The 144179-nt window shown below is 42.5% G+C and overlaps 1 protein-coding gene across 3 annotated transcripts; it reads left to right on the forward strand.

The window, feature by feature from the left end:
- The first annotated feature begins 61850 nt into the window (after positions 1 to 61850).
- Positions 61851 to 99215, forward strand: LOC126176033 (aminopeptidase N-like). 3 transcript variants are annotated; one of them, XM_049923165.1, is made up of 17 exons: positions 61854 to 61932; positions 63794 to 63928; positions 66651 to 66846; positions 69900 to 70006; positions 72711 to 72863; positions 75338 to 75649; positions 85284 to 85467; positions 85559 to 85712; positions 86716 to 86797; positions 87859 to 88039; positions 88134 to 88308; positions 92067 to 92341; positions 92534 to 92730; positions 96407 to 96571; positions 96926 to 97069; positions 98218 to 98296; positions 98980 to 99215. In XM_049923165.1, the coding sequence occupies exons 2-17, from the start codon at positions 63795 to 63797 to the stop codon at positions 99115 to 99117; spliced, it is 2676 nt and encodes an 891-aa protein (XP_049779122.1). In that variant the 5' UTR covers positions 61854 to 61932; position 63794; the 3' UTR covers positions 99118 to 99215. The 3 variants fall into 3 exon arrangements, with proteins under 3 accessions (XP_049779121.1, XP_049779122.1, XP_049779120.1); XM_049923164.1 differs by lacking the exon at positions 98218 to 98296 and having other exon boundaries at positions 61851 to 61932; positions 63785 to 63928; XM_049923163.1 differs by lacking the exon at positions 98218 to 98296.
- Positions 99216 to 144179: the final 44964 nt, after the last annotated feature.

Consider the following 144179-nt stretch of genomic DNA (forward strand, 5'->3'; position numbering starts at 1 on the left):
CTGATGAACACGGACGTTAATAATAACACCATTTGACAGCAGTTTAACAGCGCCACAGTGGGTCACGCCCATGTAGAACACATTTCAAAAAAAAAATTAAAAATTGTTGTAGTCTTCGGAATTGAATAAATTGTATATCTATTAAAAGGTAATTGTCTGCAGATTCAGAAAACGCAAAAAAGTAAAAATTGAACTTTTCATGATTTTGAGCCTTTCCGGAGCCCCTTAAACTAACATATGCTAAGAACAATACACACACCCACGCCCGAGGGAGGACTCGAACCTCCGGTGGGAGGGGCCGCGCAATTCGTGACATGGTGCCTCAAACCGCGCGGCCATTCCGCGAGGCATATGAGAAGTACAACGATGGCGATCTGCACTTAACAAGTGAAAGTGATACTGAAAGGTGTCAAGCCACGTAGTTCATCATCCTTGTCGGACACGGAGCCACAAATCCTATTCCCAGTGAAAAGTAGTACACGCAAATCGTTGTCCTAGGAGAGAGTGATAAACATAATTACGTACATGGGAGATCATCAACAGTTATGAACAGATTTCGAATAAGTACGCAGCAATATGACCGTGTCGTGCATAAGGCTCAACTTCGATATTGTGGGGATCAGTGAAGTGAAATGGAAAGAAAGATTTCCAGTCAGGTGAGTATTGGATAAAATAACAGCAGCAGGAGATTGTATGATGGGAGTAGGATTCGTTATGAACAGGAAGGTGGGGCAGAGGGTGAGTTAATGTGAACAGTTGAGTGATGGTGTGTTCTCATCAGAATCGACAGCAAAGCCAGCACCGACGACAATAGTTCAGGTATACATGCCGATGTCGCAAGTGGAAAATAAAGAGAGAGAGAAAGCATACACTGAGCAGCCATAACATACTACCACCGACCTACTATCGATATAAATACGTCCAGGCGGCGGCAGTGTCACCTGGCGATGAATGACTGCTAGTCAGACACATGCACGACGCATGTAGCACCAGTGAGTGTACTGTCCGTGTGTAGAATGGGGAAGACGCGCCATGTGAGTTTGGCCAATGGCAGACTGTAAGGGCGTGGAGTCTCGGTACGACAATTTCGGAAATTGAACGACTTGTTGGGTGTTCGCAGAGTGCTGTTGTGAGTGTCTTCAACACATGGCGAAACCAAACTGAAATCATGTCCAGCAGACGTGAGGGGTTGGGCGATCACATATCATTAAGATATCAGACGTCGTAGCCTGGGCAGACTGGTAAAAGACTTAAATGCTGGGCGGAGTAAGGTGTGTCTGTACATGCAGTGCACCGATCACATCAAACGATGGTTCTCCTCAGCTGATGACCCATCCACATGCCAATGCTGACACCACGATATCGACAGTTACGACTGAAATGGCCACGTGACCATCGGCACTGGGCGTTGGCCCATTGGCAGAGCGTTGCATGGTCTGATGATCCAGAGACTTTCTTCATCATGCCCATGGGAGGACGCGAACCCTTTGTCTTCCAGGGGAACAGCTCCATGACACCTGTATTGCAGGATTGAGACTAACTGGTGGCGGCTCCATTATGCTCTGGAGGCATCCATGGTCCCAAGGATGCTCGTGCAAGGCACCGTGACGGCCAAGAAGTGTTTTACATGACGATCATGTTTCCCAATTACTGTGACATGTTTCAGCTAGATAATCCGTCATGTCACAGATGCAGAAGTGTCATGGTGTTGTCAGAGGATCACAGTGGCGGGTTCCAGTTAATTTGCTAGTCCCCCAACTCGCCAGATCTGAAACCGATCGAACACATCTCGGATGTGTTGAACGTGGCGTTAGCGCTCATCGCGACCCTCTCCAGAATTTTCGGGGATTAGTGTGACTCGTGTGTGCAGATGTGGTGACAATTCCCTCCAGAAGTCTACCAAGGCTTAATTATTTCCGTGCGACGACGCGTCGCCGCTGTTATCCGTGCCAAAGGTGGACATCCAGCTATTAGGTAGATGATCATAATGTTCTGGGTGATCAATGTATGAGGATATTGAACGGGTAATTCAGTACGTAAATGGAGATGAAAATCTAATAGTCGTGGGGGACTGCAATGCAGTTGTAGGGAAGGAGTAGAAGAAAGGATTGTGGGACAATATGGATTTGGTAGTTGGAGAATCGAAGCATTAGAAATGAGGTGCTACATACGAATGTTGAAAATTAGGTAGACTGATAAGGTAAGGAAAGAGGAGATTCAATGCAGAATAGGAGAGAAAATGAATATGTGAAAAGAGTGGCGAGGAGATGGGACACGACGATAGGACATCTGTTAAGACATCAGGGAATGACTTCCATATTTATTTATTTATTTAGCGTATGGCTCATAACATCACAGTAAAAATTACAGAAACAACACGATTAAAAAAAATCACATATGTATAAACAGAGCAATAAATAACAGTTTGTATATAAGGACACCGCCAATTGTAAAGTTACACTCACAGAAGACCAGTCACAAGCAGACGTCCAGCTTAGATAGTAAATAGTCGATTGCCTCTTGGGTCGCCATTAGGAAATCTTGTAGGTCACCCTCGTATGCCCTTAGTGGGCATTCCTGCACGATGTGTTTGACCGTCTGTCTCTCAGCGCCACAGTCGCAAGCGGCCGAAGGAAGTTTACCCCATCTGTGTAAGGAGTCGGCACATCTCCCACAGTTGGTTCTGATGCGATTAAGAGTTGACCAAACTTTGCGAGGGCAATCAAATCCTTTTGGTTTACTAAAGATGCATGGCATACTGTGGCAGTTTACTACTGTTCTGCTCTCCCATTCCTCTTTCCATCGGTCATTTATTTTGAAGTTGGTTTGGTGCAGAGCCTGTGCGGTCTTTAGTGGAGGATGCCTAGACCGGAGTCGGTTTCCTTGGATGTCGTGAGTATCTTCATGGATTTGTAATTGAGGGTTGGTCATGATTTTTTGAAATTCTCTAACCAGAGCGTGTTCACGGCGCAGGTTAGGAGGGGCTATGTTACTGAGAACGGGCAGCCACACTGTAGGAGTTGGCCTGATTGTGCCTGATATAATACGCATTGTTGCATTAAGTTGGCTATCTACCATGTGTGTGTGTTTGCTGTTGAGCCACACTGGGGCACAGTATTCTGCCACTGGATACACCAAGCCAAGTGCGGATGTTCTTAAGGTAGATGCTGTGGAGCCCCAAGTGGTGCCACAGAGCTTCTGCAATATGTTGTTGCGTGTTTTAAGTTTCGCTGCAGTTTTCGTCAGGTGTTCTTTGAATGTTAGTGTCCTATCAAGGGTAACCCCAAGGTACTTTGGGTGTTTGTTGTGATTTAGTAACATAAAACTGGAGGGAGCTGTAGAGGGCAAAAAGTGTAGAGGAAGACAGAGACTGGAATACATCCAACGATATTTGGGGACGTAGGTTGCGAGTGGTACTCTGATATGAAGAGGATGGCACAGGAGAGGAATTCGTGGCGAGCTGTATCAAGCCAGTCAGAAGACTTATGACTCAAAGGAAAAGTAGGAATGAGAGAGGAGAAAGACTAATTGAGTTATACAGTAAATATCAGTTAGTAATAAGTACTACTCTGTTCAAGAAGCACAAGAGGAAGAGGTATACTGGGAAATGTCAGGGAGACACTATAAGATTTCTGTTAGATTACATCATGGTCAGACAGAGATTCCGAAGTCAGATACTGGAATGCAAGGCGTACCCACGAGCAGATACTGACACAGATCATAATTTAAGTGTAGTTCAGAGTAGGCTGAAGTTTAAGAGACTAGTCAGGAAGAATCAGAGCTCAAAGAAGTGGAATGTGGAAGTACTAAGGAATGGAGAGATACGCTTGAAGCTCTCTGAGGCTATAGACACTGCAATAAGAAATAGCTCAGTAAGCTTTTTAGTTGAGGAAGAATGGACATCTCTGAAAAGGAGAATCACAAATTTTGGATAGAAAAATATAGGTACCAAGAAGGTTAATGCGAAGAAACCATGGATAAGAGAAGAAATACTTCAGCTGATCGATGAAACAAGGAAGTACAAAAATGTTCAAGGTAATCCAGGGAAACAGAAATACAACTCACTTAGGCATCAAATGAACAGAAAGTACGTGAAAGATAAGGGGAAACGGCTCCATGAAAAATGTGAAGAAACTGAAAAAGAAATGACTTTCGGGAGGACACACTCAGCATACAGAAAAGTTAAAACAGCAAGGGTTGTAACATTAAGAGCACAATGTGAATTCCACTGTTAAATGCAGAGGAGAGAGCTGGTAGTCGGAAAGGGTACATTGAAAGCCTCTATGAGCGAGAAGACTTGTCTGACAACGCTTTAGAAGTAGAAACAGTAGTCGATATAGAAGCGATAGGGGATCTACTATTACAATCAGAATTTAAAAGAGCTTTGGAACACTTAAAGATCAATGGAGGCAAAAGATTTCGATAACAGTCCATAAGAATTTCTAAAATCATTGGGACAAGTGGCAACAAAACGACTGTTCACGTTGTGTAGAATATATGAATCTGGAAACGTACCATTTGACTTTCGGAAAAGCATCATCCACACAATTCTGAAGACTTCAAGAGCAAACAAGTGCGAGAATTAATGCACTATCAGCTTAACAGTTCATGTAACTGAGTTGCTGACAAGAATAATATGCAGAAGAATGGAAAAGAAAAATGAGGATGTGTTAGATGACGATCACTTTGGCTTCAGGAAAGTTAAAGGCACCAAAGGTGCGGTTAATAAATAATGGGAGCAAGACTGAAAAAAATCAAGACACGTTCATAGAATTTTTTGACCTGGAAAAATCAATACCAAATGGCAAATGGTGCAAGTTATTAGAAATTCTGAAAAATGTATGAGTAAGCTATAAGGAAAGACGGGTAGTAGAGTATATGCACAAGAACCAGGAGATGAAGATAAGAGTGAAAGACCAACAATGAAGTGTCCAGATTAAAAAGGGTGTAAGACAGGGACGTAGTCTTTCACCCCTACTGTTCACTCTATACATAAAAAAAGCAACGACACAAATAAAAGAAAGATTCGCCAGCGAAATTAAAATTAAAGATGAAAGGATATCAATGATAAGATTTGCTGATAACGTTGCTATTCTCAGTGAAGAAGAAGAATTACAGGATCTGCTGAATGGAATGAATGGCCTAATGAGTACAGACTATGGACAGAGAGCAAATCAAAGTAAGACGAAAGTATTGAGAAGTAGCAGAAATGAGAATATTGAGACACTTAACATCAGGATCGGTTATCACGAAGTAGATGAAGTTAAGGATCCCTGCTACCTAGGCAACAAAATAACTCGTGACAGACGGAACGAGGAGGACATAAATATAGATTATCACTGGCAAATAGGACGTTTTTGTCGACGAGAAGTCTAACAGATCCACTTCATTTAAGAAAGAAATTTCTGACAATATACACTCCTGGAAATTGAAATAAGAACACCGTGAATTCATTGTCCCAGGAAGGGGAAACTTTATTGACACATTCCTGGGGTCAGATACATCACATGATCACACTGACAGAACCACAGGCACATAGACACAGGCAACAGAGCATGCACAATGTCGGCACTAGTACAGTGTATATCCACCTTTCGCAGCAATGCAGGCTGCTATTCTCCCATGGAGACGATCGTAGAGATGCTGGATGTAGTCCTGTGGAACGGCTTGCCATGCCATTTCCACCTGGCGCCTCAGTTGGACCAGCGTTCGTGCTGGACGTGCAGACCGCGTGAGACGACGCTTCATCCAGTCCCAAACATGCTCAATGGGGGACAGATCCGGAGATCTTGCTGGCCAGGGTAGTTGACGTACACCTTCTAGAGCACGTTGGGTGGCACGGGATACACGCGGACGTGCATTGTCCTGTTGGAACAGCAAGTTCCCTTGCCGGTCTAGGAATGGTAGAACGATGGGTTCGATGACGGTTTGGATGTACCGTGCACTATTCAGTGTCCCCTCGACGATCACCAGTGGTGTACGGCCAGTGTAGGAGATCGCTCCCCACACCATGATGCCGGGTGTTGGCCCTGTGTGCCTCGGTCGTATGCAGTCCTGATTGTGGCGCTCACCTGCACGGCGCCAAACACGCATACGACCATCATTGGCACCAAGGCAGAAGCGACTCTCATCGCTGAAGACGACACGTCTCCATTCGTCCCTCCATTCACGCCTGTCGCGACACCACTGGAGGCGGGCTGCACGATGTTGGGGCGTGAGCGGAAGACGGCCTAACGGTGTGCGGGACCGTAGCCCAGCTTCATGGAGACGGTTGCGAATGGTCCTCGCCGATACCCCAGGAGCAACAGTGTCCCTAATTTGCTGGGAAGTGGCGGTGCGGTCCCCTACGGCACTGCGTAGGATCCTACGGTCTTGGCGTGCATCCGTGCGTCGCTGCGGTCCGGTCCCAGGTCGACGGGCACGTGCACCTTCCGCCGACCACTGGCGACAACATCGATGTACTGTGGAGACCTCACGCCCCACGTGTTGAGCAATTCGGCGGTACGTCCACCCGGCCTCCCGCATGCCCACTATACGCCCTCGCTCAAAGTCCGTCAACTGCACATACGGTTCACGTCCACGCTGTCGCGGCATGCTACCAGTGTTAAAGACTGCGATGGAGCTCCGTATGCCACGGCAAACTGGCTGACACTGACGGCGGCGGTGCACAAATGCTGCGCAGCTAGCGACATTCGACGGCCAACACCGCGGTTCCTGGTGTGTCCGCTGTGCCGTGCATTGCTGTGCTGTGCATTGCTTGTACAGCCCTCTCGCAGTGTCCGGAGCAAGTATGGTGGGTCTGACACACCGGTGTCAATGTGTTCTTTTTTCCATTTCCAGGAGTGTACGTTTGGAGCACAACATTGTATTGTAATGAAACATGGCAATGGGAAAACCGTTATTACTTCATAATTGGAAGACGTCAGATAACAAAATGACAAACAAAGCTTCAACTTGACGATGCACAGCAAGCTGCGAAATCGGCCCGAAAATTTGCAGATTAGATAAAAAGAACTATTCCCATCGCTCAGTAAAGAATTCGTTTTCAATTCTGATCGTTCGGAATCTGAAGAGGAAATGCATATGAAAGGAACCCTGTTAAAGTGCCAGAGAGTTGTATCACGATCAGTTACCATTAATGCCTTAATGCATTCCTATACAATTATGCCGATTGTTAATATGGATAATAAATTGGCCAGGAAGTTATGTATTATGTTGCGAGAAGTTGGAATTGCTCTGCCCCATATGGTTCGTTCCTGCGTGTTTGATCTTGCAAGGGCAACAGGAAATATTAAATGGTTCAAATGGCTCTGAGCACTATGGGACTTAACAGCTGTGGTCATCAGTCCCCTAGAACTTAGAACTACTTAAACCTAACTAACCTAAGGACATCACACACATCCATGCCCGAGGCAGGATTAGAACCTGCGACAGTAGCGGTCGCGCGGTTCCGGACTGCGCGCCTAGAACCGCGAGACCACCGCGGTCGGCCAGGAAATATTACGTCACAGCGAGCATGAGTGGGAAAATGAGCGTAAAATAACAACAACTACAGTATGAGCACTGCTTTTGGTCTTTAGCTTGTCAAAGTAACTCGCTTTTGCTTGAGTCCAAGTCTGCGTATAAAAAGCATACGCCTTTAGAGCAAACTTACGCTTCTGAAAAGTGTGAGACACTGCAGTACACACCGCACGCATTCTTTATGAGTGGATGCCTAGCTGAATGTTCTGCACGGTTTGTAATTCCCAAGGGGTTCGCATTTGATCTTGATGGTGCGAAACCTTGTGATCACTGAGGCGCACCAATTTGCATTAGGTGTGGCCGAGCCCTCAGCGGTCAAAGGCTGACCATGTGGTCACGTGGCGACAGTGTCTTAGGCGGGCCGCGTCCACAGCTAGGAGACACACCTGGCTGTCCCACGTCCCAGTTTCTGTGTCGCTTTTTCAGAACGCGTTAATGGTCACCGTAATGTGGCCTGATATTGGTGAAGCATTCCTATACAATGCAATTGCGAACCAAAAGAAATTCAGTGAACACACAGCTTACAAAACTAATATTCTGCGACGAAAGTTTGGTGCAATAACGATGTTTTTCTGACGATTATTTAATGATCTACAAACACAGCAGACTGACAGTTACTATAATAAAGGTAGTTGTCTACCTCCAGCGACGAAATCAACATTATTAAAAACACTGTGTTATAGGCAGTCACGAGTGTTATCATGTAGTCTAATCAACAGTATCACTTATAAAATTACGCGCTGTAGAGGTAGGGCATAATATATCTGTTTCATTAAATACTGTTGCAGCAAACAAAAGTAAGCACACAAAAAGATTTAATGTATATCGCATATTTAAAACTTACGTAAAACATGAAACTAGGATTTCATATATTTATAAGTGTCTACACTGTAGCTTAATTATTACTAACTACAGATATTAATCACAAACAAGGAATGGTGTTAATTATCAGTGGCACCATATGAAATGAAATGATAATTTTATAAGTTATATGTCACTTTCGGTGATATAAAATTATTTCATTTTTTAAAATTGCAATGCATTGTCAGTATACAATCCATTCTTCGTAATAGCAGTGTCAAAGGTAAAAGGATAACAGATCACAACATATTTCGGCAGTAGGTATTACAGGAGGCTTGTAATATTGTCTTCTATTTTTTTCCACTGCTTAATTTAAACACGGATGGCATCGTTTGCTCCTGGCACGAGTAATGTGCTTGAAAAAGGTTCGAGTAGTAAACAAAAAAGGAACATTGCTTCAGGTGAATAAACGACAAGACTTAATTTCCGGAATCAACACGAATGACCCAGAAAAATGGAAAGAAAAATAGTAAGCTTTAAATATCAGAGTTCAACAGACTAATCAGTCTTCCCCCCTTCGATGATCTGCCAGATGAATGGCTGATATTAGGTAAAACGTATCTGATTATAATGTAATTGAACCCATCTTGGCTTTTGCCGAATTAGAGATGCTGAGATTGCTATGCTTCAGGAATTTCTGCTAATAGTGTAGTTAAGCACTAGGACTACTTTGTTTCGCCATATCATACAAAATTTGTTGAAACTGACTAAGTCTTATACTAGCGCAAAATGCTACATGCTTCTCACCTTGAGCAGCAGACATCCAGTCATGGAACGATATATCATAGCTCATATTTTAGTAGCGTTTACTTGGAGCTAAAGTACTACCAGAATAAACAGCTTTGGATCCCGCAGTAAGCCGGGGAATTCAATATAAATTGTGTGTGTGTTTGAAGTTTACGGGCGCTAAACAGCGTGGTCATCAGCGCCCAAACGCATAAAAACAGGAACACATGCAGTGAAGGGACTAAGACAAACAGCGAACAAAGAGAACGGCTAAAAGACACAGACCTGACGCAGTTCCAAATCCTCACATACAGAGGCAAAACAAGAGGAGAAGGAACACACTAAAAAGGAAAGGAAACACAAGGAATAGATAACAGAAACCGAAGGGAAACAAGGAGGTAATCGTGACTGGCTGACCTCTTACCTAAAACCTGGGTGAGCCAGTGACCCAGCAGCACATTATAACCCTCTCCCTAAAATCCGAGGCAACAAATTGGACAGGACACAAAACCGTAGGACCTTAACTACAGTCGTTGCGTCATCTTGTAAAATACAGGGCAAATCCGGTGGCAAAGAAACCACCGCCCTCTGGTCAGAGAATAAAAGACAGTCAAGTAAAATGTGGCGGACAGTAATCTGGACGCCACTAGAACTGCAGATTGGGGGGTCCTCCCGCCGGAGTAAAAAACCATGCGTTAAGGGACTGTGCCCGATGCGGAGGCGAGTGAGGAGAACCTCATCCCGCCTGCATGACTGGTAGGACGTACGCCATGGCCGCGTTGTAGCCTTGACCAGACGCAGCTTATTTTCACCGACTGCCAGCCACTCCTCTTCCCACTGACGCATAACGCGAAAACGCAGGAGGGAGGTAACAGCATGGAGGGGGACGGCACATTCAACAACGTGAGGGAGGGAACATGCATCTTTGGCAGCCACATCCGCCAGTTCGTTTCCCCTAATACCCACGTGCCCCGGCACCCAGCAGAAGGAAACCTCCTTCCCGTGCCGTTGCAGGTGGAGGAGGGCATCATGGATGTTCTGGACGACCGTATCCGCTGGGTACAAGTGTTGCATGGTCTGAAGGGCACTCAGGGAGTCAGAACAGATGAGGAACTTAAGACTGGGAACACACCTCATCTGCTCCAATGCCCGCAAGATCGCAAACAATTCGGCATCAAAGATGGTAAACGCTGCAGGAAGCCGTAACTTGACGACTCGATCAGGGAAAACAACAGCACAACCAACAGAGTCCCCCTGTTTAGAGCCATCCGTAAATACTGGTACATGGTCGGGATGCTGGTTTAAAATATCATAAAATAAGTAGGTAAAAACAAATGCAGGAGTGCAGCTCCTCCGGTACTCCGACAAGTCTAAAAGGACGCTGGGCCTCTGGAGCAACCAGGGAGGCAGGCGAGTAAAACCTTGTCGTTGGGGGGCCACACGCTCACAATATAAATATTCTGGCGTTTTCCCTTCATATATAACTCCATTGAGTACCATATTATATTGTCCAACTTAAGTTGATTTTCATCACGATTCTTCTGGTGAATCGTATTTGTTACCGAAATTATTAAATAGACAATTATCATTTCGTTATGACTTTCAACTGAATCTAGGACTGTTTTGTGTTGATTAAACCATCCTGTAGCACTGGTACGTTGCATGATGATGTGGTGATGTTGGCAGGGAGAGCAGAGTGCTGGTGGACGACGACTGCACATCGGAGGCGACCAAGGGGAGAGTGCTGGGCGTCATCCAACGCGAGGCGGCCCACCAGTGGTTCGGGGGCCTGGTCAGCCCTAGGTGGTGGAACGACCTCTGGCTGATCGAGGGCTTCGCCTCCTACTTCCAGTGGATCGCCGCGGCTCTGGTGAGTTCCGAGCTGTCCTCGCAGCACACGGCCTCCCACTGGCCACTGAGAGGGGGCCAGCGACAGTGTAACGTGCGGCCCGTGTTAACAGGTGCAGCCCTCGTGGCAGGAGGATGCTAAGTTCACCCAACCTGGATATGATGTGACGTCATTATGACGTATATACACTTTAGTCGATTAACACACCTATCGAATTTTACGAACGTTCGAGATTCTAACTGTCGTCAGCTAGTGTTTGTTTTGACACGTGCGATTCTGATAACAGCTCAGTGTGGCAGCCTATATGTATTTCGCCAAAATAAAAGTAAAAGAGCTGGGTAGTAATAGAAATATTCCTGACTGTGGCCTTGAAAACACCACGGAGAACACGTTTCGTAAAAAAAGTGAAGTCTTCTTTTGTCCCGACCAGATTAGATTGTGTCATTGTTGTATTGAACGCTTACGCCGAAAATAATATTTATTTATTATCAATATTTTAGTATGGTTTCATACAATTGGTCTTGTCAGTACATATTAGATTGTAGCAGCATACTCTTGCTGACTTTCTTTTCTTAATTTATATAGCTGAAAGAGAACTCGTGCAAGTTTGTTAGCTAAGTAATTTATATGTCCATACCAAGATAGTCTTTTATCAACCATAATTCCAAGTAATTTTACACTCGGACCGCAGAGACACGTACCTTAGTGCCCAGTAATGACTGGTGTGTAGAATGATTGAATTTCGAACTTAAAAAGAAAAATATGAGGCAATGTTGAAGAAAAATCGTCGACCGGAGATGAAATACGAGGGGAAATGGATTTCTGAATGTAATCTTAACCAAAGGTTAGTGTCTTGACGCATCTAAAGATTTTGGCTGCTGAGTGCTTCTTCTCACCGAGTACGAATAACCGACGCACTTCAGCTGGGTCAGAAGTACATCAATTTCTGCTTGAGATTCACAATAACCACGCAATTGCCCGTCGTCATCGATGCTGAACTCTTTTCAGCTTTTCTCTCATTAGTGTCTCGAATGCTGAACATATAATTAGAGACGAGCAAACGAAAAACAACGCACAGGACACAAACACAGTACAATACACGATTTAAACGCAAGGAAAGCAAAACACATCTAAACGAATGGCGCAGAGCACAGCGCTACCCTGTCACAACCTCTCGAAAGTTCACAAAAGTCGAATAGTCGATATACGGTTTCTATCGTTTTCGATGTAGCGTGTATACGTCATAATGACGTCACATTGTATCCAAGTCCGGTGAACTTAGCATCCTCCCTCGTGGCAGCTGCGAGAGGTGTTCGTGGTGAACACTGTGCTGCAGGCCGCCATGCCAGCAGACGTCGCCCCCGGTAGCTACCCGCTCTCCAAGAGCCCCAACATCTCTGCTCAGCAGGCCTTTGATGAGTACTTCGAGGAGAAAGGTGAGATGCAGTCTAAGCAAGCGATCAACGAAAAACGAATACTGCTACGGCATTAGCAGCAACTACTGGCAACACCAATCGGTCAACATCACATACGCCTTCATAGTGGTCAGATTGATCAGCTGGGTAGTGCACAGTTTTGCATATTGCGTGATACAAATCATATGTCTTACTTGTACGGTATTACAATCAAGGAGACAGCCTTCTGGTTGTGAACAGTGGACCGGATATTTTGACTCATGAATACTTGAATGTGGAATGTAAAGAATAAATGCAATAAAATCGGGATTTAACAGGATCAGTGAAATGACATGGAAGCACTAAGTCCCTCTAACTAACTTCATTAATCCTTGGACAAAAACATTTATTTATATATACTTTTTATAACAACAAGTCCCTTTGAAAAACAGGTAGAGGAATAGACAGCCGTTAAATTCAGTAATAATAACCTCGAACCAATTCAAGAAATAAGACGTTAACAATAGTGACCTTTTTAAAACTTTTAGTTAAAAAGTTTTAAATAAATCTGCCAGGTAAAGTAAATAACACACTTCTAGATAAATTTCTTCACGCGAATTCAAGTCTGAGACATTAAGCGGAACCCCAAAAAATATTAAGAAAGATAATGTACGGTTTACCCAAAGGTTTACACCAAAGAAATCACCATAAAACAGATCAGGAATATAGTATGTATTAAACTTTAAAGAGAAAATTTCTTGTGTGGGGCCAGTTAACCAAAGGAACCTTGGCCGACAGTAAAATTTTGTTTAGAATGTGGTACCTCACAACCAGGATTGGGATAGATTTAAGGGTAGCATATGAAAGGTGGACCAAAATATTTCGTCTTTTGTTGTCTCATGTATCAATCATACTTTATTACTTAACGACAATAGTATCATCACAATTTTAATAAATACCTATTAAAAGAATCAGAATCCTCGCAGTCAAAGCTTGAACAGACTCAATTCATTAAAAACAAAATTTAACCATTATACCATTAAGAGCAGGACTTGAAACCGAAAGTATTTAGATCCCAAACACAAGAAAACGTCACAGCAACTGGGCGTGGCTACAAGCGAGTTCAACAATCCGTTTTATCAACCAAATGAATTACAATGCAGCCATTAAATGTACTAACCATTTCCACACTTAGGTAACCGTTACACAGTTGGATAACATTCATCCAAATACAGGAAGGATCACAAGTCCCGCCACTGATTGTAGCTGTTGAAATGCCGCTTAGAAATACGTAAGTCTCAACAAAAAAAATTCCTTAAGCAATAAAATACACGTTCCCTCAAAACAGACAAACTGTGTTCAAAATATGTGTGAATTCCTAACGGACCAAACTGCTGAGGTCATCGGTCTCTAGACTTACGCACTACTTAAACTAACATAAAGTAACTTAAGCTAGCAACAGCACACACATCAATGCCCGAGGGAGGACACGAATCTCTGGCGGACAAACTGGAAAGGTAAAAAATTTAAATATAGATTCCAACTGGCACACTGCAATCGAACATTGAAAAGTGACCTTTAATAAATATACAATTGCACTAAATTCAACATAAGCTGAGAGTAAATGCAACTGAAATGTACTTCTAACTGCTACAAACCAGCAGAAACGGAGACAACCCTTAATAAATAGACAATTGCCCCAAATTCAAGATTTACTTCCAACGGGTAAAAACCAGCAGAAACGTTGACAATAACCTTTAACAAATGTACAATTACCAAAAATTCAAAGAAGGTGAGAACTATGGTAGATGGATGTCACAGCCAAAGCCAGTAAGGAACGAGCAGCCAAGTTTCACAATACGTGAGATTAACTAATGACTGTGGACCAATGTAAGGTCAGACAGTTGATACTGATAAGTAACAGGTCTTAAACGTAACGCACTGAGAAGAAGTAATAAGAGTGCAAGGTATAAACGAGTAATTATAGAGGTATAATGTCTTTACCCATATGGGTATATGGACAATGCTACTTTTTTCTGAAGTTATCTGCCTTTGAAGTTGCAGGTAAATAATATCAAAACAGGTAACATTTCATTGATTGAAATAATTGAGATGCATGTTCCCTTTTCCCGTTGCAGCTCGTAAATATTCTGCTTTATGGCTGATCTAAGAAAATGCTCAAATGGTTCAAATGGCTCTAAGCACTATGGGACTTAACATCTGGGGTCATCAGTCCCCTAGTCTTAGAACTACTTAAACCTAACTAATCTAAGGACATCACAAACATCCATGCCCGAGGCAGGATTAGAACCTGGGACTGTAGCAGCAGCGCGGTTCCAAACTGAAGCGCCTAGAACCGCTCGGCCACAGATGCCGGCCTAAGAAAATGAACCTAGAGTTCACGATAAGCGTTTTTCATTGACAACTGTCACTACTTCGACTGCAAAACGATGGTTGTTAAGTGTTTCATTTCAGGAGATCAAATATTAGTCAGATACTTCTGTGCGTAACAGAAGAAATATTGAATTTAATTGATGAAAGGAGAAAATATAAAAACGCAGTAAATGAAGCAGGCAAAAAGGAATACAAACGTCTCAAAAATGAGATCGACAGGAAGTGCAAAATGGCTAAGCAGGGATGGCTAGAGGACAAATGTAAGGATGTAGAGGCTTACCTCACTAGGAGTAAGATAGATACTGCCTACAGGAAAATTAAAGAGACCTTTGGAGAAAAGAGAGGCACTTGTATGAATATCAAGAGCTCAGATGGAAACCCAGTTCTACGCAAAGAAGGGAAAGCAGAAAGGTGGAAGGAGTATATAGAGGGTCTATACAAGGGCGATGTGCTTGAGGACAATATTATGGAAATGTAAGAGGATGTAGATGAAGATGAAATGGGAGGTACGATACTGCGTGAAGACTTTGACAGACCACTGAAATACCTGAGTCGAAACAAGGCCCCGGGAGTAGACAACATTCCATTGGAACTACTGACGGCCTTGGGAGAGCCAGTCCTGGCAAAACTCTACCATCTGGTGAGCAAGATGTATGAGACAGGCGGAATACCCGCAGACTTCAAGAAGAATATAATAATTCCAATCCCAAAGAAAGCAGGTGTTGACAGATGTGAAAATTACCGAACTATCAGTTTCATAAGTCACAGCTGCAAAATACTAACGCGAAATCTTTACAGACGAATGGAAAAACTGGTAGAAGCCGACCTCGGCGAAGATCAGTTTGGATTCCGCAGAAATGTTGGAACACGTGAGGCAATACTGACCTTACGACTTATCTTAGAAGAAATATTAAGGAAAGGCAAACCTACATTTCTAGCATTTGTAGACTTAGAGAAAGCTTTTGACAATGTTGATTGGAATACTCTCTTTCAAATTCTAAAGGTGGCAGGGGTAAAATACAGGGAGCAAAAGGCTATTTACAATTTGTACAGTAACCAGACGGCAGTTATAAGAGTCGAGGGGCATGAAAGGGAAGCAGCGGTTGGGAAGGGAGTGAGACAGGGTTGTAGCCTCTCCCCGATGTTATTCAATCTGTATATTGAGCAAGCAGCAAAGGAAACAAATGAAAAATCCGGAGGAGGTATTAAAGTCCATGGAGAAGAAATAAAAACGCCGAGGTTCGCCGATGACATTGTAATTCTGTCAGAGACAGCAAAGGACTTGGAAGAGCAGTTGAACGGAATGGACAGTGTCTTGAAAGGAGGATATAAGATGAACATCAACAAAAGCAAAACGAGGATAATAGAATGTAGTCGAATTAAGTCGGGTGATGCTGAGGGAATTAGATTAGGAAATGAGACACTTAAAGTAGTAAAGAAGTTTTGCTATTTGGGGAGCAAAATAACTGATGATGGTGGAAGTAGAGAGGATATAAAATGTAGACTGGTAATGGCAAGGAAAGCGTTTCTGAAGAAGAGAAATTTGTTAACATCGAGTATAGATTTAAGTGTCAGTAAGTCGTTTCTGAAAGTATTTGTATGGAGTGTGGCCATGTATGGAAGTGGAACATGGACGATAAATAGTTTAGACAAGAAGAGAATAGAAGCTTTCGAAATGTGGTGCTACAGAGGAATCCTGAAGATTAGATGGGTAGATCACATAACTAATGAGGTGGTATTGAATAGAATTGGGGAGAAGAGGAGTTTGTGGCGCAACTTGACAAGACGAAGAGACCGGTTGGTAGGACATGTTCTGAGGCATCAAGGGATCACCAATTTAGCATTGGAGGGCAGCGTGGAGGGTAAAAATCGTAGAGGGAGACCAAGAGATGAATACACTAAACAGATTCAGAAGGATGTAGGGTGAAGTAGGTACTGGGAGATGAAGAAGCTTGCACAGGATAGAGTAACATGGAGAGCTGCATCAATCCAGTCTGAGGACTGAAGACCACAACAACAACAACTCCTGTGAGAGAGTACTACACCTCCTGGATCTAGATAACGTGACCTCCCACTCCAGTCATCCTTTATTATCTCTCCAGTGACATAAGGTCGAAATGTAAGGTAGACACAGCTTTGATAATTCTGATCCGTTGAATTTCTCCTAATTTGTATTTCTGTTTCAGGTGCATCGATTGTCTGGATGATAGAGAATATAATGGGATCAGAACCATTCTACAGGGTCCTGAACAAGTACCTCACACAGAAGTAAGTATTATTTGTCAGAATTCAAAAGATAACCTTTTACTTGCAGTCTCTATTAAATAAAGCTTTTAACTGTTAATGTTTACTTTCTGCCAATCATTCACTTAAATTTTCTGTTCAGTAGATATGTCTGGAATAACAATACGCAAACATATCCAATTTGGATAGCTTCTTTGCTTGTTTCTAGAGTTCTTTATGCTTGCATATGTAGGCACGTTTGTTAGAATGTAAAATATGTTTCATAGGTATGTGGAAGCCACTGCTCAGAATTAATGGATTGGTGGTTGATTCGTCCTAATACCTCACTTCTGCACAGTAGACCTGTAATTTTATTGTCAATGAATAGACATGACACTGTTCTGTATTGTCAAAAATACATTAAGTAATATTGATAGAGGTCGTCTATCTCACAATACTGGTACATTGCTCAATTTACTTGTTGGTAAGACAAGGAGAATTAACTCAGATGGAGTGAACATTTCAGTTTATTGTTAAAAATATTAAAATAAACATATTTTAGCTTTATTTTCTCGTCTGTAGATGACAGAACTAATCGCTTTCCCATAGCATATACATGGACGTACGGGAGGATCTGCTCTTGGCAGCCCTGGACTCAGAGTCACCTGCATCTTCCCTGCCAGAGGGCGGCTCCCTGTCCTCTGTGGTGCAGCCGTGGCTACAGCAGAGCGGCGGCTTCCCGCTCATCTCCGTCTCCAGGAACTACTCTGACGGATCAGCTGTCATATCACAGGTGCTTTGACTTTCCCACCTCCTACGGAAGTCTAGTCAGCTGGTCTATCGCAGCCCTCATATCACCTCCCATGCGCTTTTGCAGGCGCCGTACCTCTCACAAGTGGACGCCGTGTGGCCAGTGCCCATCAGCTACACGTCCTGCTCTGAGGCCAACTACTCAGCGACTGCCCCACGGCTCTGGCTGCTGGACTCTGAGCTGGTGGTAGTGGTACCAGCTGTGGCCCAGCCAGATGACTGGCTACTCCTCAGCATGAGTGTGACTGGTGAGTGTGTTGTACTCTCACCTCTTTAGTACATTATTACTGTTTATGCAGCGTCCTAACTTTTGTCTGCATTATCGGAAGATTTCAGTCTGCATATTACATTGACAACTACATTGGTTGGTTGTAAAGAGTACACATCGCTGCCATTAATTTCAGCCATTAGTCTCATGAACTTTGATGAATCTGCTGTAGTCATAGCTCTGCTGCTACGTATCTCACGCCTGAGAAATGCTGTTGCCAAGGTTTTTCCAGATAGGTCCTCCGACACAATTGTACATGGAAGCTACAGAATCTTTTCACTGGAATATTGTCCACCCTGCTGTTTGATTTCACCTGTGTCCTTATACTGCATATCCAGTATAATCTGTACCATATTATATTATTTATAAAACCATACTTAATTTCTGGTAGTTTTAATTTGAAACAACTGTGTTGAGAAATATTTTTCTTATAAAAATTATTTTTAATGTAGGTAGAAATTCATTCTATTGGTGTTCTGTCACACTGAAAGAGTTTTAGGAAATCAGTGCCTTCTGCTTTTATACACTCTTTTTGGAAATTTCATAAGTGTGATCAGAAATCTGTACTGGGAAGCAAACTGCTGTGAATATTGTCCCAAAACCATATTACTGAAGGTGAGATGGACATAGGTCATCTCTATGAAGAAACGTTTTCATCTCCATCATTTGAAACATTACATCAAGCACATTGCAGATAATGTACTGAAAGTCTTGCTGTAAGGTTATCATGTCATGATCGTTGATTCTACTACAGGCTGAATGACAGAAAAAATCTAAGTATGATCAAGACGCATTAGATACGATGATAGGATCTCAGGAAGGATCACAAGTGAGCGATAAGGTTATGGCTTAAGTATAAGTAGGAACAGGGGTGTGGATGATGATTATCAAATACAAACACCATATGAAAAAGTAGTCAGGCCTAGGGGACTTCAGGCTTATTCCGTGCAACACTGCATCTAGCCTTGGTAATGGCCACTGTTCAGTCAGGAAGGAAGCCCACAAACTTCTGGAAGTATAGCGCATCCAAATGAAGCCACTTATTGATAGATACATTCCATAGCATTATCAAACTGGAGGGTTAATGATCATTGCATTTCACCTACTGTTTCAGAGATGTCAGGTATTTTGTATGGAATTAAAATCGGATGATTTGGAAGGCCAGGTGGTAAGCCTTAATTTTTGTCAAACCAGCGATGTCTGTTGTAGCCTTGTTGCAGTTGTAATATTATAAGATAGCAGTTTCCAAAACGTGCTAATATTTGTGAGTGTGGTTTGATAAGTCAGGTAAATTTCAATGAAAAATGGAACATTTTTGTTGCGCCTTCGTGGTTGGTAAGCTTGATTACTCCAATGACCATATGAAGAATTTCAACAATGTACAGCATATAGTGCATAGTTGACTGCCTTCTAACTGGCCAGTGTTCGACTGTGATTCAAATTAGGTAAAAGAGTGTTTTGCTAAACATTTTCACTTGAAGTGTTGGATTCTGCACAAATCAAAAAACAGAATTGGATAAATTTCTCGAGGATTCTGCACCATCACTGAAGAAAATTTACTTTTGAATTAATGAATTTAAACGTGGTTGGACGAACACCAAAGACGAACGCTCTCCTGCCGTCCAAAGGAAACAATTGTCGAAATCCATAATATATTAATGTAAAACAGCCGAATAAAATTTCATGAGAGTGCTGGGACTGCAGGCTTCTCAAATGAGCGAGAGCATAACATCTTGCTCAGAGAATTGGCTGTGAAGAAGCTGTGTTCAAGGTGGGCGCTCCGATTGGTCACAGTCGACCAAAAGAGCAACTGGCACAACATTTCAACACAATGTATGGTGCTGTTTAATCACATCCACAAGACATTTTGCACCTATCTGTGACTGTTAATGAAACCTGAATCCATATTTACACACCAGAGTAAAAACGGCTGTGAAAATAATGGATAAAGGCTCGTGAAAGTGCAGCAAAGGAAGCACACACCATTTTATCAACTCATAAGATCATGGTAATAATTTCTGGGGATACTCAAGGAATAACCCTCGTTGATTACTCAGAAAAAGACAGAGCCATAACTGGATACTATTATGATTCATTGTTGGATTGTTTGAAAATTGTGTTGGCTGAAGAAAGACCAATATTGGCACACAAACGAGTGCTCTTTCACCAGGCTAATGCATTTTCCCACAAATGAGCAGTAGCAATGGTGAAATTGTTTGTCATTGGCTTTGTATTAGGTACTCCAGCCTGAACAGAAAAAAACAACACACCACAAAGGTTAAGTTAATTAATTTGCAGACGAGCCCGTCACTGGAAGCTCAGTTCCACAAGATTAGGACTAAACTCACTCAGCAGCAATACATTTGTTTGCGTGATAACTAGGTTGCCCAAACAGGACTCCAAAACCCAAAAAACAGGTCACACGTTAGCTGTCTTGTTCTCGGATACTAGGCACCAACGGGCTAAGACAATCGCGACAAAAAAAATCTCTGAAATTACAGCTGCCTGCAGCAAAACAAATGAGTCAGGGTGCATGAACGTAAAGCACAAGCCACTGTTCCAGCCGGAGCGTAACCTTTTCAATGCACATACGGACAGAACAACACACGTGGGCATAAAGGGAGCAGCAGATGCGTACCAATCAAACTATACTGCGCCAAAATACGACCCACGTCACGTCCACAAACCGGAGCACTGCTCCCGGAGCTGGTGTCTGCTCGCTGGACTGCCGCAACTCTCTGTCCCCCGGAAAGCGATGCTGACTGCCGCCTTGGTCAACGCTCCCTTCTCGGCCGTGCACAACAACTCTTCTCTTGTCGCCTCAGGGTGCGGCCGCAATCTGTTCTCCCCTGCTGTCCGCCCCAGACTCCCGTACTCGCACTCACTGCCTCGTTAGGACCCGCTCCGACAGGAGGCGCTCGCGATCGCAAATAGTGCCAACCTCAACCAGAGGAGTAATCGATAGTGTCTTGCGCCCGAGAGCCGCGCCACGGCTCACTCCAAACATCACTCTTCATTGGGCCATCATTGACCTTGACATCTTGCATCATTTGAAAAGGAAGAAATTTCTCGACATGATGGATCATATAACACACCTACAAAACAAAAAAAGAATGAAAGCAATAAAAAAACAACAACACAAGACTAGAACAACAACAGCAGCAACAACTACAGTTATTAATGATAGTAAATTAAAAGTATCCATACTTAATACTACCGTTTTTCGACATCAGGTGACTGCCCTTGCGTGTCGGAGTTTAGCAGAGTCCACAGTGTGCAGGCTACTACCGGGTGAACTACGACGAGCAGAACTGGGCGCTGCTGACAGCGCAGCCGCTGCAGAACCCCTTCCTGGTGCGGAGGATGCTAAGTTCACCGGACTTGGATACGATGTGACGTCATTATGACGTATACACGCTACATCGAAAACGATAGAAACCGTATATCGACTATTCTGCTTTTGTGAACTTTCGAGAGGTTGTAACAGGGTAGCGCTGTGCTCTGCGCCATTCGTTTAAATGTGTTTTGCGTTCCTTGCGTTTAAATCGTGTATTGTACTGTGTTTGTGTCCTGTGCGTTGTTTTTCGATTGCTCGTCTCTAATTATGTGTTCAGCATTAAAGAGACTAATGAGAGAAAAGCTGAAAGAGTTCAGCATCGATGACGACGGGCAATTGCGTGGCTATTGTGAATCTCAAGTAGAAATTGATGTACTTCTGACCCAGCTGAAGTGCGTAGGTTATTCGTACTCGGTGAGAAGAAGCACTCAGCAGTCAAAATCTTTAGATGCGTCAAGACACTAACCTTTGGTTAATATTACATTCAGAAATCCACTTCCCCTCGTATTTCATCTCCGGTCGACGATTTTTCTTCAACACTGCCTCATATTTTTCTTTTTAAGTTTGAAATTCAATCATTCTACACACCAGTCATTACTGGGCACTAAGGTACCTGTCTCTGCGGTCCGAGTGTAAAATTATTTTTAATTATGGTTGATAAAAGACTATCTTGGGATGGACATATAAATTACTTAGCTAACAAACTTGTACGAGTTCTCTTTCAGCTATATAAATTAAGAAAAAGAAGTCAGCAAGAGTATGCTGCTACAATCTAATATGTACTGACAAGACCAATTGTATGAAACCATACTAAAATATTGATAATAAATAAATATTTTTTCGGCGTAAGCGTTCCGTACAACAATCACACAATCTAATCTGGTCGGGACATAAGAAGACTTCACTCTTTTATGAAACGTGTTGTCCGTGGTGGTTTCAAGGCCACGGTCAGGAATATTTCTATTAATATCCAGCTCTTTTACTTTTATTTTGGCGAAATACATATAGGCTGCCACACTGAGCTGTTATCAGAATCGCACGTGTCAAAACAAACCACTAGCTGACGACAGTTTAGAATCTCGAACGTTCGTAAAAGTCGATAGGTGTGTTAATCGACTAAAGTGTATATACGTCATAATGACGTCACATCATATCCAGGTTGGGTGAACTTAGCATCCTCCTCCTGGTGCTGGCAGCGGTGCGCGCGCAGCTGCTGGATGACGCGGCCAGCCCGGCAGGTGCGGGCCAGCTGCTGCCCGCTGGCAGGGCCCTGCAGCTCGCCTCCTACCTGCGTCTCGAGTACGGCTGCACCCCGTGGAGGGCCGCCCCCGGCGTCTTGCGGAATCTCGAGCTTCTTGTCGATGAAGACGTGGCGGAGGACTTCAGGGTGAGGCCTCGCAACATGACATCACTAGTAGTCGATGTTTTCTCTCTGCGCTCACTGGTCTGTCATTAAGTCTGGTTCCAGCAAATAATTTCTGTTCACACTCAAGTTAGTGTTCGCTGTATGTGGTTTTCCAAGCACTACGACACTCTCCACTGTTTTAGTCTGTACATAACAAATGCCGGCAGGAGTTTGTGCTGTCCGTGATCCAGCACATGGCGATCCTGCTGCGCTACCGAGAGCAACCTGGAGAGGACCACACGACTCGCATTCTACGGGCCATCATTGTCAACATCGCCTGCAACTATGGTGAACCGTCGTGTCTCAGCTCCACGTATGAGCAGTTGCAACACTTCATGGCTGCCCCTGGAAACTCCAGTAACCAGTGAGTGACCTGCTCAAAGTGCTTCGTCCTTTGTGTCACACATGGAGTGCAGAGAATCTTGGCTAGTGCCTGAACTAATCCCATGATAGAGAACTCTCTCAACAAAGTACAGTTTCTACCTGAAAAATTCAATGTAGCTTTTGAACTACACATAATTTAAAAACTTATTGTTGAAGAAGAATGAAAGAAATTGATAGTCTGTGAAACTGTCACCTACATTTGGCTAAAGTAAAGGAAGCATAATTTTGTATGCTCTGTTTCATATCGAAATCCATTCTTCCAATACATCCATCATCAGTTACGTAATAAGGCAACCTTTTTTCAGTAAGACAATTTGCACTGCAAGAAGATCTCCATTACTTTGTAGCCTTAAACACTAATACGAATTTTTAGCTTTCTTTAAATCAGAAATAAGTTCCTACAGCTGTTGTCCTAAACATTTCTTTTAGTAACTGTAATACCAGTAAATAACCAATATTATAACCCACAAGTACAGCCATCAGATGTCACTTATTAATGAAAAGTGGTATTTACCTTTCAATACATACCTGCATTTCATAAGGTTCCTTACGTTTACTTCATTGCATAACAGAAGGAACCAGCTGTGAATGACTTCATATGCATCAAGCTACCTCTACTCAGACGTCACTGGAGTAACATTTATAAGCCACTGGATAGAGCTTCAAACGTGGTACAGGCACAGGACCAGCTTACATGTAATTATATCAATGTATGGTGTCTATTCTTTCCGACATCTCCGAAAGAACAGACACCACACATTCATATAACTCGATAGGCCTAGCTGGGCAAAGAATTCACCTTCTCAGTGCAGATGCACAAACACGTCGAACCTCCTGTGAGAATCTCGGGAAAGCGAATATGAAGGAAATGGACAGGGGCAGCGGATAGGTGGCGCTCAATGGGAGCGTGGATCGGCCGTGAGACGAGGCAAGGTGGTCCGTGCAGTGGCGACAGCAGTGTGTCCCGGATGGCTCAGTCGTTACCCCACCAGCCTAGTAAGCAGGAGATCCCGGTTTCGAATCCTGGTCCAGTACGCATTTTCAGATGACAGCAATAATCCCTCCTCTTTCCTTTCCTTTTTCCTCTCCCCACTTTCAATTTGTATCAAGGCCTTCAGCAACAATTATACACGGAATGTTCAATAGGTAATGCAACACATTTTTTCGGTTTTATGCAGTATTCAAATACATCATATCATTGTCCATGTTTTTGTTACAAAACCCTATTTTTCTCTATTCCATGCGACAGCCTTACGCCACCATACTGGGGGGGGGGGGGGGAGGGAGGGGAAAGGGGGGGCAGTATGCCCATATGGTACCACTCTACAGGTTCACGTCAGAGCAACATCTTAATGCATCAGTAACCTCCCCGTCATCCACGTATGTCTTTCTGTGGAGTGCATCTTTCATTAGGCCAAACAAATGGAAGTCAGAAAATGTGTAATCCAGGCTGTATGGTGGATGGAAGAGCAGTCCAATGACGTTTTGTGAGCTCCTCTCGGGTGCAAAGCTTTGTGGGAGGCCTTACATTGTCATGGTGTCTCATTGTGATCCATCAATCTCCTCCAATAAGAGTGTCTGCCTGTTCTAACGATACTGGAGCCACAGCTATGTACATCCAGCTGACATGCGGCTGATTGGACAGGTTCACGCGACTTTGTTGCAATGACGATAGGCTTCTCATCGTTTGCTTATTTCCAAGTCGTAGACATTCTGCAAGTGCATATGAATATCTACAATGCTCTGGTTTTTCACCAGCACAAACGTAATGACAGCTCTCTGCTTGGAATGCACGTCTGTTACAAAGGTCATTTTGAAGGCTACGTATATCGCCACGACCTGTCAAAATTTCGTGAAACTATAGGGTCTGAAGTGGGAATATCCCACGATGTCCCACTACAAATCCCGCATTTCTTCTGTGGTGTCTAGAAAGCCTGCTTACTGGGTTCGCTAGGTAAACATTCAAACAAATCGTATCGATGAATTTCATTACAAAGTGAAAAGATACAATACATTTGCGATTATATAGATGTGTCGCAAGCAAAGAGCGACATACAATGTAATAAATCTTCTTCAGTATAAGCAGTTCCGAGTCAGTGCTACATAGAGAGTACCAGCGAATTGAATAGAGTTCACACTGCTACTATTGAACTGGCCGTCACCAGTCGGTCGCGGCGCTTATGTCCTCTTCACACAGGGGCTGCTGGTGTTGCGTTGTCGTCCTGGAGGGAGGTCGGTCAGCGTGCGATTGGCTGACTTCTTCTCGCTGCCATCTCTTCTCTATCGTTCCCGATTGGGCGCCGGCGCTTGACTTTACGCTGTAACATCTTTAACTGAAATTGCTAGAGAAAAAAATTGTGCTGAATTACTTATCGAACGTCGGTAGTACATTCCAATATTATGTGCTACACCACGCCTCCAACATGAGTATAGAAATTCGTTTTTCCATTGTAAGACTTTCCAGTTACACCATTGTAACACATACCACAGATCACAGATTTACTGAACATTCTATGTTATTATCGAAAAAAGATGATCCTTATTAGAATCTGAGCCATACTGCACTAAGAAAATCAAGTTGTATCTTCAACTACCTTACTTTTTTGCAGGGTGGGACCAGACTTGAAACGTGTCGTCTACTGCTACGGTGCCCAGCAAGGTGGGGAAAACGCGTACAATTTCCTCATGGATCTGTACCAAACAACCGATATCGACTCTGAGCTAAACGACATCGAGTTGGGGGTCACCTGCTCACAGTTAGTGGATGGGCTGCGGTAGGTAAAATGTCATAACGTTGTCTGTATGATGATGGGATGCTACTGATTTATCTTTCAACCCAGTTCCAGCGATATGCACTATAAGTTTAAAAGGCACACACGCAATGGACTCAGAAAGCTTCTTGTGCTTCAGTTGGTCTTAAAACATTCACTGCATGAATCGTTTCTCAGTTTCGTTTTGATCTTAGATTATTTGCTTTAATGTCGTTTCTCAGTTCAGGACTTTACTTGAAGTGTCACAAAGTGTAGGCGTGTAAGGAATAGTGTGTCCTCGAATGTGAAACTGTGAGTGTAAAGCGCCTCCTTTGTGCAGCCTGCTGGAGCTGACCGCCACTGGAGCCAAGGGCGGCTTCCGGAGAGAGCACCTCCAGTGGCTGCTGGAGGGACTGCTGCAGCGCCGACACACCCTTCCATCCGCTCTCCAGTTCCTCAGTCGCGGCGCAAATCTCCTCTCCAGGTGGGTACAGCCGCCCTCTCCCTCAGCAGGCTCTCTGCGGCTCTCTCCAGAGAGACAGCATCAGCGCTGCAACACAATAACAAAAAATACTGATGAGTAATGGTAATGTGAGATGAACTTTGATGGTCAAACAAGGAATGTGCCCTTGTCTTGATAGAGCAGATAATCTAATTAAAGCTTGATATTAGATCATCTGCTTGTAGGTTTTCAGTCTGTATGGTTCAACGTAGAATGCTTTCCAAGTTGTCCAACATCCAGGAACATCGAGACACATCCAGAGACATCCTTAGTGGTTATGTAAACATAAATAATAAATAATATAACCAACACTGCCAGAGGACGAATAGACATGAACATCTGTCTCTCAGTACCAATGAACACCCCAGTTTGCCTAGGTTGTACATTAGCGTTCAAGTTTTGATCCATCCATCGCACTATAGACAAATATTGTTTCACCTCAACAACAGAGTGCATCTGTTCCTGTGGTTCCTCCAAGAAAATCCCAATATTATCCAACAGAGACATTAATTCAGATATCGAAAGGTTTATACTGATGTGACACTAAACTCCAAAATTTTGGCCTGCTCGACCCCCATCTGAAATCACTACTGTGTGTCTGCAGGCCAGATGAGAAGCAGGCAGGCAGGAAGTTGCTGAGGCACGCTGGAGATGCGCGACGAACAGATGCTGGACAAGGTGAGTGGCGGGAGGGGGCTGTGCTGCCCATGCACCCACTTCTGTTTGGGAGAGAGAGAATGTGGGAGCAATAGTTGCCTATAGCATCACTAACGCCACAACCCCCTCCCCCCCCCCCCCCACACACACACAGGGTGGGGAGCAGAGAGTGAAAGACAAACAAATTGCTCCTATAAGGGTCAGAAACATTAAACTAGGGACTTTTATGGAAAGATCAGGGCTGTTTATGCTGCAAATAACACATTAAAGGGCATCATTGCATTTCGACCCGGTATAATAATATAAAAACATTGTTGCAGTAGTCTAAATGCTAGTTAGTCTCAAGACATAATCATGGATTTCTATAAACATGCATCATACTCATATATATTTTGATAGTGTTGTAATTACATGTTCATGAGTGTGAATAAAGTTAACTCTAGCGGCTACATAAGTCCTAGCACTGGGTGAGGGGGGATTACACTGGTTTGAGATATTATTACTTTTATTTAATGAGATTTAGATTCAATTTTTATATGTCATCTACCATACCATCAGTAATATGCAGAAATAAATGCAGTCATTTCGACATGGACATCACGTAATCGTTTATTGAGATAAAGTATTTCATCCCCCCTTTTCCGTTGTACTCTTGCCGCACTGAGCTTTCACCTTATCCTCATGACCTTCATCAGGTGCAGCAGGCAGCCGTCGCCCTGGAGGACGAGTCGCTGGTCGCAGCCGCACAGTGACGCCGTGACGTCATCGCCAATGGAGCAGCCGCGCGGCGCGATGCAGCTCGCTGGCTCAAGGGAAAACCGTGGCGCCTCTGAAATGGGAGACGGTCTGAGTCCCTGTATGCTGCCAGTGCTACCACAGTGACCAGGCTGGCAAACTAGCAGAAAACAAAATGTAGTGAAATTTACACAATAAAATGGTATCAAAACCAGGTTGAAATTTCTTTTGTGTATTTCCCTTCCTAATTTACATAACTAAGTATGTGGTGATTACTCGATATATTAAGAAAACCGACTACAAACACATATTGTGGTAATAATCTCTACATATAAAAGGCAATAACCTGACTCGATGACTTATCATCGCTCAGCCAACCCCTAAGGATAGAAACTTGAAATTTGCAGATGTTGTTGATCTTAAACTGTAGGCGTCGTTTGAGAGAGATTTTTCGAAATTTCGCAATTAAGGGTATGAAATAGAGGATTAAAATTTGTAAGAAAATATTTAGTTGTATTAAAAATCCTTCAAACCTAAATATATGATTATTGGATTTACCTTCTCGGTTAGATACAAATGGTTGAGAGTGTCTATGGAGCTATCACCTTAGGATCGCCTAATTTATGACTAATTATAACCTTGGATTCCAGGTAACAGAATCGCGTTTTTGACGAGAAGTTCATTCGGAAAAGATGATGCTTCTATGGCCCTCATTAGAGTGAAAAGTTTGGGTGTAGTAACAAAAAAATTTGAGCAGGTCATACAGTCTATGCGTGTGAAGCACCAGGCGATAAGCTAGTAGATAATGTAGTGTAAAAGAGCAGTTAAAAAATTCAGAAGTTCAGGATAATGTCCTCTACCATAACCAGTTAAGTGCAGAGAATAGGGTGCTTCCAATAGTACTGTGTAGTAGAGTTTATTCTTATTTCGAGGAGAGCGAGAAGAGTGATTGGTTAAATGCCTCTTTTCATGTTGTAATTAATTTTGTGTTCAGAGTTTCTGCAGGAGCTATATGTAGAAGGCTGTAGAAAATTTCTACATTACGCACATAATACTGACTCCTGTAACTTTATAAGTTGATTGCTAATGGAGAGTTAACGTCTATTTCCAAACGTCTAGCAGTTACGGTTTTCCAATATCTCTGTGAGGCTCTTTCAAGAGTCAAATAAAACTGTGAAGATTTCTGCGCCTTCTTTATATACATTCAGTATCCCCTGCTTGGACGTTTTGTAATTAGTACTTTAAACTTTTGTATTGATTTAAGGTTGTTTGAATGACTGTTTTGTCAATTGATTGCATTCGGCCAGTATCATTTCAATGAACTGGAGTCTTCAAGCCGCGTTCACTACGGCAGAGCCCATGTGCCCATTCTGTTTCTTATCTTCATGAATTGTTACAGTCAGGCTATTGCAGATTTCTCCATATTTTATTCTAAATTTCTAATTCCCTTATACTTTTGTTGCAAACACCACTCAAGCTAATTTCAGTCTCAGCTGCGCTATCAATCACAAAATCACATAAAATAAACAAGGCATTTTATTTTATTTTATTGGCGTTGTTTGACGCACCACTACACACATTACATTGCAAATAGAGCAGATGTTACAAAAATTGTTTGGTAGGGCGTGCAGAGGACACAGACTTGCTATTTGTACCAATATGCATACGTAACAATCTCTTAGAAAATCCGTCAAGACTGTTGTTGAATAGCATGAACTATTTATGAAATCTTTAACGCATTTCCTTCCGATGCCAACAAAGAATTAAAAATAGAGAATACAAACATTAGTTTTAAAAGTTAAAAAAAAAACACCGGTCAATTTCCCATGACGTTAGATGTCGTCTGCTCCATGCCTAATCCGTGAACCACGGCTTTTGGGTGATCGGGTTGGATATTGCAGTCCTCTCAGCCTCGTTGACGTCGTGTTTCTTCCCACAATTCATTCCATGAGTTATGATTCCAGCGACGTCGTCGAATGGATTGAAATGAGAGATAATGAAGCGCGCATTGTGTGTTGCGGTATTTGTGAAGAAGTCCAAGTACTTGATTCGTACGAGGCCACCGTGAGTTGGAATCCAGAGAAAGTTCCATGCCACAGCAGCTGTAACACATAATGAGCAATTGTTATCCTTCTATACTGCTGAAACGTTTCGAGCTGATAGTAGAAAAACGAATCTGCTGGGAACGGGATATCGTGTAGTCCAAATAGACCGGCGAACTGGATAGCGTACAGGAGAGCCACTGCCCCACAGGAAACTCACACGTTCTGGGGGAAGGAGTACGACCGTATTTCCTGAAGTTAAACTACAGGTGGTACAAGTCACAATGTCGCATCTAGCTGCTACATTTCTTCGAATATTTTATTAATATATCATCTTCTACTTGTGGGGTACCTGATGGATTTTGTACGAGCTGAGAAAAATATATTTCCAAGTCCTCATAAGTCTTGTGATCTGTGTAGTAAGAAAATGTTCTGTTAAGTATAAATTTCTTTTGCTTTACGTTTATGGTCACAAATTTTTGTCATTGTTTCGGTCTATAATGACCGTCTTCAGATCTATAGCAAAATATAGGAAAAAACGTAAATACACTAGCAGTTTGTCTACAGCTTAAAACAAAATAGACCATACTAAAAAGTACAGCTGAAGGGGGCGGGCTGGCAGCAGCCTACAGAAGTTTTAAAAATATAATAAAAAGATAATAAATAATAAAAGCAGGCAATAAAAAGGTGACTTTTAAATTATAAAATGACGGAAAATTGTGGAAATTAAAATATAAAACAAGAGTTGGCTATGATAATTAAAAAACACAGTAAGCAAACAGGTACAATATTTGACAGACAATTAAAAAACATGGCGACAGTCTTGTTTCTGTTCACAAGAGATAAAAATTCACCCCTAGCAAGATGCCCAACACTTTACACTCACTTAAAATACTGCACTTAAAAGTTAGCACAGAAATGACACACCATACCTTAGGGCAGACAGGGGAAGGGGTTGACCCAGACAGATGAGGGGAAGGAAAGAGCGAGAAGAGGAAAAAGGTGGGGGGAGGAGCCGATGGAGGGAGAGGACTCATAGGGGAGGGGGACAAGGTGGACACGAGAGGGAGTGGGGAAAGGCAGAGGAGGGGAATTCAAAAGGACTCGGTGAAGAGAAGGGAGTCAAAGAGAGGGTAGGTGGGGAAGAGGGAAAAATAGAAAGGGATGTTGGAGGGAAAGAGGGAGCCCGGGAAAAGGATGGATGTAGGGAGGGGGAGGTGAGGTCAGAGTTGATAGGAAGGACAAATGGAGGAAGAGGAGGCATCATTCAGGAGGGGGTGTTGACAGAAGTCACTTTGGGAAAGGAGATAAAGGGTGTAGAGGTGGAGTGTAGGTGGCACATAGCGGTGAAGGCATGGCAGTAGGTGGGGGTTTAAGAGGAGAGGGGCAACCAGGGGATGAGGGGGAACAAGCTTGCAGGAGGTGTAGTCGTCTCAGATGTGTTCAAGGTAAAGGAGCAGGTGGGGCAAAGTAATCAGGTCATAGAGGATCTGTGTGGGGGATGGGAGGCATATGCAGAAGGGGCGGCAGAGTGCATGGTGTTCGAGGATCTGGAGGGAGTAATAGAATTTGGGGGGTGGGGTGGATATTCAGTTGGGACTGGCATAACAGAGGGTGGGATGGATCAAGGAACTGTAGGTGTGGAGGATGGTAGATAGGTTCAACCCCCAAGTCCGGTTGGAGAGGAGTTTAAGGAGATGGAGGCAGTTGTGGCCTTTGGATTGGGTAGAGTGGAGCTGAGAGGTCCAGAGTAAATGGTTAGTCCTATGTAGGTGAGGGTGGGGAAGAGGCAGACAGGACTGGCACAGATGAAAAGGGAAAAAACAAGGAGCCAGAAGGAGGGAGTGGAACGACCTATGATGATTGTCTGGGCCATGTAATGATTGATTTTTACGAGCCACTGGTTACACCATGTGGCAAAAAGGTCAAGGTGAATTTGGACAAGGCGTTGGGATCATTGAAGGGTATGAGCGAGGGCAAGGAAGGCAGTGTCATCAACATACTTCAGGAGGTGGACAGGAGGGGGGTTGGGGCATATGTCATGTGTACAGGAGCTAGAGGAAAGGGGAGGACAGAGCCCTTGGGTGCACCAGTGGAGGGGTAGAAGATGTCGAAATCGATGTTATGGACAGTGATGTAGGAGGGGCGGCAGGAGAGGAAGGAGGCAATCAGACAAACATAGTTGATAGGAACAGCATAGGACTGGAGCTTAAACAGGAGACTGGGATGCCAGAAGTGGTCATAGGCCTTTTCGAGGTGTAGCGATACAAAAATGGCGGAATGATGGGAGTTAAGCTGGGGGAAAGGAGATGGGTGAGGTGTAGGAGTTGGTCGTCAGAAAAGGAAGGTCAAAGCCATTGGATGTTGCGGAGGAGCTGGTGTTGGTGGAGTTATTGATGGGTCCCCTGGGTAAGGACGTATTCTAAGAGCTTTCTAAATGCCAAGATGAGACATATAGGGTGATATGAAGAGACATCAGACAAAAGTTTGTTAGGTTTGGGAAACATCAGGATATGGGAGGTTTTCCACAGGTAGAGGTAGAAGCCCATGGAAAGGATTGGATTATAGAGGGAGGCAAGGAAGGAGCGAGGGCAGTGTTTGAGGTGGCAGCAGATAATGCAGTCATGGCTGGGGGCAGTGTTGCATTTAGTGTGGAGTGTGAGGATAATGACCTGTGTAATGATGGGAGTGTTAAGCTCTGATAGTGGTTTGTGGCTCAAGAACTGGAAGCTAGGAGCAAGGGGAGGAGCAGAGGTATATGTACATTCGATGACGTCAGTTAATGGGGAATAATCAAATTGGGGATCTTTTGGAATGGAAAAGACTTCAGATAGGTGGGAGGCGAAGTGGTTGGCCTTACTGAGGTCGTCAGGCAAATGACGGTCATCATGGAGGAGAGGGTATTGTGGGGCAGGATAGTTTCCAGTAAAGTGTTGGAAAGCAGACCAATACTCCATGCTCTGTGCTCATAAGTAGCACACCATGTCCATCATGGCACTCGAGTGTTACAGCACCAAGTTGCGCTGCTGAAGATGCATGTATAAGAGCTCGAAAACGGTCGTGTGGCAACAAAAGAACTTACAACTGTAGCCATATTTTCAACCTCTGTTTGGAAGAGTTTATTGGGAGCATGACGTTGAGTTGTGTGCATGTCTGTCGCCACGCACGGCGTTTCTTCGCAGTAAGCATGTTAGGAATGTGTCATTGCAATTTCCAGTGGCGAGTGAGTGTGTTCCAGTCACAAGTGCAGAGAAAGGATCGGTAGAGGCGATGGGGCAAGGTTGGGCGGTGAGGGTGGATGGCAGTGGTAGGAATATGGGTATCTACAGCGTCAGTCAAGGCCTGGTGGAGGAAGGTATCAGTATGGAAGATAACATTGGGAGATTGGAGGGCAAGGTTGTGGCGTTTGATCTGGGTGTGTATGGAGTCCTGGTAGGCATCCCAGTTGGCAGGGGAGTAATCGTGGACAAGTTTAGGGGGAACGTAAGAGTGAGGAACAGGGAGGGGATGGCGTCCCTCAGAGATAGATAGGAGGACAGGGGCGTGGTCGCTGCCAATGAGGTCAAGGACTTCCACAGTGAAGTGCCCAAGGAGGTAGGGAGAGGCTAGGATAATGTCAGCAGTGGTGTTGGATTTGGGTCAGAGTTGTGGGGCGGGGGAGGGGAACCAAGTCTTCCTGGAGGGTGGTGATAAACCAGTGCCACTGCTGGAGGTTGGTGGGAGCATGGCTGTGGATACTGAGGTCTGCAGCAATAACATAAGTGGAGAAGGTGTAGTCAATGTGGGCCAGGAAATCGTACAGGATGGGTGTGTGAGGGCAGATGTGACAGTAAGGGTGAGGAAGAAATGGCTGAGGGTGAGATGCTTGGTTGGATTGTTGAGGAGAGGTTGGAGCCGAACAGGGAGGTGTTTAAGGTGGCTGATAGCAACCTCACCATGTACTAGGGGATATGGGTTATCAGTGTGGTGGAGGGTGTAAGGGGCAGTGGAGGTGAATGGATGGGTTTGGAGGAAGGTTTCATTGAGTATGAAGGCATCCACGTTGTGTTGATTGAGGATGTGCAGGAAGAAGTGTTTGTGGGTGGGCAGGGAGCAGATATTATGGTAAAGGATACTGTAATGTTTTCACATCATGGTAGGGGAGATGAGGATGGTGAGGGGAGTGAAGGTGAAGTGGGCCTGGTTGTGGGAGTAGGTGGCTTAGGTGGTAAGGTGAAAGATGGAACAGGCAGTGAGGGCGATTTGGGAATGGGTATGGGGGTGTTTGAAAGGGTGGATGTTTTGTAGGACTATGGTGATGAAGTGGATGATGTCCTCTGCAGTAGAAGGAGGGGGATGGAGTTGTTGGGGTGAATGGGAGCATCTACTGGATGAATAGGGACGGTGAGCTCTGAGGAGATGGGAGGAGTATTTGCTATGCATTTATACAAGTAGGTAGGATGGGATTCGTTTCAGGTATTACAGAAGAGGGGGGGGGGAGAGGCGACGTTGGGGTAGTTCTTGAAGAAGTGTAAATCTTTGCAGTGGGGATAGGTAGGGGGACTCTTATAATTGGCAGTGACATGCACATTATATTTAAGATATCGTTGTCAGTGATAGGATTGGAGGAGGGAACAGGAGGGGCGAACTTTGTGGCATCTGTTAGAGACGAAGGCTACCTCTATAATGAGGCAATCCAGGGAGGAGGAGGATTTGGTGAAGATTCTCATAAGGTAAATCGGCCTGGCATCATTAAAGGTGCAATGGGCCAAGAGGATTTCAATGTTTGGGTGGGAACTGAGTTCGGCCAACACATCAGCCTTTGTGACCATGGGACTAAGCTTTATGATCACGGCAGTGGAGGTCGGCAGCAAGGTAGAGGCTGTTGGGGGAGGAGGGGTTGCAGTAGGGAGTAAGGGTGGCTCATGAGCTAAAGTGGACACATGGGATTTTTGAGAGGAGATAGTTGTGGGGGGATGTATTGGTGGATTTGATAAGGACCAAGTCCTTGCAAGGAATGACAAGGGAGATGGGGGCATTGGGGAAGTATTTATGGATGGCCAGGGTGAGGGTGCAGGTGTCGAGGAATTGACGGTCAGGATTTGAGAGGATGAAGGTATTGGTCAAAGGAGATGTAGGGGGGATGGCGTCAAATCCATTTGGGTGTGTGTGTCATGGGGATCAGGGGTCTTCTTTGTGGAGAGGATGGGGGCAGGGTCAACATTAGGGTGTTCGGTAGGTTTCTTGGATAGGATGGTGTGGGAAGGGGGCTGGAGAATGGGTTAGGGGGTAGGTGGTGGGGGCAGGTGATACAGGGGGTGGGTTTGTGGGTGTGGCAGAGACTGTGGTGCAGTGTACTGAGATTCGTGCTGGCTGGGAGCTTGATGTAGGTGGTGCAGAGACTGGTGGGAATTCTGGAGATGACAATGGGGTAGCAGCTAAGGGTGGGGGAGAGTCAGGTGAAGTGATGGCTGAAACCAGTGAGGGAATAGGACAGACAGGGACGGAAGGGCTAATGGGGATAGGGTCTGCCGATGAACTCCATGTGATGTGGTTGGAGCAGTGGAAGGGGAGGTGAAAATTATTGAAGTGGTAGAATGGGCCATGTTGATGGGGAGTAAGTGGGAGGTAAAGTCGGTGATGGTGGTGACGGGGTGGCAGGGGCGAGAAAAGGTGGTGGCGGCGACGACAGCAGCAATGGTGGCAGCAGCAGTGGAGACAAGGTAGCCCTCAGTGAGGGGAGGGGGGGGGGTATGACGGTTCGATCAGACCGAGACGGCAGCCCTTCTAGCAAGTGGTGAAGGTGGTCCGGCGAATCCCCTGGTCAGCAGCTGGAAGGTGACAGCAACAGGGGAGACTCGGTATCCCCAGCGAGGGACGGCAGCGATGGCAGCAAATGGGATGGGGCAGAGCCCCACCAGGGCGGTGGCGGTGGCGGCGATGGTGGCGGCAGCAGGGGGCTCGATTGCACCCTGAGAACAGCCCAGGCAGCGTAATATTCCGATCTGGAAGTGAGGGGATCCAACCCTCGAGGTGCAGTAATATATATATATTTTTTGCTGTATTTCCTGTTCCCCATATAGGGCGCGCCAGCAGCAGCATATGCACTGCTCTTCAGCTGAAAGACATTACAAATAGACAGGAGGAGATTTAAAACAATATCATGAAGAAAAAGAGCATAGAAACAAAAAAGGAGGAACGTAAGAGAAAAAAGTGTACAAAAAGCGGCGACTCTAAAACGGAGGTAAAAATCTAAAAAAGTAGTGTACACACAAAAACACCCACTGTCAAGGATTAAAAGGCACCAGGCAAAGTACAGCCGGAGCATTAAAAGTCGCAGATCGAGTAAAATAGCCAAGTGACGGATGGCATAACACAGAACAATCATGGACTATATACAGGGCGAGCACACAATTAAAACCACATCACTGACGACACTACAGAACGGCACCAGACACAGCACTAATACAGCACACTTGATGATGAATAAAAACCTGGGAGTATTTGCTAGGGGAGGAGCATGAGGGAGAAGGAAAAGGTGGGGAGAAAGAGGGGAGAGAAAGGTGGATGACGCGGGGGGCACGCTGAAGGGGGACCAGGGAGCAAAAGGACAGGTCTGCCGTCAGTTCCGGCGTTTCTTTGCTGTAATGAGGTTCCGGTCGTGTTGCAGTCTTTGCCAGTGACATTGGAGTGTACCCCTGTCATGAGTGTGCAGGAAAGAGCGATAGTGGTAGCGGGATTCGTGGAGGAGGTGGACAGCCAGTGGAGGGAGAGTGGGATGGTGGGGGTGGATGGTTTTAGTTGGAACATGGGCCTCCATTGCATCAGTAATGGCCTTCTGAAGGAAGGATGAGGCATGAACAATGTCGTCAGGATGGCTATAGGTAAAAGGGTGGCTTTCGATATGGGTGGTGATGGATTCCCGGTAGGCATTCCAGTTGGTACGATGGTAGTAATAGACTGCCTGGGGAGGGGGTGCAGGGTGGGGAGCCAGAGGGGGTTGGTGAGCAGATGGCATGGTGAGAAGAATGGGGAGGTGGTTGCTACCTATGGGGTCAAGGATGTCAACAGCGATACCCCCAAGGAGGATGGTGGAGGCAATGAAAACATTGGGAGTGGTGTTACTTTCAGGATGGGTGCGCTGGGAAAAGGGAACAAGGTCACCTTGGATCGTGAGGAGGAACTGATGCCATCACCGAAGGGTGGCAGGGGAGCAGCTATGAATGTTGTCAATGGGGTGCAGTCAATGTGGGAGATGAAGTTATAGGGAATAGGAGCAGTCTAGCAGACATAGATGGTGGTGCAGGTGACAGTGATGGAGGGGAAGAAGTCGCTGAGGATAAGGTGTGGGGTCACTGAGGAGGGGTTGTGGCCAGATGCGGATGTGCTTAAGGTTGCTGATAGCATAGAATCTGGAGCATCAGTTTGGTAGAGGATATAGGGAGAGGTGTGGGTAGCATGATGGGGCTGGAGAAAGGTTTCGTTCAGGAGTAAAGTGTCGACTTGCTGGTAGGAGAGGGTGTTCATGAGTAGGTATTTGTTGGTGTAAAAGGAGCAGATGTTCTAGAAGAGGATACGACAATTGTGCTGTGCCACAACAGTGAAGAGAGGGGAGGGAAGAGGCTTAAACTAGGGTGTTGTGGTGGGTGAAGATGAGGAGGGCTTGGTTGTGGGAGTAAGTGGTGAAGTTGTTGAGGTGAAAGACAGATCAGCAATGAGGGAGATCTGTCGGAGAGTGTGGGGGCGTTGGAAAGGGTGAATGTTTTGGAGGACTATGGTGAGGAAGCGGATTATGTCTTCAGCCATGGGGGTGGCTCAAATGGCTCTGAGAACTATGGGACTTAACGTCTATGGTCATCTGTCCCCTAGAACTTAGAACTACTTAAACCTAACTAACCTAAGGACATCACACAACACCCAGTCATCACGAGGCCAGAAAATCCCTGACCATGCCGGGAATCGAACACGGGCACCCGGGCGCGGGAAGCGAGAACGCTACCGCACGACCACGAGCTGCGGACCATGGGGGTGATTGGAAGGAGTTGTTGGGGTGCACAGGGGGATCAATGGGATGGACAGGGACAGTAAGCTCAGGGGTGGCAGGAGGGAGCTTACCTTTAGACTTGTGGGAGTAGGTGGGACGGGGGCCATTGTAAGTATTACAAAAAGGAAGGGTGGCGGGGTCAGGGCAGTTTTGGGGAAAGTGGGAAGCAATGCAACAGGGACAGGAGGGGGGGGGGTTGTGAAATTGGGGGTCTGGTGATCATTGTTCATGGGGCAGCACTGCCAGCAGTACGACTGGGGAGGGGATTCAGCAGGGTGGTGGCAGTGGAAAATCAGGGCACACTGGGAGAGGAAGTGGTCAATGGAGGGGATGGACTCCGAAAAGACCTGTATGAGACAGGTGGGACCGGAGGCATTGCAGATACGGTAGGCAAAGCGAATTTCCACATCAGGATGGGAGTTCAGTTCACCCAACACCTCATCGCCCATGATCACTGGGCTGAGCTTGGTGATTTTAAAATTGAAAATGCTGCCATAATCTACTCATTAAGAGGTATAAACTTATCTTAAAAGTTTGATGCAATAACACAAGTATAACAGTTATAAACTGTGTATTTTGTCTTGAAGTTGTGTAACTGACAGCTAGCGGATATGCGGACTTTATTCACCCATTATTTGAGAAGGCAAGCATTTAGTGACTTCCAATAAACTTTACACATAATTTCAAACCTTTACGATACTAGTTCTTGCCACCAGCCCAAGAACCTTCCACAAAGACACACGTATACAGAGTCACGCACAAATACAAATTATGAAACGAGAAAAGTTTATTTCTTACTCAATTTTCCCTGTTCATCCAGTAAAATTAAAGCGTCAGACATGGGGTTTTAATTTATGATTTCCTCACTGCTGATTCTATTCGTAACATATACTTCTGGGATATATGAGGTCATAGACATTTAGATGCGTGAGAATCTAACGTCTGTATAAAAAGGTGCTCAGTAAAACTCCAACATCATGCATGACGTTTGAATTTATTGCTTTTTTACTACTACCTCTACTCGCAACACAATATAGAAACGTTATCCACAACTATCGCTTACCTGCAAAATTCTATCATTGTACAACGCACAATTCACGAAATATGACGTCATAAACATTGAAATGCTTGAAAACTAGCTTTTGCTTAAAAATGGGGGTTTAAATTTATTATTTCCTTACTTCTAACTATATTCGCAATATATTCTGAAGATTGTATATACCACTGAATTTTCCTTGGATATAATATCATTGTACGTCACATAGTTCAAGAGACATGACAACAAAAATGTTCAGATGCATGAAAAACTAGCGTTTGGATAAAATGGAAAGCAAAAAATCAGCGTAGAAAGGGAGAATTAACAGCCCGCAACTTCCTAGAGACAGCATTACTCTACTACAACGATGGAACTTCTGACGTGGACCACAGTCCGTGCAAACACTTCACATCTACTCAGACAACGCTGGCATTGTTTCGCGTCACCCACCGCACAAAGTCCGTAGTTAGTTTCTGGCATCTGCTGTCAGACTTTTTCCACAAATTCTAATCCTCATCGTTGCATACACAATAGTGCGTCTCATTATGACAAGATTCTTCCTCTAAGCCAATGGTGAACACTTTGCAAAATAATTAAACAAAGAGCTCATGGTAACAGCAACTATGGAATAAAAACCAATTGCACACCACTCACAATTCTGCCCACAAGAGCGTCGCTGAACAGGACTACAGTCAAGTACGTCAACGACCTTAACTAAACACTTAATAGAAAACCTAAGCTATAACTCCGACCAAACCGACTTAGCTTAAAGGAACGGTTGTTGTTGTTGTGGTCTTCAGACCTGAGACTGGTTTGATGCAGCTCTCCATGCTACTCTATCCTGTGCAAGCCTCTTCATCTCCCAGTACCTACTGCAGCCTACATCCTTCTGAATCTGCTTAGTGTATTCATCTCTTGGTCTCCCTCTACGATTTTTACCCTCCACGCTGCCCTCCAGTACTAAATTGGCGATCCCTTGATGCCTCAGAACATGTCCTACCAACCGATCCCTTCTTCTAGTCAAGTTGTGCCACAAACTCCTCCTCTCCCCAATTCTATCCAATACCTCCTCATTAGTTATGTGATCTACCCATTTAATCTTCAGCATTCTTCTGTAGCACCACATTTCGAAAGCTTCTATTCTCTTCTTGTCTAAACTATTTATCGTCCATGTTTCACTTCCATACATGGCTACACTCCATACAAATACTTTCACAAACGACTTCCTGACACTTAAATCAATACTCGATGTCAACAAATTTCTTTTCGTCACAAACGGTTTCCTTGCCATTGGCAGTCTACATTTTATATCCTCTCTACTTCGACCATCATCAGTTATTTTTCTCCCCAAATAGCAAAACTCCTTCACTACTTTAAGTGTCTCATTTCCTAATCTAATTCCCGCAGCATCGCCCGACTTAATTCGACTACAATCCATTATCCTGGTTTTTGCTTCTGTTGATGTTCGTCTTATATCCTTCTTTCAAGACGCTGTCTGTGGTGTCACCGCCAGACACCACACTTGCCAGGTGGTAGCTTTAAATCGGCCGCGGCCCATTAGTACATGTCGGACCCGCGTGTCGCCACTGTCAGTGATCGCAGACCGAGCGCCACCACACGGCAGGTCTAGAGAGACGTACTAGCACTCGCCCCAGTTGTACGGACGACTTTGCTAGCGACTACACTGACGAAGCCTTTCTCTCATTTGCCGAGAGACAGTTAGAATAGCCTTCAGCTAAGTCCATGGCTACGACCTAGCAAGGCGCCATTAACCATTTCTGGAGAGAGTCTCACTTGTATCATCAAGAATGCTGTATAAAAATGATGGATTAAAGTTAAGTATTCCAGAAGCTACGTACTTTTCTTTATAGCATTCATTACGTATCCTGTTTCAGACCTCACGCCAGCCTGCGTGAGCTTAACGCGTGCATTTCGGCCTCCTTTTGCCCCACAGTGTTGGCTCTTCTGCCAACACTACAGCTGTCTATTCCGTTCAACTGCTCATCCAAGTCCTTTGCTGTCCATTTAGTAACTGGGTATCTGCATTTTGGATCAACGAACCCGCACACTATTGTAACACAGTCCTTTCAAACTGATAACTTCGATGAGTCAAGCAGAAATCACACCAGAAGGTCCAGAGGGCACCAAGTCACAGAGCCGACTGATGCTCTTCGCCTCCAGCACGCACCACATGTCCGCCAGAGAGGACGCTCACGTTACTGCCTTGCGGCTAGCTGCGGATCAGCAAACCCAAAATCCGGCGCCAGCAAGCGACGCGCGAATCCAGGTCGCCGGAAAGATGCATATCCCGCTCAATCCTAGACTATGGTCGCCGCGAGTGGACTGTCAAGGGAGATGTGACCATAATAAAGAGACTGAATAACCACGAGAAAGATTTTATGAGCCGGTACGTGGATTATCAAAGTCTAAATATCGTAGGGACGCTAGAAAATCTGAAAAGGACCGTACACAGACACAATCTAGGTGAAGTGCGGTTGCATGAAATGAACTGGAAAGAAGGAAAGGGAGCTTGGTCAGATGTATACAGGAAATATCAAGTTATAGAAAATACGATAATGAGAGTAGGATTCATCAGGAGTAGGGAGGTATGGCAGAGACTAAGTCATTGTGAATACTTCAGTGATAGGATTATTCTCATTAGAACCGACAGCTAACCAACACCGATAACAATAGTTCAGTTATACATGCCAACATTGCAAGCAAACACGAGAGAGGAAATTTATGAGGATCCTGAACACGTAATTCAGTATGTAAAAGGAGGCGAAAATCAAGCCGGCAGCTGTGGCCGAGCGGTACTAGGCGCTTCAATCTGGAACAGCGAGATTGCTACGGTCGCAGGGTCGAATCCTGCGTCCGGCATGTATGTATGTGATGTCCTTAGGTTAATTAGGTTTAAGTAGTTCTAACTTCTAGGGGACTGATGACCTCAGATGTTAAGTCACATAGTGCTCAGATCCATTTGAACCATTTGAACGAAAATCTAGTAACCGTGAGTGATTCGAACGTTGTGGTCGACGAAGTAATGGCATACAAGGTTACGGGACAAAATGGCTCAGTAGTAGGAATGAGAGAAGGTATCTGTGACAAATTTTCTGCAAGTAACAGTAAATCAAGACTCATAAGAGGACGATTTATGTTTCAAACAGGCCCAAAAATATAGAATGAAACCAGCTGGATGACAACTCAGTGATACAGATTTCAAAACCAGATACTTTATTGTAAGACGAACCCAGAGGCAATTACACTATTCAAAACGTATTAATCACGAAGAGTAAGCTGAAGTTTAAGAGAATATCCAGGGAAAATCAGCATGTAAACAAGTGGGATACTGATAAGATGTATTTGAGCTATCCCAAGGCTGTCGCTACTACGGTAACAAAGCCGGAGTACACAGTTTAGTTGAAGAGGAATGGACATCTCTAAAAAGAGAAGTCACCGATGTGTCCAAACAAATATACATTGAAGAGCTAAAGAAACTGGTACACCTGCCTAATATCGTTTAGGGCCCCCGCGAGTCCGCAAAAGTGCAGCATCACGACGTGGCATGGATTTGACTACTTTCTGAAGTAATACTGGAGGGAACTGACGCCATGAATCCTGCAGGGCTGTCCATAAATCCGCAAGAGTACGAGGGGGTATAGATCTCTTCCGAACAGCACGTTGCAAGGCATCCCAGATACGCTCAATAATGTTCATGTCTGGGGAGTTTGATATCCAGCGGAAGTCTTTAAACTCAGAAGAGTTTTCCTGGAGACACTCTGTAGCAATTCTGGACGTGTGGGGTGTCGCATTTTCCTGCTGGAATTGTCCAAGTCCGTCGAATTGCACAATGGACATGAATGGATGCAGGTGATCAGACAGGATGCTTACGTAGTGTCATCTGTCAGAGTCGTATCTAGACGTATTAGGGGACCCATATGACTCAGACTGCACACGCCCACACCATTACAGAGCTTCCATCAGCTTGAACAGTCCCTGCTGACGTGCAGGGTCCATAGGTTTGTGAGGTTGTCTCCATATCCGTACACGTCCATCTGCTCGATACAGTTTGAAACGAGATTTGTCCGACTAGGCAACAAGTTTCCACTCATCAACAGTCCAATGTCTCTGTTGACGGTCCCAGGTGAGGCGTAAAGCTTTGTGTTGTGCAGTCATTAAGGGTACACGAGTGGGCCTTCGGATTCAAAAGCCCATATCAATGATGTTACGTTGAATTATTCGCACGCTGACACACGTTGATGGCCTAGCATTGATATCTGCAGCAATTTGAGGAAGGGTTGCACTTCTATAACGTTCAACGATTCTCTTCAGTCATCCTTGGTCCCAATCTTGCAGTATCTTTTTTCGGGGGCAGCGACGTCGGAGATTTGATGTTTTATCGGTTTCCTGATATTCACAGCACACTCGGGAAATGGTCGTAAGGGAAAATCCCCACTTCATAGCCACCTCGGAGATGCTGTGTCCCAGCGCTCGTGCCGACTGTTGTAGCCGAGCGGTTCTAGGTGCTTCAGTCTGGAACCGAGCGACCGCTACGGTCGCAGGTTCGAATCCTGCCTCGGGCATGGATGTGTGTGATGTCCTTAGGTTAGTTAGGTTTCAGTTGTTTTAAGTTCTAGGGGAGTGATGACCTGAGATGTTAAGTCCCATAGTGCTCAGAGCCATTTGAACCATTTTGAACCAGCGCTTGTGCACCGACTGTAACACTGCGTTCAAACTCATTTAAATCCTGACAATCCTCCATTATAGCAGCAGTAATCGATCTAACATCTGCGCCAGGCACTTTTTGTCCTGTATAGGCGTTGCCGATCGTCGCGCCGTATTCTCCCTGTTTACATATCTCTATATTTGAATACGCATACCTATACCAGCTTCTTTGGCACTTCAGTGTAGATCAAGCAAAATAACTGCGAAGATACCTTAAGTAAGAGACGAAATACTGCAGTTGTACGACGAATGAAGAAAATACAAAAACATCCAAGAAAAGACAGAAATAGACGAATATAAGTCAATCAGAAGTAAATAGGAAGTGCAGACGGACTAAAGGGAAATGGTTGCTACAAAATGTGAAGAAACAGAAAAGGAAACGCTCACTGAAAGTACAGACTCAGGATACAGAAAAATCAGAATAACGTGCGGTGTAAAGGAAAAGCTTAGGCGTAAATATTTCTGAAAGGAATTCCTATGTTTAATGTAGATAGGAGGGATACGTGAAAGGAGTATGGTATAGGCCTATACAAAGGAGAGAAACTGTCTGATTACATGATATAAGAAGAACTGGAAGTGATTTAGGAAGACATAAAGGGTACAGTATTAGATGCAGAGTTTGATATAGCTTTGGAAGACATGCGATCAAATAAGACAAATGGGATAGACAACATTCCGTCTAATTTATAAAATGTTTGGACGAGGTGACAACCAAACGAGTACTCAAGTTAAGTGGGGGGATCTATAAGTTTGGAGTTTAGACTTTTGTAAAAATATCATCCACACATTCCCAAAGATAGAAAGGGCTGATAAATGCGAGAACTATTTCGCGATCAGGTTACTGGATCATGCATTAAAGTTACTGATAGGAATAATTTTCAGTTGACTGGTAAAGAAATTTTCGGATCTCTTATGCAATCACCAGTTTAGGTTTAAGAAAGGTATGTGAAGTGGAGAGGTAGTAGCGATACTGCATTTGATAAAGGTGGCAAGGCATTAGATTTTTTGATCTAGATAAAGCTATCGATCAATGAAATTCTCAGAAATTCACATACAAGCAGTAAGGCACGACGAATAAGATATATGTAAAAGAACCAAGGAGAAACAACAAGAATGGAAGACCAAGACAGAAGAGTTCGGATAAAGAAGAGCACAAGGCAAGGACGCAGTCCTTCTGCCCTGCTGTTTAACATATGCACGGGGAAAGCAACGTCGGAAGTAAAAGAAAGTTTCTTCGGTGGGATTAAAATTCAAGGTGAAAGGATTTCAAACATAAGATCGGTTAATAACACTTAATCCTCAATGACAATGACGAAGAATTACAGCACATGGTGGGTGGAATGATCAGTCTAATGAGCAAGGAAAATTGACTGAGAGTAAAGCAAAGGAAGTCGAGATTTGAGGAATTGCAGAAATGAGACTAGGGATAAACTTATAAACTCGTTAGAAGAAGCTTACTATTACCACGCACAGTCCTTAATTTGAGGAAAAAATTCTGAGAATGAATGCAACTTGGTTCTGAGGAAGTGAAATCTGAACTGTGGTAAAGATAAGAAGGAAAACCTTCGTGGCACATTAAAACTGTGTGCCGGACCGAGACTCGAACTGGGGACCTTTCTCTGTCGCGGGCAAGTGCTCTACGAACAGAGCTACCCAAGCACGACTCACAACCCGTCCTCACAGCTTCATCTCTGCCAGTACCCCGTCTCCTAAAAAAAAGAAGTGATTGAAGTGTTACATACATGGCGCTATAGAAGTATGTTTAAAATTATCCGGAGTGATTCGATAAGAACTGAGGCGCGGATAAGAATGTGTGGAAATGATTTCAAAGAAGAAGAAACAGTATAACAGGACATGTATAAAGACTTCAGGGAATAACTTCTGTGTTGCTAGACGGAGCTGCAGCGTTTAACCTGTGGAGGAAGACTCATTTGAATACATCCAATAAGACCTCTGGAGCCAAATTAACAGGCTGTTGCCAGAGAGTCAGGTGGAGTTAAAAACACATTTTTGTCGGCCTGGTGTAACACTGCGTGCCTCCAATGTCATTACACACCTCGCAGCTTTTCTGATGCAAGCGCGATATTCACTTGCACTTAGTCAGTTATTGTCAAAAGCACCGGAGATAACTAGTTTTGTTGTACTTCACCCGTACTTCTGGCACAAACAGTTGAAGGCACACTCAAGTGGATCGACATCTTTTAAATGCAACTTATCACTTTATTATCTCGTATCGTTTTAAGTGTCCATGACGCAAAATTCATTCTTTTAATTCTTCGACATATTAAAAGCCTGACGAAATAAGGCAAGTATAAGTGTGGAGTGTGATCTACGTAATTTAGCACCCAAGGCAACATTTCATCCTGAAGGGAATTTAGTAAAAATGAATTTAGAAAGAATGTGTAATATTAAAAACAGTTGCAATTCAGTCTAAGGGCTCACAGGGTTATTACAAAAAGAAAGTCAGTTTTACGAAAGGTAGCAGTGTAAATGATGAAAAAGCGCTTACTGTTGTGTGAACGATTACGGTTTATGGAATTTTACAAAAAAGTGGAAATTTCTCTACATTACCTCTCAGCATTTACATCAGGAAACTTGTGGAAATTAATTCACTCTCGCTAAACGACACTGTGATTTCATCTGCTAATATCGGTACACTGATAAGTAAATTGCAATGCAAAGTTAAAAAACGTAAAAAATTCTTAGCACAATTTTCAACAAATGCCATCGGTTAAATGGATGCTCACCTACTCTTGGTCCTTTGTTTTAACAACTAACAACTACTTTTCAGATACCACAGTGCTTTAACAGATTATAAACAAACTACGGAAACAAATGAAGCCAGTTTTGCACATCAGAGAATTTGTATTTTGACAAACCTGAAAAATAGTTGCTCCTACTCAGGATACAATGCAGGTAAGTAAGCTTTTGTGCAAGAACTACTATCGTTATTAATTTGACATATAAGAAACAAACTCCTGTGTTCAGCAGCTACTGGAGTTACAAGAAAGTCATAATGACAGATACTCCATACGAAGAGTAAAAGACAATGTTTGCAGAGTTAAGCCGGTTTGAGTCATGTTACTGTTATCTATGTCAGGAAGATTATAATAAATTGTTGTTCTTGCTCATCTGTTAGTAGACTAGTGAAAAATTACTGTAAACCCAAGATACTAAAACAATTATGCGTGTCAGTCACTTTTATTTACTTTTTTGACGCATTTCGAGAGCTTATACTCTCATCCACAGGTTGGCTGGTGGATTAAGTTGTAACTTGAGTTGTTGGATGTTGGGATTTGTCTGGTTTTGAACTTCAGTTCGAAGATGTCACAGCAAAAATAACCCCGTGTGTCGTTATAAATTTACATATTCATAATTAAATGGTACACATAACAATAATTATCACTAAAATGCACACAAGGTGAAATAATATCGCACACATGTGTTTTAGGTCCATACAATGATGAATATGTATACTTCTAATGATTGTCAGGGTTCTTTCACCGGAACATTTTTGAAATTAAGTTCAAAAGAGACAAATGGCTGCATCCATCTCAAATTATAATGTAACTCACTGATCCACCAGCAGATGAGGGTGAGTCCTCTAAACGCATCGTAAAAGTAGATAAAATTACTGTCGTAGATAGTTGTTTAAATTCATCTTTAATGTGATGAACAGTTGCGCTTTACAAAAAATAAAATAAAATTAAACCAATGTAGAAAGCTACGCATCGTTTAAAGGTGGCCATTCTTGGTTCGCTTCAGTCATATTCCTTGCCTTCTTTTCCTCGGCTCCTGATGGTCTTTTGCTCGTAAACTGTGTTTGTTTCCGAGAAAGGCACTTCAACGAAATTACGGCAGTAAGGTACGGCTGAAAGTGTCTGAAGATCGCACAATGTTTTATCGCGTCTTTTCATCTCCTCTTCCGTTTTCTATTAATTAATTAATTTTTTCTTAATTGGTCCTATGTCGTCTGCCATGTATGGAAGTGAAGCATGGACGATAAATAGTTTAGACAAGAAGAGAATAGAAGCTTTCGAAATGTGGTGCTACAGAAGAATGCTGAAGATTAGATGGGTAGATCACATAACTAATGAGGAGGTATTGAACAGAATTGGGGAGAAGAGGAGTTTGTGGCACAACCTGACTAGAAGAAGGGATCGGTTGGTAGGACATGTTCTGAGGCATCAAGGGATCACCAATTTGGTACTGGAGGGCAGCGTGGAGGGTAAAAGTCGTAGAGGGAGACCAAGAGATGAATACACTAAGCAGATTCAGAAGGTTGTAGGCTGCAGTAGGTACTGGGAGATGAAGAAACTTGCACAGGATAGAGTAGCATGGAGAGCTGCATCAAACCAGCCTCAGGACTGAAGACCACAACACCAACAAGTCGTCTGCTTGACACCATCATACTCTTATTATTCTTTTCCACCCTCGTCGTAAAAAAAAAAAAGTCTCTGAGCACTATGGGACTGAACATCTGAGGTCATCAGTCCAGTAGAACTTAGAACTACTTAAACCTAACCAACCTAAGGACAAGACACACATCCATGCCCAAGGCAGGATTCGAACCTGCGACCATAGTGGTCGCGCGGTTCCAAACTGAAGTACCTAGAACCGCTCGGCCACACCAGCCGGCCCTCTTGGTCGTCTCACACGTCCTTTTGCATAGCCTCCGACACATATTTCGGTCTTCAGCAAAGATCTTGAGAAATAATAATTCAGAAGAAGTTGTTGAAACTGATGTGAAAGAAGTAATGGATGACGCCAGAGCACAAGGTAAATAGAAAATCAGAGAGAAGTATAAAAGCCAGCCGATTACGAGGGCAATTAAACAGTTTCAGGCAACTGTTTATTTAAATGTTCAACATAAAACGTCTCTACACATACCCTTGTTTTATTTTTTATATGTTTGATGTATGTTTCTCGCTGGTAGCTTGACATGTAAATAGACGTGACTCAGTTAATTGTAAAATGCCAATCTGCGTTTATGATTATCACACACAGTATGTACAGTTTTGGACATATCATGGAATTTTGCTTCTATGAAGAAGATATTGACAGCTGCTAAATCAATACTAAAGAAGTTTTTGCAGTACAGTTCTTGTACTTTAAGTGAGTGTATAGCTAAGGTATAAACAGATATGATATCTTTAATTTTGTAGCCTTCCGAAGATAACAAATAAATTTGTGGAAATCAGAAAAGCGAAATAAAAATATATTTGCAACTGACGACTGAATTTTTATTCTGAGATATATACTACAGTTGAAGAAAGTTTACAACTATAAATAAAATAACAAAACAGAACTTAATTTACAGCCCTATACCATTCTCGAAAGAGGGCCTCAATAAGAAAACAACAATATAAAATGAAAATAAAATTCAAGTCGACTCCATCCGAGCAGCCAGAATCCGGCCAACAGTAGTTTACAATGATTTTTAGAGGAAACATCCAGCCAGCCACCACGCCACCTTAATAAACATAACACGCCACGTCATACCAAAGGACATTTCGCGTTTAGTAATACTGATCACCTGGCACACTCAATGCATAGTCTGTAGCCTTCTCGGTACACTGTGTTGCGTTACTCGTCCGACCAAATTTCTGTTGCCGCTCACTAAAAGCATCCAGTTATCCCTCCTCTTGTAATCTGGAAGCTCCTGCCTGTGTCTTCACTGGAATCTCCATCCTCTCGCCCGGGACAAGACACCAACTGCCCCAACGTGTCGTCTTAGTGCACAAATAGGATACGGGCCACACTGACCGCCGGTGAGAGCACTGACAGATCCCTGACTTCCCAGTTTGAAGAAGACTTCCTGTTCTGGGCTCTTCAGCAACTGACTGCAGTCGTCCACAGCCCCTTCCGGCTTGCTCCCAGCGGCTCTAGCGTCAGTCGCAGGCATGGGAAATGCGTCAGTTCAGGGCCCCAAGCTGAAAAGCATAACTCTGGGCACAGGTGAAGCAAATGTGCCGTTTGCTCGACACAGCATAATCTCCACTCCTAGCCTCTCACCACCCAACGAAATCACTGCAACCTCCCACGACAGTAGCTGACCGAAGGAGGTCCCGAAACCCATAATACAATAAATCACACAAAGAACAAGTGGCAACATCCAGTACCGCTCACATAACAACATACTAATTCACCATATGCTGGTTTACGTTGAGAGACATGCGCCCTGCATTTCCTTGCCACAGAAACATTCTTAGTTAAAACAGTCACTGGGATCACAAACTGAACAGCCTAAAAGGCACCTTAAAACATGGCAGCACCTTTTCCATCACCTTGCCCTCCGTTCTTCTTAGCTGCTCGAATTTTCTAGTGTAGTTTTTTGTGGGGGTTCATCAGTCTTTTGACTGGTTTCATGCGGCACGCCACGAATTTCTCTCCTGAGCCAACCTCTTCATCTCAGTGTAGCTATTCCTCTACAGTTTTTACCCTCTACAGCTCACAACAGTACCATGAAAGTTATTCGCTCATGCATCCTACCCCTTCTTCTTGTCAGTGATTTCCATATGTTCCTTTCCTCTCCAATTCTGCGAAGAATCTTACCAGACCAGCTTGTATTCAAAACCCTTCTATAGCACCAAATCTCAAATGATTCCTTTCTTTCACATTCTGGATTTTCCACACAACATTCTCACCACCATACATTGTTTTGCTTCAAATGTACGATCTCAGAGTGTCCTCCGCAAGTTAAGACCAATTTTTCATACCTGTAGTCCTCTCTTGGCCAGGAATGCCCTTTTTGCCAGTGCTTGTCCGCTTTTGATGTTTCTTTTTCTGCGTCCGCCATGGGTTATTTTGCTGCCTAGGTAGCAGAATTCCTTAACTTCGTCTACTACGTGATTACCAATTCTAATGTTAAGTTTCTTGTTATTCTGTTTCCTGCTACTTCTCATTACTTTCGTCTTTCTCCTGTTAACACTCAATAGAAATCCTGCACTCACTGGACTGTTCATTCCATTCAACAGATCCTGTAATTCTCCATCATTTTCAATAAGGAGAGCAATATCATCAGCGATCTTATCATTCATATACTTTCACCTTGAATTTTAAACCCAATTTTGAACCTTCCTTTTCTTTCCATCATTCTCTCTTCGATGTACAGACTGAACAGTAGAGGCGAAAGACTACATTCCTGTCTTATACCCTTTTCAACCGGTGCACGTCGTTCTTGGTCTTCCCTCTTGGTTTGTATGCTGTCGTTCTTTCTCTACAGCTTACCCCTATTTTTCTCAAAATTTTGAACATTTAACACCATCTTATATTTTCAACGCTTTTTCCATGTTGACAAATCCTATGAAAGTGTATTGATTTTTTTCAGTTTTGTTTCCATTATCAACATCAACGTCAAAACTGCCTCTCCAGTATCTTTACGTTTCCTAAAGCCAAACTGACCACATCTAACACTTTCCCAATCTTCTTTTCCATTCTTCTGTATATTATTCTTGTCAGCAACTTGGATACGTGAGCCGTTAGCTGATTGTCGGATAATTCTCGCATATGTCTGTCCTTTCAACCTTCGGAACTGTGTAGATGATAGTACGTCTGAGGTCTCATACACTCTCCACACAAACGCGAATAGTAGTTTTGTTGTCACTTCTTCCAATGATTTTAGAAATTCAGATGGAATGTTATCTATCCCTCCTCCCTTAGGTAGATCTGGTCGGATTCGGACGTCTTACGTGGTCGTACGTCTGAGCTTCTTGCTAATAGGTCGCCACTATACTTTTCCGTGCATTAGGACTCCTCTTCCCTATCGCCTAAGGAGATATCTTGCAGGGCACCAAATCCTGGACCCAACACAACTTAGCTATTGGGCAGTTAGTTCTAAACGCAAACGTAATGCAACGATATATCCTTATACATCTAATGCGTAAGTGTGTCAAAGGTATGCGTTAACCATTCCAGAGTTTCGTCCAATGTAGTGTCGCCGCTCACATTCACGTTATGGCTCACTCTTTCCGCCAACAAGGTGTGGTGGCAAAGGCCGGATTCCCAATCCGAAAACGAACTCGTTATAGTTTCTCAAGGTAAATGTCGTGGCATTCTCAGAAACTCTCGACAAGGGTCAAAGGTAAACTCCCTTGAACCAGTACATCACAATCTGTTTTGTCGCTGATCTAGTAGGACACAACGAAGAGAACCTTGAGTAGGTAACCACATACACTCCTGGAAATGGAAAAAAGAACACATTGACACCGATGTGTCAGACCCACCATACTTGCTCCGGACACTGCGAGAGGGCTGTACAAGCACTGATCACACGCACGGCACAGCGGACACACCAGGAACCGCGGTGTTGGCCGTCGAATGGCGCTAGCTGCGCAGCATTTGTGCTCCGCCGCCGTCAGTGTCAGCCTGTTTGCCGTGGCATACGGAGCTCCATCGCAGTCTTTAACACTGGTAGCATGCCGCGACAGCGTGGACGTGAACCGTATGTGCAGCTGACGGACTTTAAGCGAGGGCGTATAGTGGGCATGCGGGAGGCCGGGTGGACGTACCGCCGAATTGCTCAACACGTGGGGCGTGAGGTCTCCACAGTACATCGATGTTGTCGCCAGTGGTCGGCGGAAGGTGCACGTGCCCGTCGACCTGGGACCGGACCGCAGCGTGAATGGAGGGACGAATGGAGACGTGTCGTCTTCAGCGATGAGAGTCGCTTCTGCCTTGGTGCCAATGATGGGTCGTATGCGTGTTTGGCGCCGTGCAGGTGAGCGCCACAATCAGGACTGCATACGACCGAGGCACACAGGGCCAACACCCGGCATCATGGTGTGGGGAGCGATCTCCTACACTGGCCGTACACCACTGGTGATCGTCGAGGGGACACTGAATAGTGCACGGTACATCCAAACCGTCATCGAACCCATCGTTCTACCATTCCTAGACCGGCAAGGGAACGTGCTGTTCCAACAGGACAATGCACGTCCGCATGTATCCCGTGCCACCCAACGTGCTCTAGAAGGTGTAAGTCAACTACCCTGGCCAGCAAGATCTCCGGATCTGTCCCCCATTGAGCATGTTTGGGACTGGATGAAGCGTCGTCTCACGCGGTCTGCACGTCCAGCACGAACGCTGGTCCAACTGAGGCGCCAGGTGGAAATGGCATGGCAAGCCGTTCCACAGGACTACATCCAGCATCTCTTCGATCGTCTCCATGGGAGAATAGCAGCCTGCATTGCTGCGAAAGGTGGATATACACTGTACTAGTGCCGACATTGTGCATGCTCTGTTGCCTGTGTCTATGTGCCTGTGGTTCTGTCAGTGTGATCATGTGATGTATCTGACCCCAGGAATGTGTCAATAAAGTTTCCCCTTCCTGGGACAATGTATTCACGGTGTTCTTATTTCAATTTCCAGGAGTGTATTATTTATTATTATCGTATGCATCAATTACAGTAATACACATTTAGCAAAACAAAGAAATATATATAAAAATGAACATGTGAAATTATATATAGTACACAAGTTTTTAAACGGCTCAGACTACACTCGGATGTTGATGGACTCGATCCAGCGGAGTGCCTCGTGGGATGCTTGATGCAGCTTCTCAATGCCACCAGGGGAGCGTCTGATTGGACAGTCATTCACAATGTGGCTCATTGTTTGGGTGTCTCCACAGTCACACACACACTGTCACTTGAAAAGCCCCACTTGCGCATGTTGTATTTGCTCCTACCCTCTTCGCTCCGATATCTGTTTAACTGCGCCTTGGTTGGTGGAAGCCTGGAACTGGAACTGTTAGACTTTCTACAAGTTCGTGGTTTCAGGTTCTTGTAGCTTGCCACTCACGTTTCCACTCTCCGTCCTGGTCGAATCCTGTGGATAGCATTTGGATTCCCATTTCATATGCTGGTTTTCTAGAAAAGAGAAAAGCAGATGGTATGCACTCAATAACGGATTACCTCAGGGCTCTTTGTTACTCCAGTGTTATTCAACCTCTACACAGCTCACCTGCCGAATTTGACCTGCCGCAAATATCAATATGCAGATGACCTGGCAATTTCATATCAGAGTGAAGACCTTTCTGAATGTGAAGAACACTTAACGAACAGCCGGCCGGAGTGGCCGAGTGGTTCTAGGCGCTTCAGTCTGGAACCGCGCGACCGCTACGGTCGCAAGTTCGAATCCTGCCTCGGGCATGGATGTGTGTGATGTCCTTAGGTTAGTTAGATTTAATTAGTTCTAAGTTCTAGACGACTGATGACCTCAGAAGTTAAGTCGCATAGTGCTCAGAGCCATTTGAGCCACTCAATGAACAGCCTTACTAAACTTTATGAATGTTTTGAGACATGGCGACTGAGACCAAATGTTTCTAAAACCGAGGTAAGCCTGTTCCACCTCTCTAATCGCCTTTCATCAGCAAAGATCAGTCCGCAGTTCGGCGCTCTTGGCACAGTCAAATACAACGAAAGCCCAAAATACCTGGGAGTCACTCTGGACAGAACTTTAACATACAAAAAGCACCTTTCCAACTTGGCCAAGAGGATACAAACACGAGTGAACCTTGTGAGAAAATACAAATGAACTTCTCGTTCTCCATGACAACGCAAGGGTTCACACAAGTCTGCGCACACAAGAGGAGCTCACAAAACTTCACTGGATTGTTCTCCCTCATCCTCCCTACATTCCGGATCTCGCAGCTTGCGGCTTCCATCAGTGTCGCCCAATGAAGGACGCACTTCGTGGGAAGCAGTATGTGGATTATGGGGGATGCTGTCTCCAACGTCGACCAATAGAGTGGTGCCATGCCGCCATATAGGGCCTCCCAGTAAGCAGGCGTAAGGCCGTCGCACTGAGGGGAGATTATGTTAAGAAATACGGTTTTGTTGCCGAAAGAGTGGGGAATAATATGGTGTATTAGAACCCCGAATAAAACCAACCTGATTTTTAAAAAAATGTGTTGCACTACTTTTTGAACGCCTCTCGTAAAATCAGTCACGCTCACAGTACAGAAACATCAACTCGCTTTTCACTTTTAGAGAAAACTTCCGCACACTCACCGTTCCACCACACAATAACCATAACACGCCATACTGTAACCACTTGGGTAATATTACTGATCGTTTGTTATACTCAGTGCACAGCGTGTACTCCTCACAGTACACAACGTTGCACCTCTCAACCGGCCAAAATACTATTGTGGTCACTAAAAGCACCCACTTACTCCTTCTCTGGTAATCTGCAAGGCCCTGGCTACGCCTCCGCTGGAATGTCCGTCCTCTCCAGATGGCACATCTCGAGTGAGGTTCTAATGTAATGTTACACGATCTAGTGAGTAAAAGAGAGCGATGTAGAGACCATTTGTAAATCAACAGGCGTCAAAAATGTATGATTTAGCGATTTTCATATTAGAAAGACGTGCATTGTGTCCAAAAAACTATTTAAAGGCCGTTTTCATATTTTCCCTCATTCCACCATTCCAAGTACACGAACATCATAGATCCTATCCGTACGAATACTAGAAGCAACGAAGCCGATATACAGGATGTTGTGCGTAACAAGAAAAAACGGGGAAAAAGGTAATTATTGTTTCAACTGATACAGCGTTAGATGGCTGCTGTGATTTATTAAAAGAGAGAGCAATAAGCAAGTACGTAGTCTGAGGTTTGTTAAGATCAGAATTAACTCGTCGAAGGTAAAACAGGGATCAGAACAACAAGTAGATATTACAAACAGATGAGAGATGACGATGAACAGCATTCCTCATAAGACCATGCACGGAAACGATTTAGGAGACACTGAAGTGAATGAGAGATCAAATAGGAGTTATGAACTGGATTTCTTTATTATTACATTTTCTGGCACGTTACGCATTTGTGAAAAATAACGATTGAGTCTGAGGAGCTGAAATGTTTTGGGATATATTATTGAGCCGCGTCGGTTTGTATCGACTTCTCTTCCGGGCGACTTCTTCTGCCTGGTTCCTCCCCTAGTCGTCTGGAGGCTCTGCTGCTGCGACGCAGCGCTGGGAGGAAGTTGGCTCCGAGCTGAAGTGGTCGGGACTGCGGTTGGCCGATTGTGCGGGAAGTGACCAAAGCTCCATTCCGCGAGAGGCTGACGGATGCCGGTTTTCCATCGAAAGTGTGTTGCCGCCGCCGCCCATTGTGTTGCTGTCAGCCGAACTGACCTCTTGGCAACAAACTGTCAATTGGCGGTTCACTTACAATCTTTTTCCTTGTATCTGATTTTTCATCAGGAACAATGTACCATTACCTCCTTTCTGCGTAATTATTGTGGTGTTCAATTAATTTAGTTATTTCGTAGAAGTCCATGCAGACTGCTACGTGCGGTTTGAAATACGCGCGCAGGTGTCAGTCGCAACCTGCATCTACGATAATGTTTAAATTCTGCTTATTCTTTTTGGAATGCCACGTATATTTTGAGCGCGAGTAACTGCGTGTTAAAGAAACGTAGTGTGACTTAATATCAATACGCTGGCGAAAAGTTATTTATTATTAATGGAAATGTTACGCTCTCTTTTAGTGAATGACCATGTAACGTGCAACTAACCTAGCGATAATACAGAGCATGAAATGATTCCTGTTCCCAGCAAATTAATCTAATGTTACACAGAAAGAAAAAATGGTACAAACACCTGCGTATTGTTGAAATACACTCCTGGAAATTGAAATAAGAACACCGTGAATTCATTGTCCCAGGAAGGGGAAACTTTATTGACACATTACTGGGGTCAGATACATCACATGATCACACTGACAGAACCACAGGCACATAGACACAGGCAACAGAGCATGCACAATGTCGGCACTAGTACAGTGTATATCCACCTTTCGCAGCAATGCAGGCTGCTATTCTCCCATGGAGACGATCGTAGAGATGCTGGATATAGTCCTGTGGAACGGCTTGCCATGCCATTTCCACCTGGCGCCTCAGTTGGACCAGCGTTCGTGCTGGACGTGCAGACCGCGTGAGACGACGCTTCATCCAGTCCCAAACATGCTCAATGGGGGACAGATCCGGAGATCTTGCTGGCCAGGGTAGTTGACTTACACCTTCTAGAGCACGTTGGGTGGCACGGGATACATGCGGACATGCATTGTCCTGTTGGAACAGCAAGTTCCCTTGCCGGTCTAGGAATGGTAGAACGATGGGTTCGATGACGGTTTGGATGTACCGTGCACTATTCAGTGTCCCCTCGACGATCACCAGTGGTGTACGGCCAGTGTAGGAGATCGCTCCTCACACCATGATGCCGGGTGTTGGCCCTGTGTGCCTCGGTCGTATGCAGTCCTGACTGTGGCGCTCACCTGCACGGCGCCAAACACGCATACGACCATCATTGGCACCAAGGCAGAAGCGACTCTCATCGCTGAAGACGACACGTCTCCATTCGTCCCTCCATTCACGCCTGTCGCGACACCACTGGAGGCGGGCTGCACGATGTTGGGGCGTGAGCGGAAGACGGCCTAACGATGTGCGGGACCGTAGCCCAGCTTCATGGAGACGGTTGCGAATGGTCCTCGCCGATACCCCAGGAGCAACAGTGTCCCTAATTTGCTGGGAAGTGGCGGTGCGGTCCCCTACGGCACTGCGTAGGATCCTACGGTCTTGGCGTGCATCCGTGCGTCGCTGCAGTCCGGTCCCAGGTCGACGGGCACGTGCACCTTCCGCCGACCACTGGCGACAACATCGATGTACTGTGGAGACCTCACGCCCCACGTGTTGAGCAATTCGGCGGTACGTCCACCCGGCCTCCCGCATGCCCACTATACGCCATCGCTCAAAGTCCGTCAACTGCACATACGGTTCACGTTCACGGTGTCGCGACATGCTACCAGTGTTAAAGACTGCGATGGAGCTCCGTATGCCACGGCAAACTGGCTGACACTGAAGGCGGTGGTGCACAAATGCTGCGCAGCTAGCGCCATTCGACGGCCAACACCGCGGTTCCTGGTGTGTCGGCTGTGCCGTGCGTGTGATCATTGCTTGTACAGCCCTCTCGCACTGTCCGGAGCAAGTATGGTGGGTCTGACACACCGGTGTCAATGTGTTCTTTTTTCCATTTCCAGGAGTGTAATTGCAAAGTATTTCTTTAACTTTATGTCTTTCTGAACTGAGTTAACTTTTTTTCCTATAAATTAACTAAAATATTTTAAACCAAAGGTAAAGCCTCACCTAAGCCTTGTGCTGTTAAATCTCTGAGTAAGTTTCGTAATCAGAAATATGAACTGACTTTAATATTGGAAACCGAGTGTCAAAATTCATAAAAGCGCTTAGGATTATTTTCCTTTGGGAGCGAATCTCGCACAGACTGAAATATTAGAATGAAATTTTCACTCTACAGCGGAGTGTGCGCTGATATGAAACTTCCTGGCAGATTAAAACTGTGTGCCTGACCGAGACTCGAACTCGGGAACCGAGTCTCCGAGTTCGAGTCTCGGTCCGGCACACATTTTTAATCTGCCTGGAAATTTCATGTCAGCGCACACTCCGCTGTAGAGTAAAAATTTCATTCTAGAAATATCCCCCAGGCTGTGGCTAAGCCATGTCTCCGCAATATCCTTTCTTCCAAGAGTGCTAGTTCTGCAAGGTTCGCAGGAGAGCTTCTGTGAAGTTTGGAAGGTAGGAGACGAGGTACTGGCGGAATTAAAGCTGTGAGGACGGGGCGTGAGTTGTGCTTGGGTAGCTCAGTCGGTAGAGCACTTGCACGCGAAAGGCAAATGTCCCGAATTCGAGTCTCGGTCCGGCACGCAGTTTTAATCTGCCAGGAAGTTTCAAACCGAATTATTCTTTAGTATACGTAACGGCGTACCCAGCACCATTGAAACAGTCGAAGCCAGATGGGCAATCGACAGCAATATTATTATTTTTAAATAAATGTCACGTCGAGAGAGAAGTATTTTTAAAAGGGAACATACGATATTTCCAGATAACAATATATTGTAACTTTGAAGCTCATAAAACAATACAGGCAGCGAGTTAAACATACATCGACCCACAGGCGAGAGAGAACAACCAGGCGAAAAACAAACAGGGGGAGTAACATGGATCTTATGTATACACACACATTAAAAAAAGTTTTGCATCACCCGTGTTCCCAGAACTCCTGAAGACAGATGTTGCCTGTAGATATTGTATCACAGACACAGTCCCTTTGACATTTATTGGGTGTTTTGCCCGCTTCTGGTTTCTGTGTGCCCCTGATTACTAGCGGTTCATCCCTATTGCTGCAGAGAGACTGGTTTTAGTATTGTTTGAGTTGCTTGTGGTATTGTTTTTTGTGTATATGTAAAGGGGTCCAACTAATAGGAGTCCCACTGGGCTGAAGAGGCCAGTTATTCTGCCGAGTTGTTAAACTTTTTTTTTAAACTGTGTTTGAGAATTACATCGGCCATCCAATGGGCTGTCCATTAGCCCTAGCCGTTCAGGGAGATGGGTGTCATGTAGCGGATACTGTGAACTGTTGATGAATGCCCTATATTCATAAAATGCAGTTTTTGTATCTACTGAAACTTTTGAATGAGCAGTCAATCTTAAAACTGGCCAAGTACTGCATTTGTAGAGGCCTCATGTTGTAATTACCTTGGATTAATCTAGTGTTTAAATATTACCCTCTTGATTAAATGTTAGTCATTAATTATAATAGATTTATTACAGTCATCTTGGTCATTTCGTGGGCTTAACTGTATAACTTTTTCTTAGTTTTCATCATTTATAAAAGGAACAAATTTGCACAAGGTTAAAGTGGTGAATTGTTCTTGTGTTTTGTGTGGTTACTGTCTAAGGTCATCTAACATTAATATCAGGCTGACAGTTTTGCTGACGCAGGTACTGGTTGTCCGACTGGCCAACATATTTTTCTGGTGTGCTTCACCAGTCGGCCAACTTGCCGATGGGAGTGGAAGGGGGCACGTTCGTGGGCAGAGGCCGATACTAGGACCTCAGTGGGGCCGTCATTCCCTGCCAAGTTGTGGTTCTGGGTCATCGGTCATTTAAGTTCTTATGCTTATTGCGACTCTCTATCCCAGGGATCTTCCTAACTTTCCGTTTCTCGTTACATTTTCACTTGCCTGCCTTCCCCTCTCGGAATCAAGCCTCAAAATTGTGCTAATGGGAAGGTTTCAAGCAACCAGAGAGCTACTAAATTTAACCAAGTTAAAGTCTATTGCAAGTTTAGTTCAACATAGACATAATGTATCTCATTTTTTTTAGTTTTCTAAAGGAGATATTTCTAAACCTTTTGCGGCTTTGTATTGATCTTAACCTTCTTGTAATGGCTGAAAACTTGAAGACAATTTCTAAGCATTCTAGAGCTTGGTGATTATTGATTTTGATCTTGTTATAAACTTTTTAAAGTAAATTCTAAGCCTTCTGGCGCTCTGTGATTATTGGTTGTTGTTAACTGGCTTTTCACTTCATTTTATTGTAAGGGAAAACTTTAAAGGTTTTCACGACATAAATATAGATGTTGTCAACCACAAGTGGTGTTGAACTAGAGGCTTGATCCTTCCATGAATTTCTGGCGCCACCAATGAAAGAACATTTCACTCATATTGATGTTAGGAACAAAGTAAGTAACCAGATATAATCGATCTTCAACAGGAAAAAATTATCAACTAATGAATCACAAAAAGTAATCTCTATTTCTGGACAATGTTGAAAATAATTAATGAGTAAAAACAAATGACACAAATAACAAATTTGTGTTATACATTTCGAATAGTCGTATTTTTAAGAAATACTTCGAATATCAAACACCAAAATAAGATAATTAACTCGTATGTACGCTCCAAATCAGGAACTGCAGGATTTCTGATCATCAGCCGTGGAGCACAAGTGAAAACCGAATTAGAACATTCAGTAGGATTCACTTTTATTCATTACAACTTTTGTCCTACTATGAATCAGGCTGCTGATTGATGCCTGTGCAAGCATTAACAAAGTCGCTGGCCTCATCTTAAGTGTTAAAGTGGAATGTAGCGTCTTTCCTCTTAAACTGATCATAAGTATTGAGTGATTTGGTTCTGACAGGTAATTAATGCGGTTTTCGTTACCATTCATGGGAAATTCTTATACCAGTTTATGAGTGGCTGAAATTACTCGTAACAGTTATTACATCAATCACTGCTATTATCATAACAGAGTTTAAAGTTAGAAAAGGGTAATATTACTTAATCGAAACATTTAAATTATACGACCACATTGTAAGTATCATCTCAAGAGAAACACTAGAATAAACAATCAGATAATGGATTCAAACTGAATGTTGTATAATGTTCAGAGCTTATGTGGAACAATTTTTTGATTAATAAACTTATTGTAATATTTTGGCTATCGACAACTGTTATCCAATACATTTTCTAATCTTGAAATAAGATTTAGTTCTTTACTCCCGTGCCATAACTATGCACACTCTTTCTTTCAAGTATTCAAGTTTCACGTTGCATTGAGGATTTTTAAAACTAAACAATCTGTATTACTTAACGGCGAAAATGATCACCCGCTCCCAATGGCAGATTGCCTATCTAACGGCTTTCAGCAACAAAATCAATTTGATTTTTCAGTATCTTAAAAATTTATTTTTATAATTACAACTGAATTTAAAATTTTAAAGTGCTACCGTGTATACATTAAGAGGTATAATCTTACATTTAACTTTTAACACAATAAGTCAAGTGTTACAGTTAGAAACTGTGTATACGTTTTGCAGCAGCGTAATTTACTGTGTTAACCTCTCATATGTTTGAAACTGGATTATACTCGGGAGTTTGATAGTATTAGTAATAACATCTTGGAATGTTGCAACTCTTTATTTGTCATTTACGCGAAGAAAATAGAATCTATGAGACGTATAATGCAGTCGACCTGGTTTGTGTACAAACTAAAGCATCCGTAATTTACATTATTCCACGATTCTGCTGAATCTCTGCACTATGCTCCTGGGACATAGACTGAACAAAACCACCACCATTCCGTTCCGTGGGAACGATCTCACAATGAAAGTCTCCAGAACTTTCTGAGGAAACCCTGCCTCTCGAAAAGTCATCCGGCCAATAGAGATCTTGATAGCGATTCTCACGTAACATATCCACATGTTCAGACAGACAGACAGACAGATGTTCTTTATCACTGGTGTTGCATCGGATGAGATACGGCGCAGCTCAAGGTCTGCACAAGAAGTTCACACTTCGCCCAGATATATAAGTTGCTCTGACTGACAGATCATCAGTGCCTTACTGACACAACCTGCAGTGCTGTATGCGCTTCGCGGTGCCGACCAACCGTGTCTGAATCGTCAGATCTGTCTCCACAAACAGGTCAGTCACTTACACCCCACTGTTATGACAACGATGGTTATTAACTACTGTATACCACAGACTGTGGGATCTGTTATACAGTATTTAGAAAAGTAGGATAATAGTCACATTAAGAACGTTTTATAGACTTGTGTACACCAGAAAAATATCTTCTTTTAATAATAATTCTGATTATCAGTAGCATGCTGATTGACAGTATATCTACACTTGCTGACCTCAACAGAATAAACTATCATGGTTTTATATTGACATAAAAATTGTCCTCTGCTTGAACAGACAGTAAGCATAGACGTTTTCTGGGTATAATGTCACGTCATATTTCGACGTAACTGCCACTAAATATAAGCGACATTTCGACCATAGTTGCGCCAACCTTCCTCTGGTTGTAACTGTGCAATGTGTTCTCAACGGTCTACCTACATTTCGTCATGACTCCTCTACTGAACACGACATTACAATTAAAAAGAAGTGAAGATACGATTGATTTCCTATAGCGGAAGGACTGGAAAAGTTCGTTAGATTGCTTTGTCGTGATGGAAGGAGCGGCGGATTGCTGTTGTCCCTTGTGGCATTCAGTATGAGCTATGATTCCCACTGGCAGTAGTTTTACCACATTACGCAGTACAATGCCTAGAAAAAGTTATGCTAGTAAAACATGTGACTGAGGCTACAAATTTAGAAATAACTGATGACTAAGAAACACAGTTATTATCAGCAGCATATTTCACTGTAATATGGATTTTCGCGGAATTTTTAGTTAATGGCAGTGAAAATATAAACGAACTAGTGCTCAAATTACAGCACGGTAACATTAAGTGAATAATGGGATGACCCTGAATAAACAGAAGAAGACTGATGTATCACACTCTAGGCAGTTGTGCACAGATAATCACCACGATGACTTGGCCTGCTTATCGGTTTGCAGTTGCCAACAGAAGATTCAATGAGTTGATAGGTCTAGCAACCTAGCAATACTCAAGCCAGGAAAAGAAAAGGCTGTAGCACTTCAGGTTATATCGAAAGAGAATACCTGTGACATTTCACATGTATTCTCTTGTTGATTTTTAAATTTATTTAAAGATTTCAAATATTCTCTTGCTTTGTTCAGAATTACACATATTACACTTGTTTCGTAATGCATCTATAGTGACCTTAGAAAGATGGAATCAACAATAGTGTGTACTGTGAATGGACTCAATGCTTCAGAAACGATGCGCCACATAACACAGACTGCCAACAGATATGCGATACGGAAACAGCGTAAGATCTTCATGACGCGTAAGTCAAAGTATCACCCTACATCAATATGAGAAGGCAGAGAACATTAAAATCGCTTGTAGAGATCTTGAATAACGCATTATTTCATATCAGAATATCAGTAGGTATCTGTAAACATGTAATCTTCATTAAGATCCTATGTGGACGGTTATGTACTACCCTTGCAGCATAATTAAATATTATGTTCTGTAAGTGATTTTAAAATACAAGGAAGAGTACGAGAACTGAAATTGTTTCTCCCTAAAAATTTACTCCTCTATAACGGCATCTTTAAAGCAGTCAGTTTTCACATTTCTGTCCTATGAAAGATCCATCGTCAATCGTGGATTGTGGTCTGACTCCGTGACTCTGTGGAGAGATTTAGACTTTGTACCAGAGCAGTGATGAGCATCGTGGTGGTCAGGTAGAATATGACACCACTTTTCCTTTCCATTACAAATACCTGTCAATTTCTTCCACAACCAGTATTGTAAACAGTGGCAGCAACCTTAGGCACTGGTTCTACAAACATTTTCAGTTTGTCGTTAGCAGCTCTTCCAGTATTTGATTCCCACTGTGAAGCTTATATCCCCAGGTGTTCCAGCATGAGGAGTGTGTGGTGTTTGGTGGTCCTGACGCTGCTGGTGACGGTGGCCCATGGACAAGACGACCGCCTGCCGGGGGAGAGCCGACCCAGTTCCCAGAGGGTCGACATCACGGTGTACCGGGAGAACGAGGGGTGAGCCGCCCACTGCTTGTCTTTCTACTAGCCGACGCTACAAGTATCCTGTGGCACAGCAGGAGTTGATTGATACTCAGTTTGTTGCATATGTCACTCATGTCTTCCTCAGTAAAGAAACCTTTTTTTTCTGGAATTGTATTTTACCTGGCATAACTTGAACAAATATCATTTACTATGCATCAACAGCTACATTAAAAGTAAAAGAGCTTTCTGAATCATTGGCTTTGTTGCTAGACATGTCACCAAATTTCATCTCATTCAAATAGTACAAGAATAGCATAGCACTGAACAGCAGTTAGACCTGCGCCAACAGTGCCCTGCTTACCGATCAGTACTGTACAAAATAAAGGTGTCCCAAAAAATGACCCGAATTTAAATAGAATTATGTATTACGAAGAAGGGCTTAACACGAACAAATTGCATACTGAATTACTCAGAAAAGACAGAAATCTATAAATATCCATCATAAATGTTCAATACGTCCTCCACTGGCTGCATGGACAACATATAGCCGATAGCCGAATTCATCGCAAACTGAGTATAAGGTGTCTTCTGTCACTGAAGCCACGGCAGTTGATATTCCGGTTTTAGTTCATCAGTGCCATGAGGTAAGGGAGGAACATAACCACATTGTTATCGTATCCCCATAGAAGAAATCACATGGTGTTACGTCTGGGGACCTAGGAGGCTAAGACTGTAAAGCATGGTTCAAAAAATCAGTCCTCTAGAACTTAGAACTACTTAAACCTAACTAACCTGAGGACATCACACACATCCATGCCCGAGGCAGGATTCGAACCTGCGACCGTAGTGGTCGCGCGGTTCCAAACTGTAGCGCCTAGAACCGCTCAGCCACCCCAGCCAGCATAAAGCATGGTCTTGCAGTCCTGTATGCACTGTCCAACGTTGAGGCACGTTGGCATTGAGGAAACTGCGCACGTTGTTGTGCCAGTGTGGTGGTGCTCCATCTTGCTAATAGATGAAATTGTCAGAGTCAAGTTGTGGGCATAACCACTTCTGTAGCATTGCAAGATATGAGTGTCCTGTTATGGTTTCTTCCTCAAGAAAGTAGGGTCCATAAACCTTGCTTTGCGAAACAGCACAAGAAACATTCACTTTTGGTGAATCACGTTCGTGTTCAATTGATTCATGAGGATTTTCGAGCCCCCATATATGCACATTATGACAGTGAACCTCGCTGCTAATATGGAAAGTTGCCTCATCGCTGAATGTCAATTGTGACATAAAAGTGTCATCTCCTATGTCCTCTAAAATAGCATTCACTTGCTTCACTTTGTCAGTATCTCGAAGAACTTGTACCAGTTGTAATCGGTATGGTTTGAGGGGTAAACGACGCCATAACACACGCCACACTGTCATAAACGGTTACGCAAGTTCTCGGCTAGCACGCTGCGTAGACTTGCAGGGGCTACACTCAAATGCTTGTCAGATTTGTTCCCCTGTTTTTTTCAGGAACGCGTGGCCAGCCAGAACTCTTGCCTTTACAGAGGCACCCTGTTTCTTCAAATTGTTCGCACCACCGTCGAATGTTCTTTAGTGATGGTGGTTTAGCATGAAATCGAATGTGAGACGCTCACTGAACTGCGATCACTGACGGAGTACGTCTAAATTCAATAACACAATACGCCTTCTGTTGTGCGGACGCCATATTCCGCGAGGCTGGCTGCAAGCTCCAGGTCACCGCTCGCTGCGACATCTAGCAGATTTTTTCAGAAACTCTAGACCATGCTGATTACATCTAGCGCTGATATACAGGGCTATTACAAATGATTGAAGCGATTTCATAAATTCACTGTAGTTCCATTCATTGACATTTGGTCACGACACACTACAGATACGTAGAAAAACTCACAAAGTTTTGTTCGGCTGAAGCCGCTTCAGGTTTCTGCCGCCAGGCCAGGAAGTGGGAGAATACAAGGTCTACCTGTCAGGAGTCAAAGCAGGAATAGCACAATGGGGTGTAGGGCTTTACATGGCCTCCACGCTCTCCCGACTTAACCCCATGCGATTTCTTTCTGTGGGGTTATGTGAAAGATTCAGTGTTTAAACCTCCTCTACCAAGAATCGTGCCAGAACAGCGAGCTCGCATCAACGATGCTTTCGAACTCATTGATGGGGACATGCTGCGCCGAGTGTGGGAGGAACTTGATTATCGGCTTGATGTCTGCCGAATCGCTAAAGGGGCACATATCGAACATTTGTGAATGCCTAAAAAAACTTTTTGAGTTTTTGTATGTGTGTGCAAAGCATTGTGAAAATATCTCAAATAATAAAGTTATTGTAGAGCTGTGAAATCGCTTCAATCATTTGTAATAACCCTGTAGTTACCTAGTGACATTTGTCTCAATATTATTACAAGTTAAAATCGGGTCATTCTTTTTGGGACACCCTGTATAAAAACTCTTACATCATTTCATCAAGTTTTAAAGTTTGGTATACATAAAGGTAAAAGTTGAAGGATTGATTTATGGGTGAGAGGAAGGCAGAGAAAAATGAGAGAAATGGTGAAAAGACTGGAAAAGGAAGGCAGAACACGGTCGAATTAATGACGAAACGAATTAATGTCGGAATGAGGGTAAGTGATGGAAAGAGACGAGGGAAGTCAGCTGTCCGTTGCGCACCTGGCAGCAAACGATGTCCGTTGCTGTACATTCGCCACTCACTGCCCTAACGGCCGTTGTTTTGGCTGCCCTGGCAGGGAGCGCAGCTTCACCTTCGAGGGCCAGACGAGCGTGACGGTACAGGTGGTGCGTGACACGCCGCAGCTGGTGCTGCACGCCGCAGTCAACGTCTCCTCCCTCGCAGTTCGGTACCAAATGGGCGATGTCATCGGTTCCAGCTACGAGCAGCCTCAAGACGGCCGGGACTTCTTGGTGGTGTCGCTACAAGAGCAGGTGAGACACCATAGAGTTTCTGTAGCAGAGATGATCATATTCTGTGCCAAAAGTAATTGTTCGTAGCCACATATCTGAAATGCTATGAAAGAAGTGAGACCTCACACAAGGAGGTAGTATGTGTCATCATTTAATAGTGGAAATATAACTGAAGCTTGATGAACTTATACTGTGAAATAGAAAATTCTCTCTTGTTTCAATTAAAAAATATTCTGCACTTTAAGCGCGATGTAATGAGATAGACAGTAGTCGGTGAATATTATTTCCTCCGTTTTTCTTCAGGAAAATATCGATTGAAAATATACATTTAATTGATTTTCATACTGTATATACTTTGACTCCTTCTGGAGTAGATGTTACTGCTTTTTACTCTTTGCTCTCTTAAACTTTTAATGGCACTTATCCGTATTATGTTGTTTATCATATGTTATTAAAGTTCCCACTGGAAAATCTAAAAATACCTGCGGAATAAGAAGTTTTCCAATTTGCCTTAGTGTCTGACACAGCAAATTTGGGCTAAACATAAACGAAGACAAGACAGAGTACCTCGTTATGACGCGTGGTCATTGCCAGACTGCTGATCATCTACAATCACTGCAGGTTGGGGACCAGTCCTACAAGAGAGTGCAAGAATTCAAACACCTAGGGGCACTTTTCACTGAGAATTAGTCATGTGAAGCAGAGATCAGTGCCAGAATACAAGCAGGAAATTGATCTTACCACAGCCTCGCACAACTGCTTCGGTCCAGATATCTCTGCAGACAGTTCAAGATTCGACTGTACAAAACCCTGATCCAGCCTGTTGTTCTATATGGCTGTGAGACATGGAGTATCCGGAAACAGGACTTCCATAAGCTCCTTGTTTTTGACAGAAAAGTGCTTCGGAAGATCTTCGGTCCGATTCTGGATGCAGATACAGGGGAGTGGAGGATCAGATACAACCGAGCTTGAGGAACTATACCAGCAGCCCAACATAGCAGGAACTGTCAAAGCCAAACGAATGCAGTGGGCCGGCCATGTGGCCCGAATGGAGGATCACAGATGGCCTCGGAAGCCCCTGGATTTCACACCTACAGGAAAGAGACCGCCAGGGAGACCCAAGAAGCGTTGGAGGGACGGACTCCATGAAGATTTAAACCAAGTGTCAATAGATGTGAACGGATGGCGGATAGAAGCAATGGACGGAATACAGTGGAAGAGGAAACTTGTAGGTGCGTGCGGTCCACTGGGCCTGATCACGTAGTAGTAGTAGCAGTTCAAAAATGGTTCAGATGGCTCTGACCACTATGGGACTCAACATCTTAGGTCATAAATCCCCTAGAACTTAGAACTACTTAAACCTAACTAACCTAAGGACGTCACACACACCCATGCCCGAGGCAGGATTCGAACCTGCGACTGTAGCAGTCCCGCGGTTCCGGACTGCAGCGCCAGAACCGCTAGACCACCGCGGCCGGCAGTAGTAACAGTCTGACACATAGTTTAAAGAATAATTTTTTTGTTTAAAGGGTATGGGGACATGAAAAGTGAGCTGATGAGTGACCAGAAATGGAGCGATTATGATTATAATGTTGCGGTTTGCATACTCCACAAATCAAGTCGCCGCTGTCAGATCAGTGCCAACGGGCTCCACCGTTCTCGCTGTACTTAAACGAGTATGAAGAGTCTGAGAGCTGTGCCGTTGCTGTCGCTTCATGCTCGTCGACTCGTTCTCTCTTACTCAAGCATACAGGAGCGCAAAAGCTGGTCGTGACTTACTGATAGTACAGAAGATGAGTACACAATCTTACTGCTTTAAATTTGCACTGAAAAACCTAAATGACCGATTGTTGGGATCAGACTGCCTTAAACGCAGCTGTACATTCTGAGACTGGGTATGAGGGGTATGACGAAAATTAACTGATGCAAAGTACACAATTGCAGATGTGTTCCAATAGAGGAGGAGTGATATCTGGAAGATGTTTCATGCTACAATCCACGCTTCAGACGAAAAACATACAAATTTGTCTAATACAAACAAAATGGTTGTATTTTTTACTCCACCTCCACCATGAGAAAACTTGTGCTGTGTCAAACGGCAAGTGGGCTCAAAGCAATGCCACTCTTATAGCCCTGAGACAAAAAAGCGCGCTATTTCTGTATTCATTTGCTCGTGACAAATTGCGTTTGTGGGCTAACGGCGAGTTGTGAAGCTTATCATTCATTTCCTTATTTTTCTTTTTAATAAATGACGGCCATTTTGTGACTGCACTTAATCGTTATGTAATGTTTTCTGGAAGTTTGGTTTAAGACTCGTTAAAATCTTGAAAGTCTTTATATGTCAATGTAATCGTTAAAAATTCTTTGATAGCTATTAATTATTAGGTTTACAGCAGTGTTCGAAAAAGTGTAAGTTTTTGTGTAAACAGAACAATATTTACTGCTTACCGAACGCTTATTATACTGGTATGTAACCATTGTCATGATAAATGGTTGCGTCTGCCATTTAGGCGAGCCGGACTTTTCGTGACATTCCAACTTGCTCTTGAGAATGGCTATAACGCCTAAATCATGACTAAGTGGAATAAATGAATAGTAATTTACAGTTTAATGGCGGAAATTTCTCTCAAAATTGCTTTTTAATTAGCGGGAATGCCGCGAGTTCGCTGTTATACCTGCGATCTCGTGTACTTACTCTCCTTTCTGAACGAATCCAGTAAACTTGTGCCCAGCAGCAGACTTAGATGACGAGTGGGCTGCGGCAGAGACTCACAAGTCTGATCTACGGTCACACGGGGACAGCGAGTTCCCAGATGACTTCACAGCATACGCTGACGAGTTTAAGGCGAGTTTCTAATTTCTAATAGCTGAGTTTCTTCATTACTAAATGATGGCAATAAAAGATTTGAGTCGTTCACTGAGAGAACAAACCAGCTAGTGGAAGTGATTTGTGTAGTTAGATGTAATCAAATTCTTTCTCCCACAATTTTCCAGTTGAACTAACCTCTACCCTCAGTACCTAATAAAGTGTACCATAGGCTGCTTCATAGCTGATTCACGTCTCCATGTTGCAGGTGGCAGAGGGCAGCCTTTTGGTGCTCGACATCGGCTTCAGTGCCAACATCGGCGACAGGGAGCCCGGCTTTTCTCGCTATGACTATCAAGGGCGGGACGGGCAAGAGTAAGTATCATACAGGTCACAGTGCTGTCACCATCAGACACACATTGGGAGACACTGCTCCTGATCCTCGAAACTGCAATAACGTCCAACTCTACTTGTCAGCTACAAAACATCCACATGTAAACTATTATCTGACACTAGCCAAATGCATCATTTCGATGCTTGTTGGATGTGTAAGCATTTAGCTGTTGTAAACGAGGAATAATGGAACACATGTCTAACTTGGAGAGAGGGCACTAGCAGTTACGTCACCTATTGCCATTATTTTGATTGAGTAACAGCGCGCTAGCTGGTGACAACTCGTAGAAATCACTGGTCACTAACAAAATGTAACATGTATTCTCATATATATATATATATATATATATATATATATATATATATATATATATATATATACATTCTTACAAATTTCAGCTGCGTGTAAAGTGATATGGTAATTCCAGTGCTAACTTTTCAAAGGTACATTTACGCCTGTCACTACTTTCTCAAAAGGCGAAGGATAGATTCAGTGCATACTTTTCAGAGAATCAAACTATCCACTATATACCGTTCTGCACCTTTTGACCCACTTTCTGTCAAAATGTGTCATAGTCCTGGCTGCTAATGTACAATTCTTATAGGAAAGTTTTCTAGTCATGTTTGTTCCGACCAATTCCTTCAAACAATTTTATTTTTTGCTCTTATCTAAACATGTTAAACTACTTTGTATTCTAAGATGTTCATGATTGTCACTGATTATTAGCATGCTTTAGCTAAGAAGAGTTATTGAGACTACCATTTCATTTGAAGTGTAATAGTGATGGGTCGGGTTGATATTGTGCGTGAAATGAAATTAATACTTACTGGCAGATTTAAGGCCAAATTCTATTCTCTTATCGTAAAAAGTCAGGATTCGGCATAAAGTTAGAGGTTGGCTTAGCGTCCTTTCGTTGTCTTACTGTCAACAACCGGAGGCTACTTTCCCGCTAGTATGATGGTGGGTGGGTGAGTGTGGGGGGGGGGGGGGGGAGAGAGAAGGGCAAGGGGAAGGGCAGAGGGAGATGCATTCGTACTATCCGCAAACATGTGTTGTCAGTTCAGTCAACACTTCATTCTCTTGTCAAAAGGGTAAGGAAATATCTCGCCTTGAATCTGTTCTCAGAGTTACGGATATTACATATCCTAATTCGGCCATAAAGTGACACATTCCTTTGACCATATCCCCAGATCTTTCTTATGAAATTATGTTATGTTCAAATATAGTAGTTCACTATTGACGTTACTTGGTGCTTGTAACTCATAAACCAATGAAGAACGGTGAAATCTCCCGCGCAGACACGACTCGTAAAATACCTCAGACATTTTTTAAAAAGCAGAAATTTCTTCTAATTGTTTATTCAGCAATAGAAACTGTTCACTGTATGATGATTGCGCTTTGTTCTTTTCAATACGACGTTCAATAGTGAGAATTTATTATTTAAGTCAAGAAACAAATTTGTTTCCGAATTTGGGTACAATGTTTTAGTACAGCACATTTTTATTATGCAGGATCTCTGACTGAATACAGTTACATCCTTTTGTTTTTATTTGTAGTTAATATCAGACAGTCTCTGAAGTTACTCATACGATTTACACTTACTGAGCCTTCTTTGCACATTTAACGACACTATGACTACATTACTACTGTACATAGTTATTTTTTTCAGAATTGTTGATGCCACCATTTATGTTTACCTTTTTGGTCATTCAAATGCTGTCATTTACCTCTCACTTTTGGATTTGCCTTTCACATATCACGTTTTAAGACTTATTACATACCATCTACATTCTGATTCGTTGCGGTTGATGTTACATTACAATGAATTACATTTACTTTTTCCTGAGATTTATAAATTTTGTTAAAATGCATTATAGTACGAATCTACAGAGACTGCAACCTCATAGTATGTGCCCCATTGTTGTTTCATTTATTCGAAACACTTCCACCGAAACCACATTATTCAGGATAACTGCATCGTGTAAAGTTGTCTTTCCTTTCTCATTATTCACTGTGGTCTTTATGGGCAGTAAAACAGCTTTATCAGGGAAGAAGGAGAAAAGAGTAAAATGTCAATGGCAAGGTTAAAAACGATTCACTGCAGAGAATTTTTATCCGTCCCTGCATAGCCCATTAGCAGATACTTTCTCTGTCGAATTTCTATTTGTTTCACAATGATCATTACACCATTGGGTTGGAATCTCCTTCTAATGAAACATGAGTGCCGATTGTCGAAAACTGAACTATAAGGTTTCTTCAAAGGACATTTCCTACTCATGCTAAACAGTTGATCGTGTTCCCAGCGCTCGACCACCAGGCCTACACTGTAAATCGTATGTTGTAGGGTTTTCTTTTTTTTTAATTTTCTGATTCATTTTTCTTATAGTTACATGTATCTGCCGTAGTTCGTATGGTAGCGACTAACTTCAATTTTCATTCATCTTTTGTAGCTGTTGAAATATGTCTTCTGCAACCGTCACTCACCTTGTTTTCAGGAAACTTACACCTAGTGTTACGTTTAAGTAAAAGTGTGTCTGCTCTGATTTCACTCTATTTATTTGATTATGATGCCCCACCCCCTTATGTTGTTGGTAAATTGGTTCTACTGTACAATGATATGAGTAAAATACATATGCAGCGCCTCAGCTACAACGTAACTGCCACGCTATGCTATTCTGTCCACAGGGCCGTATATGCGACGCAGTTCATGCCGAACTACGCACGACGAGCACTGCCGTGCTACGACGAACCAGCGCTGAAGGCGCGCTACCAGCTCAACATGCGGACCAAACCCCACCTGTATTTCGATTCCAACACTCGGAACACAGCCGATGAATAGTAAGAAAAAGTGATTTCCTTTTAGTAGCATATGTGCGCTAAGTAGGTTGAGATTGAGTTGTTGTTGTTGTGGACTTCAGTCCAGAGACTGGTTTGATGCAGCTCTCCATGCTACTCTATCCTGTGCAAGGTTCTTCATCTCCCAGTACCTACTGCAACCTACATCCTGCTGAATCTGTTTAGTGTATTCATCTCTTGGTCTCCCTCTACGATTTTTACCCTCCACGCTGCCCTCCAATACTAAATTGGTGATTCCTTGATGCCTCAGAATATGCCCTACCAACCGATCCCTTCTTCTAGTCAAGTTCTGCCACAAATTGCTCTTCACTTCAATTCCATTTAATACCTCCTCATTAGTTATGTGATCTACCCATCTAATCTTCAGCATTCTCCTGCAGCACCACATTTCGAAAGCTTCTATTCTCTTCTTGTCTAAACTATTTCTCGTCCATTTTTCACTTCCATACATGACTACACTCCATACATATACTTTCAGAAACGACTTCCTGACACTTAAATCTATACTCGATGTTAACAAATTTCTCTTCTTCAGAAACGCTTTCCTTGGCATTGCCAGTCTCCCTCTCTACTTCGACCATCATCAGTTATTTTGTTCCCCAAATAGCAAAACTCATTTACTATTTTAAGATTGAGTAAGAAGCACGAATGCAAAATATCTCACTTTCCAGGAGACCAGTTTAATGGATATTGATGATCGACACTTAAATAAATAACTGCGTGCAAAGAATGGATTTCGAGAACTTGGGTCTTGCGAAACTCAACTGGCACTTTTCAACCGTGACATTCTGTGGTCATGGCTCTAGGCAGTCATGTTTATGCAATATTTCCTGACTTCCAAAAATTATTTGACCTAGTGACATAATTAATAATAAATATACTATTGTATACCGTATCAAACTAAATTTGTGAAAAATGAGGATTTCATTTTAGGGTGGTCACGACATGTAATCTTGGATGCAGATCTACTTGCAAGCTTGGGCAATGGAAGTGTGTTGGGACCGTCGCTTTTCATGCTGTATATTAATGACCTTGCAGACAAGAGTTACCTAATACTTTTATGGGTGATACACTTGATAAGGATTTCAAAGTGGTGTAAAGGTTGGCATCTTGTTTTAAATGTTCAAACATGAAAAACTGTGCTCTTTAAACAATCGTAAACACAAAACTCATATAAACACATACCTGTAACAATACATGGTAATTGAAGATGTCCAGAGTAACTTTAGATTTAGGGCAGTGCATGGTACATTGGACTCGTACATACGTCTTAATACGATATTTTCCAACATTTTAAATGAGCAGTACAACTATATAGCGGTATTCTACGATGGAGCTATACGGGGGACTCCATTGACTGCCCTGCTGTTATTCCAAGAATCGGTTACCTCAAGACTTCACTGTCTTCGAAGCCTTATTAAACGTAATTTTGAGGTCGTTGGAACAGATGAGATATGTCGTGCTTGCTAAATTCCTCGTCTGTTCTGTCTATGTGAGTGCCCTTCATAGTTTACAACACTTCTGCCCAACATATAATGTGGTCCAGGATATATAGGAAACCCTTCTCCATTTACTGTGGCTTGAGAAAGAGTTGCCTTTCTGCTGTGTGCCACGTCACTTGGGTATTAAGGGGAACGAACTGATGGACGGAGCAGCTAAGCAAGTGTGTCGCAATCCTCATTTCGTTCACTGTAGCATTCCTCTGCGTAGTGTCACCTCACTGTTGAGATACATGCGCAGATGCGAAGAAGATTGGCTGGAAGTGACAAAAAATAAACTGCTTCTGGTTAAGCCCACAACTTGTCCGTGGAGTATCTCCTTCGAGTCACCTAAACGGGATGAGGTCCTTCTCACTTGTCTAGGTCTGGGACACAGCTCTCATTGCTTCTTATTGTGGCGAGAGCACCCTCAAACGCATGGTGCTTTGGGCGCACAGATCACGATGCGTCACATCTTATGTGGAGCGTGTTTTAATTGACAGTTTTAGAATATATGATCATTTTAGTGCCATCTTCCATGACAGTGTGAGTGTGCGAGTGATCGTAGATGAGATTGGGAGACAATGATTATAAATTTATTCTCATTGGTTGTTACTTGTTTTATCGCGATTTCTACGTCGAAACACGCAGTTTTCACTAATTTTTATATGGGTGCTGATAACCTTGTCGTTGAGCAACCCAACCCACGAAAACAACACAACAAAAATATGGAAAAAAGGGGATGTAAGTAGTCGTTCTTCTGAAGCAGCACTCGTGAATGGGATGGGAAGCACTTTCGTCAATTGTAAACTGAAAGATACCCTCGGCCAAAGCACATCACAATGCTTATGAGAGCAGAGATGTTGATGAACACCAACTTTTCAACTTCCGGCAGCTGCGTGGTATCGGTATACCATTGTAAATATGTGTATTGAGAGATTCTCACAAAATGTGACCTGGAGCGCTCGTCATTTGCAGTGTCGACGCTGAGGGTTTCTACGGCTACTACTTCGAACAGACGTCGCCGATCAGCGCCTACCAGCTGTCGTGGGTGCTGCACGAAATGGTTGGCTTGGTCTCGTCCGAGGACACCAGTACTGTCGTCTGGCAAGTGACCTCCAGAAGCGACCAGTTCGGATACGCGAGCCACATGGGACCGCGCTCTGTTGCAGCTATGGAGCAGCTGGTGGGCGTGCCCTACGCAAATTACTATATCGACAAGATGGACCATATTGCCGTACCTGGATATATAGAGGAAGGAGTTAGCTGCTTGGGTATCATCACATACACGTAAGGACAACATCAATCTTGTCTAAAGCATCGGCAGCGCATACAATTCTTGTCATTCCTACTGAGTTATCTTTCAGGGAGACACATTCCTGCGTGGTTTATGTATGGAAAGATAAATTCCACTGGTTACGACAATACGAATAGCTAATTGACTACAGCTCAGAAAACAATTACTAATTGTTCTTACCATACTTACAGCTTTGGAAATTATAACTGCCCCCTCTTGGTTAGACTACTAAAATTTCATGCATGCACTTCTAGTGAGTAAGGCTAATATTGCATTTAGTATTTAATGTCCCAAGAGAAGATTTTATATTAGTACTTATCTCCATACTGCGTCAAAGTCTAGAGGAAGATTACAGATAGCAAATTCCATCTTATTAAGGTTCATACATGCATTATATTAAGGTTCATACATGCTTTAATTTTGATATTTGTATTTCGACAATTTACATTACTGGGTCTGATTACAAGAAGATTTGTTCACAAAAATAAAAAATACAAAACAAAAGATATTCTGCATGTGCGGTAAAAGTTCTTACAGATCGCAGCCTGACTGGCCCAACACAGAGAGCTAACAAGAAGGGTGTGCTTTGATGCGCGTTTCAATGTATACATAAAACAGTATTGCTTCCAGAATGATCCAGAACTTTTAGTACATCATATCAGTAATTTGTGCAATTTCCACTTTTGGGATAGTGACAAATTTAAGAGAAATTATATCTTTCGCGACGGAAAATTCTTAGAAATATAAAGGAAACAAAAGGCATTTATATAGTGACAATAATAAATTCAGTAACTTTAAGTTTCCCACGTCAAAATGTTTGTATTTAGTTTTTACATCAGGATAGTTTATTTCTGATGATATTCAGCGTGTTTTTGATGATTCTTGCAAGGAATCCCTTGAGTGCGAAGTTGCAAGAGGCCAATGGTGTTTACAGCATTCGACGCCCCACGTATTGTCTGCCATGCACTCACAGCATTGGCCGCTAAGGGCAACAGGGGGCTTGAGTGGAGGTATCCAATGGTGAACACAGCATGTGGCTATGGTGCGTAGTTGAAGCAATTAGTCAACGAGTAGCTCACAACAGTGTTACAGTGCTAGTGGTGTTGATACAATGCAGAGCAACGGCAACAATGAACAAAATCGACATTGCATTATATCTACAACAACAGTTACCGAAGTTGACATTTCGTCAGAAAGGAACCCAATTAATTTCGCAGAGTGAGAGAGAAGCGGTAGATGAAATATTAACGCTTCTGCAAGGTGAGTCAGTGGAATGTGTGGTGTCGTATACGCTCCACTGTGCGGACGGTGTCCATGAGGAGTACGATGATCGTGCGGTTAATAATGGAAGCAAGACTAAAGAGAAATCAAGATACGTTCATAGGATCTGTCGAGCTAGAAAAAGCGTTACACAGTGTCAAATCGTCAAGTTATTGGAAATGCTGATAAAAGTAGTGGCAGACAATAAGGAAAGATGGTTAATGTACAATATGTACAAGAACCAAGAGGGAACCATAAGAGGGTAGGCTCAAGAACGAAGTGTTCGGATTTAAAAGGATGTAAGACATGGATGTAGTCTTCCGCCCCTACCGTTCACCTACACATTGAAGAAGCAATGAGGGAAATAAAAGAAAGACTCAATACTGATATTAAAATTCAAGCTGAAAGGATTTCAGTGATAAGAATCGCTGATGACATTACAGGGATATGCTGAATGGAATGAAAAGTCTAATGAGTACAGAATGTTAACGGAGAGTAAATCGAAGGGAGACGAAAGTAATGGGAAGTAGCAGAAATGAGAACAGCGAGATCATCAGGATTGGTGATCACGAAGTGGGTAAAGTTAAGGAATTCTTCTATCTAGGCAGCAAAATAACCCATGACAGAAGGAGCGAGGAGGACAGGCCTTCATTTGATGAAGAAATGTCTGAGAATATACGTTTGGAGCACAGCATTGTATAGTAGTGAAACATGGGCAGGGGAGAACATCGAAGCAATTGAGACGTGCTGCTGCAGAAGAATGTTGAATGTGAGGTGGACTGATAAGGTAACGAATGAGAAGGTTCTCCGAAGAATCGGCAAGGAAATGAACATATAAGAAAAATAATTATGAAAGGAGGGACAGGATGATAGGATATCAGTTAAGACATCAGAAAGTAACTTCGATGGCACTAGAGGGAGCTGTAGAGGGTGCTTCTCTGAGAGGAAGGGGTTGGCACAGGAGAGGAGCTCGTGGAGAGCCGCATCAAACCTGTCAGAAGACTGATGACAAAACAAATGAAAGTGCATAAGAAAAACTGCGGATGTTCAAGGGAAGACAAGCCGCACTTGTTACAGAAAGTGATGGGTGCGCGTTGCAAGACTGCTCGATCCAATTCTCAGGATGTGCATCAAAGTGACCTACTACGTTGTGCACATCAAATTCCGTGCGACGTGGATTACAAAGAGAAGCAGTGCGTAGTTGCATAATTTCAAAAAGCGCTACAGAATTGGAAGACACAAGATACCGAAATGTCGAACAAAGCGTCAACTTTACGATACACAGAATACTGCGAAACCGTCCCGAAAATTTGTGGATGAGTTAAATGAATTTATCTCATCGCTCAGAAAGGAATTTGTTTTCAACTCCGACCAATCGGTAACCCTGGAAAGGTACGAAGAGAGTTATATCAAGTTCAACTAACATCAATGCCTTCGTACACAATTATGCCGACTGTTAATCGGATGATAAACTGGCTGGACATTTATTTTTTGTGCTGCGAGATGTTGGAGGTGCTCTCCCCCACGATTCTTTGTAGTGTGCGTATTCTTTCAAGGGCAGTGGGGAGTATTTACGTCACACCAAACAAGAGTGAGAAAAATGGCGTAAGAGAAGTATAATACGGAATGAGCACTGCTTTTGGCCAATAGCTGGTCAAAATAACTTTCTTTTGTTTGAATCCTGATCTACCCATAAAAATCATACTCCTTTAGAGCAAACAAAACCTCCTGAAAAGAGTGTCACTTTGCATTTGCATGTTGTTGTTGTTGCGGTCTTCAGTTCTGAGATTGGTTTGATGCAGCTCTCCGTGCTACCCTATCCTGTGCAAGCTTCTTCATCTCCCAGTATTTACTGCAACCTACATCCTTCTGAATCTGCTTAGTGTATTCATCTCTTGGTCTCCCTCTACGATTTTTACCCTCCGCGCTACCCTCCAATGCTAAATTTGTGATCCCTTGATGCCTCAGAACATGTCCTACCAACCGGTCCCCTCTTCCTGTCGAGTTGTGGCACAAACTCCTCTTCTCCCCAATTCTATTCAGTACCTCCTCATTAGTTGTGTGATCTAACCATCTAATCTTCAGCATTCTTCTGTAGCACCATATTTCGAAAACTTCTATTTTCATCTTGTCCAAACTATTTATCGTCCATGTTTCACTTCCATACATGGCTACACTCCACACAAATACTTTCAGAAACGCCTTCCTGACACTTAAATCTATACTCGATGTTAACAGATTTCTCTTCTTCAGGAACGCTTTCCTTGCTATTGCCAGGCTACATTTTATATCCTCTCTACTTCCACCATCATCAGTTATTTTGCTCCCCAAATAGCAAAACTCCTTTACTACTATAAGTGTCTCATTTCCTAATCTAATTCCCTCAGCATCACCCGACTTAATTCGACTACATTCTATTATCCTCGTTTTGCTTTTGTTGATGTTCATCTTATATTCTCCTTTCAAGACACTGTCCATTCCGTTCAACTGCCCTTCCAAGTCCTTTGCTGTCTCTGACTGAATTACAATGTCATCGGCGAACCTCAAAGTTTTTATTTCTTCTCCATGGACTTTAATACCTCCTCCGAATTTTTCTTTTGTTTCCTTTACTGATTGCTCAATATACAGATTGAATAACATCGGAGAGAGGCTACAACCCTGTCTCACTCCCTTCCCAACCACTGCTTCCCTTTCATGCCCCTCGACTCTTATAACTGCCATCTGGTTTCTGTACAAATTGTAAGTAGCCTTTCGCTCCCTGTATTTTACCCCTGCCACCTTTAGACTTTGAAAGAGAGTATTCCAGTTAACGTTGTCAAAAGCTTTCTCTAATTCTACAAATGCTAGAAACGTAGGTTTGCCTTTCCTTAATCTTTCTTCTAAGATATGTCGTAAGGTCAGTATTGCTTCATGTGTTCCAATATTTCTACGGAATCCAAACTGATTTTACCCGAGGTCGGCTGCTACCAGTTTTTCCATTCGTCTGTAGAGAATTCGTGTTAGTATTTTGCAGCTGTGACTTATTAAACTGATAGTTCTGTAATTTTCACGTCTGTCAACACCTGCTTCCTCTGTGATTGGAATTATTATATTCTTCTTGAAGTCTGAGGGTATTATGCCTGTCTCATACATCTTGCTCACCAGATGGTAGAGTTTTGTCAGGACTGGCTCTCCCAAGGCCTTCAGTAGTTCTAATGGAATGTTGTCTACTCCCGGGGCCTTGTTTCGACTCAGGTCTTTCAGTGCTCTGTCATACAATACGCATTCTTTAAGAGAGAATGAAATGGAAAATGAACATTTCTTTAAAAAATCAATACAGCCATTTTTATTAATGAACAAATGTACAATATTTCATGTGTAAAGCAAAATAGCTGTGTTTTAACGGAAAAATATAATAAAATATGCAGGATTAATATTTTATCAGAAATTGTCTTTTTTATAAAAAGCCATAACTCAAATTCTAGTCATGCAATTAATTTGAAAATATTATTGTAGTTTCCTGAAAAGGTTCTAAGACCACTGAGCTACAGTTATTAATTTATGGTACAAATTATATCATTACCAGAGTTTTTAATTTTGCACATCCAAAATTAACTTTTTTTTCTACATACAATCATTAAAAATCAGAATGTAATTGCCAGATCTCGTATTTTTTAGTTCCAGGGAGACAGAAACACTTTGCGAATAGTGCCTGAAAATTTCATAGCACTAGAACATACACGTTTTGAGAAAATGCTTCTGATAGCGTTAAAAATGTAAAACAGAGAAAATGAGGTTCAAAGACTTTCTTCTCATATTTCTACATGTAATAAGTTTATCTCAATTTTTTAGCCTCCAGGTTTCTCTTCTCTCCTCTTCGAGTTTGCCTGGCCTGTATTTGCCGGTAAGACACTGATCTGTTAGTTTTCTTGACCCTGCTCTCGTCAATGGTGTAAAATGCTTTTGTTGTAAACACACCAGGATCTATACCAACTCTTTCCAGCACTTCAATTCTGCCATTATTTCCGTTATTGTAAAATAAAATTGCATCATAGACTCTTATTTTGAGTACTTCAAGTCCACAGAATGTCCTTTTTGAGCATCTAATCCAAATTAAATTACTGAGGCTTTCACTTACATTTTGTGTCTTTCCGTGAAGAAATTTCCTCAACAATAATGAGTTTGCAAGAAACCTGAATGGTGCTTAATTGCATTCATAACAGGTTCTGGTAATGAGTTTTACGTTACAATAACGGAAAAAAGTGTGAGAAGAAAATCTTTGAACCTCATTTTCTCTGTTTTACATTTTTTTTACGTTATTAGTAGCCAGAGATATAGATGTCAGCCAAAGATATCTAAGGAAAATAGCCTTCACACTGACAAAAATTCCGCTGAAGCAAGCAGTTTCCCAAATGTCTTAAAAGGCGGGTGTAGCAGTCAGTGCAGAGTTAATCAGTTTAAAAATTTATAGGTATTTCTGAAGCTGCTATCACGATAACATTCACACACAACACAGATTAAACTGTGTAGATCAAGAAAATAATATTTTTCAAAAAAAGTTTTCTGGACCAAAATCCATTATACACCCCCTTAAGAGACCGAGCGAGGTGGCGCAGTGGTTAGACACTGGACTCGCATTCGGGAGGACGACGGTTCAATCCCGCGTCCGGCCATCCTGATTTAGGTTTTCCGTGATTTCCCTAAATCACTCCAGGCAAATGCCGGGATGGTTCCTCTGAAAGGGCACGGCCGACTTCCTTCCCCATCCTTCCCTAATCCGATGAGACCGATGACCACGCTGTCTGGTCTCCTTCCCCTAAAAACCAACCAAACAACCCCCTTAATATTGGATACCTAGCTGAACGTCATGCACAGTCTGTAGATCCCAAGGAGGTCGTCTTTCATCTTGATTGTGCCAGCCTTTGTGATAATTGTTAACACAACATTTCAAATGAGCCTTTCTAAAGATTGAAATTGCGACCTCGATCTCAACGGGTTCCTTGTTACTGTGAATAACAATAAAGTTCTGTGTATCAGTACGTAAATTAAATTTAGAAAATAATTATGTCTACGTGGCATTAGTTGTGGATGATATAAAAAATAAAAACATTATTACGTTTTGCGTATGTACTTACTCTATTTTGAATCTACGTAATTGTAAAGTGATATAACAGATTTTTGTAGCACAATAATAACAAATAGAAGCATACAAAATTCTTATGTTGGTGGACAAATCTGGAATGAAATAAGATTTCGTAAATGCACCATTGTGTTGCGCAATTAGATGAAAAACATAAAGCTCATACTTTGTAGCCGAAAATCGGAATAAACAATACCGAAAACAAGGTGGGAGCTCAACATCTGCCTCCTTAAAAATTCCTCTGTGTAAATATGGCAACATGCAGGCCGCTTACATAATTTAATTACATAGAATCTCAAGTTATAACAAAATTTGTAACTGTAGAAATGATCTGAATTCGGAGGAACTGTAATCTCATATTTTTTATTGGTGCGTACTTTGCTCATTTCTGTGTAAAATTAAGATTAAGTTGTTGATCGTGGAAGCTACTTTTGTTCCAATGGTATATTCATAAATTCTTGTATTGTTTTCAGTCTAAGTCTGATTCTTTGCAACCAACTTCATGAGAGAATTAACGCATTATGATAGTGTTGTTAATATGTCTAACTTTTAAACTGTTGCCTACATGAAGTTCGAGGATAGACATTAGATAGTATCGTTACGATAAGCTTCGGCGCAATGGATACTTCGCATTTATATGTGGAATCCCCTGTTAAAATTTTCTCATGTGGCATCAGAGAGTAGAAGTAAAGACGTAAGTCTATTTTCTAGTGCTTTTTGCACCCAAATGATCAATTGTTTTCTTGAATTGCTGCAAGCAGTAAATGATAACGTTACCGACAAACCGAGCGAGGAAGCACAGTGGTCAGTTAATTGCAATCGCTTTCGGGAGGGCGAAGGTTCAAAACTGCGTTCAGCCATCCTAATTTAGGTTTTCTCTGATTTCCCAAAACTGCTTCAGGAAAATGTTTTATTTGAAAGGGCATGGCAGATTTCTTTCCCCATCCTTCCCTAATCCAATGGAACCGATGACCTTGCTGTGTGGTGCCCTCCTCCAAACTAACCTGCTACCGACGAGTATCCTTTCAGATACAACCGGAAATGGGCTGTAGCCAGAAGGAAATTTACAAGGAAATATGTGTCTACCATCTCGAGCAGCCTCTCAAATTATGGCAGCTCAGTACACCGCCATTGAGATGGAAGTTGAGTCGGTCACGCAACATTCTGGTGACCTGCCTGTTACACGTCTACCCTTGCTATGTAGTTGCCAACACTGCCCCCTGGCTTCAGACAGCCTGTATCGGCCTCTTTACTGATGAAAGTTAGCGGTAGGCCGACAGCAGACACAAACTGTGTAACATTAAGGGATGCATGTACCAGGCAGCAGACCTCTCCATGGCCGGAGTGGCCCTTAGCAGTCAGAAGTTCACAGCGTGGTCACGTGGCAACAGTATGGTAGGCGGGCCGAGTCCACAGCTAGGAGACACACCTGGCTGTCCCAGGTCCCAGTTTCTGTGTCGCTTTTTCAGAACGCGTTAATGGCCACCGTAATGTGGCTAGCAAGCCCACCTTTGCAAAGTTTGTACTATGACGAAATTCTGGTGCAATCACCACGTTTTTATGATGATCATTTCTTGATCTACTACCATAAACGACTGATAGTTGCTGAAAGGAGGTACCATTGTACATCCAGTGACCAAATCAAGATCAGTACAAAGGCAATGTTTTAGGCAATAAGAGCACTATCATATAGTGTCATCAGCATTATAGCTTATATACACTACTGGCCATTAAAATTGCTACACCACGAAGATGACGTGCTACAGACGCGAAATTTAACCGACAGAAAGAAGATGCTGTGATATGCAAATTATTAGCTTTTCAGAGTATTTACACAAGGTTGGCGCCGGTGGCGACACCTACAACGCGCTGACATGAGGAAAGTTTCCAACCGATTTCTCATACACAAACAGCAGTTGACCGACGTTGCCTGGTGAAACGTTGTTGTGATGCCTCGTGTAAGGAGAAGAAATGCGTACCATCACTTATGCGTACCATCACTTTTCCGACTTTGATAAAGGTCGGATTGTAGCCTATCGCGATTGCGGTTTATCGTATCGCGACATTGCTGCTCGCGTTGGTCGAGATCCAATGACTGTTAGCAGAATATGGAATCGGTGGGTTCGGGAGGGTAATACGGAAGCCGTGCTGGATCCCAACGGCCTCGTATCACTAACAGTCGAGATCCTAGCATCTTATCCGCATGGTCGTAACGGATCGTGCAGCCACGTCTCGATCCCTGAGACAACAGATGGGGACGTTTGCAAGACAACAACCATCTGCACGAACAGTTCGACGACGTTTGCAGCAGCATGGACTATCAGCTCGGAGACCATGGCTGCGGTTACCCGTGACGCTGCATCACAGACAGGAGCGCCGGCGCTGGTGTACTCAACGACGAATCTGGGTGCACGAATGGCAAAACGTCATTTTTTTGGATGAATCCAGGTTCTGTTTACAGCATCATGACGGTCGCATCCGTGTTTTGGCGACATCGCGGTAAACGCACATTGGAAGCGTGCATTCGTCATCGCCATACTGGCGTATCACCTGGCGTGATGGTATGGGGAGCCATTGGTTACACGTCTGTCACCTCTTGTTCCCATTGACGGCACTTTGAACAGTGGACGTTACATTTCAGATGTGTTACGACCCGTGGCTCTACCCTTCACTCGATCCCTGCGAAACCCTACATTTCAGCCGGATAATGCACAAGCGCATGTTGCAGGTCCTGTACGGGCCTTTCTGGGTACAGAAAATGCCCGACTGCTGTCCTGGCCAGCACATTCTCCAGATCTCACACCAACAGAAAACGTCTGGTCAATGGTGGCCGAGCAACTGGCTCGTCACAATACGCCAGTCACTACTCTTGATGAACTGTGGTAGCGTGTTGAAGCTGCATGGGCAGCTGTACCTCTACACGCCGTCCAAGCTCTGTGTGACTCAGTGCCCAGACGTATCAAGTCCGTTATGAAGGCAAAGGTGGTTGTTCTGGGTACTGATTTCTCAGGATCTATGCACCCAAATTGCGTGAAAATGCAATCACATGTCAGTTCTAGTATAATATATTTGTCCAATGAATACCCGTTTATCATCTGCAATTCTTCTTGGTGTAGCAATTTTAATGGCCTGTAGTGTACATAATGATTATTTCATTGTGACTCTCAAATGATAGTAGGGCTGCTTTGTGTTGATTTAACCATCCTGTAGATGTGGTACGTTGCATGATGTTGTGGTGATGTCTGCAGGGAGAGCAGTGTGCTGGTGGACGACGACTACACATCGGAGGCGACCAAGGAGCGAGTGCTGGGCATCATGCAACACGAGGCGGCCCACCAGTGGTTCGGGGGCCTGGTCAGCCCCAGCTGGTGGAACGACCTCTGGCTGATCGAGGGCTTCGCCTCCTACTTCCAGTGGATCGCCGCGGCTCTGGTGAGTTCCGAGCTGTCCTCGCACCACACGGCCTCCCACTGGCCACCGAGAGAGAGCCAGCGACAGTGTAACGTGCGGCCCGTGTTAACAGGTGCAGCCCTCGTGGCAGCTGCGAGATGTGTTCGTGGTGAACACAGTGCTGCAGGCCGCCATGCCAGCAGACGTCGCCCCCGGTAGCTACCCGCTCTCCAAGAGCCCCAACATCTCTGTTGAGCAGGCCTTCGAGGAGTACTTCGAGGAGAAAGGTGAGATTCAGTACAAGGAAAAACGAATATTGCTACAGCCTTACCAGCTAGTATTAGCAATACAAATCAGTCATCATCCATGTGCTGCAAGATTGATCAGATATAAACTAAACCTTGCATTTTGCAGATATATGAGGGCATGTTATTTTTTGGAGTCATTCTTACCTTGATCCATTGAGGTGTGTACAGTTTTGTACATTTCATGCTGCAAGTCGTATGTCTATATTCCACAATATTAGTCAGTGAGACACCCTTCTGTTTATGAACAGTGGATCAGTTATTTTACTCATGAATACTTCGATCTGATTCGTAAGGAACAGATTCAATAAGTTCTTAAATATGGATCGTTATTTTCACAATCGCCACTTCCTTTTCGACAAACAGCTTACAAAGTTTGGTGCACTGTTTTCTACCATGACTGTAATTGGCTGCTGTCGAGGTGGAAGGATTAAATTCAGAGTATGTGTGCTGCATAACTGAAGAACGGATATATACATTCCTTGTTTCAATTGGATGAGTTACATACATAGCAACAATACTATGAGACGTGTATGATGGTTTCATTTATTCATCTTGCTGCATCTGAAACAGTTTCTCACGGCTCATGGCTGGCAAAGTGTTATTTTCTAAAATTATGCATGTAGAAGAAAGCTATACAAAGTTAGCACATACATACTTCTCAAGCTAAGTGTGGATTTTAAATATTCTGGATTCCAAATATTTGTTTCTGGTGTAATAATAGAAAATGCACCTAGCGTCCATGATAAGTTTCTCTCATTGGTAACTGTCACAGCTTCCACTACAAAACGATAGTTGTTATCTGTTTCATTGCAAAAGATCTACTAGTCAGATACTCCTGTGGAAGAATGCTACACTTTCTGCAATTAGGTAACATGACCCCACACTCCAGTCATCCGTTATTATCTCTCCAGTGATGGAAGGTAGACGGAGCGTTTACATTTCTGGTCTGTTGCATTTCATCTAATTTGTATCTCTGTTGAAGGTGCATCGATTGTCTGGATGATAGAGAACATCATGGGATCAGAAGCATTCTACAGAGCACTCAACAAGTATCTCACACAGAAGTAAGTACCACACTACAACTGCTTTAACCTTGTCCTCCGTGCAGACGTGTTTAGTGGCTGTTTCTGAAAATTATTTGTCAGAACTCAAAATATAGGCTTTTTCTTGCATACTCCATTAAATAAAGCTTTTAGCTGTTAGCGTTTACTTTATGTCAATAATTCTGAGAAATTTTCTATTGAAACAGTGAAGAGACGTATCTGGAATACTAATAAGCCAAACACATACAATTTACACAGTCTCCTCTAAAAGACAGCATCACAGTTCAGTTTGTCTCCTATATGTAGGCGCATTTGTAATGATACAAAACACAGTTCATGGGCACGTGGAAGCCACCGCAGAGAATTATTAGAGTGATGGTTGTGTGGTCCCAATACCTCAGCTCTGCCCACTAGAGCCGTAATAGTACTTTCAATTAATACACGTGATACTGTTCCGTATTGTCAAAAACACATCAAATGATGTTGGTAAAGGTGGCCTGTCTCACAATAATGGCACATAATTTGGCACTTAGAGAAGTTGAAACAATATGTAAAATTACCCCTGTGAATGCAGACAAAGTGACCAACTTACTTGTGCTAATATTAGTGGTGAAACCAAATACTTGATAGCGCAGAAAGAGGTGGTCATTACACTTCGTCTCACATAGAGTGCAGAAAGAGGTGGTCATTACACTTTCTCTCACATAGAGTCTACCTTAAACTCCCCAATATTTTTGAACCCATCTCTGTCTTTAAAAGTGTGCTCTCAGCCTGCGTCTCACCTACAAGGCGCTACAGTCTGGAACCGCGCGACCGCTACGGTCGCAGGTTCGAATCTTGCCTCGGACATGGATGTGTGTGATGTCCTTAGTTAGGTTTAATTAGTTCTAAGTTCTAGGGGCACTGATGACCTCAGTAGTTAAGTCCCATAGTGCTCAGAGCCATTTGAACCATTTCACCTACAAGGATAATTAACTCAGTTGGAGTGACCGTTACAGTTTAGTGTTAAAAAATATTCAAATAAACAGATTTTAGCTTTATTTCATCGTCTGTAGATGACAGAGCTAATGGATTTCCCACAGCATGGACATGGACGTGTGGGAGGATCTGCTGTTGGCGGCCCTGGACTCAGAGTCACCTGCATCTTCCCTGCCAGAGGGCGGCTCGCTGTCCTCTGTGGTGCAGCCGTGGCTACAGCAGAGCGGCTTCCCGCTCATCTCCGTCTCCAGGAACTATTCCGACGGATCAGCTGTCATATCACAGGTGCTTTGACTTTCCCACCTCCTACGGAAGTCTAGTCAGCTGTCCCTGTGGTGGTCCACTGCAGCCTTATATCGGCTCCCATGTGCTTTTGCAGGCACCATACCTGTCACAAGTGGACGCCGTGTGGCCAGTGCCCATCAGCTACACGTCCCGCTCTGAGGCCAACTACTCAGCGACTGCCCCACGGCTCTGGCTGCTGGACTCTGAGCTGGTGGTGCCAGCTGTGGCCCAGCCAGATGACTGGCTACTCCTCAACATGAATGTGACTGGTGGGTGTCTCGTACTCTCACCTCTTTAGTACAGTAATACTGTTTATGCAATGTGCTAACTTTTGTCAGCATTATCTGAAGATATCAATCTTCATCTTACATTGACAACTCATTGGTTGGTTATACAGAGCACACATTACGGCGATTCATTGCTGCAATTAATCTCATAAACTGTGATGAATCATATTGGTCATGTCCTCCATTGAGGTCATAGCTAAGTTTCTCAGAAATGCTATTGCCAAAGTGTTTCCATGGATCCTCCTACAGTTCTACAATGAAGTTACAAACTCTGTTCACTGAGATTTTGTTTGCTCTGCTCTTTGACTTAAGCTGTGTCTATAACACATATCTAGCAGAGTCTGTATCATGTTCTATTATTGGGTTGGGTTGGGTTGTTTGGGGGAGGAGACCAGACAGCGAGGTCATCGGTCTCTAGTTGCCTGGAGCGATTTAGGGAAATCACGGAAAACCTAAATCAGGATGGCCGGACGCGGGATTGAACCGTCGCCCTCCCGATTGCGAGTACATGTTCTATTATTGTCAGACTCATAATTAACTTCTGAAAGTTATAATTTGATACAGCTTTGTTGAGAAATGTTTTGTCAAGTATAATTATGTTTACTGTAGGTAACAATTCATTCTATTGGTGTTCTGTCATACTGCAAGAGTTTTAGGAAATCAGTCCCTCCTCTCTTCATATATGGTTTCTGGAAATATCGGCTTGATCAAAAGTCTGTACTGTGCATATTGCCCACCTTGCCTGCATAAAACCATGTCACTGAAGGTGAGATGGACGTATGTTAACTCCATGAAGAAAGCTTTTCATCATCATCGTTCGCACTATTACATCAAACACATCGAAGAAAATTTAAAGTTTCGTTCTGCATGACTATATCGTGATGGTTGCTTCCACAGTAGGGTAAATGCCGGAACTAATACAAAAACGGTGAAATCACGTTAGATACGGCGACAGGATCTAAGATATGACAATTGAGCGATCATTTGTGGCCTTAGGAGAATTGGGAACAGGTTTGTGGATGATGTTTATTAAATACAAACACTAGACGAGAATGTAGTCACCCCTAGGATACTTCACACTTATACTATGCAACAATGCTTCTAGCCTTAGTAACGGCCTCAATTCAGTGAGGAAGTTAAGTCCACAAATTTCTTTTGGTGTAGCGCATCTGAATGAGACCACTTTTTGACAATTATGTTACATAGAATGTTGTGTAGGATTAACACATTGCTGGGTTAATGATCGCTGCATTCCTCCCACTGTTCCAAAACTGTGTCAAGTATTTTGTATGAGATTAAAATGGGGCGATTTAGAAGGCCAGTCGAATTATGGTAGTTTGCCTTAAGTTTTGCAAAACCATCAATGTCTATGTGCAGACCTGTTGGTTTTGACATATTGTAAGGTAGTAGTATCCACAACATATTTATGAGGACGGTTTGATAAGTCTGGTTAATTTCCATGAAAAAATGCAACATTTTTGTTGCGTCTTCATAGTATGTAGGCTTGATTACTCCAAGGATTGCATGAAGAATTCCAACAACGAACAGTGTAAAGTTCTTGTTGACAAATGTCTGAACTAAGCACTGTATCCATTGCAATCGAAACTGGAGAAAATACAGCTTTGGGCTGTTGTTAAACATTTTCTTTTGAAGGGTTGGACTGCTACACAAATCAAAACGAATTTCGTGTGGACTCTACACCATCGCTGTAGACCATTTATTCTATGATTCATGAATTTGAACGTGGTGATACAAACAGCAGAGCCGAACGAGCTCTGGTCATTGAAAGGAAACCGTTACAGAATCCATAATATCGTAATGCACGACTGTCAAATAAAAATTCGTGAGCTCCCTGCGACTGTAGGTTCTCATCTAAGCGAACGCATAATGTCCTGCACAGAGATTTGGCTATGGAGAAGCTGTGTACAAAGTGGCTGCCATGATGCTCACAGTCGACCAAAAAGCATCCGACAGACCATTTCAACACAATGTCTGGCGTTGTTTAATCGCAATCCTCAAGACGTTTTACACAGTTTTGTGACCATTAATCATAGCACACCAGAGTTAAAACGGCAGTGAAAACAACTTCCAGAGGCAAGTGAAACTGCACCAAAGAAGGCAAAGAGCAGCTGGTAGGAGGATGGCCACTGTTTTTTTTGGGGGGGGGGGGGGGGGAGGGATTTATAGGAAAAATCCTCACTGAAAAACGTATCTGCGCCCAATGATGCTTCATTGATGGATCGTCTGAAACTTCCATTGGCTGCGAAGAGACCAATTTCGCAAGCAAAAAGTGCTCTTTCATCAGGCTAATGCACCATCCCACAAATCAGCAATAACAGTGACGAAGTTGAATGAATTTGGCTTTTACTTAGTTTCTCATCCACACTATTCACCAAACGTACCCTAGTAACTTCTTCCTATTCGAAAACTTGAAACTTGGCCATTCTGGGAAGAAGTTTTCATCAAATGAGCAAGTGATAGATGCAGTCAACGAGTATTTTGCAGAGTCTGAGAAATCCTGTTTTTCGATGGGATGAAAAAGTTGGAGTATAACTGGATAAAGTGTATATCCCCAAAACAGAGACTATGTCGAGAAGAAAGATGAGTTGTTTACGAAACAAACTTTTTTCCTTCCTTTTTTTACCAGACTTATAAAACCACTGCTGTATCATTACAATATCCTTTTAGTCACCAAGCATATTGTAGCAGCAATCCTGGTACATGCACACTGTTTCTTTTGAAGTACGTGCCAATGTTATGGTAAGGAAAACACATTTAAAACGTCATGAAATCACCACCAGCCAAAACAAAAACCTCAAGACACCACAGTTAATATGAGAAATGTATACTAATTTATTACATTTATCGAAAAACTGTAAATAACATATTAATATCTTTGTACTTAGATTTACGTAAATTACTTCACCATTTGGGACTGGCTCAAAGTTGATCCATTATGGATTGTGGGACGATGGCTGGGATGAACTTCTTGATGTAATAATTTACCAACAGCCGTATGATTTGTAGAAGTTTATTTTATTTGACAAACTTCTATGTGCTACCAGTTTCGGCATTACTATGACGAGTGGGGCCTGAAGACGGCATCAGTGTAATGCCGAACCTGGTAGCACATAGAAGTTCATAAAATAAAATAAACTTCTACAAATCATACGGCTGTTGGTAAATTATTAAATCAAGAATGGCTCAAAGTTGTTCCGATGCCCTCCCACATCTGGAACAGCCAGGTAGTGGGACACTTTCTTGTATTAAAAACCTCTCCATTCATACATTAGCTTCTTCTTAAATTTGTAATTCTTTCTTGTTTTCTTTCCCTCATTTTATGTTCCTTTTATTCATTATTGTTACACTTGTTTTATTGCTTGAGGAAAAAAGTTAGAAAATATGGAACAATGTATTAACATGTAAAATGTACAACCTACTTTTTAAAATAGGCAACAGGTCTTCCGATATGCAATAAATGAATCAATAAAAAAGACCTCATTGGGGTATTGGTGCCCTTCACACTTTACATCGTTTGAAAAAGAAGAAAATTTTCGACATGTTGGACCATATTACTTGCCTACGAAACAACTACAACAAGAAAAATAAGACCAATAACAACAAGTGCAACAACACAAAATGCAACTAATTGAAAAGTATGCATGCTAAATACTAACGTTTTTTGGACTGCAGCTGACTGCTCTTGCGAGATGGAGTCCACCAGTGTGTGTTGTGTGCAGGCTACTACCGGGTGAACTACGACGAGCAGAACTGGGCGCTGGTGACGGCGCAGCTGCTGCGGGACCCCCTGGCGGTGCCAGCTGTGGCGCGTGCGCAGCTGCTGGACGACGCCGCCAGCCTGGCAGGTGCAGCACAGCTGCTGCCTGCAGGCACAGCTCTGCAGCTCGCCTCCTACCTGCGCTTCGAGTACGGCTACATCCCGTGGAGGGCCGTGCCGGGAGTCCTGCGGAATCTCGAGCTTCTTATCGACGAAGACGCGGCGGAGAACTTCAAGGTGAGGCCTCACAACATGGCACTCCTAACCTTTGAAATACTGTACTCTCTTTGCACTTACTGGTGTATTATTAAATCTGGCTTCATGAAATAATTTTTGTTCAGCCTATAGCTACAGTTCCTTATGCAATGTTTTTCCTTGTGCTTCAAGCGTCTCCATTAGTTTTCATCTATTTTTAATAAAAACTGGTAGGAGTTTGTACTGTCCCTGATCCATCACATGGCGATCCTGCTGCGCTACCACGAGCAACCTGGAGAGGACCACACGACTCGTATTCTGCGGGCCGTCATTGTCAGCATCGCGTGCAACTATGGTGAACCGTCGTGTCTCAACTCCATGTACGAGCAGTTGCAACACTTCATGGCTGCACCTGGCAACTCCAGCAACCAGTAAGTGACCCGCTCGAAGTTCTTTGTCCATTTGTGTAACACATTGACTGCCGACGATCTTGGCTAGTTCAAAATGGCTCTGAGCACTATGGGACTTAACATCAGTCCCCTAGAACTTAGAACTACTTAAACCTAACTAACCTAAGGACATCACACACATCCATGCCCGAAGCAGGATTCGAACCTGCGACCGTAGCGGACGCGCGGTTCCAGACTGAAGCGCCTAGAACCGCTCGGCCACTGCGGCCGCCGATCTTGGCTAGTACCAAAACTTATCTCATCTGCATCTACATCTACATTTATACTCCGCAAGCAACCCAACGGTGTGTGGCGGAGGGCGATGATAGAGATCTCTCTCAACAAAGTACAATCTCGACCTGCAAATTCAACGTACAATTTGAACTAAACATAATTTAAAAGCTTATGTCCTGATCTTCATGTAATTGAATTAGAATGAAAGAAAATCACAGTCTTTGAAAAAGTCACCTACATTTGGCTACAATAAAGCATGCATAATTTTAAATGCTCTATTTCATACCGAAATCCATTCTTTCAGTACATCCGTCGTCAGTTACGTAATAAGGCAACCTTTTCCAATAAGACAATTTGCACTGTAAACAGCACTCCCTTATTTTCTAGCCTTCAACAGTAATAGAAATTTTAAACTTTTTTAAAAAATCAGAAATGGCCGGCCGCGGTGGTCTAGCGGTTCTGGCGCTGCAGTCCGGAACCGCGGGACTGCTACGGTCACAGGTTCGAATCCTGCCTCGGGCATGGGTGTGTGTGGTGTCCTTAGGTTAGTTAGGTTTAAGTAGTTCTAAGTTCTAGGGGACTTATGACCTAAGATGTTGAGTCCCATAGTGCTCAGAGCCATTTGAACCATCTTTTAGAAATAAGTACTTAAAACTGTTGTCATAACCATTTTTAATTGTAAAATCAATAAATAACCATTGTTATAAACCGTAAGCAATCTAACTCAGAGCGAGAAAGAACCTGTCATAGAGCCATCAGATGTCACTTACCCATCAACGTAAAGCGGTATTTACCTTTCAGTAGATACATGTATTTTGCTTTACTGTATAATAGTAGGCATCTGCTGTAAAGGACTCCATACGCTACAAAATATCGCTACTCAGACGTCTCTGGAGAATGATTTATACACCATACAATAGAGCATCAGAAGTGGTACAGTTACAGGACCAGCTTAAAATAAGACTTTCAGCAACAATTATACGAGAGGAGTTCAGTAATGCAACACAATTTTTCTGAAAAACTGATTGGCTTTATTCAGGATTCCACATATCACACATCATTCTCCACTCTTTTTGCTACAAAACCCGATTTTACTCTATTGTCTCTGTTCCATGCGATAGCCATACACCACCTTATTGGGAGGGCCAGTACGCCCATGTATTACCACTCTACTGGTTGACGTCAGAGCCAACTTGTTGCTGCATCAGTAGCCTCCCCATCACCAATGTAATACTTCCTGTGGAGGCCAAACAATTGGAAGTCAGACAATGCGTAATCCGGAGTGGATGGAAGAACAGTCCAATGAAGTTTTGCAAGCTCCTCTCGGGCATGTAGATTTGTGTAAGGCTTTGCATTGTCATGGAGGTGTTTGATTGTGATCCAACGATCACCTCAAGTAAGAGTGTCTGCTCGTTCCAACATTACACAAGTCACAGCCCTGTACACACGGCCGGCATGCGGGAGATCGGACAGGATGACGCCATTTTGTTGCAATGATGACAGACGCCTCGACATGCTTTTGTTCACTGCCAGATCGTAGGCATTATCCGAGCACCTATGAGTATCTGCGATGCTGTAGAAACTTAAAGACAGCTCTCTGCCTGGAGTGCATCTCCATTGCAGACGCCAGTTTGAAGGGCACATATAGTGCTGCGACCTATCGGAACTTCATGAAACTATAGGGGCTGAAGCGGGAATATCCCACAAGCGAAGCTATCTTATGCATAGCGGATATTTTTCCTACCGATATTGTGGCATTATTCCGACACTGCCTCACCACAACCTACTTTCAATACAATAATTACTTTTATGAACAGATTGACGGGGTGACTATGAGCAGTCCTCTAAGTCCTGCTGTGGCTAATTATTTATGGAGACTTTTGAACAACGGGCGTTGCAGACTGCCAGTAAGAGACCAGCCAGATGGTATCGCTACGTCGATGACACGTTCGTAGTATGGACACACGGAGCAGAGGAGTCGGATGCCTTCCTGACACACTTAAACAGCGTTAATAAGAAAATCCAATTCACTATGGAGACGGAAAGGAATGGGCAATTGAACTTCCTGGATGTGTCTGTGATTAAACGACGGGACGGAACGTTGGTCCATAAGGTGCATAGAAAGCCCACACATACTGATCGTTATCTACACAAGGAATCAAACCACCACCCTAGACAAAAAAGAGGTGTAATGAAAACTTTGGTAGACAGGGCGTACAAACTTTGTGAACCTGTTTATTTAAAAGATGAGATTGAACATCTACGGTCAACGTTCGTGAAGAATGGCTATTCTAGCAAGAATATAGATCGAGCACTTCGGTCTAGGCAGAGAATCAGGAGTAACGACGAACAACAGTCGTCCAAGGGCAAAGTTTTTCTTCCGTTCATTAGTAAGGTCACAGACCGCATTGGGAAAGTTTTAGGCAAGTATGGGGTGGAAACTATTTTCAGACCCACGAGAAAAATAAAAGAATTTTTAAGGTCGGCAAAAGATGCACGAGACCCTTTGGCTACACCGGGGGTTTATAAAATTCCTTGTAGTTGTGGACAGGTTTACATCGGTACCACAAAGAGAAGTGTGAACACCCGTCTTGTTGAACATAAGAGGAATTGCCGCCTGGGTCACACGGATAAATCGGCCGTAGCGGAACATATTTACCAGGAAGGTGATCATGAAATGAAATTCAGCGAGACGAGCGTCATATCAAATACGTCGCATTATTATGCACGCTTGTATAGACAGGCTATCGAGATTAATAAACATCGTAATAATTTTAACAGGAAAGACGAAGGTGTTAAACTGGATAAAATTTGGATGTCAGCATTGCACCGCAAGCGTGACGATCGATTACTTTCAATCGAGAATGTTGGCATTACCAGAGACAATCTCATAACCGACGCCACGTGATCGACTGTGGCGCCCTCTGTACTGCCTATATAATCAGCGCTTCGTCGAGTTCTCTTCGCAGTTCGCCGCTTTACCTCCGAGGATGTCTCCCGCAGTCGGAGACGAAACGTCAGGAGAGTGTTTTATACTTCGACCACGGCCTGTCAGCCCGGAAGTTTTAAGTAAAGACAATACCGGCCGTGAAAGCTTACATTGTATGATCATATCCCACAATGTCCCACAACAAATTCCGCAATTTTTCAGCCGAAACTGTCCGAGAAAAAAATTGTGTTGCGTGACGTATTGAATGCCTCTCGCACATGATATGTGCTAGACAGGACCTCCAACATGAGTACCGAAATTCGTTCATCCATATAAGATGTTTCAGTTATATCATCGTACGATAGATCACACATTTACCAAACTTACACTGCTACTGTTGAGAAAAACATTCCTAACGAAGATCCTTATTAGAATTTTAGCAGTACTGCATCAGGAAATTCAAGTTGTAGCTTCAACCATCCTACATTTTTGCAGGGTGGGACCAGACTTGAAGCGAGCCGTCTACTGCTACGGTGCACAGCAAGGTGGGGAAGACGCGTACAATTTCCTCATGGACCTGTACCAGACTACCGACATCGTCTCTGAGCTGAACGACATCGTGCTCGGTGCCACCTGCTCACAGTTAGTCGACGGGCTGCGGTAGGTGCAATGTCATACCATTACCTGTGTGACGGTGGGGTGCTACTGATTTATCTTCCAACCCAGTTCCAGCTTCCAGGAATATGCGCTACAAGTTTAAATGGGTCATAAGCTAACGACTTGAAAAGCTTCTCGTTCTTCAGTTGGTGTTAAAATATTCACTGCATGCATTTCTTTCGCATTCACGTTTTCATCTTGGACTATTTCCTTTACTGTTGTTTCTCAGTTCGGATATCATGAACATCTCGAGCAAACTAATGAAGATTATTTGGAAGAGTTACAAAGTGTAGACCTGTAAGGAATCGTGTGCCCTCAAGTGCGAGACTGTGAGTGTAAAGTGCCCACTTTGTGCAGGCTGCTGGAGCTGACCGCCACTGGAGCCAAGGGCGGCTTCCGGAGAGAGCACCTCCAGTGGCTGCTGGAGGGGCTGCTGCAGCGCCGACACACCCTTCCATCCGCTCTCCAGTTCCTCAGCCGTGGCGCAAATCTCCTCTCCAGGTGGGTGCAGGCGTCTTCTTCCTCACCGGTTTCTCTGCGTCTCTCTCCAGAGAGACAGCATCAGCGCTGTATCATAATAACAAAAAAGTCTAGTTTGTAATGGTAATGTGAGGTGAACTTTGATGACCAAATAAGGGGTGTGCGCTTCTCTTGACTTTACAGGGAATCTAATTAACTCTTGTTGCTAGCCCATCTGCCTGCATGGTTTCTGTCTGTATGTTTCAACGTAGAAAGATTTCCAAGTTGTCCAACATCCAGACACATTAGAAACTTCACTCGAGTAGAGTATCATGTCACTAGTATTTGCACTCACGAATGATCCGCCATTGAAGTTGCCTGTCTCTGGCATGTGCAGTTTCGAATTGATCGCAAAGTTGCATGGAGTAAGAGGCATAAGTATAATGTTATGTTGCATTGAAACGTCTGATCAAGGAGTGATATGCAAAGTGATATGAAATAAATAATTATAATAAAGTTTTCTTATAAATGTACAATAACATTAGTAAAACTATCATGAAAAAATGCAGGTAAGTTCTGTAATACAGAAATTGTTACACTGAAACATCTATTACATTTCAGCTTGGAAGTGTTTGACAAACAGTAAGTCGTTTATTTCCGCACTCCCACACAACTCCTGTTGCCCAAATTTTGGCTAGGAACAGAAGCCACCACATTTAGAATAGAATGCCTGATGGAGTAACAGAACTGAATTTCCTCCTTCAAAAAAACGACTCCATTTAGAACAAAGCAGTAAAAATAGTTGAAAATTTAAATGTCTTATAACTATCGGAAAGTAAAGGGGTTATATGCACAGTCATTTGGTGGTTATATAATGCCCAGTTTAAACCAATACTGCCAGTGGATGACTAGAGATAAACATCTGTCTCTCAGCATCATGGAGCACGCCAGTTTCTCCATGTTGTACATCAGCATTCATCCATCGCACTATAGCCGAATTTTGTTTCACCTAAACGACAGTATGCATATGCTGATGTGATTCGTCCAACAAAATCTCATTCGATTATTTCCACAGTATAGTCTATCAGGGTCGTTAATTCATGTATCTTGATTCTGATACCGACTTGACACTGAATTCCAAAATGTTGTTCTGCTCGACCCGTGTCTGATATCACTTTTTGTGTCTGCAGGCCAGGTGAGAAGCAGGCGGCCAGGAAGTTGCTGAGGCAGGCCATACTGGAGATGCGCGACGACCAACTGCTGGAGAAGGTGAGTGGCGGGAGGGGATTGTACTGCTCATGTGTTCCTTATGTTTGGGAGAGAGAGCATTTGCGAGCTGTACATAATGACGACATCACTAACGTCACACACACACACACACACACACACACACACACACACATACACATGCACACACATGGGTGTGGGAGAGAGGAAGGCAAACAAATTGGTCCTATAAGAGTCAGAAACATTAAACTAGACAGTTTTATGGATAGATCATGTCTGTCTATGCTGCAAGTAAAACATTAAAAGACATCATTGCATTTCACATCATTATAATAAAGTAAAAATTTTATTGCTGTTACCTAAATGCTAGTTAATCTGAAAATATAACCATGAATTTCTATGAGCATACATCATACTCATACATGTTTCGATAGCATTGTAATTACATGTTCAGGAGAGTGAATAAATTTAACTGTAGAGGATATAGGTGTCACAGCACAAGACGAGGGGGTCTACGCTGGTTTCTAAAGAGAAATAATTACTTGTTTACCTCAGTTTTATGTTTATATGTCATGTTGTTTCCATCAGTAATACGAATAAATAAATGCAGTCATTTACACATGGACATCATACAATCTTTTATTGAGATAAAGTATTTCATCCCCCCTTTTCCATTGTACTCTTACCGCACTAAGCTTTCACCTTGTCCTCATGACCTTCATCAGGTGCAGCAGGCAGCCGTCGCCCTGGAGGACGAGTCGCTCGTCGCAGCCGCACAGTGGCGCCGTGACGTCATCGCCAATGGAGCAGCCGCACGCCGCGATGCAGCTCGCTGGCTCAAAGGAAAACCATGGCGCCTCTGAAATGGGGTACGGTCTGAATCCCTGTGTCATGCAGCCTACACATAGTGAGCAGGCTGGCGAACTAACAGCAAACAACATGTAGTGATATTTACATAATAAAAGGGTCTCAAAATCTGACTGGAATTTCTTTTGTATATTTCCCTTCGTAATTTATGTAACTAAGTGTGTCGCCATTACTCTATATATTAAGGCAACCGACTACAAAACAGATACTGCAGTAACGACCTCAGCATATAAAAGGCAGTGCCCTAACTGACTGACTCAATGACTCGTCATCACTAAGTCCAAACCATTAGGATAGAAACTTGAATTGCAAAAGTTGTTGATCTTATACTGTAGGCGTCGTTTCGGAAGAGAGCTTTGGATATTCCACAAATATGGGGGCGAAAGGGGAATGAAAATTTGTAATTAAATATTTCGTCATAGTAAACATTTGTTGAAGATAAATCTGTGATAGCTGGACTTTCCTTCTTAGTTAGATACAAAGGGATGAGAGTCTCTAAGGAAATATCACCGTAGGAACGCAAAATCCATGAATAATAACAATCTTGGACTCCAGCTAACGGAATATTTTGTTGATCAGAAGTACATTCGGAAAGACCTTGATTCTATGGCCCTCATTAGAGTGAAAAGCTTAGTTGTTGTAATTTGTGACCAAAATAAAAATTCGAGGAAAAGAAAAAAAAAAAATATCTGAGCAGAGCTTACAGCCTAAGCGAGTAAAGCAGTACGCTATAAGCAAGTAGATAAGGTAGTGTTAAAGAGCCGTTAAAAATACAGATGTTCATTGGCTACAGTATTACTGTTCGTTTTTTTGGTCTATATCCACTAACATAGCCTTGAGACCAGTTAAGTGCAGAGAATAGGGTACTTCCAGTTTTACTGTGTAGAAGTGTTTAATCTTCTTTCATGGAGAGCGAGAAGAGTGATTGGTTAAATGCTCTGTTCATATTGTAATTATTCTAATCTTTTTTCCTACTGTCTCTACTAGAGCTATGTCTAGAAGGCTATAAAAAATTTCTTTATTTCGCACATAACACTGATTCCTGAAAAACTAGAAGTTGATTGCTACTGTATAGTTAACGTCTGTCTTCAAGTGTCTAACAGTTAAAACTTATAGAGCTGGTTATCTTCGTAACTGCCATTATCTGTGGACTGACAAAAATACCTAGTTTTTCTGGAAGTTATAACTCGTGTGTACAAATATTTAGTTGGAACTGCAAAACAGTTTTACGTTTTTTGGACTTCCTTCTTTAAACAGACGTATTTTGAGATTGGTATTGCTAGATCTGAAACCACAGATGAAACCTCAATTTATCAGCAGTTACATGAAACGTGTAAATGAATGACGACAGTGAAAATTGTGCCGGACCGGGACTCGATCCAGGATTTTCCGCTTCACCCGAGCGGTCGTCTTCTGCTTTGGATATCCCAGGTAGTCCGTATGTCATCGTTCCTCCATCACAGGCTATACTCGTACACACACTATGTAATTCCGGAAGAGGAGAGGACATTTTAATTGAAAGTCGCTGCCTGATATTGGCAGATAAATGCAATACTGCGGTGCCTCTGTTGTTAAGAAGAACGATACCGATGTGTGCCTTACGGAACAGTGCATCGTTCTTCTTAACAACATGGGTATCAACAGTAATTATCGCAGAAAAAAATTGCAAAGGAATTCTGGTATTCAAATACGAGTAGATACCATTAAAAACAAACATGTGAGCTTTCTATTTAAATTCTTTTTACATACCATTTAAATCTAAAGAAACACACAAAAGCAAAGAAAAATTTAGCTTTCATAGTGGAGTATAGTCTAGTATAAATTGAACATGGAGGCATACATACTCCAACGTTACATTCACAGGAATCTTATGCTTATATTGATTTTCTGATCAAGTTGCAGGCAAATCCTTCATAGCAACACAGCCTGCAAAAAATAATACGATAAACGTGTAATCCGAAGCGTCATCAAATATTTCGTCCCCATCATCTGCAGGCTTTGTGAATCATTTGTTCCAGACGTTTCTCCTCTCCATTGCGCATTCTGAACACAAAATCAACACAAAAGCATACAAGACGCGCGGGACAGAGAGAATTTGAACGTCACGTAAAACCTACGAAACAGAGACGATAAAAGAAGGTTTCAAAAACGACTAGATTAGATTAGTACTTGTTCCATATATCATGAATACGACACTTCGTAATGATGTGGAACGTGTCAGGTCAATAAAAGGTGTCTATACAAGATATTACATTACACAAAATATTACATGACACTTAATATATTTTTTTTATCTTTTCATTTTTGTGGGGGGGGGGGGGGGGGTTGGGGAAATTACCCATTAACTATATCCAAAAATTCATCTAATGAGTAGAAGGAGTTGCCATTAAGATATTATTTTAATTTCCTTTTAAATGCTATATGGCTATCTGTCAGACTTTGGATGCTATTTGGTAAGTGACCAAAGACTTCTGTGGCAGCATAATTTACCCCTTTTGAGCCAAAGTTAGATTTAACCTTGAGTAGTGGATATCATCCTTCCTCCCAGTGTTGTAGCCATGTACACTGCTACTACTTTTGAGTTCGCTCGGATTGTTAATAACAAATTTCATAAGTGAATATATATATTGTGAGGCCACAGTGAAGATCTCTAGCTCTTTAAATAAGTGTCTGCAGGATGATCTTGGATGAGCTCCAGCAATTATTCTGATTACTACTACCATCTAACGTAAACTACGGAACCTGCACACCTGGCAGACGTTTGCGGGAGCCGTAAATTACGTTCGACACCGCAGAGGATCACACAACTCGTGCGATGTAATTTACGTCCGTCGCACATTCCCATTTCCCGCAAGTGCCTTAATATTATGTCAGCCGCATGCTAAATGTTAAGGTTTTCCAATATCTTCGTGAGGCTGTCCCATGGTTCACGCAAAAGTAAGACCATTTCTGCTGGCCTTCTTTGTATACGTTCTGCAGTTAGTACTTTACACTTAAGTGTTATTTGAATGTTTTGTCAATTGATTACATTTTCCCAGTATCATGTGAATGAACTAGAGTCTGCGAGATACATCCTCTGTGACTGAGCGTATGTGACCATTCTCTTTCGTGTAGTCATAAATTGTTACAGTCAGGCAATGTAGGTTTTTCCATATTTAATTCTAAAATTGTAATTCACTTATACCTTTCTAAACAGTCATGTTAATCTCAGTCTCTCAGTCACAAAAACCTATAAAGCAAACGAGGCATTTTATTCTATTTTATTGGCGTTTGCTGGACGCACCGCTACACACAGTACATTACAAATACAGCTGATGTTACACTAATTTTTGATAGTGCATGCAGACAACACAGAATATGCTATTTGTGTTAATATGCGTACGAATCAACCTCTTAGAAAATCCTTCAAGATTGATGTTGATTCGCATGAACTATTTACGAAATCTCTAGCGCATTTCCTTTTGATGTGGCTGCTATATTTTCCATGACGTTAGACATCGTCTACACCATGACTAATCCGTAGACCACGCTTTTTGGTTGGAAACTACAGTCCTCACAGCCTCGCAGGCTTCGTGCTTCTTCCCACTCTTCATTCCACACGTTACGTAAATTCGTTATAATTCCAGCGATGTCCTCGGATGGATTGAAAATAGAGATAATGAAGTACCCATTGCATGTTGCTATATTTGTGACGAGATCCAAGTGACGCAATCCAGAGAGAATTTATCGATGCTCCATACCACAGCAGCTCTACCATAGGATGAGCAATTGTTAACCTTTTGTACTGATGGAATGTTGAGAGGTGGCAGTACAATTAACAAATAGCTGTGATCGGGATCTCATTTAGTCCAAGCAGACTGCCACTGCCCCTGCAAGAAATACTGACGCGTTCTCGTGAAAGCAGTACGACCGCCCTTCTTGAAGGTGAACTAAAGGTGTCACCAAACGTAATCTGTCAGCGAATATTGTAATTGCATCCAGATGCTAAGTTTCTTGGAATATTTTGTTAATGTGTGATCTTTACTTTTTAGGTAGGTGATGGATTTTGACGAGCCGAGAAAAAATACTTTGAAGTGCTGGTTTGTCCAGTGAATTGTGTAGAAAGGAAATATTCTGGTAAGTGTTGTCTCTATCCAGCATCGCGCTTTTTGTTGCCAGAGAGAAACGTTAACTGATCCGATAAACTTCTTTAGGGCGGTTAATTTATAAACAATGAGAAGATCGGGAGTTCTAGTCCTCGGGAACAGCACTTCACCCTCCAGGAACAGGTGCACAGTATGAAGTACCACCTGCGCTACCTCCATACAGAACGTTAATTGGTGATGGAGACACCAGCAATTGTTTGTTATAACACATAGTTACTACATTTTGCCGAAGTACATACTAGTAAGAAAGTAGGTCAATCTACACTCCTGGAAATGGAAAAAAGAACACATTGACACCGGTGTGTCAGACCCACCATACTTGCTCCGGACACTGCGAGAGGGCTGTATAAGCAATGATCACACGCACGCCACAGCGGACACACCAGGAACCGCGGTGTTGGCCGTCGAATGGCGCTAGCTGCGCAGCATTTGTGCACCGCCGCCGTCAGTGTCAGCCAGTTTGCCGTGGCATACGGAGCTCCATCGCAGTCTTTAACACTGGTAGCATGCCGCGACAGCGTGAACGTGAACCGTATGTGCAGTTGACGGACTTTGAGCGAGGGCGTATAGTGGGCATGCGGGAGGCCGGGTGGACGTACCGCCGAATTGCTCAACACGTGGGGCGTGAGGTCTCCACAGTACATCGATGTTGTCGCCAGTGGTCGGCGGAAGGTGCACGTGCCCGTCGACCTGGGACCGGACCGCAGCGACGCATGGATGCACGCCAAGACCGTAGGATCCTACGCAGTGCCGTAGGGGACCGCACCGCCACTTCCCAGCAAATTAGGGACACTGTTGCTCCTGGGGTATCGGCGAGGACCATTCGCAACCGTCTCCATGAAGCTGGGCTACGGTCCCGCACACCGTTAGGCCGTCTTCCGCTCACGCCCCAACATCGTGCAGCCCGCCTCCAGTGGTGTCGCGACAGGCGTGAATGGAGGGACGAATGGAGACGTGTCGTCTTCAGCGATGAGAGTCGCTTCTGCCTTGGTGCCAATGATGGTCGTATGCGTGTTTGGCGCCGTGCAGGTGAGCGCCACAATCAGGACTGCATATGACCGAGGCACACAGGGCCAACACCCGGCCTCATGGTGTGGGGAGCGATCTCCTACAGTGGCCGTACACCACTGGTGATCGTCGAGGGGACACTGAATAGTGCACGGTACATCCAAACCGTCATCGAACCCATCGTTCTACCATTCCTAGACCGGCAAGGGAACTTGCTGTTCCAACAGGACAATGCACGCCCGCATGTATCCCGTGCCACCCAACGTGCTCTAAAAGGTGTAAGTCAACTACCCTGGCCAGCAAGATCTCCGGATCTGTCCCCCATTGAGCATGTTTGGGACTGGATGAAGCGTCGTCTCATGCGGTCTGCACCTCCAGCACGAACGCTGGTCCAACTTAGGCGCCAGGTGGAAATGGCATGGCAAGCCGTTCCACAGGACTACATCCAGCATCTCTACGATCGTCTCCATGGGAGAATAGCAGCCTGCATTACTGCGAAAGGTTGATATACACTGTACTAGTGCCGACATTGTGCATGCTCTGTTGCCTGTGTCTATGTGCCTGTGGTTCTGTCAGTGTGATCATGTGATGTATCTGACCCCAGGAATGTGTCAATAAAGTTTCCCCTTCCTGGGACAATGAATTCACGGTGTTCTTATTTCAATTTCCAGGAGTGTAGTTAGTTTCGCACCAGAACACAATTCAGTTCACATCACAATCTAACTGAGTCCCCACCAGTGATCGGTGTGATGTGTGCTCCAACAACTATGTGTGTACATGCTGAAAAAGTTTATTTCGTATTCTAGCTTCCAAATATCATGTATGATGCGATGATATCACGTCACTCGTAAATTGTCGATTGGACCCATAAATCGTGAATTTGAACATACTTACAGCGGATGGTCATTCACTTTCGATTTTAGAGCCAATAACGCTATTAGATTTTGTACTAGCCAGTCGCAAAATAATATCACACCATTATTTATGTTATAGAAGGTATCCTGGAGAAACGGCCTTGAAACGTTGGCATATATTATCTACAAATTGAAATATTTTAACAGTCGGTAACAGAGAAGTTTCAAAACCAGCAGAATATATTTCAGGGTGACTGAGCATGGGATGTCCGAGGCTAATTGTAGGAGGAAGGGTGCTAATGGTATCTCATATTAAACAGGATGAATTTTCCTGAATAACACCTACCAGATCCAGATGAAGTACGATACAGCTGAATACACTACTAGAAAGTAAATTCATAGAAAAAACGTTAGATGCAAAGGGAAACCGATCCAGTGAAAGTTTTAGATGCTATTCTTATTTCAAACTGCATAATTTGTTAATTCACTAGAATAATAATATCTGGCAAACAAACTTTGATATAGTGATCAACGAGTTCTTCCTAGATAACGTGTCTCAAGCACTGCTGGACGGTATCGAGATACTTGCAGCTTGCTTCTTTACCTGGTAATGAGTTGTGGTCTACCATTAATAAACTTTAGTAATTAATTCCCAAGTGACGCCGGTTGAAAGCATAATAACACATGTTGTAGGGTTAGTAAACAGTAATAATAACAATAATAATAATAATAATAATAATAATAATAATAATAATAATACCAGTTTAGCTCTACAAAACTGAAAATTTGCTTCAATCTGCAGGTCTTTGCTTTTTATTTCGAAATTACCGGTTTCAGGCAATTTTATCCATCTTCAGATGAAATGTAATTACAAAGTAAAGGAACTGTCAGTTCAGAGTTATAGAGCAGCGATCTGCAGATTGAAAAAAAAAATAGATTATTTTTTTAATCTTTTTACTGCCAATTTTATTTCAAAAACGCTTATGTATGGTTATTTTATTTAATGTTTCAGCCCTAAGTAACAATATGAAGAGAATATATCCTACCGTTTCGTTTTACAAGGGGGCTGGGGGAAGAGTAGGACATAACACACAGTATTATTCGTAGTTACCTCCAGGGTTTCAGAAGACGACTGCGGTAAACCCACAAGACATACTGAAAATAGACACATATCAGTGGACAAAGCATATGTCAAGTTGGTAACACACACTACAGACGCTCAGAATGGGCCTCGTTTGCGATGTGGCAAACGTCAATTCGTGGGTGCAAGTCGTTGACGCACTGTGTCCGGGATTCTGCAAAAGCAGTCCACCTTGTGAATCTTGCAACTGGGTTGCCCACATGCAGGTGCTAACTAATTCGATACCGAGGCGAGGGTTAGCAATAAAACTTGAGGACAGCGTAACCTACATGTGCAGCCTGCAATTACAAGAATTCTGCTGAGCATTAGTAGGCTTCCCTTTGCCAGTGGGCCACTGATACAAAGCAGTAACACTCAATAAATTCAAATTAATTCCAACTCGTTCTCTGATGACCTATCGTGGGACACATACGCTCGGATGTTAGTCAAATGGTCAAACAAGGATCGGAGACAACCCATGGTGACGAATATGTTCAGCTTTAATAACCTATAGTTATACTATTGTTGACTTAGGCAACATTATATCGTTAATTATATTACAGGTAAAAATACGAAGTATGCAAATTCTGTAAGAGTACTCCAAAAAAGGTAGCGAAGAATTACAGGACCTGTTGGTTGAAATGAACAGTTTAGCGAGCAAGGAACATGAACTGAGAGTAAACCAAAGGTAGGTGAGATTAATGAGGAATTGCAGAAATGAGATTTGCGTCAAACTTATAGTCTTGCTAAAAGAAGCCTACTAGTATCACGAGCAGCCCTTAAGTTGAGGATACAATTTCTGAGAGAGAGTACAACTTGGTCGTAAGGAAGTAAAATGTGAACTGTGGTAAAGATAAAAGCAGAGAATTGAAGTATTAGATATGTGAAGTTATAAAAGAATGTTTAAAATTATGCGGAGTGATTAGAAAAGAACTGAGACGAGGCCAATTGTATGAGGAAATCATTGAAAAGATGAAGGAGCAGGATAATAGGACATGTATGAAGACATCAGGGAATAACTTCCGTGGTACCAGTGGGAGCTGCAGAGGATAAAACCCGTGGGGAAGACAGTGACTGGAGAACATGCAGCAAGACCTCAAGAGCCAAATTCATTCGGCTGTTGCCATAGAAGCAGATAGAGGCCACAACACATGTTTGTCCGCCTGGTGTAGACTTGTGTGTCTCCTGTATAAATACGCGTATCGCAGCCTTTCTGATGCAAGTACGATATTCACTTGCACTTATCCGTTATTATCAAAACACCGAAGATAACTGGTTTTGTGATACTTGATTCATACTTCTAACGTAAACACGTGGACGCATACTCAATTGGATCCGCATTTTTAACAGCAACTTATCTATCTGTTATCTCGTATCATTTTAAGTACCCATGATGCAAATTTCATTCTGTTAACACTTCGAGATATTAAAAGCCTGACGAAACAAGGCAAGTATAAGTGGGAAATATCATCTAATTTAGTGCACAAAGCTACATTTCATCCACAAGGGAATTTAGTAAAAATGACATTAAAACGAATGAGAAAATTAAAAACAGATTGCATTTCAGTCTGATGGTGCACAAGATTATCACAAAAATCAAATTAGCTTCATGAAAGATAGGAATGAAAAAGATGAAAAACGATTACTGTTGTGAGAACGATCATGATTTCAGAATTTTATGAAAAAGTGGAAATTTCTCTGCATTACCTCTTAGCACTTATATCGCGGAACTTGTGGAAATCAATACTCTCCCGTGAGATGCCACTGTAACTTTCGTCCGCTAATGTTACTACACTGATAAATTAGTTGGAATGCGAAGTTAAAAAATGTAAGAAAGTTCTTAGCAGAATTGTCACAAATGCAATCGGTTAAAATGTTGTTCGCCTACTCCTTGTCCTTTGTTTTAACCGCTAACAGCTACTTTTTTTGCATACGACAGAGCTTTAACTGATTCCAGACAATTTACGCAAAGAAATGAAGCAAATTTTGCACATAAGAGAATCTGTATTTTGACAAACACGCAAAATAGTGCTTCTCCTCAGGATAAAATTAAGGTAAATAAGCTTCAATGCAAGAACTACTAGCGTTATTAATTAAACATATAAGGAACAATCTCCAGAGGTCAGCAGCTACAGAGATTACAAAAAAATCATAACGACACATACTCCATACGAGGATGAAAAGTTAACATCTATAGAGTTAAGCAGATTTCAGTCAAGTTACTCAAATTTACGTAGGACGGACCACAACAAATTGTTGTTGTTGCCTAGTGGTTACTAGAATAATGGAAAATTACTATGAACCCTAAAAATTAAAACAATTATCAGTGTCAATCACTTTTATTTGCTTTCATGACTCACTTCGATAATTTCCACTCTCATCTTCAAGTTGATTAGTGGATTACATTAATTTCAATTGTTGGATGTTGCGAGTTTGCTGTTTTCGAACTTCATTTCGAAGATGTTACAGCAATAAAACCCTTTGTCATTATAAATTTATATTTTCGTCATTGAACAGCACACAAAATATATTGGGACAATCATTATCGTTAAATGACACACAAGACGAAATAACATCCCACACACAATGATGAAAATATACTCATTACGATTCTGAGAGTTCTTTCGGCCAATACAATTTCGAAATTAAGTTCAAAACAGTCAAGTGGTTACATCCATGTGAAACCGTAATGTAACTGACTGGTCCACCTGAAGATGAGAGTGTAAGTACTCGAAATGCGCCGTAAAAGTAAATAAAAATTACTATCATAGTTAATTGTTTAAAGTCATCCTTTATATGATAAACAGTCGCACTTTCCAAAAAACGTAAACCCTATATAGAAAGCTTCGCACTGCTTCAAGGTGGCTAGCCTTGCCTCATTCCAGTGATATTTCTTCCTTCTTTTCTTCAGCTCATCTTGTTTTTTCCGCATAAACCATGTTTGTTACAGAGAAAGGCACCTCACTGAAATTGTGATAGTCAGGTACGGTTGAACATGTCTGAATCTCGTACAGTATCTGATCGCCAGCATTTTATCTCCGTCTTCGTTTTCTGTTGATTAATTAATTTCTTTTTTTCTTAATTGGTTCCAAGCTGACTGCTTGGAAGCATCATATTCTTACCATCCTGTTCCATTCTCTTCGTCACTTCACATGTCCTTCTGCATAATTTCCGAAACATATTCCAGTCTTCAGCAAACATCTTGAGAAATAATAATTCAGAAGAAGTTGATCAAACAGTTGTGAAGGAAGTAATGGATGACGTTCCGAGGTAACATCCCAAAGATGTTCGGGCTCACACGCGGTTACTCTTCGTCGAAATGTCTTGGCTCAAACTCGTCTAGGGATTGAACCGCTCGTGTCGCATTACACTCCCTAAATTAGACACTTGTGACCGTTTGGTTAAATTGTCTGACTGATGGCAAGTTTGTGAAATTGTATGAAACATACACAGTTAATATAACTTATAATAACAGTAATAATAATATAGGGAACCAAATTACAGACCCATAAATGATGTAGGTCACACAGTTGCGATTCGGTTAGAATAATGTTTATTCAGAAAGCAAACTAATAGCGAAAGTGGTCGTATTTGGAGTTACTGTTACATTCGAGCTCATATCCATTTGACGCAGTTCGATCATTCACAGTCTCATCTCGAAATACAAGTTCGATACTCCACCTCGTTAACTATGTGAAAAGTTCACCAGGTGCGCGACTGCTCATCGCTCAGAGACTTATGGCCCGCGATTCCACACAACGCGAAATTCTCTAATTCGTTTCACTTCCTAGCTACTTGAAGACCGACCGTCCGCTTTCGCCTCTCCGCCAGCACTGTCCCTCCGCCAGTCTCAGGCTGCGTCTCCCGCGTGCCGAACATCCGTCGCTCAACTGACCAGCGCAGTTCCCTTCCCTGAAGCCCTCCATCTGATTGGCTACAGCTTATTCTACATTATTTTACATTTCAACATATTTAAATACTCAAAGCTTGACCACTTTCACGTTCTAAATAAAGTAACAATAATATCCATTACATAATAAACGTTAAATTCTTTTACATAACACCAATACAAATTCCTTCTTAGCTTTGAATGCCACGGCCAGTAGCCTTGCACTGCACTAATGTGCTTTCTGATAAGTAAATACATAAAGACCAAAAGTAACTATTACGCACTAAACAACAAATATTCTATTACCTAATCATTCAATAACGTGTCATGCTGTCATCGTTCAATGTGCTTTGTGTGTAGGAAATGATGATCTGATGCTTAACTGAAAATACTGATAATTTATATTTACTATATCTTTTAAACAAACAAAATTACAGCGTTGATATTTACAAAATTTGTTATTTTAGTGATGCACTTCTGTATGAAATGTCGATCGTCAAGATAGACAACAGCGTTCACATTTTAGCATTCAGGTCACTGTTACAAAACTTGTTAATTTCACTTTAACAGTAAATCCTAAACTATTATAGATGTGGTCAATATTCAAGTTTTATTGGGATCACCATGAAAATTTAAGAAAGATAGTAGATTAAAATTACTGTGGCTTCATTTCCTGAATTACTACAGAATTAAATAGTTTTCATAAATGTTTCCCTTTATGGCCGTTCTTAGGTCCGCCATATTTAAACTGCTATGCCTCCCTGGGCACAAACAGCTACTACGGGGTTTCCCTATGACGTAGGTTCTCGTCTGTCTCACTCACACACTACAGCGCTTAGGCCTGATCAGCCTGGCCTCATTAAATGAGAGCGAAATGCTTGTTAACTCACAACGTCAGAGCACAGCGCAAATGGAAAACCTGTGAGCTGTATAAATACCAGCTGATTATGAGGACAATAGGACAGTTTCAGGGAAACGTTTCCAAATGAGAAGTATCGTTTTAGACTATTCAGATTACTGACATCGCCTTCATTATAGACATAGAACTTTTGAATTCTGAAACCTGATGCGGAAGATGGAGAGAAACATCTCTCACGAAATGTGAAAATTAGCCCATTCCTTTTATATATCAGAATGATGTGCCGTGTTTTTAAATGTATTTCATGCAACTTCTTTATATGCCTTGGTTATACTTTTTATATGTTTTCATATATGTTTCTCGCTGCTAGCTTGACATGTACACACAGCAGCTGTGATTCAAATATTGTAAACTGTCAATCTGTATTTATGATTATCACATGCAATATGTACATTTTTGGACATATTATATCATGTGATACTATGACGAAGATATTGACATCTGCCAAACCAATACTAAGTAAGTTTTTTTACTGTTCTTATACTTTACGTAAGTCTATAGCCATGTTCTAAACATTTTTAGTATCCCGAATTTTGTAGACTTCTGAAGATCACAAATTAATTTGTGGAAACCAGTAAAGCGAACTAAAAATATATTTGCAGCTGACGGCCGAATTTTTATTCTGAAATATATACTGCAGTGGCTGAAAATTAAAACCATCATCAAAATCACAAAATAGAACATATTACAGCTACAGACCATCCTTGAAAGAAGGGCTGAACAAGAAATCAACAGTATAAAATGCAAAAAAAAAAAAAATTCAAATCGACTTCACCTGAGCAGGTGGAATCAGTCAAATAATAGTTTACACTGATAGTTTATAATATCTGGCCGCTGGCCACAGGCAAAAAAACTGACAATACAACTAACTATAAGACAGGTCTCTGCTTACATAGGGGTACTTACTTTAGCACTCCATTGAATATCAGTCTTCTGTCAAGAGAGTTAATTTGTAGTTGGAATGGTTGCTTTTGTTGGGTGCAGGGTCACACATTGGTGTGGTTCCTGTTGATTCTCTCAATAGGTGGGATTATACTAGGCATGGCCTTCACCTCAACAGGAAGGGGAAGGGTAAACTGGATGGGAAAATAGCAGGAAAGTTAAAGGGGGGAGGCACTGTCATGAGTGATAAAATAGCAGTGATTATAGGGTTCAGAAAATACCCTTTTTTAGGGTAGTGAGGACAGAAAGAAACAAAATTTTAAGAGAGGTTAGGACTGAGACAAACCTTCAGTTTGAGAAAGAATCCAAAAAACACAATTCTAGCTTATTACATCAGCATAAGCAGCTATTGGTTAAGAATTTTCAACAGTCAGCAGATATCTTAACTCTACCCAAATTTAACTCAGTCAATGTGAAATGTCAGCTATCTTTATTGCATCAAAATATTCGAGGACTGAGAAATAAAATTAATGAATTAATTATCTGCATAGGTGAATTAGAGTCTTCAAACCCAGCTGACATAATCTGCTTCTCTGAACATCATGTGACCACTGGTATAGAACTTTTAAGTGCTACAGGGTTTAGATTAGCATCTCACTTTTGTAGATCAGAAATGGAGAAAGTAGGAGTTGCCACATTCATCAGGAACTGCCATAAATTTAAAAACATAGACATTCATAAATTTTGCATAGAACAGCATATGCAAGCATGTACAACAGAAGTAGAATTTCACAAAAAATCCTTTATAATATTAAGTGTATATCGACCACCTGCAGGTAACTTTAATCTGTTTGTAAGCCACCTTGAAGCTGTACTGGCCCATTTAACAACCAAAAACAAAGAAATAGTGATTGCTGGTGATTTCAATGTAGATTTCCTTAAAGATTCTCCCAATAAGAATCTATTTGAGTTAGTAACATTATCATTCAATTTAATTCCCACTGTAAAGTTCCCCACTAGGTAGCCAATTGCTCACAAACAGCCATTGATAATATCTTTATAGAGAAGTCCAATGAACAAAATTATATTACAAAACCAATAGTCAATGGCCTCTCAGGCCATGACATGCAGTTCCTTCTGTTAAATGTTAATACTGAACAGGATATAAAATCTGTTAAATCTGAGCTCAAGAGGGTAATCAATAAGCCAAAGATTGATTATTTTAGGACACTCCTCAGAGACATTCACTGGACTGATGTTTACAGTGTTCATGGCATGAATGAAAAATATAACACTTTTGCTAATAAAGTGCTTACCTTATTCGAACACTGTTTCCCCCCAAAACTTACCAAGGTTAGAGCAAAGTCTACAAAGAAGCCACAGATTACTCAAGGAATAGGGGTATCTTGTAAAACAAAAAGAAAACTGTATCTGTCAATCCAAAACAGTTCCGATGTTGATGCTATAGCACATTACAAGAAATACTGCAAAATATTAAAGACTGCAATACGGACATCAAAGCAAAAATATTACAAGAAAAAGATAGTCATATCAGATAACAAAATAAAGACAATATGGGATATAGTGAAGGAGGAGACCAGTAGAACCAGACATGAAGAGGGACAAATAGCATTAAGAGTAAATGATACATTGGTGACAGATGTGTATAGTGTTGCAGAAATTTTTAACAAACATTTTATAACTGTTACTGACAAGATGGGGTTGTCAGTTTCTGTAGATGCTGCTATGGAATACCTCAGACCAGACATTTCAAGTAACTTCCATAATATGAATTTGACCCTCACTACCCCAGCAGAAATAATATCCACCATAAAATCTTTAAAATCAAAACATCTAGTGGGTATGATGATATGTCAACAGAGTTAATTAAAGAATGTGATTCGGAGTTTAGTAACGTATTAAGCTATCTGTTAACCAGTCATTTATCAGTGGTATATTTCCTGAATGGTTGAAATACACTGAAGTTAATCCACTGTTTAAGAAGGGAGATAAAGAAATAGCATCAAATTTCCGTCCAATTTCACTTTTGCCAGCATTTTCAAAAAATTTAGAAAAAGTAATGTACAGTCGGCTTTATAACCATCTTATCTCAAATAACGTACTGTCGAAGTCACAGTTCGGATTTCTAAAGGGTTCTGATGTTGAGAAGGCTATCTACACTTACAGTGAAAATGTGCTTAATTCATTAGACAAAAAGCTGTAGGCAACTGGTATATTTTGTGATCTGTCAAAGGCATTTCACTGTGTAAATCACAATATCCTTTTAAGTAAATTAGAATAGTATAGTGTAACAGGAAATGCTGCAAAATGGTTCAAAACTTATATCTCTGGCAGGAAACAAAGGGTGTTATTAGGAAAGAGACATGTATCAAGCTATCAGGCATCATCCAACTGGGAACTAATTACATGTGGGGTCCCACAAAGTTCCATTTTAGGGCCCTTACTTTTTCTTGTGTATATCAATGACCTTTCATCAATAACATTACCAGAAGCCAAGTTCGTTTTGTTTGCCAATGACACAAACATTGCAATAAATAGCAAATCAAGTGTAGTCTTAGAAAGGTCAGCTAGTAAAATATTTGTGGACATTAATCACTGGTTTCTAGCCAATTCTTTATCACTAAGATTTGAAAAAAAAACAGACTACATGCAGTTCAGAACTTGTAAGGGATGTCCCTCGAGTATGTGCCTAACATACGATGACAAGCAGATAGAAGAAGTGGACAGTGTTAAATTCTTGGGATTACAGCTTGATAATAAATTCAACTGGGAGGAGCACACCGCAGAACTGCTGAAGCGTCTTAACAAATCTCTATTTGCAATGCGAATTGTGTCAAACATAGGGGATATAAAAATGAAAAAGCTGGCATACTACGCTTACTTTCATTCCATAATGTCATATGGGATTATTTTTTGGGGCAATTCATCAAGCCAAGGTAAAGTTTTCCAGGCACAAAAACGTGCAGTAAGAGTTATATGTGGTGTGAACTCAAGAACATCCTGCAGAAGCCTGTTTAGGAAACTAGGGATACTAACTACTGCTTCCCAATATATTTATTCCTTAATGAATTTTGTCATTAAAATATATCACTTTTTTAAACCAACACCTGAATCCATGGAATCAATACTAGAAATAAGAATAATCTTCACAAGGAGTTAAAGTCACTTAGTCTTGTACAAAAAGGTGTGCATTATTCAGGAACACACATTTTCAATAACTTGCCAGCAGCCATAAAAAGCTTAACAACCAATGAAAGAGAAGCCTAAAGGATTATTGGTGGCCAACTCCTTCTACTCCATTGATGAATTTCTCAGTAGAACCAACTGATTTGTTTTATATATATATATATATATATATATATATATATATATATATATGTACAATATAACTTCTGTACAATTTCAGTGCAGTAATGTGTTCATTGTAAATAAAGTGTGTGTGTGTGTGTGTGTGTGTGTGTGTGTGTGTGTGTGGTGTGTGTGTATGTGTGTGTGTGTGTGTGTGTGTGTAAGTACAATCTTACTTCTGCACCAGTTCAGTGCAGTAATGTGTTCATCGTAAATAAGTATTTAGTAGTTGCATTACACGTTTATTATCTTATAAATAAATAAAAAACTTTTTATTTTAAATTCAGTGCATTAGTATTTGTAGAATGATTCTTTCATATAGTGTTCATTAAAAAATGAAGATCATGCCACCTAGGACCTGTGGAATGGTATATTGGATTATTTGTTTGAGTTGTAAATATTTGCCATGTATTGTTGTTTTTCTGACATGTTCTACATCCTGGAGGACCTCCTCACTACAGATCAATTGGAATGAAAGTGAATCTAATCTAATCTAATCTAATCTACCACCATTCCCATCATCCACCAGTTACTAGAGCAAAGCTACTATGGAACATCTACAGGACTACCTAAACAAATTTCTCAGCATAATTTTTCGTGTAATATGGCATATAAAAAAAGACGACTTTTGGGGAAAACCACAACATAATCTCCAATACAGTGGCATCAATAAAATCAATCATGCTCACAGCATAAGTACAAGATCAGCTTCTGTTCAGCTAGCGGAACTAGTACTTTTTGCAGATGACATGAGTGTTATAATAAATCTCATTCCAGAAAAAGCAGCTGAAGATATTGTTAAGGATGTCTTTCAAAGAATTATTAAGCGGTTCTCAGAAAATGGACTCTCCCTTAATTTTGAAAAAAACTCACTATATCCAGTTCTGTACACCAAATAGAGTCATACCGACAATTGATGTAGCATATGAACAGGGCTCAGTTAACAAGGTAGATTTCTCCAAATTTTTGGGTGTTCACATTGATGACAACTTGAACTGCAAGAAGCATATTACTGAGCTTCTCAAACAACTAAGTTCAGATTCTTTCGCTCTTCGTATAATCGCTAGTCTTGGTAATAAACAGACCAGTCTCCTAACGTACTTTGCATATTTCCATTCAATAATGTCTTATGGAATAGTTTTCTGGGGTAACTCAACACTTAGACATAAAGTATTGCTTGCACAAAAGAGAGCAGTGACAATAATTAGTGGTTTTCACCCAAGGACGTCATGCAAGAAACTTTTCAAGGAGTTAGGTATTTTAACTGCACCATAAGAGTACATATATTCGCTAACGAAATTCGTTACAAATAATCCATCTCAATTCGCGATGAGCAGTGGTGTTCATATGTACAACACTAGAGGGAAAAATGACGTTTCCTATCCGTTATTGAAGCTGTCAGTTGCTCTAAAAGCAGTACATTATTCAGCAACAAATCTTTGATCATTTGCCCAACAAAATAAAGTGTCTGGCAGGTAGCAGATCAAGTTTTAAATCTAGCTTAAAATGATTTCTTTTGGAGAACTCCTTCTACTCCATGGATGAGTTTCTGTTTCAGAAATGTTAAAAAAAGGTAGCCCTAAATGCAGTTGCACGTGTAGAACTATATCTTGTATAACTATATCTTGTAATCTGACTTGCCCCACATCATATCGATAAAATAATCGAGAAAATGATCTACAGAACATAACATAACTAAAACTAAGACATATACAAAATCAATCACGCTTACAGCTTATAAATAATAAAATAAATATAGGTCTCGTTTTCAGAGGAAAATTCACCCACCCAGCATGCTACCACATCATAACCATAGAATGCCACTCCGTGCCCAGGAACCTTCCATGTTTAGTATTACTGATCATCCGGTACACTCAATGCCCATTCTGTAGCCTTCACGGTACATTATGCTGCATCACTCGTCCGACCAAATTCCTGCTGTCGCTCACTAAAAGCATCCAGTTATCCCTCCCCTTCTAATCTGGAAGCTTCTGCCAGCGTTTCCACTGGAATCCCCTTCTTTTCGCTTGGGACAAGACACTAGCCGCCCCAAAGTATTCTTTGTGGGCACAAATCGGATACAGCCCACACTGCGAGATCCTTGGCTTACCAGTTTGAAGAAGACTTCCTATTTTAAGTTCTTCACCAACTGACTGCAATCGTCCACAGCCCCTTTCAGTTTTGCCCCAGCGGCTCTCGCGTCAATATCATGCATGAACAATGCGTCAATTCAGGGCACCAAGTTACCAAGCATAACTCTGGTCACAGGTGAAGCAAATACGCCGTGTTCTCGACACAGCATAACCTCAACCCCACCCCTCTACCCCCATGGAATTCGTGCCTTGTCCCACACTAGCTGTCAGAATGAGGCCCCAAAAACCATAATACAATAAATTACACAAATAACTGATGGTAACATCCAACGCCGCACACATAACATACTAACTGACTATATGCTGGTTTGCATTAAGAGACATGTGCCTTGTATTTCCTTGCAGAAGAAACGTTTTTAGCTAAACAGTAACCGGGATTAAAAACCGAACAATCGCAAAGACTTTTTAAATCATAGCAGCTGTTTTCCTGTCAGCTTGGCCTCCGTTCTTCTTAGCTTCTCGAATTTCCTAATGTAGTTCATGGGGAATCATCAGTCTTTTGACTTGTTTGAAGCAGCCCCCCAAGAATTTCTGTCTTGTGCCATTCTCTTACTCTCAGAGTAGCCCTTGAACCTACATCCTCAATTATTTGCTGACTGTAGTCCTGTCTCTTTCCTCCTCTACACTTCTTACCCTCTACAGCTCACTCAGGACCGTGGAAGTTATTCCGTGATACATCCTGCTCCTTCTTCTTGTCAGTGATTTCCATATATTTCATTCCTCTCCAATTCTCCAAAGACTCTTGTCAGTCCACCTAATTTTCAAAATTCTTCTATACCACCAAATCCCTAATATTTCGATTCTTTTCTGTTCCGGTTTGACCACAACCCTTGTCTCACTACCATAACATGTTAGGCTCCAAATGTACAATCTCAGAAATGTCCTCCTCAAATAAAAAACTATCTTTGATACTAGTAGGCTTCTCTTGGCCATGAATGCCCTTATCGCCAGTGCTAGTCTGCTTGCTCCGTTCGTCATTGGGTATTTTGCTGCCACGGTACTAGCTTCTTAATTTCATCTTCTACATGATAACTATTTACAATTTGTACAGAAACCAGATGGCAGTTATAAGAGTCGAGGGGCATGAAAGGGAAGCAGTGGTTGGGAAAGGAGTGAGACAGGGTTGTAGCCTATCCCCGATGTTATTCAATCTGTATATTGAGCAAGCAGTAAAGGAAACAAAAGAAAAATTCGGAGTAGGTATTAAAATTCATGGAGAAGAAGTAAAAACTTTGAGGTTCGCCGATGACATTGTAATTCTGTCACAGACAGCAAAGGACTTGGAAGAACAGTTGAATGGAATGGACAGTGTCTTGAAAGGAGGATATAAGATGAACATCAACAAAAGTAAAACAAGGATAATGGAATGTAGTCGAAATAAGTCGGGTGATGCTGAGGGAATTAGATTAGGAAATGAGACACTTAAAGTAGTAAAGGAGTTTTGCTATTTAGGGAGTAAAATAACCGATGATGGTCGAAGTAGAGAGGATATAAAATGTAGACTGGCAATGGCAAGGAAATCGTTTCTGAAGAAGAGAAATTTGTTACCATCGAGTACAGATTTAAGTGTCAGGAAGTCGTTTCTGAAAGTATTTGTATGGAGTGTAGCCATGTATGGAAGTGAAACATGGACGATAACTAGTATGGACAAGAAGAGAATAGAAGCTTTCGAAATGTGGTGCTACAGAAGAATGCTGAAGATAACGTGGGTAGATCACCTAACTAATGAGGAGGTATTGAATAGGATTGGGGAGAAGAGACGTTTGTGGCACAACTTGACTAGAAGAAGGGATCGGTTGGTAGGACATGTTTTGAGGCATCAAGGGATCACAAATTTAGCATTTGAGGGCAGCGTGGAGGGTAAAAATCGTAGAGGGAGACCAAGGGATGAATACACTAAGCAGATTCAGAAGGATGTAGGTTGCAGTAGGTACTGGGAGATGAAGAAGCTTGCACAGGATAGAGTAGCATGGAGAGCTGCATCAAACCAGTCTCAGGACTGAAGACCACAACAACAACATGATAACCAATTCAAATGTTAAGTTTCTTCAGTAATTAATACTTCCGGGCTAAGAGGCCGTGGTCCAATAGTAGAAATACTTCTCCTTGACGTTTCGTTGCCAGCTGCAGGCAACATCATCTGAGGTGAGTCTCAGGAGATGTTGCCCGCAGCTGGCAACGAAACGTCAGGGAGAAGTATTTCTACTATTGGACCACAGCCTCTTAGCCCGGAAGTTTTAATTACTGAAGACGCCGGCCGTGAAAGCCTACACGCTATGGTTAAGTTTCTTGTTCTTCTGTTTCCTGCTACTTGTCATTACTCTCGTCTTTCTTCGATTTACTCTCAATAGATATCCTGCGCTCACTGGACTGTACATTCCATTTAAATGTTATTCTCCATTATTTTCAATAAGGGTAACAATATCATCAGGGAATCTTATCATTCATATCCTTCCATCTTGAATTTTAATCCCACTCTTGAACATTTCTTTTATTCCCGTCATGCGTTCTTCAGTGTATAGACTGAATAGTAGGGCGGAAAGACTATATCCCTGTCTTATACACTTTTAAGCCAAAACTTTCGCTCGTATTATTCCTTCTAAGTTCTTGTACAAACTGTATTGTATACTATCGTTCTACCCTACCGCTTACTCCTATTTTTCTCAAAATTTCTAACATTTTGCGCCTTTTTACATTCTCAAGTGATTTTTCCAGGTTAACGAATCCTATGAAAGTGTCTTGATTTTTCTCAGTCTTGCTTCCATTATCAACCGCAATGCAGAATGAGATTTTCACTCTGCAGTGGAGTGTGCGCTGATATGAAACTTCGTGGCAAATTAAAGCTATGTACCGGATCGAGATTCGAACTCGGGACCTTTGCCTTTCGCGAGCAAGTGCTCTACCATCTGAGCTACCCAAGCACGACTCATGCCCCGTCCTCGCAGCTACTGTTCTGCAGTACCTCGTCTCCTACCTTCCAAACTTAACAGAAGCTCTCCTGCGAACTTTTCAGAACTAGTGTGTTTCGTCATGACTCCTCTACTCCTCGTTATGACATTACAATTAAAAATAAATGATGGTATGATTGATTTCTTGTAGTTGAAGGAGTGGGAAAGTTCGTTAGATTGCTTTACCGTGACGGAAGGAGTGTCGGATTGCTGTTGTCTGTTGTCCCATTGAGTGTGAGCTAACATTCCCATCAGAAGTAATTTTACCGCATGATACGGCACAATGCCCAGAAAAAATTAAGCTAGCAAAACATGTAACTGAGGCTCCGAGTTTAGAAGTAACTTGATAACTAAGAAATACAGTTACTGGCTGTAACATATTTCACTGTAATATGGGTACTATGAGAATTATTTAGTTAATATTCATCTTTGGTTCCATGACAGTGAAAATATAAACGAACTAGTGATGAAATTACAGCAAAGTACCAGAAATGAATAACGTGATGACACTGAATAAACAGAAGATAACTGAGGTATCACACACTTGATGCTGTTGTGCAAGGAGAATCAGCAGAATGCTAATGATACATGTATTCTCTTGTTAGTTTCTTAATTTATTTAAAGGCTTCAAATGTTCTCTTACTTTGGGTAAGAGTTAAACATGGTATACCTTTCACCAACTGTTTTCGCACCTATTCGCTTTTCGACACTCGTTTCGTTACGGATCTATAGTGACCTTGGAAATATGTGAACAACAAGAGCAGGTTTTGTGACTGGACATCAGTGCTTCAGAAATGATACAGCATACAACGCACGCTGCTTACAGACGAGGGTTATGGCAACAGCAAAAGCTCTTCATGACTCAAAACTCAAAATATCACTTTAAATCAATATGAGGTAGCAGGGGACATCGGGACTGCTTGTGAAGACCTTGAACGACGCTTTATCACATATCAGAATCTCAGCAGGTATCTGGAAACATACTACCTTTAATAAGCTCATATCTGGCTGGATGTGTGTTACTCTTGCAGGTAATATTATGTTCATAACTGTTTAGGAAATACAGGAAAGAGTACGAGGATTAAACATGTATACCCGTAAAAATTTACTCCTCTCCAATTTCACCCTTAAAGCAATCAGGTTTCACGTTTCTATCCCACGCAAGGTCCCTCATCAGTCTTGGTTTATAGTGTGACATAACGAAACTGTGGAGAGATTTAGACTTCATACCTGAGCGGTGTTGCACATAGCGGTGGTCAGCAACCAATCTCATTTCCATTACAAAAATCTGTCCATTTCTTCCACAACCTGTATTATAAACAGTGTCTACACTTGTTGTACAAATATTTTTCGTACGTTTTTAGCATCTGCTCCATCATTTGCAGTCAAGAGAGAGGCTTATTTCCGTATATGTTGCAGCATGAGGGGTGTGTGGTGTTAGGCTTTCTTGGTGCTGGTGGTGGTGGTGGTGGTGACCCACGGTCAAGACGCCCGCCTGCTTGCGGAGGATCGACACAGCTACCACAGGTCGATGTCACTGCCTACCGCGACAACGAGGGGTGAGTCACCTACTGGTTGTCTTTCTGCAAAGCTAAAGCTATGCTATTTTCTGCTGTATAGTAGACTTGACGAACATAGGTACTGAATTTGCGCCAAACAACTGTAACTGTTGTGAACGTCGCTCTAACTTAAACACTGCTGAAGGTAATATTTCTTCTGTTCTGTTTCTGGAAATAAAGCGTCAGAACAATAACAATCCACTAGACAGCTATTGAGATAAAGAAAATCCTTAAAGTTTTAACCAAAGCCGTCACAACACTGCTACATAATTGCTTTTTTTTACGAATCCACAACATGCATCAAATCTATAGAATTCTAGGTTCGGTGGATAGCACGCTTGACTCTCATTCAGGAGGGCAACGGTTCAAATACGCGTCCGACCATCTTGACTTAGAAGTTCCGTGATTTCCCTAAATCGCTCCAGGCCAGACGCAGCAGATTTCCTTCCTCATTCCTGAAACAATCCAACTTTGTGCCCCGTCTCAAATAACCACGATGTCGATGGGAGGTCAAACCCTAAACTTCCTTCCCTTCTTCCAGCCAACTTAACACTTTTCTTTATTTTTTTTTATTTTTTTTAGTCGTCATTCTTCCGACTAGTTTCCTCTCCTGTGCCAACCTTTCAACCTTTTCATTTCGGAATAGCACTTGCAGCTTACGTCTTCAATATTTGATGGATATATTTCAACTTCTGTCTTCACCTTCAGTTTAACTCTCTACAGCTCCCTCTAGTACCATGGAAATTATTCCCTCATATCTTAACAGGCGTCAATTCATCATGTCCTCCTTCTAATCAGTGTTTTCCATATTCTCCTTTCCTCTCTGATTCCCTGGAGAAGCACCTCATTCTTTAACTTATCAATCCACCTAAATTTCAACATTCTTACATAGCACCATGTTACCAGAGCTTTGTGTTCCGGTTTTCCTACAGTCTTATGTTTCATTACGATACAGTCCTGTGCAAGAAAAGCACTTTCTCAGGAATGTCCTCCTCAAATTAAGATCTTTATTTGATACTAGTAGATTTATGTTGGCCAGAAATGTACGTTTCGCCAGTGCTTGTCTGCTTTTTAGCCATGGGTTGTTTTGCTGCCTACATAGCAGAGCTTCATCTGCTTCGTGATCAGCAATTCTAATGTAACTTTCAACGCTGTTCTCATTCCTGCTACTTCTCATTACTTTCGTCTTTCTTCGATTTACTATCAGATATTCTGCACTCCCTGGACTGTTTTTTCCAATCAACAGATCCTGCAATTCTCGTTCACATTCAGTAACAATAGCAATATCATCGACGAATCTTATCGTTCATATTCTTTCACCTAGAATTGTAATCGCACTCTTGTGCCATTCTTTTATTTCTGTCATTGCTTCCTCGATGTATGGACTGAACAGCACGGGTGAAAGAGTACATCCCTGTCTTACACCGGCCGGCCGGAGTGGCCGTGCGGTTCTAGGCGCTACAGTCTGGAGCCGAGCGACCGCTCCGGTCGCAGGTTCGAATCCTGCCTCGGGCATGGATGTGTGTGATGTCCTTAGGTTAGTTAGGTTTAATTAGTTCTACGTTCTAGGCGACTGATGACCTCAGAAGTTAAGTCACATAGTGCTCAGAGCCATTTGAACCATTTTGTCTTACACCATTTTTAATTCGCGCACTTCGTTCTTGATCTTCCAGTCTTCCTGTTTCCTCTTGATTCTTCTACATATTCTATATTACCCGTATTTCCTACGGCTTAGCCCTATTTTGGGGCGGCGGCTTAATAATAATAGTAATAATTACGATTCGTCATAATATGTCATAGGTAATCGTAAGTAGTAGGAAATACTGTTCGCCGTCTTTTACGAGCACCTGGAAACTATTTCTGTGGTCAGCAAGAAAGCGAGGGAGAACCTACTGACCATAGTTCCCAGTCTGCAAGTCCACATACCTGTCCAGCCCACTAAAAGAAATGTTTCTATTCTCTATTTGCTGGGCGGGATCAGGACTGTGATTACAAATGAAGATTTTGAGCTCTAATTAATAGATGTATTTGATAAAGTTTCACATCCACAACACTGTAATATTCATTATGTTAATAAAGGTAATAACTGTCTCTATCCTAAACAGCACTATAGCAGTTCAGAGGCGGCCTCTGAGTTATATTCCTATTACATTTTCTGGCGCCCTGACATCTGATAATCAAAATGATCGCTCGCCACAAAAGTGGAAAGTAATTGTTACGACTGGCCACACGGATTTGTTAACCCTACGGGCGGCACACTAACAGTTACTTCGCCTGCCCGGTTAGCCATTCGGTCTAATGCACTGCTTTCCGGGCGGGAAGGCGTGCCTGTCCCCGGCACGAATCCGCCCAGTGGATTAGTGTCGAGGTCCAGTGTGCTGGCTAGCCTGTGGATGGTTTTTAAGGCGGTTTTCCATTTGCCTCGGCGAACGTGGGCTGGTTCCCCTTATTCCGCCTCAGTTACACTATGTCGGCGATTGATGCGCTAACACTTTCTCCACGTATGCGTACACCATAATTACTTTACCATGCAAACATTGTTACACTCGTCTGGTGAAGAGACGTTCCAGTGGGGGGAGGGAGGGGGCGGGGGGGGGGGAGGGGGTCCACTGGGTATTGAATCGCACAACAAACCTGGGTTCGGTGGGGGGAGTGGACTGCTGTAGTCTGTTTTGGGGTTGTGGACCACTGAGGGCTACGGTGGGGACGAAGCGTCTCCGTCGTATCTAGGTCCCCAGTTCCACACAGTACAATATAATTCAACAGTTGCTTCCGTGAAATCTAAGTGATCGAGAACGGTGTACAGTCCTCGTGATTTCACTTTCTATTATTACTGGAAATATACGTGTAGTTGCGGTCTGGCTATGACGTCATCCGAGGCATTGCGTAGTCCAGCGTTTGGCAGACTCGGATTGTATGATGGCTGGGTACAAAGTGAAGACTAGTCTTGCCTCTCGGGCTGTATTTATATACAGGCGCAGCAAACGGCTCAGAGAACATCTGCTGTTAACCGCTCTATGCCCACGGTAGAGCCTCTAAACGACCGCTTTCTCGTACACATAATACTTTATAACAATGTCAAGAATCAATTTAGAATCTTCGTGATTCTTGTATGAATGTAGTTAAGTTGGTTAAAATCACAGAAAAAGTTTTACCTCGCCTACATATAAATTTTGTCGTACAGAATTTTTAGAACAGAACTGACAGTAGAACATGACCTCTCAACTACAACTCTAAGCGACCTTGTATTTGTTATTATTTAGATCCAGGCCTTGAAACTTGTTACAGCTCTATTATTTAATAGGTTTCATCATGTGCTGCAATCAGAACCTTCTAGCATTAATATAACAGATACTTGATCTACTATAATTAAGGACGTTTTTGTCCCAAATTTAGTTTCCAGCAAATAACTATGAGAGATAGCTCAACGGGGTTTCATAGTTATTATTTTTATGTCGAACTGAAGCTTCATACAAATTTTCGTATTTCTAATTCTAATATTTAGCACCTTCAATTTTTTTTAAAAACGTGGATTCTCGCCAAGTTATTGATTTAATCACGTTGAGACTTTTACTAGTTAATTCTGACATACATCTGCACATCATGTCCATTTTTTGGATTCCTAGCTTTATCATTTACTTACTTTTTTTCTTAAAACGATGTAATTAGTGGAAAACATTCATCTGCAAATCAGATTTGACCGTTTAAACATCAATATACTAAAGCATATGCTGACAAAAATGGAGAAGCAACTTTAACTTCCATTCTTAAACTGTAGTGCAATACTTGTGTGGCACGCACAGACGCTTTGTGGTGACGTGGCGCTACTAGCTGTGAGCTGGTGTACTTCCCGGCATACTCGCTCGCTTCTGTATCTGTCTAATAATACAGCGCATGTTTCGCAACAATATCTTTCTCACACTGTCGAACATTTTGCAGCCGGCCGCTGTGACCGAGCGGTTCTAGGCGCTTCAGTCTGGTACCGCGCGACCGCTACGGTCGCAGGTTCGAATCCTGCTTCGGGCATGGATGTGTGTGATGTCCTTAGGTTAGTTAGGTTTAAGTAGTTCTAAGTTCTAGGGGACTGATGACCTGAGATGTTAAGTCCCATAGTGCTCAGAGCAATTTTGAACATCTTGCACCATTTTAAACGACTTGGTGCTTTTTCCAGGTCCACAAATCCTGTGAAAGTGTTTTGGTTTTTCTTCAGTCTTGCTTCCACGATCAATCGGAACGTCAGAACTGCATCTCTGGTGCCTTTACCTTTCCTAAAGCCAAAGAGATCGTCATCTAACAGATCCTCAGTTTTCTCTTCAGTTCTTCTGTATATTACGCATGTTAGCAACTTGGATACATGAACTGTTAAGCTGACTGTGCAATAATTCTCGCAGTTGTCGGTTCCTGCTGTATTCGAAGTTATCTATATGATCTTTTTCCAAAAATCCGATGGTGTATCGTCAGTTTCATGTATTCTACACATCATTCTGAATAGTCGTGTAGTTGCCACGTTCCCTCCAACGATTTTAGAAATTCTGATGGAATGTTATCTACCTCTTCTGCCTCATTTCATATTAAGTCTTTCAGAGCTCTTTTAAATTCTGGTTCTAATGCTGGATCCCGTATCTCTTCGCTGACAGCCACTGTTTCTTCTTCTATCACATTATCTGTCAGGGCCTTCCCTTCATAGAGGTCTCCAGTGTACTCTCCCACCTACCAGTTCTCTGCTCTACATTTAACAGTCGAATTCGCATTGCACTCTTGATGTCACAGCCTTTGTTATTAATTTTACCGACAGTTGTTTTGACTTTCCTGTATGCTGATTCCGTCCTCTCGACAATCTTCACTTTTTCCTTGTTGCCATTTCGCCTTAACTTCCCTGCACTTCCTATTTCGTATTCCAGAATTTCTCTGAATGTTTGTTTACTTTCTTCTTCCGACAATTAGCTGTTGTATTTCTTCTGTTAACTATGGCTATCCTTGTGCCGATATTTTTCTATCCAACGCCTGTGACTGCTCTTTTTAGAGATATCCATTCTTCTTCAACTGAACTGCCTACTGGGCTATTCGTTATCACAGTATCTACAGCTTCATAGAACTTCATGTGTATCTTGTCATTCCTTAGCACTTCCCTAGCCCACTTCTTTGCGCATTGACTGTTTCTGACTAGCCCTTTAAACTTCAACCCACTCTTCCCCATTACTAAATCGTGATATGAGTATTCGAATCTCGGTCTGATCATGATGTAATCTAACTGAAATCTTGCAGTCTCCTCCAGCCTTTGCCAAGTATATCTCCTCCTCTTGAGAATCTTGAATAGAGTACTCGCTATTACCAGCTTAAAATTATTGCAGAACTTAACCAGTCTTTCTCCTCTCTGATCCTACTACAAAGCCCTTATTCTCCAATAAAACTTTCTTCTAATCCTTCCGTACGACTACTAGATTTTCACCTCCCTTTACGTACAGAATTACCCGTTCAGTATACTCATATGCGTTCTCTATCCCTTTATCTTATGCCTGCGACGTAGGTATGTATACCTAAACTATTGTTGCCAGTGTTGGCTTGCTACTCTCAATTCTGATGGGAACAATCATATAAGTGAATTGTTGACAGCAACTCCCTCCATGTCCCGCCTTCCTGCTCATAACGAATCATAATCCTGTCAAATCGTTTTCTGTTGCTACGCTACACTCAACCCACCAGAAATCCTTGTTTTCTTTCCATTTCATTTCACTGACACACACTACATTTAGATTAAGCCTTAACATACCCTTTTCAGATTTTCTACCTTCCATTCACGTTCACATTTCTGACAATCCACGCTCAAATTCGTGAAACGTCACTTGTATAGAAACTTAAGAATTATTTTTATTAGCAAATGTGTAGATAATTATTCGACTCTCATACCAAAGATTCATTGAAATAGTATTCAACACCTACGGACAAAAGAAGATTTACGCTCTTCGTTTATTAGTTTTAGTACTGGTTACCTTTCTTTGTTTTCATGCCGTGGTGATGAGACGTAAAAGCGATGTGCTGTGCTGTGCAATTTCAAGTGAAACTGAGATAAATAATGAAAGAGACTTCTGAAACAACACTATTTTCTCATTTACCATAGGAAATACGGAAGCGTCCGATCTAACCCGTCGGCTTTGACCCATGACGTCACAAATATAGCGGAAACGACAATTCCAATATGGCGGATATAGAAACGTTGCATACGTATCACAAAGGCGAAAACACATAGAAAAACAACACACACAAAGGTTTCACAAGAACAATCTGCTAACATTGATAGCAAACAAAGATAATAATAAGCAAGTGGTACTCAAGGCAAGGCAGGGGGGGGGGCTGCGCCCCCCCCCCTGACCCCCCCCCCCCCCCCCGCCAAAAAAAACTCCCAACCTAAGCTCGTATTCAGGGCTACGCTACAGATCAATGTGTAGGTCAATCAAAAGATAAAAAAAAGAAACAAATAAAAAAAAAGGAAAAAAACAATATTGATTCATTAGACATAACGAGTAGCGACAAAACATATAGACCATAAAGATTGAACAATCTAATGGCAAACTGATAAAAGCCTCATAGACGACGTTAAAACAAAAAGTACAGTAAAAAGGTAAACTATATATTACAGGCCCTAAAACTCCTAAGGTAACGTCAACGAGGCAACATCTACAAACACGCCACACTCACAAACCAAACTCCGCGCCGTAATGACGTCACACACCACAACACCCTTACGTCACGGGTCAAAGCCGACGCGTGAGATCGGATGTTTCTGTTGACCCTTTACCATATCTTGAATCCCGGCTCCTGTAACTCTGGAAGATTATCATTTTAATTTTGTGTGGAGAATTCAGATGGAGTGACGATCTTCACGACAGCGCTTCTCTGTAATAGAGGTACATGAATGTGTTCATCTCTTTCTCTTCGTGGCCGCCAGTGTCAATTTCAATATTTAGGTCATATTTCCCGCGACATTCAGAACCTGGAATCTTTCTTTTCATTTAGTTAGGAAGTCCGATTATTTTCTTTCTCAGGTGAAGAAATACATTTTAACCATAATTCTTTTTACCAGGCCACGGGGAATTATATAGTACTTCGAAATGTACGTGTCTCTATCCCGATCGCACGTTCGCATACAACTGAGTGTGTACCGACGTAACTATACTTATAATCCATTTCCCTTACAGTATTAATTCTTATATTGAACCACTCACTCTCGAATGTACGTGCTCTCTTATTTTGTGTAGTCAGTTGGGTGTATTCCTTAATAACGTTATTTTTAATATTCTGTGGCCCTTTGCCTCTGTCGCAAAGGCGCTCCACCTGAAATAATAATTACGCGACATTCATACTCTCATTTCAAAATTACGACACAATTGCCCTTTGCCTCTGTCGCAGCGGCGCTCCACCTGAAATATTAATTACGCGACATTCATACTCTCATTTCAAAATCATCAGACCGGCTGACTAAGTTTCTAGCAATTTAACAGGGCGGTGACAATGGCGACCAAGTGACATGACTTTTGTTAAAAAAATAGTACAAATTTTAAGTTGAAAGGTTTAAATAATTTTTTCATCCATTATTGTGACTATAACCAATTGTTTCTGTTACATGTTACACCAACTGCGCACCAGATAAGAAAATTATCACCGAAATCAGTCCATAAAATTTACTAATATTTATCCTAAAAATTTTTAAGTTAGTTTTGGAACATTAAATGTTTAACCTACTACCAAGGAAACCGATCGGCAAAAGAAAATACTTAAGGTAAGAGCAACAGCACTACTACGCTTTTGGTTGATCGTTAATGTCGGATAGAATTGCATTTTTGTGACATCCACTGCGTAGCATGCACATTTTTTTTAAATTTCTTTTTCAGATAGTTGTGTAGATTTTTGTAATATATTATACGTGAATGTATCACAAGATGGCCGATCATTTTCAGTGACTGTGCGAGTAGAAGTCACTTATCAGTCTCCAGTTTCACCTGAGACGTATTTTACTACATTGAATTTCAAGGACGAGCGCGACGTCATCTGTCATTTGTTTATGTGTAGTACGAGCCGCAGTTGTAGTGAAGTTCGGCTGCACGCTGATTTACGGCTGTAAATGGTGAAATTAAGATCACAAACCAAAACGATCGATAATTCATTCGACGAGCATATCAGTTGCTTACCCTAAGCCTAACACAGAAGTAGAAAACGTTGCAGAAACAGATAATGCAGTCGCAGCGACTAGTTGTACTTAGTCGCAAGCGACAGACGATAATACGTCAACTTTGGAATCTTTACCACATTCCGCAAATGTACAAAATCCGGTAGAGCCAGACATTATGCAGATGTATAGAGTAATGCAGACAGATCTGATGTCACAATTTGCAATTCAGATAACCGCCCAAATATATACTCAGACAGGAAATGCCGCAACAGACACAGGGGATGTAACAACTCAGATAAGCAATGTAACTACACAGGTAAACAATGTCACAACACAAATAGGGAGTATAACCACTCAAATGAACAAGCTAGACAGTGCTGTAAAAAACATTACTGACATGCACAATAACCTGCCAACACAACTGACACAACTAAAAAGCGGGGCAGCGGATCAGGTAATAGAAGTGGTACGTGAAGATTTAAATTCCATAAATCAGGATATTGATAACTTGAAAACCATAGTTAAGGATGTGCCAGATCAGATATGTAAGTAGACTGAAAATTTCAATGCTATGGATGTAAAACAAACCGAGCTCAATACAAAAATGCAGGAAGTTTTGACTCAAGTTGAGAATATGATAAAACAAGAAAAACAGCAGTTTGAGAACTTTCCAGAAGAAAAGTCACACGCAAAAACCGTACTCTAGAAACAGAATTACAAAAAGCAATAAGTAACACAAAGGAACAAGTATACACTACACAAAACACATCTGTAGTTAAACTGCAAACTGACTTAGGCCAGAAAACTTTGACACAGGACTTACCAGGTTGGCAGAATCAAATAGTCGAGCAAAAAAAAAAAAAAAAAAAAAAAAAAAAAAAAAAAAAAAAAAAAAAAAAAAAAAAAAAAGTTTCAAATGGCTCTAAGCACTATGGGACTTAACATTTGAGGTCATCAGTCCCCTGGACGTAGAACTACTTAAACCTAACTAACATAAGGACATCACACACATTCGGGCCAGAGGCAGGATTCGAACCTGCGACCGTAGCAGCAGCACGGTTACGGACTGAACCGCTCGGGCACAGCGGCCGGCATTGTCGAAGAACGTAACAGGAAACTTAGTACGATGAAAGAATGACACCAAGACGCAGAAGAAGAGCTTGACAACATACCCACAGATAAGAGCGATAGCGCAGTTAGTGACTATCCTACCCCAAATGTACACGTGTGTTCTCCAAATTATCAGATGTATGGTAATCAACGACACCATGATGAAAGAAAGAAACAGCAGATAGCTGAACCCACTTTGTCATCAGTTTTGTTAAAAGACAGTCTTATAAAACACCGGCGATTTCAAGTGTTTATCCTTGAAAAGAAGTCTGTGAATCCGGTAATTTTTATAAAGTCGTTCAAAAATGTATTCCCTAAAACGTGGTCGGCACAGCAAAAGATACAATATGTTATGGGGTACATCCAAGGCAATGGAGCGTTATGGGTGATGGAAATGTCAGAAACTTGTCAGACATTAGAACAGTTTGAAAAAGTGTTTCTTTCAAACTACAGGTCACATGGCGTTCAAGTCAGATTAAAAAATACCCTATTTAACCCTGAACAATATAATCCAAAATCTGGATCATTGCGAAAATATTTTGAGAAATATTTAAATAAAACGAGGATCTGGGACGAGCAAGTGACACACATTGACGTCCTACGCATTCTGAAAGCTAAAACTAATATTCGGGAAAAGCTAGTACAAGTGCCCGAAAGCAATCTGATGTATTTTCTGTCTGTTTGGACTCTATTGAAGATGCAAGACAGAGCCACACCAACTAAAATAATTTCTGTAGCAATGGTGGCAACCAGCCTCCGCAGCGCCAGCCGCAGAATGGCGTCAACAATGTAGCATGTGAGGCTGAGTCACGACCGGCTTTTGTCGATCCCGCCGCAGCAGCGCATTTGCCAGGCCCGAGTTCGGGAGGCAGTTTTAGTAATAACTATAACCAAAATTTTAATCCAGGGTATAAAAGGAAACGAAAAATTTGTGATCCAAAATACTCTGGCTACTCCGGTAACTTGATATGAAACTGGAATAGAAACAATAACGGGAATTAGTGGGGTAACGCTTACAGTAATTTTCAGCCTCAATTTAGAAACAACACGGCTGACCCACGAAATGTGCAGTGGCAGTTGCCGATTAGTGATCAACCCTATCAGTCCCAAGTGCAAAGTAACGTTATGCTTATATTCTCAGGGCGGGTGTTCGTGTACTAGGACAGGTGCCGCTGGCGAACGCTGTACAAAACTCTTCATAAAGATGTATTGACCGGCACGCGAGGCATCGCTACCCAGCGGTGGATGCGAGGCTACAGGACTCCCAGACTAAATGTTGCGTGTGTGGTTACTTGTAACTTATGCATTATTGACTGACGGCGTGATGCAGTAGAACAATTTGAATGGAAAGCAAAATTTGCCTTCTAATGGACACTCAAGGTAGTGCAAAGAGATGTAGAGACATGGTTTCCTGAACCACTAAATAAAGTCTCACCACTACAGCTCATGATCTACGTCCCATGTTACGAAATAAAAACGACACCCATGTTCACTTAACTTAAGGCAGAACAGCACCTACGTTTATATATACGTTAGTGTTCAGTTAGACTAAATACTAATCCCTGTGAATTTTATCTGTTACATGTTTACCGTGCTCAAGATGAGACAACTATAAAACCCAGAATGAAGATATACTTAGACGTTGTCAAATAGATCCTGACATAAAAGAGGGAGGCAGAGGAGAGCATTAGCAACTATAAGGAAGAGTTTATCACACTTACCGCTCCAGATACCCTCGATAACCCTAAAGCCCGGATTGGCACACCAAAATATACGACGTTCTTGTGATTTTTTTTCTATTCAGGAAAAATTTCATTGTAGAATCAAAGAAACGACTTGTGAAATGTAATTTTGTTGTCAACACGCTACTGTAAATATTTTTATACAGGAACAATGATGCTGCAAACCATCATAAAGAACTGAACTATGGACTTGTATAAAATGTAACGTAACATTCATGTATTTCATGTAAGGATGATGTAATTTTTGTGTGTAATGTAACCTCCCCACAATAAAATAATATGAATAATATTCACATTCAGTGTAACCTCCCAAAAAATAAATTTTGTAACCTATCAATAATAAAAATGTGACAAATCTCTCAATAAAATTGTGGCTCACTTACAGCCTTTCAATAATTGACTGTGAATTTAAACTGGTAAATTTTGGACGTCAGCAGCGCTGCGTCATGGCTCTGAAAGATCATTCTGAATAAAAAAAAAATGAAAATTCTTACCTCAATGAAGTCGCCGGATAACGCATATATATCTACTCTTACAATAAATTTTTCTGACATAGCCCAGTGCAATGCTGGCCGATAGATTTGTCATGTAGGGTAAAAGGAAACAACTAATTTTTCTTCACAATAATCGGGATGACCATGGATTGGATAAATTAGTAAATTCTTTAAATTGAGATGAATGATTGTCAAAAGCTAATTTTTATAAAAAAGATTATTATTAAGAGATTTTTAAACATTTACATGGGACTTGATACAACAATACTACATATGCGCGAGGCTGCTTTTACCTTATATTATATTGCTCAGGCTCCGCCATCGCTCCCCACGGCCGGTCCAGCCAACTTCACACACAGTTCCTACTGCAGTCAACACTGCTCTTTGGTCTGAGATTCTCTTATAGCTTACATATCGCAGGCAGCGCATGAGCAATCCATCGAAATTACATCTGCTCGAGTGTGCTACCAACAAATTCCTTAATCGTGGACCTCTTACAGTAATATGTAAGTTAATGTATATTTCGTGTACCCTGGTGTATATGTTTTCATTGCTAAAAAACCATAAATGTACAGTATACAAGAGAAACGAATGTTACAACAAGTGCCAGGGCCTGCACCAGAGCTGTATAAGCAAAGTGGTGATGAGAAATTCCTTAAAAGGCAAGAACAGTTCTATTCAAATATGTGTGAAAGAACTAGCAGTGTCTAAAGTGTTTGGGCTCATTGCCCGGAATTTGACATTTCTTTGGACAATTCACCCAAGGGGGCAATGTAAAGAAACTTAATTTTTTCTTATTGATAAATGTGTAGACATTATTCGACTCTCATACCTAACATTCATTTAAATAGTATTCAACACAGACGGACCAAAGAAGATTTACTCTCTTCGTTTATTAGTTTTAGTAATAGTTACCTTTCGTTCTCATGTCGTGGTGATAAGACGTATAAGCTACTTCTGAAACACTATTTTCTCATTTACCGTACCATGGATCCCAGCTCCTGTAACTCTGGAAGATTATTATTATTTTAGTTTTGTAAGGAGAATTTAGATGGAGGCGACGATCTTCACGACAGGGCTGGTCAATAATCGAGGTACATGAATGTTTTCATCTCGTTCCCTTCGTGGTCGCCAGTGTCAATTTCAGTGCGAAGACCGATTATTTTCTTTCTCAGGTGAATAAATGCATTTTAACCATAATTCTTTTTACCCACGCCATGGGGGATGATAGTACTTAGAATACATGTGCCTGTATTCCGATCGTACGTTCGCATGTAACTGAGCATGTACGGACGTAACTATACTTATAATCCATTTCCCTTACAGTATTAATTCTTATTCTGAACCACTTACTCACGAATGTACATGCCCTCTTATTTTGTGTAGTCAGTCGGGTATATTCTTTAATAACGTTATTTTTAATATTCATTGGGTTAGTTTCCACAATTGCCCTTTGCCTCTGTCGCGACGGCGCTCCACGCGAAATATTAATTACGCGACATTCATACTAACTCATTTCAAAATTACGATACTGGCTGACTAAGTTTCTAACAATTTAACTTGGCGGTTATGTATTCTTTCATTGGCTATTTGATCTTTTTCTCATGGTCACCACCCCCTGTGGATTCCTCTCCCAGAGATCCGAGTGGGGGACTAGTCTGGATTTTTTTTTGCCAATGAAGAGATCATCAGGACACTTTTTCGATAACAGATCGTATGTCCTATACATACCCATTATCTGTCTTTAATGCAGTGGTCTCCATGGCCCTTACATTCTCATGCCGTTGATCACTACTGATTCTTCCTCGTTTTAGGGATAGTTTCACGCTCCAGGGGCAAGAGAGAGCCCTAAATTCTCGTTCACTCCTCCGCCCTCTTCGACAAGGTCGTAGGCAGAATGAGAGTGACTTCCTTTGTCAGAAGTCTCAGGCCACCATTACTGACGACTGTCATTCAGAATTTAAGCAGTGGTTGGATTCGAACCTGGATAGAGGACGTTTTGATTACTAGTTAAAGACGCTAACCTCTAGACTGCAGGTGCAACTTAATAATGAAAATCCATTTCAAGTTACAGTATTCCCATTATACGGGGGTTGGAACTTAAATAGTGGCAACTATTTATTCACAACTGATACAAAAGAGTTACATGTTTGCACCTGTTACTATCCTTCAAAGTGGTCCCCATCGTTGTGTAGAACCCGTTGACAGCGTTGTGGAAGGCGTAGTCTACCATTAGCAGAGCCTGTTCTTTTGATGTGAATGGAGCGGTCTACTACCTGTCGAATCTCTGGAACAGTTCTGCAGCGAATGCCACGAAGTTGTTCCTTCATCTTCGGAATGAAGTCAAGGTCACAAGAGCTTAAGTCCGGGGACTATAGTGGATAGTATAGTACTTCTCAGTCCCACGACCGAAAAGAGCAGCCACAGCTTGCGCTTTATGTACCCACACATTGTCGTGCAAAACGGTGCGTGGGTTGCGCAGAAAGCGTCGTCACTTCTTTCGCAAAGCTGGCCGCAGGTGATGCTCCAAAAACGAACAGTAATACTGTGCACTGACGGTCTGCCGTGGAGGAACGTAATGCGTTAGGATATCACCGTCGCAGTCGTACACAAGAATCACCATAGCTTTCACCATACTGGGGCTCTGACGCACTTTCGACTTTCGCGGCCGTTCGTTGGACTGGAGTTTCAGTTTTGGCTCGTACGATGTGGCCCATGTCTCATCCAGTGTTACGAAACGGCGTAAGAAAGCCTCTCCTTCGCGCTCATAGCACTGCAAGTGCGTCTGAGCAGCGTCGTAACGCATCCATTTCTGCATTTCCGTCGAGTCATGCGGAACCCATCGTGATGCAATTTTTCGCATGCCCAGGCAAGGACATAACTGTTTATCCAGTAAAATACTCTTGTTGATAATGATGCACAAATAATATAGTGCCTTACAGTACAGTTACTATTCATGGAAATAAAAAACTGAACAACTGCAGGACAATTTTTTTTAAAGAATAGTTTACAAGAGATGACCTGGGCTGAAATTTATAATGAACCAAATGCTAGCAAGAATTTCATCTGTTCTATGGTAACTTCATATCATTATTTGGAAACACCTTTCCATGTAAGCTAATCAGAAAGGACATTAAACAGTCATATAAGAAACTATGGGTCACTAGAGGGATTAAAGTGTGCTGTGAAAGGAAAAGGAAATTGAATCTGTTGGCATAAAGTAGCAAAGATCCTGCAGTAATTGCGCAATACAAAAGCAACTTAAAATTAATATGAAAAGTTATTAAAATATAGTAACATGTACTTTACGTCGGGAATCAATAATGCTAGCAACAGAATTAAGGCTGTATGGAATGTACTGTAATGATACATAGCAAAGGCCCAAAGAACTGGAAAAAATCATTATTGGCTTAAATGGAAGGGCTATAAATGGTGAATCACTTTAGTAAATAAGTTTAATTTCTTAAGCATATAGTAAAAAATATAGGGACAAACAGTGCAAGAAGCTGAGCTGTATATTGAAGAAGCAACTCTCATAAAACTGTGTCATATGAATATTTCACCAACTTCTTCCTCTGGAACTAAGAAAATCATATATTCCTACAAAACTAGAAGCTCATAGGGATTTGATAGTGTTCCCAACAGAGTACTGATGACTTGTCCCCATATAATAACCGCTTTCTTATCTAATGTACACTACTGACCATTAAAATTGCTACACCAAGAAGAAATGCAGATGATCGAGTATTCATTGGACAAATACATTATACTAGAACTGACATGTGATTACATTTTCACGCAATTTGGGTGCACAGATCCTGAGAAGTCAGTACTCAGAACAACCACCTCTGGCCGTCATAACGGCCTTGATACGCCTGGGCATTGAATCAACAGAGCTTGGACGGCGTGTGCAGGTACAGCTGCCAATGCAGCTTCAACAGGATCCCACACTTCATCAAGAGTAGTAACTGGCGTATTATGACGAGCCAGTTGCTCGGCCACCATTGACCAGACGTTTTCAGTTGGTGAGAGATCTGGAGAATGTCCTGACCCGGGCAGCAGTCGAACATTTTCTGTATCCAGAAAGGCCCATACAGGACCTGTAACATGCGGTCGAGCATTATCCTGCTCAAATGTAGGGATTCGCAGGGATCGAATGAAGGATAGAGCCACGGGTCGTAACATCAGAAATGCAACGTCCACTGTTCAAAGTACCGTCAATGTGAACAAGAGGTGACCGAGACGTGTAACCAATGGCACACCATACCATCACGCCGGGTGATACACCAGTATGGCGATGACGAATACACGCTTCCAATGTGCGTTCACCGCGATGTCGCCAAACACGGATGCGACCATCATGATGCTGTAAACAGAATCTGGATTCATCCGAAAAAATGACGTTTTGCCATTGGTGCACCCAGGTTCGTCGTTAAGTACACCATCGCAGGCGCTCCTGTCTGTGATGCAGCGTCAAGGGTAACCACAGCCATGGTCTCCGGCTGATAGTCCATGCTGCTGCAAACGTCGTCGAACTGTTCGTGCAGATGGTTGTTGTCTTGCAAACGTGCCCACTCTTGACTCAGGGATCGAGACGTGGCTGCACGATCCGTTAGAGCCATGCGGGTAAGATGTCTGTCATCTCGACTGCTAGTGATACGAGGCCGTTGGGATCCAGCACGGCGTTCCGTATTACCCTTTTGAACCCACCGATTCCATATTCTGCTAACAGTCATTGGATCTCGACCAACGCGAGCAGCAATGTCGCGATACGATAAACCGCAATCGCGATAGGCTAAAATCCGACCTTTATCGAAGTCGGAATGGTAAGCATTTCTCGTCCTTACCCGTGGCATCACAACAACGTTCCATCAGGCAACGCCGATCAACTGCTGCTTGTGTATGAGAAATCGGTTGGAAACATTCCTCATGTCAGCACGTTGTAGGTGTCGCCACAGGTGCCAACCTTGTGTGAATGCTCTGAAAAGCTAATCATTTGTATATCACAGCGCATTTTTCCGGTCGGTTAAATTTCGCGTCTGTAGCACGTCATCTTCGTGGTGTAGCAATTTTAATGGCCAGTAGTGTATTTAGTGAACCATTTATTCTAGTCATTTTCCCAGAGAGACTAAAATATGCTGTTGTTAAACGTCTCCATAAGAAAACCGGTAGGAGAGACGTCAGTAACTACCATCGTGTTTCACTACTGTCATCATTTTACAAAATTTATCGACGTTACACTTTCCAGAATAATATCTCACCTCAGCAACAATAATATTCCCAGTAGATCATAGTTTGGATTTCAGAAGTGCTGCTCTGCTAAGAATGCCATTTAAATGTTCACTCACCAAGCCTCTCCGGGGGACACCACCATGACGAAGCACTGTCCATGCGGGTGGAGAGGCTTGCGTATCCATGGGAAGCTGAGGGCTATGCCGAAGGTAGAGGACCTACTGCCGGAAATGCCTCAGTCGATGGATCAGACTAAGAGTGTCCCACAACGTCCATCTTCCCTATCCACTCCTAGTCCTACCCTATTCCCTGACCCAACCCAATGTGTGATGCGATTCGTGCTGAGGGGTGCACGGCACATGGGAAGATGTGTCGCAAATGGAGCCTCAGGGATACTGGGTGACCTCCCTGAGTAATTAGCCTTACACCGCGCGGGGTATTCGTGGTGTGGGCCTTCTAGATCCCCAAATCTCGTGGGACCAACATGGACACGATTACAGAAAAAGAAAAGAAACTGAGGGGCAAATTGAGACCCCAGATACCCAGACATCGGGGACTGAACCAATGGAAGGCACTTTCACTACTGAATCAGGGTCTAGACCTGAGCCAGAAGTGGGAACTGTAACCGAGAAGCTAGACCAAATTAAGATCAAAGGCTCGTCTGGGGCCCAAAGGATTAAGCTACTCAGGAACAGAGGGAAAAGGAAGGAAAAGAATGGCTTCCTAAACACAAATGGAGGGAAGTAAAGGGACTAGAATCCAAGACCCCCAGGAAAAAACTGTCTCAGGTTGAAGGGGACACACAGACCCCCCCACAACGTCAAAGACAGGTAGTAAGCGGATAAGGGAGGAATCAAAGACTCCCTTCTCCCTGGATAAGCGAGTCCAGAAAAAACCGAGGCAAGAAGCAGGGAAACAGACTTATAGTGCTGAAGTCTCAGTTTTTAGGATGGCAGTTTTCCAGGAAGGTTATCCACTGGTGGCCATTACCTCGCAGCAGGAAGAACTAGTACAGATGGCCCTCTTTGAAAAGGCTGGGGGGACGCTGGCCGAGGTCCCAACTTCAGGAGGGTCTATCTAGACCGTGGTGCACTCATTTTTGTCTGTGAGGGGGTGCACACAGTAGAATGGCTCAAGGACAAGGTGCCCATGATATCCCGTGGGAAGATGCGAAGCTGCTGGTCAAGACAGCAGCGGAGCTTCTTAAGACCGCAAAGATATCATTATGGGTACCCAAAATCCTTAAGGAAGTCTCTCCCAAGGCTCTGTTAGGGAAAATAGGGTCCCAGAAGACAAAAGTCCCGACAGAAGACTGGAGAGTGATTAACCAGAAGGTTGCTCCGGAAGGACGAACCCTGGTGGTGGAGGTTGGTGAGAAGACCCTGAAGGCGATGCGGAAGCAGGACTTGAAACTGTTTTTAGGGTTCTCGCATGTCACTGTCAGGGATCTCAAAGACCTCAAAGATGGCAGTCAGACGGAGCCTGGAGGTGCTGCAGATTAATCTGCAGTATAGTAAAGGGGCCTCTGCTGCCCTGAGCCGCTGCCTGGGGGACAGGAAGTGGACGTGGCCCTGATACAAGAACCCTATTTATACAAAGGGGGTGTATCGGGCCTCAGAGGCACTGGAGGTAAGCTGATCTATGCTAGGAATCTAAGAAACTCCAGAACAAGCATCTATGTTAGAAACGGCATTTCTTTCATGCCAATGATGGATTTCTGCTCTAGGGACTTAGTGACCCTCAAAATGCAGCAATGTGAGGAAGGTATCACGAGGGAAATTGTCTTGGCCTCAGAATACCTTCCTTATGAAGACAGTTCTCCCCCTCCCTTGGAGGCGAGGAGACTGGTAGAGACTTGCTATCGGCAAGGTGACCAACTGCTGGTGGGATGCCCGCAACCTAGTGTGGGGCAGCAAGGACACCAACAGTAGAGGTGAGCACCTTCTTGAATTCCTCTTAGCTAACAACTTAGTGGCCCTGAATAGGGGCAATGAACCTACATTCAGGAATAGCAGAAGGGAAGAAGTAATTGGCATAACATTTGGTTCCATGACGATGGGTAGCTATGTCAAACAATGGCATGTGGTGTTGAAGCCATCCTCATCGGACCACATGTACATTAAATTCAAGGTTGAAATGGGAATTAGACAGACCATGACTTATAGAAATTCCAGGAAAACAGACTGGGAGACATAAAGGAGGGACCTTGACTTAGGCTTATCAGAAATTAAAACCACGATAAGGAAGCCAGTAGAATTTGAGGAAGTAGCATTGGCTCTGCCATAGTGACCTCATACCAAGACAACTGCACAATCACCAGGATGTGCACAAATAGTAGTGTTCCTTGGTGGAATAACAAATTGGAAACGCAAAAAAAAACAGGTACGGAGACTGTTTAATATTGTGAGACGCAAAGGACAATGGGCTAAATATCAAGAGGCCCTTGTCAGTTACAACCTTGCAATAAGACAAGCAAAGGAGGCATCCTGGAAGGCATTCTGTGAGGAAGTGGAAGGCACGGCTGCACAAGCCAGACTTCACAACTAGAGTGCCAACTTATCCAGGAGGTACGTTGAGGAAGGAGGATGGGGAATATACAAAGGCAGCACATGAGACGTTGGAATTGCTCCTCAAAACTCACTCTCCTCAATATGCTCTGCCGGATAACAGACCAGTATGTGACCCCAGAGAGACAACGGTTCTCAGACACTCGAAAAGAGGACTGGGAATTGACCAAGGAGTGTGTGAACTTCAACAAAATCCAGTGGGCGATGGGAACATTCCATCCGTTCAAGTCACCTGGCCCAGATGGAATTTTTCCAGCTCTCCTGCAACAGGCAGGAGGAAAGCTTATAAGAATCCTATGCAGGCTATTTAGGGTTAGCTTAGCAGTAGGAATCATTCCCAATGTTTGGAGGGCAGTGAAGGTTGTCTTCATTCCAAAGCCAGGGAGAATTGATCATACCAAGAACCAAGAATATGAGACCAATCAGTCCATCCTTCATTCTCAAAACACTGGAAAAACTGGTTAATGTATATGTTGGGGAGAGGAGGCTATGTAGGGTCCCTCTACTCCTGAACCAACACGCATACCAACCAGGTAAATCATGTGAAACAGCTCTCCACCAACTCGTCGGGAAGATGGAAAAAGCACTTCACTTCCAAGAAATAGCCCTCTGCATCTTCCTGGATATCGAGGGGGCCATTAGTAACACGACCTTCGATTCCATAGTAAGGGCAGCAGAGGTGCATGATATGGGGACCACTATATGAAGGTGGATCAGAGCCATGCTTAGTGGAAGGATTGTAGAGGCTACCATGATGAAAAGATGGTAATTAAGACCACTAGAGGCTGCCCACAAGGAGGAGTTTTGTCTCCTCTATTGTGGAATCTAGTGGTGAACGAACTCATTGAGGAACTACATTCCAGACAATCCTTCTACCAAGGATACGCAGATGACCTTGTCATAGTAATACTTGGCAAATTCACTGGCACAAACAGGAATATGGCACAAGGAGGGTTGGACATTGTGCAAAAATGGTGCATTAAACAGGATCTGAGAGTTAATCCTAAGAAGACTGTTGTGGTGCCATTTACAAAGAGACCTATTCAGCATGCAAGTTGGAATCTAAAGCTCTTTGATGAAACTCTACCTGTGAAGGGGACAGTGAAATATCTAGGGGTAACCTTGGATGAGAAGCTAACTTGGACCCCTCATATTAAGAGTATCTGCTCCAAGGCAAAAAGCACTTTAGTGAGTACTAGAACGGCTTGTGGCAAAAACTGGGACCTAAGCCCCAGGGGTGTGCACTGGATATACACCACAGTGGTTAGTCCTAGGATTTCCTATGGGGCTGTAGTGTGGTGGAAGAAGGTAGAACATCAGGTTGCTGCTAAAGAGCTTGCTAAGGTGCAGAGATTGGCCTGCTTAGCCATAACGGGCGGAATTAGCAGCACACCAACCGCTGGAATGGAAGCCATGCTGGACATGCCTCCACTTCACCTTTGGATTAAGATGGAGGCAGCAGCTGGGGCATACAGACAAAACTGGCCAAAACTGGGTCTCATTTGGATATCCAGAATCACACACTAACATAGTGAGTGAGGTAAATGTAGGTACGGCTGGGGAAATGCCTGCTGACTATATAATAACACCTAACTGCTTCAACAAGCCTTACAACATAATTGGAAGTAGGAAGCAGTGGGAGAAAACAGTTCGGCACCATACGGGGAACATCGTTTGGTTCACCGATGGGTCGAAACAGATCTAGGCGTTGGGGCAGGGTTGTATGGGGTTCAGCCAAGACTGGAGAGCAGCATCTCTCTAGGGAAACTGGCCTCCGTATTCCAAGCCGAAATTACTGCAATCAGGGCATGTGTGGAGGAGAATATGAGTAGGTGCTACAATGATCGTAGCATCTACATCTATTCAGATAGCCAGACAGCCCTGAAATCATTGGCCGCTCCTGCAACAAGATGTAAGATTGCTGCAGATTGCCACAGGGCTCTGGTGGAGCTAGGGGGAAGCAATAGGGTGTACCTAGTGTGGGTCTCTGGCCACTCAGGGATCTGTGGCAATGAGCAAGCCGATAGATTGGCTAGGATGGAGAGCAACAACTCCATTTATTGGACCAGAATCTTTCTTGACAATCACCAAGGCTATAATCAAATTAGAACTTCGGAACTGGCTTAGGAAACAGCATGTAGGATATTGGACCAAGGTTCATAAACAAAAACATGGTAAGGTAATGATGCCTAAGCCATGTTTTAAAAGAAGCTCTGTAGTCCAGGGATTGAACAGGAAAGAGATAAAACTCATGACTGGACTGATGACTGGCCATGGGAACTTCAAAAAGCACCTACACACAATGGGTATAATGGAAGAGGACCCCAAATGTAGGATCTGCGATGAGGGTGAAGAAACTGCATCACATCTAATCTTTGAATGCATGGCATTGGAGAGTAAAAGATAAAGAATCTTCAGGACAAATGGAGCTGAAGAAATTGTGTATAAGAAAAAACTGGTAGAGGGACTCCTTGCACTATTCAAGGGCACTGGTTGGCTTTACTAGATATACAGAGAGCGACAGTGCACAATAAACCTAGTTTTAACGCTCCTGTTAAAATCAAATCAAATCAATCACTCACCAAAGATTACAAGTGTGAAATAACAAAATAGCACTAGTTGGTATTTTCTGTGAGCTATCTAAGGCATTTGACTGTGTGAACCACAATATCCTCCTAAATAAACTGAGGTTTTATTGAATTGATGGTATAGCCAAACAATGAATCATGCCATATCTAATCAAAAGAGTACAGGACGTTGTACTTAGTAATTCAGCCAATGTAGTTATGGGGATTCCTCTGACTACAGATTTCACATATGGAGTACCCCAAGGATCAGTCTTAGATCTGCCAATGTTCCTGATATATGTAAACGATCTTCCATCTAATATTCAACAAGCA

This window comes from Schistocerca cancellata, chromosome 3 (genome assembly GCF_023864275.1).
Source record: "Schistocerca cancellata isolate TAMUIC-IGC-003103 chromosome 3, iqSchCanc2.1, whole genome shotgun sequence".
Lineage (NCBI taxonomy): Eukaryota > Metazoa > Arthropoda > Insecta > Orthoptera > Acrididae > Schistocerca > Schistocerca cancellata.

Excerpts from the sequence above, each read along its gene's own strand:
- LOC126176033 (XM_049923164.1), top strand. The coding sequence starts at position 63,795 with ATGAGGAGTGTGTGGTGTTTGGTGGTCCTGACGCTGCTGGTGACGGTG. Across the intron at positions 75,650-85,283 it reads TTGGGTATCATCACATACAC|GGAGAGCAGTGTGCTGGTGG; the intron begins GTAAGGACAACA and ends TGATGTCTGCAG. Across the intron at positions 88,309-92,066 it reads CCTCAACATGAATGTGACTG|GCTACTACCGGGTGAACTAC; the intron begins GTGGGTGTCTCG and ends TGTTGTGTGCAG.